General features: G+C 45.0%; 1 protein-coding gene across 3 annotated transcripts; it reads left to right on the forward strand.

Moving 5' to 3' along the window:
* Nucleotides 1–11,644: 11,644 nt before the first annotated feature.
* NFATC2 (nuclear factor of activated T cells 2) lies at nt 11,645–100,704 on the forward strand (the record flags this gene model as incomplete). 3 transcript variants are annotated; one of them, XM_082007362.1, is made up of 10 exons in its annotated part: nt 11,645–12,654; nt 21,034–22,060; nt 23,453–23,621; nt 41,080–41,282; nt 43,429–43,601; nt 54,095–54,235; nt 69,093–69,148; nt 70,081–70,207; nt 71,783–72,478; nt 100,649–100,704. In XM_082007362.1, exons 1-10 carry the CDS (start codon nt 12,510–12,512, stop codon nt 100,702–100,704), a joined length of 2,793 nt encoding a protein of 930 aa, XP_081863488.1. In that variant the 5' UTR covers nt 11,645–12,509. The 3 variants fall into 3 exon arrangements, with proteins under 3 accessions (XP_081863488.1, XP_081863489.1, XP_081863490.1); XM_082007363.1 differs by lacking the exon at nt 100,649–100,704 and adding an exon at nt 96,127–96,740; XM_082007364.1 differs by lacking the exon at nt 11,645–12,654 and having other exon boundaries at nt 20,694–22,060.
* Nucleotides 100,705–144,179: the final 43,475 nt, after the last annotated feature.

A 144,179-nucleotide genomic window follows, 5' to 3' on the forward strand; every position in this document is an offset into this window, starting at 1 on the left:
CTTTACAGGAAATTTTCGAGGGGAGGGGGAAGAGAAAGAATGCTCTCTACTCTTTCTTCAATATCTTTTTTATTTGTGGTTTTGTTTTCTGAGGTTGCCTTTGTTGAAGAAAAAGTAAAATAAAAAAAATTCACTCCACTTATAAAAATGATTTTAATGTTCACAAACAGAATACTTTTAGTAAAAGCCAGTTCTTAGGGAAAAAAAAAAAAAAAAAAACCCAACAAAAATCAAAAAACCCCAAACCCCCAAAAACCTACTTTAACTCAAAAAATAGCCTTGCAGTTTATTGAAAAAAACCAGAAAATTTCAACCAATTTCTATTGTAGATGAAAACCTATTTCTCATTTGGAAAAAATGTTTTGATGGGAAAAATTCAACCAGTTCTAGTTCCAATCTCGGAGAGCTGTATGTGGGCGGATTCCCCGGGCCACGTGGAGCTCATTACAAGATCAGACACTCCGTTTGTAACTTAATTAAGTGAGTGAATATGTTATTTAGACAAGTGCATTGTCAGAAATAAGCTCGAGTCGATAACATGCAGTCATGATGCTGTAGGACCGTTATGAAAACGGAGGGAGGTGCCACTTCGCGTTCCTTAAGCAGGCTGCGCTGCAGATGGGGAAGCGTTGGGTCCTTGCTGGGCTCTGTTCGCGGGTCAGGGTTGGGATAGGTGCGGGGAAGACGCACCCGGAGCATGTAAATCTGGTGTTGAGGCATGGCTCTGCTTAACGTCTTAACCGTGCCGCGGTCGCGCTGGGGAGCGCAGCGTATGCGATGGCAGATGCGGGAGAACAGTATTTACTTTGGAAGGGTGAGGAGCTTTTGTCAGAAATCGTTATTGTTGCTGTGAGCCTGAAATACCTTTTGCAAGTGGAAAACAGAGATGTCTCCATGAAGTCTAGGACGATAAACTCCGGGCAGCTGCCCCAATGGCCTGAGAGCACATCCTCAGGAAGCCTTGATGTCTTATCTCCTGGAGAGCATGAGAAATTTTTTTTTTTTAAATAAAAAATCCAACAAACTATTTCAGTTTTATTGCCAATTAACAGCGCAGAGCCAGCCGGGGAGCGTTCATTCTGCAGCAGCCCTGCCCGGTGGCGGGGCGATGCTGCGGGCAGTCGCCGGGGGAAGCCAGGGACCCCCCCAGGCTGCTCACGGGGGGAACGCCGGCTTCCAAACCGCCCCACTCCGAGCCAGGGAGGGAGCCGGGGCCGGGGGGTGCACCCTCTGCCCCATCGCCAAAAGCCAGGCAACCCCTTGGGCAAATCCTGGTGGGTACCATGGGCAGGGTGGGGAGGTGGGTCTGTTGCTGGGGGGCAGCGATGAGGTCCAGAATGTGCCCCTGAAAGGAAGAGGAAGTATTCTCCTAAAGAGGGAATAAATAGCTAAAAATATTAGCTATTAATAGCTCTTTACCTCCAAAAATAAAATCCCTTAGTGATACCAAAATAAGAAAGCAAAGGAAAGTCGGAGGTATTTGGCCTTCCTTTGAAAAGGGAAGCTAAAAATAACTATATATATATATAAAAAAATCTCTCGTTTCTAGGGAAAGTCTCTGCCCCCGCATCCAGCTTGCACAGTTATATAAGAGTTGAGCTACATCCCCCCGCTCCGCGGCCGCTCACAACGCGCTGGGAGCTGGAGCCAGATGGAGAAAGGTTCCGTCAGGAAAGTTTAACTCAGCGGGGAAGCTGCAGCCAGTGGAGGACACGATTCTCTCGCTGAACTCTCCAAAAGCCTTGGAAATCTTACAGTGGTGTCATATGCTGGTTTGGGGAATGCTAGCAGTCCGGAGGCAGCCGCCAGCCCTCTTTCACTTCTTTCTTTATTTTTTTTTTTTTTCGCTTTGCACTGAGTTTAATTTGGGTAGCAGGATTCAGCATTTTTAAGTTGGAAAAAACTTGGTGGAAGAAGATATTTTAGGAAAACCCTGTCATGTGAACGAGCGGGAGCCGATCAAACTGAGCTATTAAAAGAAAGACATTGTATTTTTAAACGGTCCAGACGAGGGAAGCCAACCTGTGTGCCATAACCGCTGGGCTCTGCCTGCTCCCCCGATTATAGCTCCGCGTGGGAGGAGGCGAAGCTTTCCGTCAGGGTCGCCCATTCTCCGCTCGCCCCGGGCTACCCTCTGGCAGGGCCCGGTGCCCTCGGCCCCCCCAGGCTGTGCGCGTCCCCCCGCGCCCGGCTGCTGGCCCCCAAGCCCCTCCAGCTCGCCCCTTCCCTGCTCCACTCTAGCGCTCCCCCTCCCCTGAAGCCCCTTCCCTCCTTCCTCTTCCCTGCGTTTCCCAGCGCAAGGACACATGCGATGCTGGGGCGACCAGTTAGTGCCACAGCGAGGAGTGTGGGGGGTGAAGGTGAGCAAAATGACTCGTTTGTCCCGACTAATAGCTAATTAACAATTGCTTTGCTCTCCGAGCAAAGCAGCAACCTCTGCTTTCCTTTAGTATTTCGAAACAGCAATCAAGCGGGTCCCATCAAACACACCAATTAGCTCAGGCGTGACACCTCTGCAAAGGCGCGGGGTGGGTCCGTCCCACGGGGGGGACCCCCACCAGCGCCGGGGTTTTTGCAGGATCTCGCTCGTAAACATGGTGGCTTCCACGTGGCCCGTTGAGAGGGCGAAGCACCCAGGCCGAACCGAAGCGTCAGGCGCAGCTTCCCAGTGCTCCTCCGCCCACCGCCGTGGCTCAGGCGGGAAAACCCAAAGGCCATCGCCGCAGGCAGGGCCGAGGGGGCCCGGTGCTCGGCCTCCGCGGGGATGAGGGGAAAGAGGCTCCCCGAAAAGCCGGGGGGGTGCGCACTGCGCGGGGGGAGCCGGGGGGACGCGGGGTTAGCGGGACGGGGCTCCCGGGACGGGGCTCCCAGGACGGAGCTCCCCCGGGGGTCGGTGGGCGCTGGTTGTGCGGCGGGCCCGGGGAAGGTGTTTCCACCTCGGCCTGTCCAAAGATGACAGAGGCTAGGAAAGTGAGGTGCGCTGAGTTTCCCTGGCCGGGCTGCAGTTGCTAGCCTGCAGGACAACAAACTCGAGAAGCAGAAAGTTTGATTGCGATACCTCCTTCGAGTCGATTTCGGGACTCAGAGAATGAAAAATGGAAACGTCGTGCGGGTGCCAGCCAGCCCTCCGTGCGGCTCCGGGCCAAGCCCCGCTGCGGTGAGTCACTCCCCGCTGCGGCCCAGCGCTCCAGCCACCCCGGCAGCCGCCCGCCCGAAACGTAGATGGCGGCGCTCGGCGGGGCCAGGCACGGGCCCCCGGGGGCTGCAGCGCTGCCGCCGGCCCCGCGGCAGCACGTCGTGCGTGTGGACTCTCGACCTCTTCTGAGTCCGGTTGCGTGGAGGTGATACTGAGCCCAGCACGGTATCAGGAGGTGGACGCTCATTAACTCACTAGTGAAGACTATACGTTGTGAGACAGCACACAGTTCATGACATCTTTGACTTTATTTTCCTGTTTTCTGTTGCTTTATTTTCCTGTTTATACATAGTATGTGTAAACACACAGGGGTTGTCTTGGTTTCAGAAGCTTCCTTGGCTATTTCATTCTTGCTAAGCTCCACGTGTATCAATGGAAATCCATGGGGTTGCTACTCTCTCTCCTAAACGGATCTAAAAATAGAAACAGAGAGAGGTCTGTCAAATGCCACTAAACAAATTAACTGATTTTTTCATTTCTTTTCGTCTTCTGCATGAAGACTTGGGCCAGCGGTAATTAGAAGCCAAAGCCTGTGCCAGTAACAAGATGGGTATTAATAGGGTGCTGGCGAATTTAAAAGACATAAATATAAGCTGGGGACTTCGGTTTTCTGAATGATTTATTCAAAGGTAAAAGCAGCAGCAGTCCGAGCTTGTCTCTGCTGGGAAGAAGGAAAACTCCTGCACAGAAGCCCCGTTGCTTTGAAAGGCTTTGCAGTTCCTGCAAGTTTTGTTTTAAAAGCACACACTGGGATTTTTAACATCATCCATATTTCTTTCTTTCTTGCTCTCTAACTTTCTGCTCAACAATTAAGTGCTTGTGCTGCAGACTGAGAAAGCCGCAGAGCTGCCTTGGCCCGGAGCTGGGAGACGTCATGGATTCCTGAGTGTGAAGTTTGCAGGAAAGCCCTCAGTTTGGGAGATGGAGGCAATCCAGGGGTTTCCATGGCACTGGGATAAACAGGAGGAAACAGTGAGGGAATCCCGTTATTTTACAGCATTCAAAGACTATAAACACTCGGAGCAGGGAAGGAAGTGGCCTTTCCCTCTCTAGTAACCCTCATCTCGGAGCAGAGAACTGACTTCACTTCAGGAACAAGCTCAGCCCAGTTCGGATCCCTCTTTGCACCTCCAAACACTTACGGAGGAGGCGAGCAAGAGGGGTTCCCTCTGTCTGGGCGGCACTGGTTGAACATGGTTTAAAGAAGATTTTTTTTTTCTTTTTTTTTTTTCCCCCTTTTTTTCTGCTATTGATTTTTTTTTTTTTTTTTTAATTCCTGATGCAGAGAGAAACTGCCTGCAGGCTGGTACATTACCACCACATCATGAGGTCTATGGATCAAGGTAGGGTTGCACTCCCGCGCTGTGTGTCTGTGTGCCGTGTGGGCGCGTCCCTCACCCGGGGGTCTCTGTGGGTCACTCTGTGGGTCACTCCTCGGGCCGGGAGGTTGGTCCCACCGCTTCCAGCTCGCTCGCAGTCAGCTCGGCTGGATAGGCCGGAAGGGTTTCATGGCGAGAAGGTCCCTCGGGGAAGGGACGGGACTGGCTCTAGGTTTGGGTTGAAGCGCTGCGCGAAGGCGATACAAATCTGTCTGGAGAAACCTCCTTTAAGCTTCAGCCAGGGGGACTCTCCTCTTCCAAGCCATCACCCCGGGACTCTCGCTGACTAACCTCCCGGCCGCTTAACCCTTCCGCCGCCTGCCCGGCTCAGCGCTCGGGGCGTCGCGGGCGGCTCCCCCGGGCCCGGCGGCAGCGCGGGGCTGGGCCGGCGGCTCCGCGGCCGCGCTGCCCTGGGGGATGCCCGCGGCTCCCGGCGGGGTCGGCGCCCACACGGGGCGTGGCAGGCGGAGCCGAGATGTGCCGCGGGGCCGGGGGGGGCCTCGGGGCGGCCGGCGCCGTGTCCTGCTGCCGGTGGCAGCAAGAGTTAAGCGCGGCGAGAGGAGGAGTCTGCTCCGCTGTCAGCGCTCGGTGCGCGCCCCCTGCGCGGCCGCTCCGCGCAGCCCGCCCGCCCGCGGGTCCGCTCCCACCCGAGCCATCAGCCCCCTCCGCCGTGAAGCTCTCCCCGCTACAGGCCCGGCCCTACCAAGGCGGGGGGCAGCCGTCTAGGAGAGGCCGCGGCATCCCCCGTTCTCCCACCCGTGGAGACGAGCGAGGCTGTGGGCCCTGGGGGAGGGCGCGGCGCCGGGAGCGGCCCCGCGTGGGGACGCGGAGGGGGCTGCAGGCGCGGCCGTGCCGGCACGGAGCCGGGGGAAGGGGCATCTCCCCGAGCGGCGCCAGCGGACAGGGAGGGGGTCGCCGGGCACAGGCGTGCCTGGGGCTCTCGGGGTCGACGTGCCCACCGGCGACGGATACTCCACGCGAGGAAAGCCCTCGCCGGCCGCAGCCCGGCTCTTGTAAAGCAGCCGTGGGCCAGCGAGCCCAGCTGCTCCCTCCTGGCCCTGCAGCCCCCTGCCCAGGCGGCCTGCCCGCCCCCCCGGGGTGCTAGGCGCTGCACCCCGCGGGCCGGGCGGCCAGCGCAGGTGAGTTGCCGTCTTTACCGGGCTACCGGCCCGGGGAGCAGCGTGGGCGAGGGGGCGGGCGGCGGCGAGGGGAAGCGCTTTTGCAGCGACTCGCTCCGTTTTAGGTTCCCCCCGCCCGCGGCGGGGATGGGGCGGGTGGCGCAGGGCTTCGTTTGAAGGGCCCTTAGTTGCGGCTGTTTGTTTTCTCCTGCCGTAGCAAGCTCCCCAGGCACCTGCCAAAACACACTCGTTAACACGTACACCCCAAGGGGATCACCCGAGAGCTCCCATCCTCGGACAAGCCAATGGAAAGGCTCCGAGTGCCTTTATACCTCCCCAGGATCAGGCCACTGCCCTGCCTCGTGGATCCCCGGCTTTCTCCAGACAACACTCCCTCTCCTGAGCGCTCCAGCTGCTCTTAGTCACTCTCACAACACCCCAGAGAAGTTATTTTGCTGCAGAGAGAGCAGCAAAGGGAAAGATGATAGGAAACTTCTCGCACTTAGTGCCGGTAAGGACCCCGCTCTCACCTGCTATAGGGTACCAGTGATTGAAGCACCAGGCAGCGCTCCGATGGGGCGGTTCCTTACACTACTATGCAGCTCTGCTTTCCCCAAGAACAGATGTTCCCCAGAGCCTTGCGGTCACAGAGCAAAATGAAAGGCACTGATTTCCCCCTCCCCGCCCGCCCCGATCAAATACTTAAGGCCACGGTAGCCAGACGAGCAGTGCAGTTCATTGCACAACACAGCCCAGAGATACTCCAGAACAAATATGCTCCTGGGACCCAGCATGTATTTTTCCCTTATGCAAAATGCTTGCTCCTGCCCAGTGGCGTAGGGGCAATGGGGCAGACCCTGGCACCAACTTGCCTTCATGTCACAAGTTCTGCTCCCAACCTTTCCACAAAGAAAGAGCTGCATGAAACTGCTGGGGGTTTGGGATCAGTCTCCAGCTTTGGGAGGATTTCTGCACCCACAACAAAGTGCAAGAGTCTCATTAATGTAGGGTGTGTAAACAATGATGTGTTAATAATTTTGGGCCCTAGCCCCCTTTTATGATTAGAGCAGGCTCAGAATGGGGAATGAAGACTGCATAGCCTAACACCCTGCTAGCAAAAAGATGCTTCAGTAGCTTTGATCCCTGAACTGTGCTTCTGCAAGTGTCAGCAAGACACTAGCCGCAGCAGAGATTTTCATCAGGTGGTCATGAGTCCCTGTGTCATCTTGTTGTCCCACATCTGTTGCTGCTCCGTCACTCGAGGTAGCACTCTTCTATCTGTGAGCCTGTGCTGTGGGACACACACCAGCTAACAGTCAGCGAATGATTTCAAGAGTCTTTTGTACAGGGCAGGAATCACATTCACAGATGGGACACTGACATAATTGGAGCACTCTTTTATAACATTCCAACAGATATTCTAACTGAAATGTTTCATCACTCATTTTTTGAAAATAGCCAAGGATAATAATATCCTAGAACTTCTTTTCCACTACTGGCTTAATCTATTTTTTTAAAATATGATATGTGCATTCCTTTGGTTTGCACAGCAGACTTCAGAACTTAATGGGAACATGGAGATATGAGCAATTTTTCCATTGTCATTTCTTGCCAAACCACTTTAAGCCTGAAATTGGGGGGTAATATCTCTGACTCAACCTGACCCCAAAATTGAATAGTAGTGTGTGTGCATGTGTGCCTCTCAAAGGAAGTACCAGAATATTTCTCCCCTCTTTCCCTCTCCTTTTTTTCTCTAATAGCACTCCCCACACTCCAGACCAAGCAACTAGTCACTCACAGTCTGAGCTCATTTTAAAGAGCTTGGATTAAGTCCATGTGCAAGTTTTAGTTGCCTGTTAAATCTCTAATGCCTGCCACATACCCCATTAGAACTTAGATTTTTAAGACAGCGTTGACTTGTATTTTCTTTGGGTTTTAGCTGCTAAATAGACATGCAGCATTTTTAATCCACTTTTCTCTACTTCTTTTTCTTTTAAAAAGTTTAATATGAGGGTATTACAGTATTACAGATCCAGTGTAAATTACATGTCGTGTGAGCCACATAATAACTAGCACAGTCACCGTCTTTCTGAGAAGATCATCTAAAACTTTCTTCAGCTCAGGGCATCATCTGATCAGTTGCATTAGTGAAGTTATTGGTACAGGGAATACAATGAGATGGTATAAGTAGAAATTAAAAATAGTAAATGATAAATTACATCTGCAGTAAATTTAAACACAGAGGAATATGTGAAGTACTTTTATAATCATAGTTTGTATTACACTAGAAACTACTCTTTCTTAGCTTTGTTCTTGGATTCCTCATCCTCTAGTACCTAGGTAGTCCAGTATTCACATACTTTTTAAAGTTTATTAATGCAAAGCTCTGCCAAAGGCAAGAACTGATCCAACTATGTGGAAAAGGACTCCTTCCATTCTCCAGTTCCCTGAAATGGCAGCACAATGTATTTCCAGTTATGCTCTCCGTAGAGGCCGCTGCAAGTATACGTGGCTGCAATTTTTATTAATGCTGCCAAGGACAGACTTTGCTTAAGTTCTTGAAACACCTTTTTGGCTCATGAAAACAGCTTTACAGGGCGGGGGGAGGAGGGGGGGAAGAAAAAAAAAAGAGTTAATGCTGACTCCCAGATCTCTAATGTGGGTGCTGTGTGCCCAAGCAGAGTTGTAACCAGCTGCTGGGGGTTGTGGCCATATCAGCTTTTTGATAGTAGTAAAAGGAGAAATAAATCGAGTATCCTTGTAGAAAGGAAGTATTTCAGGTATGAAAAAGACTGAGATTTAGGGAAACCAGCTAGTATTTCTGGTCTTTGGACATTGTATTCCAACCTTTCACTCTAGCCCTAATGGAAAACAAGCATTGGGAAGTGTTCTTCACGTTGTTTGGGTTTTTCCTTTGATTTGGAGTGGCTGGATGCTTTTTCTAAGTGTATGTATTGCGCTGATGAGGCCACAGACTATTTAAGTCTAGTAGTTTCCCTGCCTTTTCTTCATCGCTAATTATTAATGACAGACTGTGGGCAGTATTTGTCAGTTATGTAGCTATAACAGCTAAAACTTAAACAATTTATAATGTTTTATTCTCATTGTTGGCTCAAGAGCATGTTTTGGGTCTAAACTAAACAATGCTCAGCCCTTGGAGGTCTCCAAAAACTACAGCTGCCACTTGAGCTGAATTCTGCAGCTGCTTGCACCTAGTAATGGTTTCATGCATCTCTAATATTTAGGCCAGATCTATATTTTGTGGATTTGTTTGAAATTTCTGCTTGAAATAACACACTGGTAGGTTCCAACACAGCCCACGGAGTATAGCATCATAACTCACACCTCTGTGAACTCAAAGTCTGTGGAAACTCCTATATGTTATGCCATAGCAGTCATATGGGACCAATGTCCTCATGTGCCCTGTGAGCTGCAGAAGGGAGCAGAGAGAATCCAGCTGATTGTAAGCCTGGTGGCTATTGCTCCTTGACATCTCCCAAGTTGTCCACCGGGTAAAAGAGTTGAATCCTATAAGCTGAGCTAATTCCTACGTTTCTCTAACACTTTTCTCATTGCTGTCTTGTCACCCTAATTCCTCGCCAGTGTCAGAATTTATGATTACGTGTATTAGCAGTGAAACTATTTCGAATGACATGGTCATCTTGGAAAGCAAAAGGTACATTTTCCACTTGTGGAGTATTACTAATTCTAGGAGTAGTTGAGGATAAGTCTGAAACTTTGCATGCTTAATGGATTGCAGGCGAGCTAGGAAATAAAGCATAAAGGATCGGATAAAAATTTAACAGAAGTTAGGGTCATTTCCCCATGCTCTCCTGCCAGTCGCCCATATCTTACTTAAAAAGGCCAATGTTATTGTTCATGTCTTTTCTTTTTGTGGCTAATACAAATGATGCTATCCAATCGTGCTCCATGTGTTGTTAGCTGCAAGGATGACAGCTCTCTTTAGTGCTAAGCCAAGATCAGCAAGTATATTTGGTTTTTCTAATGAATTTTAAATAGAAAGGCCAATGATAAAAGGCTAGCGCTCCAGCAAACGGTAAGCATCATTTTAGAACAAATATATAAATAGGCCAATTTAATATATGTTTTCTTCACATTTAAACAATTCACAACAAATCAAGCCCTCAGACAGAGCAGCACATGTTCCCCAAGGGCCGGCCGCCTCTGTTCCCCATGCACGTTCCTGAGGGTAAGAGCTCAGCCCCATCTGCAGCTTTCTGGGGTGGCCTCATTTCTGAATGCCAGTAGCCAAGACCGCTAATCACCGGCTGCTTTGGCTTCCCCGTCTGTGCCCGGCGGCAGCAGAGCCCTGTCTCTGGCTGAACCAGACACTGTGAAACTATAGAGAGCGAGCGCCTCGTGTAGCGTTCAGAATCATTGCAGCAGATGAGGTAGACTTTAACTGTGGTCTCCAGCTCAACCACAGAGCAAGCACTGGATCCTTTTCAAAATAGGCTTCAGCAGTCCCTGCACCAAGCAAGGAGCCACATCGTGTTGCACAAGAGGAGACAGACACAGCCTATGACCTTTTCATGCCGCTTACACACGTGTGTGCACATGCACGCAGGGCTGTGAGCTGACCATGTGGAAACCCAGCAAAGCACCATTCCTGGTTGTTTTGGCAGCATGTGCAGGAGAAAGTTCAGTTGGGTCCAAGGAAGCTATTGTGTTACTATGTATATTATGCATTAATGAGAAAAAATATTGTCCTTTTGGTCTCTGCTGAGTTCAAGTATGGCATTGATTGCAGTGAAATCACTCATTAATCTAGTGGCTGTGAATATGGAATAATGGCTTTTCCCTCTCCACTTAAATTGCACTTCAGCGAGGAATGTATGGAGTGACTATACCAGTAGGGTTCCTGGTATTTCCAGCTCATCATCTCCTTCTGTAAATACCTCAGTAAAACCCGTGGCACACCCCATCTGCAGATGACCTGCCCTTTCTGAAAGTCAGGTTTCCCTATGCCTTGGCAGTTTCCAGTAACAAATTAATGGCATAAAGGCCTAATTCCAGTCTGATTGTTCCCCACCTGCCTTCATGCAGCCACAAAGGCAGTTTTTGCAGTTCCCCTTGCTCTCCTTTCACGCCTGAAAGCACTGTGCAGTGTTTCTGCTCGCCCATAGGTGCCTCTAACGCCTCCCAGTAGCTGCTGCGGGGTGACCGGCCGGCACAGCTTGCTGCTGGGCTTCTTCAGAAGCTCAGTGTAGAAACTTATTTCAAAGCACAGGAGAAGTCCAAGTTCTTGCACTTCGGACTGTCAAAGGATGGAGCATAAAGGGTGTGATAAGAAGGTGATTTGTCATTACTTGGATGGCCACTGATAAAGGTTGACAGAGTATAAGCCTAAACATAGAGATCCTGATTCATGTGTGCTATAAAACAGGCTTTCTGTGACCTTAGACAAGTAACTTAGGGTCAGATTTGTAATGTAGTTAATGCTGTCGTGCTAACAAGCTTAGCAAATAAAAACAAGTTGAAGTAAACACCAAAATACTTTTTTAATGATCTTGGTCCCTCTGCCTTTGCCACTCTTCCCCGTCTACAGACTAAGAGCATTTTTCAAACTCACAGACCCGGTGACAGCCATCTGTACACTAATAAAGGGGACCATACAAATAGGTAAGCAAGGGAACAGAGTCTTCTGACCACAGATGCTCTAAATACACAAATTTAGGATCTCCAGTAACCCACGAGTGAAGTCATTGCTGGTTGTAGCAGCCATCGGAGGGGTAGAAGGCTGTTGGGAGGCAGCGACCAGCACCCTGTGAAGGGCCTGGGGAAGGTGTTGATGAATAGAGTCAATGTGGCGGAGGTGACCGAGGGGACCTGGGGAAGCTGGCAGCGCCAGCAGTGTGGTTAGCAGGGAATGTGGCCCGTTCTGTGAAACTGTGTTTGTGAGCAAGGTTGGAGGAGAACAGAGGCCTTGTGCGTGATGGACTTGATGTTTCTAAAGGTGTTCCAGTTGAGAGAGGTTGGCCTGTGAGTACAGAATGAGACGCACCCAGAAACCTGCCTGCTGCTGCCTTAGCAGCAGCCTGCAATGGGAGGCAGGAGCATGTGGCTCAGGACACACGACGCCTGGAGAAGGCTAGGGCAGCACCCAGGCTGCCTGGAGCTGCTGGAGACCCTGGAAACCTCAACAGAAAGGGGTCCGACTGCCGGGGAGGAGGAGGAGGCTGCGCACAAGACCGCAGGTCGTGCTCAACCTAGGGTAACAGGGCAGAGGCGGCTCACTGAGCGGGGGTTTCTGGAGGCTCCCATCCCTGAGCAAGGCCGTTACTTCCCTCGCAGTCCCGCTTTTCCCGTGCCCGTTCCGCTCCCACTCCACCCCTGTCCTCTCCTCCGCTCTCCCATCACGGCCCCCGCCGGGACGCCCCTCGCCCGCCCCGGGGGCTGCTGTCCCGCCGCGGGCCGGTGCGATGGCCCGGGCCCGGCTCCTCCTCCCCGGAGGCGGCCCGGCGCAGGTGGCTGCTCGGAGCAGGAAGCCGCCGCCGCTCGCCGCGCCGGTCCCCTCGTGTGCCGCCGCCGGGACTCGCCGCCCGCACCCCCCACCGTCGGGGACTGCCGCGCCCGCCTCAGCGACCCCCGGGAGATCTTTTTGCTTGTTTTCCGCCCTTTTTTTTTTTGTTTTTTCCCTCCCCCCCCCTCCCCTCTAACTCCTCTCCACGTGCACTGGGAAGGATACCGGCGGGTTCCGCGGCGCCTGTCGCACCTCGGGCTCCTGCCGGCAGCCGGCCAGCCCCGGGCCAGCCGCCCCCTCCCGCCCCGCCGCTGCCCCGGGCTCCGGCCGCCATGAGCGCCGACGCCCAGGCTCCGGAGCCCGACCCGCAGGAGGGGGGCCCGGGGCATGGCCCCGGCCCGGCCCGGGAGGGCAGCCCGCAGGAGGAGTTTGACTTCTCCATCCTCTTCGACTACGACTACCTGAAGCCGATTGAAGGTTGGTGAGGAGCCGGTGCCGCGCCCCGACGGGGCGGCGGGGCCGCCTCTGCCGGACCGAGCGGCTCCGGGGGCCAGGCCGGGCGCTGCCCCTCGCAGGGCGGCGGAGGCCCGGAGTGCCGCCGGGCGCCTCGCTGGGGCTGCAGCCGGGCGTGTGTCCCGGCCTGCCCGGGGCCGGCGTGGCCCTGGGTGCCGGGCGGTGCGCTGCTGCTTGACGGGCTTTTCGGGGCTCGCGGTGCTGCTGTAGCCATCAGGCGCCTGCCAGCGGTCGCTGTCACTGGCGGCTGGTGGCTTGGTGCCTTGGTCCCCGTCTGGTGATGGAGTGTCTGAAAGCTGCCGTGGGACCTTGCTGTTATTTCCACAGTTGTGCACCCGGGTATGAGAGCGCAGCTGTGAAAGACGAAGCAGAAGAGCTCAGCTCGGTTGGTCTCCTTGTGACCATCATCATCATGGTAGAGGGCGTTCTGGAAACGCAGAAAGGCAGCTTGAGCACCGGGCCGAGGAACCCCGAGGAGTTAGTTACCTGCGATGAGCCTGACCATCCTGCTTGGATGGCAAGGAATTGGGGAGATCTAGTTTCCAGTTTGGGTCCAGACACCGTAAGTTTAAGTTAAAAAAAAAAAAAAGGAAGTATTTGCAGACTGTTCTCTTAGTTTTCTGGGTTTATGCAAGTCTGTGATACTAAAAGCACTGTGACAAGTGTTCCCTGACTTTCTAAATGGTGATTCTATCTGTTGATGATAATAAAAAGCGATGCTTCCTATCCTATAAAATACAGATTTGTGTAAACCAGACAAAGCCAAAAGAGACAGGACCCAGAGGAGAGAACTACTGGGGTATTGTTTCCAAGATGCATTTGTTTTGATTTTGCACAGTTGAGAGGTGGCCTTTCTCTGGGGCATTTGAAGAAAGATGTTGTGTTCCTGGGGGACAGTGCAGGAGGAGACTTATTAGGCCTGAATCATGGTATCATTAGTGAAATGGAGAGTTGTTACCGAGTTTTAGTCTTTGGGTACTTGTTTAAATATACAGATGTGCAACAGCATCAAAGCTGAGTGAGGATGGTTAATGTCATCAAGTGTACAAAGCTGAATTTCCTTTTAAGGTTTAATGTAGATCAAACCATGCCAAAGGAAATCCACGGTGGAAGGAGGTCAGTGATTTTAATGAAAATACATTAAATCTCAGTGAAAGCTTCAGATGCTGGGGTTTTTTCACATCTTTGTAGAAGAGAGTACTGCTGTGAAGCCTTAAGTGGGAAGTTCCACAGAATATAAAATAGTACATAGGTGGGGGGTAGAAAGTTTAATCTTCAAACCACATAAATGCAGAGCAGTGTATGCTTATAGTAGAAGTAACTTCCTTCTTGAGCCTGCTTTCTCCACATTCGAATGACTGGAAACCATAATTAGTAGTAATTTTGTTTGTTCCAAAGATGGAAATCATTAGCATAAAAAAAAGATCACAACCATATATACTAGCATTGTAATCTGGAGAACATTCTCCCTTGCTTTGAAAAGGCACCAGCTCAAGTCTGTAAGCAATCCAGTATACATCCGTGACCTTTAATGTACAAAAGATTAAAGCATGTTTACACGAGAACAGAAAATGTTCAAATTTTGAGAAAGGGCTTTATCCACATGCTGGTGGTAAATGATGCTCGTTGTTCGTGTGTGATTCTGGCCTTGTCTGAACTGCAGTTGGGAAAACAAGTCCTTTTCAGTGGAGGGTTCAAAATGGAACCAAAACCATAGGAGTGTCTGTGGATCCCAGCACTTCAGTCTGGTTCCTACACTCAAAGCCCATTTGAATGAGGCTCTGGTTTCCTCAGAGTCTGGCCTGCTCCACCCACCCCGCTCGCGACAAGTCCTATAATAACAAATCTCTGTAAACATGCTAAGAGTGATTTTTTGGCGAGGGGGGGGGGATGTGTAAATTTGGGGCTCTAGGAATGGATTGGGATGAAAGTATTTCTGATAAACAATTTTTTTGAAGGTTGGGATTTGACGGTACCTACCTAAGCTTGTGTTTTAAAAGTGGGATCTATATCACAACTTGTTGCCATGGAAATGCCAGAAATATTCTTACTGAAAGCAGCTGGCATTCAGTAGTGCTTATGTGTGCCTGAGACAACAGGAACATGGACTGCTATAAAAGCAACAGGGGAAAAAAAGGTAAATAAAAGTCCTGTGGTCAATATTATTAATATCAGATATTCCTCTCTAAGCCAACCATTTCCAAAAGCAGCAGTGCTGTACAAAATGCCATTTTCTACATGCCTTTGACTTGTACCCTTACTTGCCAGACTTTAATTAGCTATCTTCTTCTCAAAATTTGCAAACGAGAAACATCTGCCTTCAGCAGACTAAACTCAGAGATGTGCCCAGGTGAACAGGCTTTGGGAACATTGAGCAAAGCGTGTATCCTGCGCTGTTAGGTTGAAATTGTGACTTACTTGGGCATTGAAGATGTTTTCTGTCTCCTTTTAAAAAAAAATGTGTTAGATGCATTCCTTTGAGACATACATGTGGAGGTATTGCTAGTGGTATCCCAAGCTTTAGCTTATTTCAAACTTCAAAGGTGCTGAATATCCTCATTTCTCAGTGGAGAAGATTGACAGAAGGTCAGTGAGCATTTGAACTACCTCCTACAAATAGGACTCCCAGATGAGTAAGTTCTGATAACTGCTTTGTGTAGTATTCCATAATACCTGTTGTTGGTCACTACGAGAGACAAAATACTGAAAAGCCAGACAGCTGCTCTGCTTCAGCAGCTCGTTTCATGTATTTTTGTTGTGTTCACTCTGTGATGATACACTGATAGATAAAGCTGCTACATAATTTTTAATATTTGAGGTTAACCCTTCTGAGAACTGATGCTCTGAGGGGTGTTTTGAAACTTAAAATCCAAACAAAACCCATCTTCAAATAAAATTCCAGACAAAATCCTGCCCTAAGACAACAGGTGACAAACAATGCAAATGGGAAAGAGTGATTTCCTTGTAGGCTCAACCATTTGCTGTAGGTCAGCAGACTCTTGCACTGCACCTGGTTGTATGAATCTGCAAGTCTATGTATGTTTAATATAGAGAGGGGAAGCAGGGATATAATAATATTCCTCTACATGCTTTTTTGTGTGTAGACAGGCCCCCAGGGACATTGCCGCATCTTGTAGGTGTCAAGTCCTGTATAATTTGCCTTGTTCCTTCTTTTTCTCCCCAATACAAAGCTATTAAAAGGAAAAAAAAAATGCTTGCAGCTCAGTCCTGGTGACTGGCTCAGTAACACAGGAGGCAGTGTTCGGCAGCAGCCCTGCAGTAAAGAAACAAATATGCACATGTAACAGAGAATACCAGATTTCACTCAGGAAACCAACTTTCACTTTGAGCTTCCAAGCAGCTAGTGTAAATAACAGACAACTGGGCTTTTGAAAAATGCAAAAAAGCTCTGGACTGGCCCCTTCAAATGACAGTAAGCAAATTAATTAAAAAAAAAGTGGATTCACTTATGCAAATAAGGAACTCCATTTAAATCCGAGGAGCTGCACTGCAGCAAACGGATGTGAGGTCAAAACTTCTCCCCCTGCCCTCCCTTGGCTCCCTTGTCCTGCACGCGGATATCTTCAGCTTTTCCTAGATGATGATTTGTACAAACCCATCGTGGAATGCAGTTGCTTGGGTGATCTCTTACTCCCTAATTTCATGCTAATTGGCAAGGTCACATTTGGCTGACTGAATGGCTTTGAAGTAACCTCCTTGTTTAAAAAACAGTGGAGAGGGGGCCCTTGCAGAGCATGCGTGCACACACTGGTGTGTGTCCCGTCTGGCTTGGGAGCTCTCTGGAACCCAGCGGGACCCACTGTGGGTTTTCCTTTCTGCCTTTCAGAGGTGTGTGAAAAGGAGTTTTTTAAATCAAGGGTTAAGTCCTTTGAAACTTAAATCCCTTGATCTTTTTCACATGTGTTTTAACTCTTCCGTCAGTCTCAAGGGCCGTCCTGACGGTACCCAGCTGGGGAGCTGCCCAGCCGCCGGAGCTCGGTGGGGCTGCCTGCGGCAGGGAGTCTCTCTGTAGGAGCTGGCTTGCTGTTTGTTTATGATATGGTAGGACGCAGAGTCCCACTTCCATTCCCTATTGCGGGAAGAGGAGAGATGGTCTTGTGAACTAGTAACTGGGTAAAGGCTACGGGAAAAAGGGGGCAATAAGAGCTTGCAGCTTGGAGGCAGTTTGGGTGGGATCCTAAGGGGCTTGGAGGTAGGACTTCGCTAGCCATGAGGCTTGGGTGACACAGGGGCGTAGGCTGTTTGCCAGCAGTAAAGCTGACTGAGAGCATGAGGAGGTGCCAGGATTGTCTGGGTGTGAAGCTCACTTTCTTTTAACCCCCTCTCAAACAAGAAGGACCTTTTGGTCCTGAATCAGGATGATTCAGCAGTGAAACCTCAGGCTGGGCAATGCGCAAGTGAAGGGAGGTGGGGAAGCACTGTAGCTGCTCATGCAGAGGGCTGTCAGAGGAGCCGTGCTGGAGCTGCCGTGCTGCTCATCGAGATGTCCATCAGAAAGGCAGTTGAGAGGACAGTCCTTTGCAGGAGTATTTCAGTCTGTGTTCTGGGTTGCAGTATGCAGGGACAGATGAACCCTTGAAGGTGGCACTTTGGGTGCAAAGCCGTACCTCTGCGGCATCTGCACAAAGGTTTCAAAGCTGCTTCAGTTCTTGAAAAGCGCCTTTGCTAGGCTGATCCGTCACGTAATTATTCTCTTGTAAGGGAGTGCAGTGGCCTCTCACCTCCTTGGGGAGCCCAGCTGGTGGGCGGCAGGGCTGCTTCCTGCCATCTCCAGTGTGGCAGAGGGCCAGCAGTGTGAGGTTTGCTGTGCTCAGCTCCTGCCACCCTAACCAAGCTCACCTTGGCAGCTCCGGGGGAAACCTGCGTATTGCTGCTGGAGCCATTCCCGTGCCCTGGGCTGCTCCACGTTCCCGCTGGTCTCTGCAAATGCAGAGAGAAAGCAGCTGGGCTGCCGGGGAGCGACCTTTCCCCGTCCCCCACTGCCCCTCTCAAAGGCAGGAGCTTGACACTGTTTACAAAGCCAAACTCACATGGTCCTCGCCTGGGGAAGCTGGGATGTTGTCCCAGGTCTTCCCCTTCGTCGAGCAGATTCCAAACCCCAGCCTGTCTTAGCCAATTTGGCTGGGAGCGGGGTAGCCTGTCCCCTCCTACTGAAGCAAAAGGCAGAATTTCTCCTGATTTCGATGGAAGAGCTGTTTGCTTCCGGAGAGCAGCACTTGCTGCTGCACCCAACCGCCTCTTTTCCCTCCCCCAGTGAGGTCAGAGCCTTGCGTTGCAGCATCACCGGCATTTCCATGGCGACAGACCTTAACGTCACAGGCGTGGGCAATAGCAGCCAGGACAGTGATTTCATTGTACCTCTGAAGTTATGCAGGGCTTGGACTGGGTCAGGAGATGTCCCCAAACCCCCCAAGCCCCTGGCCCTGACGAAGCCGTGCCGATGAGTCAGGGCCGGCAGCCTCTCCCCTGCCCGAGACGCAGCCTCAGCCTCTGGGCATCTCTACCTGGCGCGGTTCCCTGGGCACTCTTCAAACGAGCCGAGGTTTTCTTGTCTGCAGTCTTGCCCGCATTCCTGTGCTGCTGTCTGCTTTATTGATAATTTGCCATGTGGGGGGAAACTAAATATTTTCGCTCCGCAGAAGGCCGTGGGTGTTGTCGGCTTGGCCGAGGGCGGCTGCCTCGCTCGCTGCCTGTGAGCGCTGGGCGAGCAGCCCCGCGCTGCTCGGCCCGTGCGGCGCTGCAGAGGCGCGCTCCGCCGGAGTGCTGTGTGCAGGGGCATGTGGCAGCTTGTTGTTGTGCGTGAACATTGTTATTAGTACCTGGAACGTGGATTCACCTCTCGGAGGGTGAATGCCAAGTTTGAAAGCACTTGTTTAAAAAGTATTTTGGGGAAAAGCAAAGAAAACAAGTTATCTAAAGCCCAAGTTTTAATAGGCAGAAAGTGTGGCTGGTGATGTGTGTTTGTCATTCAGAAGACTTTAAAAATTACACGTTCACATACAAATATATGTTTGCTTTCCCCATACCCCCCAATGCAAATCTATACATGCCAGCTTTGCTGCTCAACATGTGTTGTGAGGAGTTGTAGTTTTTTACCTGTTGGCTGCGTATCTAGCACAGATAATGTGGTTTAATGCGGACGGTGGGGGCAGCTCTCACTGTAGGGGTGTTGAACGGGGAACTGAAACGGTCGCCTGTTCCTTGATGTGAAGCTCTTCAGCCCGGAGAGCTTTTCTGTGATTGCTGGTCAGTGTACGAATCCTGCCTCAAGTCCTGGCGTCAAGCCTTGCTCGCTTGGTGCTGATTTTTCTCCCTTGCTTCAGCTTAAATCGGAGTGATTCTTCTGAAGGCGGTGGGAGTGATGTCTTGTGTGACTGCGGAGGGGTGTGCTGCTCTGTTTAGTCCAAAGGAGTGATGAGTTTTATTCAAAGTGAATGGTAGCATCAATATCTAGACTTGATGCGTCAGAGTTTGAGTGATGTGAATAACACACTATTCCTGTGAATGCCGAAGCTGATATCGAAGATCAACGATGCTAAAAATATGTTCGGCTTAAAATTCAGTTACTTGTTGCTGTTTTCCCCATCCCAAAACAGCTGTGTGCTGGGATTAAAAGCCAGAGGGAACCTTACAAAATCTGCAAGCTGGTCTCTCCCAGTCGTCTCCCACCCCGTCATGTAGACATTCTGTGTGTTGGTTTGTTTGGTTGGCTGTTGGGGTTTCCCACTAAACACGAAGGCTCAGCAGTTCCTGCTACGTTTTCTCTTTTCGTGGAGTTTTGTCCACATTGTGCAAAACATTGAGCAGTAGTAATAGTAGTCAAAAATCAGTGGAGGATTTTGCTTTTGCACTAAGAAGCATTTAAAACTGAAAATGAACAGAAACCTCCTGAAATTAAATCACAATCTGTCTGCCTGCAAAAGTTTCACAATGATTTTTTGCTACTTTTGCAGAAAGCGTGGTCAGCTCTCCTACCTGGCTTTATGTACAGTATTATTTGCTCATGGGAAATGCTGCCTCATGTAGTGTAGGAGTTCGAGAAAATGTGAGAACAGTTATTTAAATATTTAAATTAAACCCTCTTTGCCTATGACACATACTGATCTGTGCCCAGGGGTGAGCAGCTTAGTGCGAATTAATCTCAAGCTGTGGAGCTGTTTCAGATATTTCCTCCTAGATACACTGAAATCTTTAAAACCATATAAAAATCCTGATAGTTTTTTGCATGGTTTTGTGTAATGACAAATATTATTCAGCTCCCAGGCTGGGGAAGCTACAGGAGCTGATGTACATCGAGGGGTCTGTCCTGGGGGTACCTGGCATGACTGCTCTCTCAGATGCCACTGGCATTAAGCACCCAGTGGGGTGCTGGGATGAGATCAGAACTGGGCTCAGCGATGCTGGTGTTGCCTGGAAGCATCCCTGTACTCTGCAACCTGGGGATGGTTTGCAAGACTGAGAATCTCTGAAAAATAAGGATTTTTTGCACTAGGACAGAGGGTTGCACTGAACATTTACCTGTTATTGCGTATTTTATAATCCCTCTCTGGCCAAAACATTCCTTGAGCTGAAATTGGAAAGTGATTGCCTGTAAAGGGCTGGATCCTTTCTATCTCTGTCTTTTCTAATCGGTATTTGTGAATGTGTTTTGTGATTATCTGGTGCTTTCTCATGTGAAACTTGTCACCAAAACTTGTTGACATGATATGGAGCCAAACAAATCATCACACAGAACTGACTTTTTAATTTAAGAACTTGAGCTCAGCTTTGGTTTCATGAAGCCTTTCCTGGCTGGACTTCGCTGTGTAAGAAGGGTTTTTCTCCCTTCACCAAAAGCTGTTCCTCAACCTTTTGGTTTTACGTAGACCTACTTGGAAGTGGTTTTGTGACGTGATGGTCTAAGTCCAGCTGCTAGTTGACAAAACTTGACCAAAGTCACAACACCCCAATTGGCACTGAGGGGTATAATTGGCAGAAAGAGTGGCAAGGCCAGTGTTAAAATGGACAGAGGCTGATGTGTCGCCGACCCTTCCAGGTGATCCCTCTAGCTCAGGGCTCAGGTAGAGGGAGCCCAGCTGGGTGGTGTGGAGGTGTTTGCAGTGCTTCTGTCCATGCTGCATCTGCTCTGAGCCCTTGAGCTTCCCTGGCTGTTAATCCAGTACTTTTCACAAGCATTAATTGCAGTTAAAAAGAATTAAACAAATATTTACCTAATATCAGATCACAACCAGTTTATAAATATGCTTTTTTTTTTTTTTAATCCATGATTGCTCAGCTTCTGTAATAATATTTATAGTCTTAAAGAGACCCTTCTTTTTCCAGAAGAACCGACTCCACATAAAACCAACAGCCCACCCTCTGGAGTTACATACGCTCATGATGTCTTGGACTGTGGCCTCAAGCCATGCCCCCTGCCTTTTTCTAGCCTTTCTGCAGATCCCATGGGCAGATATGGACAGCCAGATAGCATAGGGACAACACCTACACACCCTGCCAACGCTGCAGGGGCCTCTGCTCCGAGCCCTAGGATTGAAATTACTCCATATCATGAACTGATTCATTCAGGGGGTCCCTTCCGCAGCAGAGACACAGATGTTCTTTTGGTAGAACATCAGTCAAACTCAGCTACCACTAGCCCAAGGGTTACCCTGCCTGTCCCTGGCTTTGAGGGCTACAGAGAACCACTGTGTTTGAGCCCAGCTAGTAGCGGCTCCTCTGCAAGTTTCATTTCAGAGACAAATGTATCTCCTTGCACATCACCATGTGTTTCACCAAATAATGGTCCTAGTGATGACCTTTGTCCACAGTTTCAAAACATCCATACTCATTATTCTCCTAGAACCTCTCCAATAATGTCACCACGAACAAGCATCACGGAGGAAACCTGCTTGGGACGACATTCACCATCACCCTGTCCCAACTCAAGGTCTTCATCACCAGGTGCAAAACGGAGGTACTCTTGCACTGAGCTCTACAGCACTCAGCTGCCTTCCACTTCTCCACGACAGTCAAGGACCCCCTCTCCACAATCCTCTCCTCGCATCCCCTTGAGAGAAGACAACTCTTCAGTTACTTACACGCAGTTGCCCAGCGCTTCTCTTTCCATGGATGCTATGAACAGCCTGCCTACGGATCCTTCCTGTGGTGTTCCCACGAAAATCTGGAAAACCAGCCCTGATCCTTCATCAATGCCTTCTCACAAAAACAGCATTCCATGTCACGTCTTTCAGACTGTTGACTTCCACGGGCCCTGCGAGCAGGAGGACAGGAGAAACTCAGCCCCAGAATCAATTTTGTTGGTACCCCCATCCTGGACAAAGCAACTGGTGCCTGCAATACCTCTCTGCAGGTATGTAATGCTTCTTGTGGTGGTGTGTTTTCTCGTGGTGTGATGTCCTCTGTCATGCATGATGATCCCTAGGGAGCGTTTCCTTGGGCAGATCCTGCTGCAGACCAGAGCTAAGTGCTCAGGGACAGCACTGGTTAATGGCAGCCCAATCTATTATGATTCTGAGAGATGAAAAAAATCTGTGTTTGAAGAAACATCATCAAAGTGGTTCATTGATATCACGGCATACAACAAATTCAATTTTCCAAATTATTTGTCTAAAAAGCAGATTGCAAAACAGCCTTTGACAGCGGCTAAATACCTGCTTCCATTCTGTAGCTTTTAAAGAAAATGGTTTGATTGCTTTTCTAAATTCAGGGACTGTCTCGCTTACAAATTTCCATCAAGGATGAAAATACTTTAGTTATTTCCTGATTCAAAATAGAGCACACTGCTCCAAGTCAGACTGAGCATTCAGTCAACCCCACGGGCCTTATTGTTGGTTGTTAATTTGTTAATTGTCGTTTAACCCAAATCTCAGCCCTTGGCACTACCCTCATCAACTCCCTCCATTGTCTGGCGCTGGCGGCTCCCAGCGGCACGCAGGTCTGGACCCTGAGCCTTGCGCATCCGCCAGGACAGAGGCTGCCAAACGTGTGACTCCCCTTGCAGCCACTGCTGGCACCCTGTCCGCCCTGCCATCCTGCTCGGCAGCAAGGTTATCCCCATGCTGACGTGATCCCGTGCTGCTCCCAACCTGATAGACACGAATTGCGAGCGACGGAACGTGGGCCGTGGCTTTCCTTGGCTTGTTAGATCGGTCCTGACAGCCGTGTGTACTAACAAAGTAAGAGTTGTTTAAAATCCAGTGCAGGCTCTAGTTGTACTTTTCAACGTATTCATTCCATGTGATAAACTCTTGTTATTTTGATAACAGCAAAATCAGTATCAGGTAATAATATTTAGCAATTTACTAGTGTGCATTTTATTATTTATGGAAAACATAAATATTGTTAGTTATGCAACTGGTAAGTAATGATAAATGGAGTGAATATTTCACAATATATGTTCTATGGTCAAAGTTTAGGATGCATAGCAAAAACTAGATAAGAGAGAGGTATCTTTGAAAAAATGTAACTGCTACAGATATTTCTATTTAAGAAATAGAAATATTATATTCTATTCCCTTCTGCCAGGAGATGTGCCCTCAGAAATTATTGTGTTCATCCTGAGTTTCAGCAAAGTTTGTAATCAAACATGAGCAGGACAACATATTCTCATTGAAATTCATAACAGGCTCCTAAACGTTTCAGCGAGAGCAGCCCTGGTGGGGTACTTGGAGGAAGAAGGGATCAGGGCTTTGAGAAATAAAGTGCTAAAGAGTTTCAGCTGGTGTGGTCTCTCTCTGCCCAGTTTGCCCGTCCAGTCGCTCCCGCCCCTCGAGTGGCCGCTCTCCAGCCAGTCTGGCTCCTACGAGCTGCGGATCGAGGTACAGCCAAAGCCCCACCACCGGGCGCACTACGAGACGGAGGGAAGCCGAGGGGCTGTCAAGGCGCCGACCGGAGGCCACCCCGTAGTCCAGGTAAGAGACTGGAGAAGAACTCTGTAGAGGAAATGTTGGGGGTGAGGTCATTTTTGAAAGTCTTACTGGGGGCTGACGCTGAAAAAGGGGGAGTGTCTAAACTGGGTGTGCTTGTAGATGAGCATGAAGTGTGTGAAGTTGAAGCGTGGTGAAGTCCTAGATGTTTGGAAAATTGGTTTGGATTAGCTTGTGAAAGCTCAGAAACTTTGGCAAAATATTTGCCATCTTTTCTGGGCTAGATGTTAAACCTCCTGTCACCCAACTCTGTCATAATTTGCCCAGCTGTCCTGAATTCCAACTGAGTCCATTTTATCTTGACAACAGACTCTTCTGTGTAAACTAGGGCTTTTTGTGAGTTCAAAATGCACAAACATCAAGCCTGGCTTTCAAATTCAGTGTAGCTCAGTGACCTACCAAACTCAGATTTAATATAACTAGCAGGTTGCATCAGATCTGCAGTACCACATCCTCCTGCCAGTGGTGAGTGAGGGTTTTGGAGCTGCGCTCCCCCAGGTTTCCGCAGAGCAAGTCCGTGCAGCAGAGTTGCTACCTCTGTTTCTGGCTGTATCTAACCTCTGTCGCTCTCTTGTCTGTACAGCTAAACTGTATGAGACTCGTACACATTCTCTTGATGTTTAAAGACAGGCAAAGCAATCTTCATTAACCTCGATGGGGGTTGGATTAGGAAGGTATGAATGTTAAACTGGAGTTCTCCCAGTGTTAACAGATGCCTTTTCCTAGAAATGTCTTTCAGGCATTTGCTTTTTCCTCAGCAATTTTACACTTCTTTTTTGTCCTCTGGTTACATGGTAGAACTCCTAATTTTAAGTCCATTTAAATTTAGGTCAGAGAATTTCACCCGTGTGTAATTCAAGCACTCAGTACATCTATTTTGCTCTGGTGCCTGGTTTATATGTAACTTGCTGACACCATGTCCCATCTTGCATGTGGGTCTGCTTGTCATCTGTGGTAACGCTGCCTTCTTTCTGTCCTGGATGTACACCACCAAGGGGAAACCTGTACTAGCTGTAGTAGCTGTGTGATAAGGAGACAGCAGGGCAAGATAATTATGTGGTGGTGGGGTGATTTCAAGAAAAGGTTTGGCCTCTATAAAGCTCTGAATATAGAGAAGACATGTTTATCGTCTTTGTAATGCTATAGAGAAAGGGTGAATGAGTTTAGGCAGGAGCTCCCTTGTGATTTGGGCTGATGCCACTACAGAAACAAAATTTTATATCTCTTTTGAGATATCATTTATATTGCCTTAAAGAGTCCGGTTCTGGTCCTGGCTATGCTTGTGAGAAGAGAAGTCATCCTGCTGAAACCAGTGAACGAAATCCAAACTGACAATCACAGAATCACAGAATCACAGAATCACAGAATCACTAGGTTGGAAAGGACCTTTAAGATCATCAAGTCCAACCATTAATCCAGAACCACCATGTCCCCTAAACCATGTCCTGAAGCGCCACATCCACACGTTTTTTGAACACTTCCAGGGATGGCAACTCCACCACCTCCCTGGGCAGCCTGTTCCAATGCCTGACCACCCTCTCAGTGAAGAAATTTTTCCTAATATCCAATCTAAACCTCCCCTGGCGCAACTTGAGGCCATTTCCTCTTGTCCTATCACTAGTTACTTGGGAGAAGAGACCAACACCCTCATCGCCACAACCCCCTTTCAGGTAGTTGTAGAGAGCGATAAGGTCTCCCCTCAGCCTCCTCTTCTCCAGACTAAACAACCCCAGTTCCCTCAGCCGCTCCTCATAAGACTTGTGCTCCAGACCCCTCACCAGCTTCGTTGCCCTTCTCTGGACACGCTCCAGCACAATGATGGAGGTAACAAAATTTGGCCCTGTGCTGACCTGAGGGTGGATAAGCTGAACCATTATTCTGTGGGCATTTCCTTCACCTTTCAAAGTCTAATGTAAGATAATGGCTGAGTAGCTGCACTGTAGCCATTTGGGGCCACATCAGTCTTTTCACTCATTTCCTCCTCATTTCAGCCAGTGCCATTCAGGAAGGAAAGCCAGGCTTTTGGCCGGGGTTGCAAGGTGTCAGGGTGATATTGCTGATAATGATGCATGTACAGATCAGCCACAGCTGCACCTTCACTAAGGGAAGTTGGGCTGCATCCTACAGATGTTCCTGGCATGCTCAGGACTTGCAGGGCAAGCCTGAACCAGGGAAACATTGAAGTTTATGCTTAATTTTAAGCATGTGATCAATACCACTAATTTCACTGTGTTGATTTGTGCTTAACTTCAAACATATGTTAGATATTCCCTTGCAGGCTCAGCCCCTTTTAAAATCAAGCCATAAATTGTTAAATCAATGAATTTGTTTACTTCAGTTGAGATGGACTTGTATGTATGGACTGGATATTTGAGTAAAGGGTGCAGGATAATAATAAATAGCAATCACATTTGATACACCTCAATATATGCAATCTTTTTGGTTTATGAATCTAACAAACTCATAGCCCACTGTGGGGTGTTTGAAGCTACATGGATGTATGAACTATATGACCAATCAACATTCGTTCTTTTCTCAGTTTGCTTACAAATATAGTATCATTTACCTTCCTGAGATATCCCTATCAACCGGATGTTTATTGCAATGAAGGAGTTTCTTGTGACATGGGGAAATATAAGCGCTTTGTTTCCTTCCTGTAATCAATATCAATCAAAGAGGGATTTATATTTTCTGTTGGAGACAGGAACCGATATTCCTAGTTTTATCATAATTTGCCATCAAGCTTAAGGATCTTAAACTATAAATTCAGAGATCCATGTTAGTTTCCCGAGCAGATGTGCCTTTGCACAGCTGTGCCTGCATATGGGGAAAATATGGACAGTTTCCTTATGAAGTTTTATTATAAACCTGGAAGTATTTGTTGGATTTGTGTTCACTTTAACATAACAAGGTTCATATGGGTGCAGAGCAATGAGATAGTTGCACCTGTATGTTTTATGACATCTGAAACTCAGGAAGGCTAGTAAAATCCAAAGCTTTCATGTCATAAGTTATTTGGCTTCAAGGTTGGGTTTTTTTTTCTTCTTTCCCTTCAGTGAATTTTAACTTTTGTGTTCTTGTCAGATGCAAACACTACAGAAACAGAGAAAATTAAACAGGAGGGATTTTTAAAAAGTAGATGCTGTATTGAGGAAAGTTTGCAGGAGTTAAGGCAACTGGTTGTAAGGAAATTAAATGAAATTAGTTTTCAGCAAGTGCTATCTGTGTTTGGCCCCAGGGCAGGAATGGCAATGTTGACCCAGGGGTGACAGGGCTGGGGTTCTCCTGCCGGCTGCAGACCTGGTGCTGAGACCCACAGCACTTCTCAGATGATAGACTGGAACACGCCACCCTTGGGATTTTTCTGGAGCACTAGGACCTCTCCATAGTAACTTTTTTGAATCCAGTGCTGTCTCTTAAACACTTGGACTTAAATACTGAGAAGCCAACCTTGCCCTGAGTGGAAGTGGCCCACTGGCGCTGTGGGATTTATACTGCAGCTGAATGTCCCATTCATGTTCCATACATTTTACAACCACTTTCGATAGACTGCTACTCCACTATTTCTAAAATATAATGTGGTTTTAAATTTTTTCCTGAATTTCCTAATTACCCCTTAAATTAACCCTCCATGTGACTGATTATCCAGCTGAACTTTCTGGAGGAAGAGGTGTTGGCTAGTTTTTGCAGCACGGTATTGGCCTGCAATATTTGTTTTTTGAAAACTGTGTTTTGCATGCAAGTTTCTTCTTTTGAGTGCTCTGAAGCTACAGACCAGCAGATCTCATATCCTCCAGGCCTTATCTTGTGGTTTATCTTTCTGATGCTGCTTCCTCTTCTTCACGTGTCTAGCCCCGAGAGTTTGTGCACAAGACTCTGCACCAGTTGTGCACTCCCAAGTATGGCCGGAGAAGAGTCTGGTTAATCAAAATCTCTGGCTAGACAGGCCACAGAGAAGAGGGCATTTACTTACTTTGCCTGGAGGAGGAAGAGAGAAGCCATGCATCTCATGTAATGTTCACACAATCTAACTTCAGAGACCATCTAGAGTCACATGGAGGAGTGTAGGCTCCCAGTTTAGGTGTTCTGAGTCACTCTTGGGAGGAAACTACAGCTTGCTACTAACTATAGAGGACCTCGGGCTTCTATTTTAGGGATGTAACTTGAATGCCAGTATGAGTATCCCCTAGACGTTGTCACTGAGAACAACGAGGAAATCCTGCATAGCAAGGACAAAGCTGAAGTTTGCATGCACCTTGCAGGTCCATCTGGTCACTGAGACCATAGAGGATGGGTAGGCATGATTGTTTTCCTCCTTTCCAACTCTTTTTCACTCATGTTGAGGGACTAGTGCTTATTTGTACCCAGCTGTTCCAGTCAAGGCTTTGGAAGAGACTGTCCATTAGGAAAGGCAATGACTTCCCATGCAAAGAGCTCATGGATGGGATTGGGGTAGCAGTAACAATCCAAACACAAACCTAGCTCTGTCCAAGTTCACCCTGCAGCAACATGCCCTGCCCAGAGAGGTGAAAATCTCCATCTTTGCATGCTTTTAGGCAAACATTTGCTAGGAAGGATGTGGATATATTTGAATTCTGCTTGGGACAGGAGAGATGAACTAGGTGATTCCTTGAGATCTCTCCCAGCGTTGTTTTCAGTAATCCTTCTAGGAACTCCCACCACTTGGAGGAAATTTAATTTTTTGGGTTGTTGGCGTTGCTATCTGTCTTGTTGTCAAGGGGAAACAGGGTACATGGCATGGCTTGAGTAGCACTGGATGCTGGCCTAGGTGTCTTTCACCTGCTGTCCACAGTGGCAAGAACTTCTCTCCTTCAGGAAGAGACAGATTTTCAGTTCTTCAGCAAAGGTTGTTCTGTCTTTAAACTGTTTAAGGCAGTGATGAGAAGGAAAGGCCTTCTCAGTAGCCGAGGTTGGGTTTCGATGAGCTTCACACCATGATGAAGCAGAGTCTATGATCTCTTAAAAGCCATTAAAATATTATTTTGAAAATATTCATTAAGCTTAGTGGTTCTGGTTTTGTCCTACTGCTTTACATGAAGTCAGATTTTTTTAAAAGATGGAAATGATACTTCGTACAATTGTGTGACATTTCAAGGAGTTCTAAGAAGAACCCTTGTCCTTCCTTCAAGGGAAAGGAAAAGTTTTTTAGGGAAGATGAGCAGCTGATTTCTGTAAATGATTGTCCACATACCCTGGATAGCTGATCTGTACTTGTTTCATTAGAAGTGATTGCATTTACACATGTTGCAGGCCATGGTTATAAATGAGACAAACCCATTTCACATCATAATCTTCCCACATTTTGAAGTCCTTTTGGGGTCCTTGGAGGTAGTAGGTGCTAGGTAAATGGGTGATTTACTGCTGCATTCACCTTATATAATGGCGAGCAGTGACACGGCACCAATTTCAGATGTGCATCTGCCATGGACTATAGAGACGTTGAGGTATATTATTTTGGTAAAAATCTGTTTATGAGAACTTGGAGAAGTCTTAGGGTCAAAGACTAAACATAAGCCTTTTTTCTTCTTTTTTCCTTATTATTTCTATTTTTTCCCCAAGCACCTGAGTGTTTTGGACTTACCTTGCCATAAACAATCCTTGGGGAACCCATTTTTTTACACGGCTCTTCAGCACAGTAATTTGTAGTCATTTTCTCAAAGGAGTGTGCCTAACTCTGGCATTTTGTTGGGTTTTTTTATTGCCATCTTAGTAAATCCTTCCTCTGATGTATTGCTTCTCTAATTTATCTTTACAAAAGGCTCGAATACTTCTGAATGAAAACCAACTCATAAATAATCAGTAACTCATTTGCACGTCTCACTTTGTTTCTTTCGCTTTCACCGCGTTATTAACTCAGTTCTCCATCAGCAAACCTGCTTTTTTCCGCTGTTTGTGTCAGATAATGGAATCCGTTCAGCACAACCCGAGGCTGCAGTGTTTGAGAGCAGCTGAGGATGTTGGGCACTCAGGCCCCAGTTTTCCAAGGCAGCACCTTGCCCAGAGCACACCCTGAATCGGTGGTCCCTGACTCGGTGGGGTCAACGCTCACTCTTTGGCTGGAAAGTGTGCACCTTCCTGCAGCCGGAGGTTTCGGATGCTCGGGCAGATGGGCACCGAGCCGGCTGAGCCTGCGTCCGGGGCGACCGTTGCTCGGCACCTTTGCAGAGAGCAGTCTTGGTGGCTGGCGGGGCCACTGCCTCCCGCCTTTGGGTGACAACTCGGCGGTTTGGGCACTTCCCCGGGAAGCGGGACCCGTCGCTCAGGCCCTCCGCCGCCGGCGGGGCTCAGCCCGTGGCTGGCGCAGGCTCCCCAACCACCATGCACTGATGGGCGGCAGCTTTCTCTGCCCCACCAGTGCCATGGTCCCCTGCAACATCCCTGCAACCTGCCTCGGCTGCTGCTGAATTCTGGGGTCTTTGTTTAGTCAAACGCGGTGGGTGAAAATGAGTAGCAGGGCTGGGCGAGAGGAGGGGATAGTTTCTTCAAGTCAGAGCATCAGGGACGACTCCTTCCCCACATCCTCCCACAGCAGGAAGGGGAGGGATCTCAAGGGGGCTGAGACTTCAGTCCTTGCCTGCTGCCGCTATCCTAAAATCACCTGGGAGTTGTTGGCAGGGCTTTTGTTAAGTAAATACATCAGTGAGGTCTTTAGTCTCTCCTGTTCCTGGCACACGTGACATCAAAAGCTGTTGACAGTTCCTCTGACAGAGGTTCAGGAGCAGTAACCTCCAGTATGGCAGTAGTGGGCAAACTGGGCACAAGTCAGCCTTCGGCTGGCAGCAGTGAATGTGGAAAAGGATGTTCCCCCATGGGCTTAATTTCAGAAGCAAAGAGGAAGGGATAATTCTAATACGAGCTGTCATCTTCCTGCCATCATTACATCTCCTTTACTGGCTTGATTGTAATGGTAAAAATTAAATACGTTACCCAACTGTTTAACTTAGTACAACATTCAAACACAGACCAGGTCTACAAAACTCCAGTGATCAAGTGGAGGGCACAGGGTGCCCCCGACCCATCACACGCCTGCACGTGCTGGTCTCTTCATCGCTTCTCTTCAATGCAGGAAAGCTGTATGGAGAGGGGCTTCTGTTCAGCACAGCCGGCCCACCTGGGTTTTAACTTTTAAAATGTGAGTGACTCACTGCCTGTTTTTTGTTTTTTTTTTTTAATTAAAAAGAAGCTGTAATGGTAGAGTTGCTAATGAAGCACACAGGAGCTGCTTTACAATCACAAACCTGTGTTCCACTTTCCTTTTATATTTGAATTTTGCCGTATGTGTTTTCTTGTGGTTTCTCAGTCAAAGGAAACTGTTCTCTAGCCTAGGCTTCCCATGGAGCCCTGACTCTTAACTGTATGTGACTTCCAACATTCAACAATTCCTTTGCGTATTAGTGAAACCAGAGCCTTTGATAGAAACTCAAAAGCAAATCACAGCTTGATACACACATTGTGATTCACAGTCTCACAAGTAGGGTTGGGTTGGAGATGCGCTCCTGCTGAAACCCAAACCCGCCTGCCCAGGAAGATTTACCATGGAGTGCACATCAGAGGAGTTGACTTTGTCCTTTTCTGCCCATCTTCCCAACTCTCTCTGTTCGGGGAAGGGGAAGTCGGAGGTCCAGGACAAAGCCCTTCATGTTTGCACTGTCGTGGGCAGGCTGTGCTGGACTCATGCGGTGGAGCCGGCTCATACTGTGCAACACCTTTGTACCATTCTCGTGGCCTTCGCTTCCCTTTCCTAGTGAGTGGGAGCCTTGCGCGGGTTCTCGGCGCCTTTTGGCTCTTGCAGGGATTTCTGCCCCCAACTCAAGAACAGCGTATGACCAGCTGACTGCACCTTCCATGCATGATGTACCTGCAGGACTACTGGGCTTGTTTGCACAACTGTGATGACTGTAGGTGCCTCTTGAGCTTTGAGCTGTTGAGTCGCGGATATATTTACTGTGGTTACATGTGCTATTGCAGGGATAGATGTGCAATTCTGAAAGTGCAGATTTTAGGTACATCTGGGAAAATATTTTCAGAACTAATACCCCATCAAGTGTAAGAGTAGGTCAGTCAGTACCCCTCACACTGTGCTGCTAGTGTACTGGTAGCGTGGCTGTACCTTGAGGCTCAGTGGAGCCACTGAGGAAATGAAATTGCTAGATAAATCAAAAGTAGTGCAGGAAAACATGGATGAGCCTGAAACTGGCTTTTGTTTAGATGCAGGACTGGACGGAAAAACAGGGAATATCAAGTATGATATCTGATACACCAAGATTAGAGGAGGACCTGACCTGTATGCTTTCCCTAACACTAATGCAAGAAGAGAACTGCTGGATAGCAGTGAGGGTAATTAGCTACTGGGAGAATTTAACTGGAGATAAGTTGCATCCTCTGTTGCTTAAAGGCTTTAAACTGGGTCTGCATCCCCCTGTGTGAAAGGGATGCTGCCACCCAGCTGTTATGGCTGAGCGAGTGCAGCTCGCCCCTAAGAGAAGGACAGGCAGGATCGCTCCACGGTACAGTTGAGCGCAGAGGTGCGGGGAAGATGATCAGTGAACTGTGTTCCTTGAGGGAGCAGTGGGATTTTCCCAAGGCCAAGCTGCTCTGAGTTAGAGATGAATATAAAGTTCTCACTGGAACTTTTGAGCCCAATTCAAAATACACTGCTTTTGATGGAAAATAATTTTGGCAGAGGAGAGGGGACAGAGAGTATACCAACCAGTTTGAGAGTGATGCCTGTGAGATGCAGGCAGCCTGGGTTATTCATTGGATTAGAAATATGCCTGAATTAGGCAGGTGCAAGATTTAGGCTACTTTTTCATGCATGCTCTCCCTGCAGGACTGTACATGGGGGAGTCAATGCACAGTAAACCAGAGTTCAAATTTATGGCTGTTTGCCATGGATGTGGACACTTCCAGAACAGCAGTACCGCCAACATAACTCATCCTGTTCAGGGCACGCTTGAGTATCCGCAGGAGAGGTTCAGGCAGGGTGGATAGTGTCCTGTAAACTCACATCTGAGCCCTCTGTTCACGGGCTTCACCATCCAGCTAAGCTTCTAGTTCCTCTCTTCCTCTCTCAAGACCAATGTCTATTCAGTTGGAAGAGCCTCGCGCCAAGCGAGGACTCGCACCTCGGTCTCCTGCATCCAGGGGCAGCATCGTGCTCACCGGGCTAAGGGCTGTTTTGGGAAAAGGGATTGGACTCCTCCTGCCTGCTGCTGCTCAGTGAAAATTTTCTAGGGTCTCTATTTCATTCTGAAACAACTGTTGAAACCTTGATGCTTCCAGCAGACCTGCGTTACTCCCTCTCTGAGCACATCTTGTGTTGTGGGTTTCAGCATAAGAAAGAAAGAGGAGAGAGGCTCCTGGGGCGTTTGTTTGTTTGTTTGATTGTTTGTTTGTTTATTTATTTATTTAACCAAAAATGCTTTTTGGCCAATATCCTTTCTGAATCTGTCAGTCATTCACTCAAATAGCCAGTGCCTGAGCAAAGGCCATGGTATGGTCCCTGGACCCCAAGCCCGCCTCGCAGAAGGTCCAGCACTGAGCCCTGGCAGAGGGCTGAGCTCTGGGGTTTGATTCAATGCCGTCAAATCTATCATCTCAGGCTGACCTGAGTAACTCCAAGATGCTTTTGCTTCTACTGCTGTCCCACCTTCCCCCTTCACAGCACGATTGCTCTCTTGTGCCACATCTCGGTTGCACAGCGTGATGCTCCCGGGGCTGCACCTGAAGCATCGCTGCCTTGCTGGTCTGCCGGGAAGGATGAGCTGCCTGTGGCAGAGGAAGCTGCAAGGTTAGGTGATAAGAAAGCAGCTCTGCTTGCCACCCTCCGTTCTGCTCCAGCTGGGCTGAGGCCGGTTCCCACAGTGCCTCTGACAGCCGCCAAAGGAACGACTTTGCTAACTGGTGGCAGAGCCCTGTGCCAAGAAACTCCCCCAGTGTGATTCTGTCAAAATCAGCAAATTTGCACCCTCTGATTTACTTGTGGCAAAGAGAGTCTTGTCGTGGTGGGGGAAGTTTAAATCTTTTGTCATGAATGTGCATGGAAGCTCTTTAATTACACAGCTGGTTTTCTTAGCAGCAAAAAAATTCTATTTTCATGCAACTATGAAAATCTGATCTCTAAATCCCCATATCTGTACACGTGCAGTAGTCAGATGCATAGTACCTCTTCTTTTAAATTTTCAGCTGAGACAGATAGTCAAAGCATCTCGAAAACAGGATCAGCTCTTCATAGCGGTAGAGAAACTGAGGCACAGAGAGGAAACAACTTGCTTACATTGAAATGTAAGGTCAGTGTCAGGACAGTCAGGAGCAAAACCCCCTCAACTGCTTTCTCCCAAGAGCTGCCGTCTCTGTCCCAGACCTGTATTTTAATCACATGAGAAAGCAGAAATCCCAGTTAGACACTGGGAGTCTGGTTGTCATTTACTGTAAGAAGCAGCAGAGCAAATGAGATTCAGTCCTTGGAATTTTGACAAAATTGTCACCAAAATAAGAAACACTTAAAATTGAGTATAATAAAAACTCATCATTTAGCAGAATCAGATGTTTGAAGGATTATCTTCGGAGGCCTTTTTAGACTGCTTCGGTGAGGAGCAAAAGGAACCGAGGCAGAGATTTCCTTCTGGTTTGCGTTCTTTTGCTATGTCCCAAGTACATTAAATTGAACAAAAACATGTGACAAGATTCAACTTCGTTGCTCAATGTCAGCTCTAACTGAAGCAGGCAGGCAAGCCGCTACGTGATACGGAGTCTGGATGAGGTCTTTGTCTTAATTACTGACAGCTATTGGTATGCCACTCTCCCCGAGACAATACAGTGACATTTTCCATCTTGATAGGAGTATTGCTGAGTAAAGATGTGCCCCCCCCCCAATCCTTGACATTGTTGCAGTCAAAGGGTACTAATGATGAGAATTAATGATCAAATCCAAGATGCAAAGTTGCTTTCACCAGGAAGTGAGCTGAACAGGCACTGCGCCAAGCAGGGGCTATTCAGACAAGCGCATCTTCCTCTTGTCTGCTGCGGAGTGTCCGAAAACGCTTGCTGGCACGGAAAACAGCCTCAGGGCTGATGAAGAGTCTGAGCTGGGTAATAGTTTGTGGTGTCAAAAGCTTTGAGAGACAGCTCTAACTCTGCAGCTTCTTGCTGTTTCTAGAGGAAGGTGGGCGTTGGGCGAGCTGGGGCTCCGTCCTAGGGCAGCCGGTGCCGCAACCGCGTGCCGTTCCTGGCAAGCCTTTCAGTGCTTTCTTATCTTCTGGTGTACAGCAGGAAAAGGGAAGCAGTAGGAGGAAGCGATTTCTCACGCGGCTTTGTATTTGCTTCTAATTAAATGTTGCCAGTCGAACTCTGTTTTCCCACTTTTCACTACCGGCCGGGGACTTTCTATCTGAATCACCCCGGCGCTGTTCTCAAAGCTGACCACACACATGCACACCCCGTTCGGCCGTTCGGGGGGAAGCCGGAGTGACTTCCACAGGGAGATAGCAAGTAATATGCAGCAGTTAATAGACTAAGCCTCATGTTACAGTGAGCTGAAACAGGCAAGAGACTTGATTACTTTCAAGCAAATAAAATCACCAGGACGAGTGAATTCATTCCCCAATTTTATACTTTCCTCCTGGCAGTAGCTTGTGTTGTCTAGACAGGAAGATGTGTGCAATCAGCTTTAAAGATGCAGCCTTATACCTCTCAGAGGAGAAAGACCTAAATTCCTGACAAGAAAAGGTCTATTGGGATGAATGGGAAACAAATTATTCCCTTCTACTCTCTTAAGGCAATCTGCATCTGTTTTGCACAGGGCAGCCTTCGTGCTGGGGCTCTTCAAAGGTGCCCGTAAGAGATGTAGATGCTCCTGCTTTTGTCTCGCAAGCCCATCCTGTTTGCGTGCAGACTTTCAGATATGCAACACCCAGGCTAGAAATCCCCAAGAAAATCTGGCTCTGAAACCCTTCAATTAAAAAGGCAAAGGCAAAAGAGTCCACTGCTAGTGGAAACCGAGGTGCTGCGGCCGGCGAGCAGTGCTACCACACGTCTGTGCCGTTTGCGGAACGAGGTCGGCAACCGCTGCAGCAAGGCAGAGCGCAGGGGACGGGGACCTCGCGTTTCCCACTGCACTTTGGCTTGGGCTGCTCGTCCCCTGCGGGACCTGGCAAATCACTGCATGTCTCTGCCCTGCCTCCCCCATTTAACAAATTAAAAGTTACCTTACTTATCTCCCAGGAATCATCCTTCCTCTTGCTAATAGTATAAGTCTATATAAAATATAATAATATTTAAACTCAACTAAACGTGTCCAAGATTCAAAGATCTGAATTCCAAAGGTTTCACTAAATGCCCTCCATATATGCGTATGTTGTATCTATAGGTGACCTCTTACAGATTCTTTAGGGAATTCGTCTTTCTTTCTGACTCTTCTGTCAATTTATCGCTCGGTTACCAGGCAGCATAACTAAGCGCTGTTGCAGGCTTCACTTGTGCAAAGAGATTTGCTATTCATGCAGCACAGCAAAGGTGATCCTGTGCTTATAAATCCCCGCAGCCAGCGGCGATGTGAGCTGGGCAGATGCAGGGTTTGGTTTGTCTGAACGCTGGGGTAGGGACTGATTTAGATTTGAATTGCAAACTCTCTCTTGTAAGTGCTTGTGTATTTGGAGCTGGGATCTCAGTTTGTAAGAACACCTGAGTTTTTAAATAACACAGGAAAAAAATATCTTGTTTCTTATGTCTAATGTGTGGTCTTGATGGCTGTGGTTGCTGGTACCCATCACAGGAATTGTGTTCAGGTGGGTAACTGGGCTGCCAATGCACAGCAGCTAAAGGCATATCTGCTCATGTTTTGCATGCAGAATTACACACGTGCCTTCCTGAAAATGGCACTTAAATACCCACTTCTCCCAAATTTGACTGGTATTGATCCATGGGTGGAATGCAGAATGAATGAATTTTATTTATGCAGAGGTGAGCTGATGATTTTAATCATGCCACACATTTCCATTTTGTTTAGAAACCCAATCATAGCAGCAAACCAAACAAGAAAAGTCGTCTTGTTTTCTGAATGATGTTATTTGTTTATCTGCCAAAGTGCTTTGCATTTCCTCAGGTCACAGACCAGCCCATGTCTGGCTATGTTAATATTATAAGAGTTATGCAAAAGCAAAGTTTAAGAGAAATCTTTCAACTGAAAGAAATAGGACCTTAAAATCCCAAAATAGAGTATGGAAAGGTACACATCATGTCTGGCTTCTCTTTCCCCTTGTGGCAAATGTGACTCAAAGGAGTTGGGTTTTTTCCAGCTCGATCTGTATACAGTTTGGGGGAGTTTTATTGTGAATAGGTCACCTTACGATACACAAAAATATTTCCTTCCAGAGTTCTGTGTTCATAAATCTTTCTTGATTCTCACTCTCTTGAAACTGAAACCCAGATGATTTCGTTTTCTTCACGCAAAGACAACTAAGGCAACACCTTGGCGTGGGGCTGGTCCTCTGTTCTCGTCTCTGCTGGAGCTCCCGTGGCAGGGCATTGCGCCCTCCCGCTCCCGTGGCTGCAGGGCGAGCTGCCGTCTTCCTCCCTGCGAGGAGCAGAAGAGTAGGACTGAAAAATTGAGACTTTCGAGCAGCTTGGTTGTTGCTAAGGGAGGAAAAAATGAATTTCAAAGTTATTATTTAAAAAATGTTTTAAGTCTTCACTTCTCTGTAGGGTTCTTTAAGGGTCACTTTTATTCCGTCTTTGCTCCGCCAAAGAAAAGATCAGCGTTACAGTTAAATACTAAAGCAGCTGCCTAGCATAGTGGAGGTGAGCGTTTATTGAGAGTAACAGTCTCTCGTAGCTCAATTTTGAGGAGAGACATATATCTGAAACATGGCTTTAATGTGGTCTTTCATTCTAGCTCACAATGGATTTTTCTATATAAAAATGCAGCACAAAATATTAACTCATTTCTGTTCCTGCAAGGTAGTGTTAGCATCAGTGTTCCCCTTACAGATAAGCAGAGAGGTTATATGACATGGCTGAAGCTATATAGTAAATTCATGGCAGAGCTGGGTGTAAAACTCTATCAAAGTTCCTGGAGCATTTCTGTGGGCTGTCCACCTTCATTTTTTGTTCCTGATGTGTTCTTAGCAAGTGAAAGGTAGATGGAAATGCTTATGGTAAGTGATAACCTGTATTATCCTTTAAAATGTAATCAACTCAGGATAAGGGGACAGCCTTTTAAATGGGGATACTTGACTCTTTTACATATATTTTTCTCTTTGTATTTGCATTTTGTAATGCTATTTTGATTTTACAGTGATGTCATCCCAAAGCATTGCCATGATGCCATAAATTACCAAATAATTATGTTACTTTCTTCCACTGATCAAACAATGATTTAAAATCTGGTCCTGTGGAGGACCAGAGGCCTTTTACTGTGTGTTTTATATCCCGTCGTCCAGCAGATGATACAAACATTGCCATATGAACAGGCAATCAATTCCTCTCTTCTTCAAGTATATATATGTTTATATAGACACACATCCACAGACACACGTATTATTAGAAGACCATGAATAGTTTTGTCTTGGGAACTCATTCTACACATGAGCAAATACCACTTAAAATTACTTTTAAAGGTGGCCAGTATTAAAAACTGTGTACGTAGCCAGTTTTGTTACAGCTGCTACTGACTGTGCTCACTGGGGGCAAATTTTCTTTTGTAATTTATTAACTGTTTTCCTCTGCTCCTGACTCCCACCTATAACTCTGGGATTTTGTTCTGCCAGGACAGAGGGTAGAGTAAAAGCTGCTTTGCTGTCACTGTAATAACAGTTCCAGTCCAAAGGATCCTCTCGTCATCTTAGCTGGATCCACAAAGAATTACTCTGTCAGGCGTGACAGTAAACATGCTCAGTACTTAAAAACTACTCTTCTCCCTCTCCCCTTGTAAAGACAACATGCCTTTTGGTCATACAATGGCTTTTCATTGAAGGCCAGGAAATCTTGGATTTTGAAAGTACCATACTTAGGGTGAGTTTCGGCACGGCACTCGGAGGACCTGGGCTTAATGGGCCTCCACGGATAAACAGGGGGTGATTCCTACATTCATGCCTGTGCCCAGTAGATCTATCATTTTGACCTCTGTTGCCTTTAATCTTGTATACACTCTATACATTTCTAAATCTCCCCCGGGCTGCCATCATATTCATCACATTCTTGGCAATGCTGCTTCTCCAGTACCAACCCTAGTGCTTGGAGTCCCGCTCCACTCCTCCTCCACCTTGCTCCCAGAGCCAGCTGGCATGTTTGCGCAAAGCCTCGTACCCGATTTTCCTTCCTCACAATCTCCCGAAGTGCTTGTGCGAGTGAGCTATCGTAGGTGTCTGAGCTGCAGCTGGGCGGGATTCTGTAATTCTTTCTTGCACAACCCCAGCTTAAGGCCTGTTGACTTCAATGGAGCTATTCATGTAAGTGGAGACTGCAGATTCGGGCCCTTGGGTTCTAAGGTCTCTGGGGCATAGACCCTGTCTTTGTATGCCTTGCAAATATGTGCTAGATGAGTAACGATAGCTCAGAAGAGTGAGTGTCGCTTTACATTTGCCATACTGAAGGAAGGTTGCCAGGATTGCATTGATACTGCATGTGGTCCCCTTCCAGGGGGGAATTAATCCTTCTATGCAAAGATACCTCCTGCTGACTGATGAAAAGAAAAAAGAAAAAAAAAACCAGTTTGACCATGAATACCATTAGCTTAATCTTCCTTTTCTCTGATCTTCCAGTACTGTTTGCTTTGTATGGATTCATCAAGGTTTTGTATGTGGACAGAATAATTGAAAACAAATTTAGCATGTCTCAGACCATAAAGTTCCCTTTCAGCTAGATCACTGGCTATGCGGTAGATAAATGTCTGGTTTTCATTTTTGGTTATGAGAGAAATTTAGAATGGTTTGATTTGTAATTTTGAATGTTAATAAAGAAGGAGAAATTTCCTTGTCTCCTGGCCTATGGAGGCATTCTGGCTTTCTTGCTCCTCTTGCAGCAAATGCTGTTTATAAAAATGTTATTTAGTGCAGAAAAGTCTGTTTATGTCCTTGAACTCTAGAGGCCGCAGTGTCTAAGGTCAATTAAGACCTCCGTGTGCCAGGTACTATACAGTCCCAGACCAAAAATGCCAGCTCTACCTGTATAGATAGTATTTTAATGCAATGCAAGAGGAATGGCTGAAGGTGAACCAACAACTGGGGGAAGGATGTGTGAACCAACACCAGTCCACATAAGTGGCTTCAGGAGAACAAGAACATATTTCCTTTTAAGACTGTTCAAGAATTCAGCAGACAGGGATATTTATAGGGTGGAGATGTAGATATTAAAAGGGAAACATCCTCCCTGAGGGAAGAGGCTGATGGGCAGAAAATGCAATGCTGTCAGTGTTTAAGAAGTTGATACTGGTATTTGGGACTGGATTTGGGAAGTCTGGGAATAGATAACTGGGTAGAAGAAGAGATAAGAAGATAGATAACTGGGTAGAAGAGAGAGGTTGGAAGGACAGTGCTTCCAGCTGGGTTTGAAATGGATGTGAGCTGAGGCAAGACTGCATGTTCCAAGGCCAGAGAAAGGGATCATTAAATGTTTATACATCATTTAAAATCTCAGTTCTCAAAATAGCAGACACATTCGCTAGATACTTCCTGTTTAGGGGGAAAAAAATCCTTATTTTTTAACAGCAGTTGAAGTAGGAATCACAAGCTGAGCTGAGGCAAAGTCATTTTACTGAATGTTAGGCTGGAGAGAAATTAGGGTTTGCAAGTTGGACATCACATAGGGACTAATTTAAAGCCCCCTGTGTCAATGGACATCTTCCATTAGCTTTGATAAGGTCTGGAGAAGGTGCATATGGGAGTACCACATATATACCACATATACAAATGCAAGCAAGAGACTTTCTTCTGTCCTTACTGTGTTTCCTGCTGAGAGGAAGCAGGAAGTGCTGCCCAAGGTGTGGGGAGTCAGCTCCGCATTGCAGTTTTATCCACCCCACAGAAAAAAATCTTTTGAACCTCACTTAGGAATCAGTCACTGCAAATTAAACAAGTGTACTCAAAAATGTACCTTTTGAGGGGTTTTATCAGTCTGGTTTGGAGACAACCAACAAATTTCTGGCAAATGGAGAGCTTGTCTGGAATTTTTTCTTCTTGGTGTATTTAGTATTATAACCATTAATTACATGTTTTCCATTAGCTCTCTTCCCTACGTATCACAGACTCCAGCAAATACTCTTAAGAGGATGTCTGTTCCTGAGAGTAGAAAAGAGTCTGTACTACACATATCTTTATGTCTATAAATATCTCCATATCTGTATATATGTCTGTAGATCTATTTGGTTTCCTGACATGAAGGCGTTGCAAGCCTTGTGTGTGATAATAGATTTTTAATGTCTTGCCAGCTTCACGGTTACATGGAGAACAAACCCTTGGGTCTTCAGATCTTCATTGGGACAGCAGATGAACGGATACTTAAACCTCATGCTTTCTATCAAGTCCATCGCATTACGGGAAAAACTGTCACCACCACCAGCTATGAAAAAATCATTGGCAACACCAAAGTTTTAGAGATCCCATTGGAACCCAAAAACAACATGAAAGCAACGTAAGCATATTTCTTTTTATTAGCAAAGTTGACGAGGATTATATTGGCATGTGAAGTTCTTTCTCCTGGGGAAAGGAGTCACTTAAATGAATAACGATGTCTGCTCTGGAGGGACTCCCCTTTCCGAAGCATCACGATGATATATGAGTGTAAGACCCTTTTTGCAAAAGCATGAGCAGCAGTTACAAGCACCTGGGTTAAACCTGCTTAAAGAGTTACCATCCATCAGCTGACTGGGCAGGCTCTTTACCCCAATTGCCACGGTGACTATATTGTAATCATCTGTCATCTTCAAAGTCAGAACGGTTTTGTCAGGCACTAAGGAAAATGAGACTTGATTCTCAAGTCCTTATGCTGCAGTGATGCAATGAGAAGCAAGGAGCAGTAGACAGCGGAGGAAAGGTGTACGGTTCATTTTACAACATTTAGTGGAACAGAAAACATCTCTCCTGAACTCAGCCAAGTGCTCTGGCCATGAAATTGCACTCTCTTGTTGTAATAGGTTAACTGAAAAGCAAGTACAGGCACATCTTTTCTGTATTATTCCTTCCAGTTTTATGGAGGCAGAGGGATGAAGTGGGCACCAGTCTGAAACTTCAGGCTTGAATGTGTGCCAGGCAGCATGAGAGTGATTGCTCTGCAGAGGGAAGAGCTGTATCTCCAATCTTCAGAGGATACTGACAAAGTTGGCAGAGCAGCTATGTTTTTAAGCCCCCCTACTTCATCGCAAAATCCACATTCTTTCTTCATATATCTTTTTTCAGAAAATATACCTCATTCCTCCCTTTCCTTCAAGCCTCTCCTTCCCTCTGCACCCAAGGAGATAAATAAACATCCACATCTCAAACTTAAGCAGCCAAGTGCTGAATGGAACATGACTGTCTGTTCAAAACGAGTAACCCTGGAGTAATAAACCCCTGCACACGTGCAATAGTAAGGAACAGTGTGGGTGTAGGAAACAGCTTGGGGTTTATGCCTCCCAAAATGTGATTTTAATTCATAACAAAAGAAGAAAGATTATATGTCTTTAAAACTGATATGAAAATGGGTTGGCAGTAGCTGTCTAACAACAGTGCACCCTCTGAGGACTATTGCTGAGGTGAAGATCTCAGATTCTGTAAATATTAATTGGCACATTCTTTTAATGTAGACAGGGATGTTTGCTAGGTTACACTGGACTCTTAAGAAGTTAACCTCCACTTACACCAATATTAAGTTGCAGCAGTGGTTTAAGCAATCCTAATCCTTTCATTGCTGCTCATCCTGCTCCCTACATCCTCTCTTTGTGCAGGGACACAGTGAATGGGAACAGAGAACCATTTTCTGCACTGCTAGGCTATTGCCTTGGCTGGGAGCAACATCCCAGGGCTTGGGAGGATGACAAGGTGACTTTTGGCCAGGGCTGGAGAGCCCAGTTTTCGCAGAAGGACCCTACCTTGTCCAGAAGAAGGGGAGAGCAGTTTGCTTCCTGCTTTGGAGTTGAATTCAATGCGTGCCCGTACAAACTGTGGGGAAAACGTGCCTGGGTGGTGCATGCAATTAGCTGGTTCAACTGCTGTGATTCCCCGTGGAGCTGAACTAATTTGCCCGCACGCAGGCAATAGCTGCTGCGCAGTCTCTGGGCACTGAGCTGTTTGGAAAGCTGGTGGCGGAGGCTTTAATGCTCTCCAGCTTGCGGAGGGCTCCGGCACAGCCTCGGCTTATTGCCTGCCCCAGGGTGCACTTCTCGTTCTGGTTCACTCTCCCTGCCCCGGGGGGCCGGCCGGGGTGCTGCCACGTGCACTCTTGTGCTTAGCACAGGAGGGAAATAAGATTGAGGGTTATAACGTTTGGAGAGCGGCTTCGGCTGTCCCCAGAACAAAGGCCACCCCCAGCCCTTGGCTGGGACGTGCCTGGGGCACGCTGAGCCACCGGGTCCAGGCTCTTCGGGGAGGGGCCCAGCAGCATCCCTCACTCGCTGCTTGTCTGGGATTTCTTCCCCTGTAACTGCTGAAGTGGCAATATCTAGATCCTAAGCAGAACAAGTATTTGGAGCTGCTCTTAACCTGGAGATCAAAGCAAAACAGCTTAATCCTCTTGACTGTCACCTATTTCCAAGCTGTTTGAGAGCAGAAATGTGAAGTCAAATGGCATGTGTGTTTGGCAGCATTGACTGTGCAGGGATTTTGAAGCTGAGGAATGCAGACATCGAGCTGCGCAAGGGAGAGACGGATATTGGCAGGAAGAACACCCGTGTCCGGCTTGTCTTCCGCGTGCACATCCCAGAGTCCAACGGCAGGATCATTTCTCTGCAAGCAGCATCAAACCCCATTGAATGCTGTAAGTATCCGCTGAGATTTGTGCCTTCTCTGTCTCTTGCAATGATTGTCTTGTCCCTCTGCTTCAGGCTGGCACTGAGGGGAAAAAACCCGTTGTGCTCAGATAGGCAAATGCGAGGTGCTCTGCTCGTCCTGCGCTGGCTGGGTCTGTGCCCCCCTTGGAGTGGCCTGCGGCTCTTACCTATATGCACTCCGTTTCCTGAAACAAGCTTCGTCAGCAGGTGGCTCTTCACGGTGCTTAGAGCTTGCGAGGACAGCGACGGACTTTGGGGCTTTTGCAAATTTTATTTATTAGTGTGTTGCTGCTGGATCTTTCTGGCTAGCAGGTCTTTTCTGGGAGCAGGGAGCCAGTGTGTGTGTACATATAGGGGCGTATATACATTCTCCCTGTTTGCGCATGAGCATGCAAGCTGCCTGCCTTCCTGGGAATGGTTTTATTTTGAGTGGAGGCACAACCAGAACTTGTTATCCACAAGGTGGTTGGAGGTTTTGAATTCAAACCTGGGCCAGATCCCAGCACTGTGACCAGTCCTGTCTGCTGACGGAGTGAGTGCAGTCCTCTGATATGAGCTGTGGCAGGAACACAACTGAAAGGGAGAAACAGGTTTGATGTTGAGGCTCGAGTGCGTCCTGGTTATGTTTTTTTCTAGCTGTCGATGCTAAGGGGTGTGCAGCTCAGGAGGCTGCAGCTGAAGCAGGGAAAGCCCGGGTTGCTCTGGTATTCCCCTGAGGGACAGAAGACAACTTGCGGTTTTGACTTCTGGGGGGCAAATCCTGCAAGTGTGTAAGCTGAGAAACTTGCACCTCCCACTCATTTTAACGTCCTGGATCCTGAGAAAGAGAGGCCTCTGATGAGATGCCCGCGTGTCGCAGTCATTTCTGGAAGGACTCCACCCACTTTGCTGGTTCATGTGCATCCTGTGATGCTTTTTGTTGGTAAATGCTGCCTTTTCAGTGGTTTGGGGATTTCACAAATACATAATGAACAGTTTTCCTCTCCCTTTGCTGAATGACTCACCCCTTTAGCAGACTCTGTCTTGCCATAAGTCATGTGAAGAAAGTCATTGAAGAGTTTCTCATGTGTGAGTTTTATTTATTGAGAAACAGGCTTTACTTAAATAACAACTGCTTAGAATAGGAGAGGTGTCAATTTTGTGTGGGAAATCAAGAGAAATTGTGACTAGTGAATTATTGATGGCAGCTTTGAAAAAAACGAGTAGAAATGAATAAACAAGGCAGGGCTAAGGAGAGGGTGATGGATACGTATGATGTCTTGGCAACGGTTGTGAGAAGATACCAACTATCAGAGCATTTTAGGCAGCTGAATGAAGTCTCTGGGCACTGTGATGGGAAGGGACAATAGTGGGAGTAGCCACCACCTTTCTCCATAGGAAATGGTTACGATCTTTTATGGGACCAGATGGCTGAAAGAATAGTGGCCTCCACCCCAAATGTGTCCCTGCTGAGACAAAGGCCCATTTGCTAAAGGAAACGTTCAGCAAACTGCAGCTTCAGTGGATAGGAGAGGAATTGCAGCAAAGGATCACCCGGCTGCTCCTTCAATTTCTTTTCCAAGTGGAAACAGCCCATTCCTGCCTGCAATGGGGAGCTACTCAGGTGAGGAAACTCCATGTGTGACTTGTACATCCACTGCACAGAAAAAACAAGCACGAGCCCAGAGCAGAGGGTGGATGGTCCCCGGGTCATGCAGCGAGCCCCGCAGAGAACACCCCACTTACTTGCTTTTCCTGTAGGAGAATTTGTGTATCTCTTTCAGAAGGAGTTAGTCAGGCATTTGTAAGACCCTTCCACAATTGCACATTGTATTTGTGCCGATCATGAAAGAGCGTTCAAGCAGAAGTCCGGTCATGGTTTACAGAATAAGATCACATGTGCACACCTAATTTGCCTGTGCAATGCCTGCTATTTGCAAGGCTTGTTTAAGATGTCTAGGCATTTATTCTGAGATGTGTTTGCTTTGATGAGTCTTGGGGGCCTAAAAAAGCCAACAGTAGAGATACCAGTATAAGTGGATTATTTTTATGTTTTTTATGATTAAAATGTGAAAATGTTGGCTGCATAGCAGACAGGAGACCTCCTACAAAATAAAAATAAAAGTATTTGTTCCCCAAGAAAAAAAAAGAAAGTTTTGTTTTTGGAATACTGGATATAAGGCCAATTTGGAGAGATATGTTAAGGACTGTGCTTTTCTGAACTCATGGAAGCAGAGTATAAAGTGATGTGGAGTAATAAGCCTCTTCCATTTAGAACGTATGTTGCATATTTAACAACGTGTTTGCTTTTCAGTAGCACTTCCTGGTCTCAGACCAGTTCTGGGAAGACGGTTAAAAACTTTAGTTGGTTCAGCCAGCATTAGTAATGCAGACTAAATTACACTAGAGATGGTAATCTCAGTTTTTCCCAGACAGTCCGCACACGTTGCAGAGCTCACAGTCTCAGGTAAGCTCAGGTACCCTGCCGAGAAGAGGCACGTTGGGGCTCCCTGACATTTTCTCCTTGTGTCCCACCTCCCACCTTAGTGTGCTGCTCCTCTTTTTTTCTTTTGTTTGCTTTTCATTTTCTTTGACATGGCCACCTGGGAACCCTTGTCCTCAGGGACTGTCCCGTAAGATCTCTCCTGTCTGGTAGCTGTTTTTCCCGCCGGGAAAGCCTTAGTAAGTAGCAGCTTTCAGATAACCAGCCATTTCCCTACCAGTGGGGTTCCCCTGAGAGCACTGTTGCTACCAACAGAATATCCGAGTGTTCTCAGCAGAAGCCGATCCTGGCTAAAAAATCCCACTGGTGTCAGCAGATCATTAGCTGCAATGAAGCAAGAACTGTGAAGTATCTGCTTTTCATGGGGCAATTTGATTCCACCTCATCTGTGTCACATTCAGCACTTGACAGGTTTTAGGAGGGGATTTCACAGGTTCAAAGCATCATCCGGAGCAAGTTCCTCCCCAGGCAGCTGTGTGGGAGGACCAAGGAGGTGATATGTTGTTAAATGATCAGTTATGCCTCGAAATGCACCTCATATCCAGACAAGCCTGCACATTCAGCAGCTTGCAGCTTTTTTCTTCTGTTGCCTGTTGATTTGTTCTGAAGCCACTGAGCAGGCAAAGGCATTTGAAAACCCTCTGATAATTGTAGCAACAGGCCATCACTTACTTAGGGATAAAAAGCCACTGTCTTGTAGATGTGGTGCTAGAAAGGTGAGAAAAATCCCTTCTCCTGGTGGTGCTCCATGCTGAGTCTGTGAAATGGCAGCAAGTCCCATAGGTGCTACATGAGGTGTCCCTGGGACCCACAGCCGAGAGGTCCGGGCTGCAGCACGCGCAGAGCCTGGCTCCCTGCCTGCGCCCCTCTGCACACCTCGGAGCTGGTAGTCGTGCTGCGGTTGTGCGTGCCCAAATGTCCATCCCTGCCTGTGCAGGTCTGTGTTTTAGGCATGGGCATAAGCCAGCCCGTGTAGGTGAGCTCTTGCTGGGCCAGGCAGGGCTATCACAGAGCTGTTTTCACAGAATGTGGTGAAATCACAGGCGCGAAGGGTTACTGAGTTAACTTGTCCCTTCAAACACAGCCATAACAGTAAGCCACTCAAGGGCTTTGGTATTGGCAGACCTAATCATCATTTTCAAACCGTTCAGGCAATTTCTGTAGCATTAGTTCTGTTCATTTGCTTTGATTTACCTTTCACTATGAGTTGAAACTCATTTCTTGGAGAGTGATCGACCTCTGGAGTCGTTTCTACTCCTTGGCTGAAACATCCGTGGAGCAGAGAAGGAGCAGTATTGAAGAGAGATCAGAGTAGCACCTGCGAGGCAGCTTGTTTTACTCCATGCTGTTGGCAATCAAAACTGCTTTATGCAAGTATTTGCAAGATGTAAGTGTTCGGAGTACCATTCACGCTGTGTCACAGCTTTTATTCTAATGGATCCTAGTTAAACCATCCCAAAGTGTCTCACAGTTCTTGTTTCATATAATCCATGTTTGCTGATACCAAGCTGTGCTTATGGATCCCTTAAAATGCAAACAATTGCTCTTGGCATGAGAGGAGGAGTCTAAAATCTTGTTCTTATAATAGATATTCCGAGGTGGTAAAAAACACAACAAACAAAACATTACTAAAGAACTGTGTGTCCATCTGAGGAATTTAAATAGTTTCTATTATTGACCGTATTTTGTTCCACTAAATTTGGTCAAATATCTTATTTCCCTTTAATCAATTTCCCTGGAAGTTTCCTTTATTTTTCTCTCCTTCTAGTAGATTTTCCCATCTCAGACAATCTGAGCCTATGATATGTGACACATTAATAACTACAGGGGAAAGAGCTAGTCATGTAAAAGAATGTTGTCTTGGCAAACCAGCGAGTGCTTTTCCTCGGCCGGGAACTGTGCTGGTTGGAATACAATGGCAGGCAAGAAGGAACACTAGTTTATTGAGATGAAAAAGCAGAAACGAGTGGTCTCTGTGCACCAGGGAGATACCCATTGGCAAGTTTAACCATAACCATGATTATTATAAGAGTAGCAAGGTTTCCAGTTGAATTAAAGGAATTTTTTTTTCCCCCTTTCATTTCAATTTTAAGACAAATCAGGCAGCCGACACAAAAACTGGTGCTTTTTCTGAAGTAAAATTTTTCTCTCTCCTAAAGCACAGAATTTAAAAGCTAATTCTGGCAAGATTTGCCACTTTTAATGTGCAACCAAAAGATTTCAGTCTGGAAAGTCTGAGTCAGACAGAAGGAAAATGCCCGCCCTTTTTGCAGACTGCAAGCCTTGCTATGAGGATAAACTCCTGTTTACTTTTTGTCTTTGCAATACCACTGTTGATAAAAGCAAGCACCCCAGTGTCCTACAGAGAGCGTGGATTTCTGAGCATAATTTAAGCTCAGCAGATCTCCTCCACAAGGGATTAAAGGGAAATGCTGTGCATACCCACAGACATGATCGACAGAGAAGTGAACCGAGGCTATGGTTTTCCTGTCATTAATCACACGCTGGTTTGGTGAGCTGGCTGCAGTTCATAGAAAGTATCATACTATCTGACACTGCTGCCATCAGTGCTTGCCACTCCTCCTTCGCAAGGACATGATAAAATAAATTATATGCAGAGAAGGAGGTGGAGAAAAGCCCTCTATTTCTGGTGCTTTTTTCTTGGATGGCTCTGCACAAACTCCTGATTAAGTCTTGCTGGCAACAAATTGGAAACTGTTGTCGTTCATACCAGGTTCTTCTTTTCATAGCATATAGATCACATTTCCAAGGTTTCCCATCTAATCGCGAGGGTTGGAAATTTGCTTTATTTACTTGATTCTCACTTAGCCTCCCACTGGCCCATACTCCTACCAGGAGGTAATTCATCCCATCCCTCCAGTTAGAAGATTGCTGCTCTCTAGGGTGCCTTACTGATGTCTACCTGCCTGCTAGAGATGTCTTCTGCCCTTGGTCCTCCCCTGGCTCACATACTGCAGCTCCCCAGCCTCTACCTCTCCTCACACCAGAGAGCTCAGGGTACTTCAGTGTGTGATGGACAGCATCAAAGTCTCTTGGGACATTAATGCATTGGATAAGCATTGGGCATAGGAGTTCTGCTCCTATCAATCCTACCACAGGCAGGCAGCTTGTGGTAAATAAACACAGTGTGACAGGAGAAATGAAATATTTACTTTGGCTCATTAAGGTTTGCACTGAGGTGGAAGAATTAATCCCACAACAAACTACACCTCTGCCTTCTAGGGTTCAGGATTTTTTTTAGCATCAGACACCCAGCTCTATCTGCTCTTCTCACATCCAACAGTGGCTGGAGCCAAGAGCCTTTGGGGGTTTGGTAAGACATGTCAGTAGTGGTGAGTCACAGCTTGAAGGCTTCCAGCAAGCTGGGGTGAGCTGAGGCTGTCTTGGGCAGGGTAAGGATGGGGGGATGTCCAAAGAGGGACCTGGATGTTTGGCCAGGGGAGACTGTTGCATTGGGGATACAGGTCATGACCCCACCTCTTTTAAGTATCCACATTTTTTGGTTTATTTGGCTTGTGATGGTAATTAGAGGTAATGCTAGCTTTGTCTTCACTGAGCTGCAGGTGACCCTCCTTGTGATCACCCAGGGTAAGGTCTTTCCTGAACTGTGGTCAGCTATGGGGACAACAGGTAAACCTAAGCTCTGGATCCAGAGTTGCAGGTGTCAGGAAGACGGCGTGGAGCAGATTTCACTCTAGCAGTTACTCTTTGGCCTCTGTTTATGCAGGCGTTTGCACAGAGCCCTCCAGCCACTCTGCAGAAGCACTGGGATAGTGTGCTGATAGACGGAGGCTGTAGAGTATCTCCGCTGTGGAAGTGACAGCCAGACCCACACTGCTCTGAGCGGAGTTCACAAGCCCGTTCCTCCCAAGAGGCAGATCACATTTAGTGTTTTTGCTTTGCCTACATTACCCAATCCAGCCCTCACTATTATTGCACATGCAGGGAGAGAGCTTGCCGAGACGGTTCCTCTCCGGAGGCTGTTAAGAGACATTTAGCTTCAGTTAAGACTCCTCATAAAACGAGTCAGCTTTTGTGTAAGTCAAGGCAGTGCTTGGAAGCCCTCCAAGCCGGTGGAAGGAAACACGATGCTCAGGCAGGGCCAGAACTGCTCATCCCGGGAGATGCTGCAGGAGGAGCACTGATGGGGAGGGCTGGGTGGCATGGAGAGGAACGGGCTCTCAGGTGGAGCTGGGATCCCCTAAGGAGCACAATAGGGAATAGATCTGAATTTGTCACTTTGAACCTGCTAGCAGCAATGGGCAACACTCTCCTGGGGGAGATTGGGAGCCACAACAGACTTATCCTGGTAATCAGTTGTCTCAAAGTATCCCTTTTTTTCCTAAGAAACCAAATAGCCTTTCTGCTGAAAAAGGAATGGTTAGGGATGCTGTGGGCAGGTGGGGAAGCAAGAAACGCCTTCGCCCTGCCTTGGCACGCTTCCTTACGGTCAGGCTTGTGCATCCCCTGTGGAGCATTCAGCCTGCCGGCCCAGAGGTTCAGGTCGTGTTAACCTTTCCTCCACCTGCTGGCATAGGGAAGGGCATAAAGGCTCACCTCCCGAGAAGCACCCTGTGCCCCTGGGGCGGGTGCACGTGAGCCTGGGTGGGCTGTGGGCAGCAGCAGGCCTGCTGAGCGGCGCGGGCAGGGCAGGCAGCAGAGGGGCTGCCTCCCCCCCGGGCTGGAGGTGGTGCAGCGCTCCGAGACAGCAGCTCCCTTTCTTGTGTTGCTGCGTGCATTGTATTTCTTGGCACCACGCATCCATGACATCTTGATTTGCAGACAGTCAAATAAAATAGAAAAATAATGTCCCCTGTTAATAGGTTGACACACTGCTTTAGGCCAAGTGTGAGTATTTCTATAGCATTTGCTTTGCTGCCTTATGTCAGTAACTGTTGCTATTGAAAGTAAACACCCCAACTGGTTAAATCAACAGCGTTTTGTTTATTCAAAGCTCATAAACTCCAGTAGCTGTAGGTCACTTTATGAAGTGCCAGCCCCTGGGGGAAGAAAGGGAATAGTGAGAAATTATTGCATGCAGTCCACCCATCACGAACCTTAGAGGAAGGGGATTTATTGGCAATTAATATTTCTTGCAGAGGAAAAAAAAGTAATCCTATTGAGGCAGCTCCACACTGAGCCTGGAGCCTCCTTGCTGGTGGAAATGCGGTATGGGGTGAAACCTTCTTATAGGCCTGGGTAAAAAAAAGATCTTGGAAAATGAAAAGTGTTTTTTTTTTTGAGAAAAGGGTTTGCAAACCACCTAGTGGTTGGAGAAGAGTGCAGGCAAAACGGGGCAGAGGAAACTTGGCACTCCAGGAACTCCAGGAACACTCCTGTGTTCCTCCACCTTTCCTTTTAGCATATCTGCACTGAGAAACTCAGCTGAAACACTTCCAAATGGTATTCTGCTGCACATATAAAGCACACATGGGTTTTGTACACCTATAGGCATGATCAAGTCTGGGTCAGGGCAAAAGCAGTTTTGGAGATGCCTGTAGCTTGCTGTGCTGTAGCCGTGCCAGAACATAGCTCTGCATCAGCCTGGCTGCTGCTGGCCGTGGGGCCGTGGCAGCACGGAGCTGCATCGGGGGCCCACGGAACACCTCTGCCCATCGCAGGCTTCCAGGCAGCGCTGCTGAGGCCACCCCAGCTCGGCTGAGGATAGCAGAAGGATTTTTGGCATTTTCTAAGAACCAGGATGCACATTCCCGATGAACCGGCTGTCCGCCCCAGCTCCCTGGTAGGTCACAGCGTACACAAACACTGTGCTCTATGGAAGTTGGACAGAGGCTTGGTCTTCGGCAGTGATTTCCAACTTGCTGAGATCCAAATGTAATTAAGATGAGTCAGACGGTTATTTCCAGGCTGAAATTTGTCCTTCCTCATCCTGAAAAAGCTTTGAGAACCACTGATCTGTGGCATGTCAGGTACAAAGCTCTTTATTAACACACTGAAGTCTGAAGGAGATATAGGTTAATCTGGAATTTTGATGATTTGGGATGCTTTGGAAGTGAAATTTGAGGATTCAATAGGAATAAACAGTGTCTGAGGCAAAGCTTAAATATATTTTCTCTTGACTATTGTAGACATGGTTTTGATCATTGCTATTTACTCTTAAGTTTTTGAAGTTACAAATCTGTCTTTGTGATGAGTCCAATTATGAACTCATTAAAAATTTGAGTATTTGGGGAAAGGAGTTAATGATACAGCCATGTGAAAGAAATTAGCAGCTTCTGTGAAAATAATCTGAATATATATTCTTAATTGGCAGTATTTTAGCCCAGCTGTTGTTATATATTTGAAGGGAACAATGAGTCATAAGGTTGTTTTAAATAGACTTTAAAAAATGCCTCTCAAACGGCACTAGAAAGTTATAAATATTCAATTATCTATATTTTTAACAAGAGCAAAAACTGTGTGTCATGACTGGCAGAAAGTGTTCAGCTAAGCTTGTCCTTGCTAGAAAAGTTGCTCCCCTCTTCTACAGACACCTGCCTGAAAGGTTTAATGCTTGTGTTTTCCCACCAAATACTCTAGCATTTTCTTCATGTGGTGAGAGAATCTGTATAGCTCTCACCACAGCCAAGAGCTGTTGGGTCTTCGGCTTTCTGAAGGTTGCACAGCAGTAAAAGGGTGCCAGGACCAGGTCACCGAAAGCAGCCTTGCCCGTGTGCAAGTGGAGGGCCGATGCTGAACATATAGGATAATATTTCCTTATTTTTGGCTTAGCAGTGAATGGTGAAGGGAAGACACAAGTGCTCAGGGTCTCTTGGGAGCAAGCTCTTTGTCAGAGAAAGTTAAAATCCAGCCAAGGCAGCTGTTACATAGATGAGCGGCATCCTCTAGAGGCCTTTCCAGTTGGGGTGGATGAATCTGGAGGAGTTTGAGTGGAGGTCATGAACTCGCAGTTCACCAGACCCAAACTGCTGCCCACCTGGTCTGGTCACAGGGAAGCTCATGATATTTTCCAGCTGTCTGCATTGCAGAGAACAATTCTCACATCTTCACTTTCTTCGGCTCCTGCCGCTTGTTAGGAAACAGTTTGAATGGGCTTGTGGGGATGGTGACCAGGATTCTCCAAAGCTTTTTTTTCGCTGTTTTAATGGGATGAGAGGAAAGTAGGTGGAGAGATGGTGCTATCCTGGTTTTCTGGCTGGGGAAAGAGAGACCAATAACTTGCCCAAGTCAGCCTCCAAGTTCGTGGCCAAGAGCAGTAAAGACCTTAGAAATCCTTGATCATGTACATGCCCATCTAGATTCCACCCTATCTTTTCTTTCCTTGCCTTTTATAATCAAATTCAGTTTGCAGCACAGGGCCTTGATCCTCAGACGTTCAGGCCTCTGCAAAACATGCTTACAAAAAGCCCAGGCTGCAGCAGAGTCCCAGTGTGACCCCTCCTGCCCGCCGACACAAACACGGCTTTGTGATTGCCCCTCTTGTTGTGTGCACAGGGCTTGGTGCCTGCACATGGAGACAGTGCTTGTGTTGGCAAATGGACTGTTCCATGCCCAGCATAGTCCCTGTTCTGTAGGAGGCAGTGGGCTTTTGTAGAAGAGATTTATTTTTATTTTCTTTCTGAAGGAATTCAGTGTTATTCAGTGGAATCCTCTCTGCAGGTGGAATTTTTGGGCTCCAGGGCTGTAGTGTGCCGGCACTTGAAAATTTGGCCATTTATTTGGAAACAGACATGGGCAAGTTCCAGCTCATTCATCCAAGCTGTCCTTTCTCAAGGACAAGGAGTAAGGCCAGCACAGCTGAAACACTGCAGCCAGCTCCTGAATGTTTCCAAATAAAATGCCTTGAGTAAGTTTATTTTTCCCTCTCAAACCTAAATTTAGCACCCTGGAGAAGCTGCTTTGGCAGTCAACGGATGGTAACGATGACAAGATCGATCTGTGGATAGTTCTGGGAAGATTTGGAAAGTCCTGGTAAAACAAGAGTTGGTTTCATTCATGTCTGAAATTTGTCCACAGCCCAAAGGTCTGCTCATGAACTTCCGATGGTTGAAAGACAAGATATTGATAGCTGCCTTGTTTATGGAGGACAACAGATGATCCTGACTGGACAAAATTTCACAGCAGAGTCCAAGGTGGTGTTCACAGAGAAAACATCAGGTAAGGCAGTTTTTTTTCTAACTTTCCCTAATGGGATAAGGCAAATCTGTAGTGCTGTTGTGTCTTATGGTCTCATCCTAAGATTTGTGCTCATGAGTGACTCTACTTGAGTGAGTAATCCCATTCAAGTTCATGCAAGTAAAACCAAATTGCTTGACTTAACCATGTGAGTAAAATCAGTCTTGGGAGCAAATGTTTCTGTTATTGGTTCATCAGAATACAGACACTGGGAATCAGCATGCACAGGGTATGTTATCAGAGAAATGGGATGACCATTGCATGTTCCTCTATGCTTGTTCAATCTCATGTTTAGTGAACGCTACTGCAGACATCATAATTGAAATGAACATTTTTTTATTAATGTGAACTACAGGCAAAGATTGTGTTTTCTTCTCTTCAAAAGTCTGTGGGGGAAAATGTGCATAATGGGTATCTTTATATCAAAATAAAATTATCTTTATACAGATACTGAGATACAAGAATATATCACTTCATCTTTCATATTTTTTCAGATATTTTTATATAGGCTCAGCAAAACAAATCAATTCAAAGTGAAAAGCCCCTTGTTACAGCCCAATGCTACTTTTTTTCCAGTAGAGCTGCTTCTTTTAAAACATGTTTTGCCAAAGTTTTCAGGTAATCTTGCTAGCTTTTGAGCAACCATGAAGGGGGAATGGGTGGCAGATTGTTGGTTCTCTCTGTTCTTTTCATCTTGTTTATTTATTTGCTTGACTTGTAAAGAGCCAGTACAAGATAGTCCCAAGCCCTGACTGGTGTTGGATGAATATAAATAAATAATAGGAATAAAGAGTGGTTACTGGGAGTTATTTAGTTGCCTAGCATCACCTTTACTGCCTTTTCTGAGCTCTCTGTATTGTGTTTTCGTAATGGCATACTATAATAAACATCACTTGATTTCTAACTCAAAGAATACCTGACCCCAGAAAAATATGCTTAACATGATCTAATGGATAAGGTGGGCAGCAGAAATACAGGTTTTCTTGTTTACAGGAGGAAACGCAAACAAATGCATTCTGCTGTAGTTAGTTACCTGTTTTTTTCAGAGCTGAATTGTTTCTTTTCTAATATCATATGCATGCAAGCATTTAATCTCACCTCACTAAGCAGTATATGTATTTTATTGGATTTTCTAAGGCTTTTGCAATGGGACATTGTTTCTTTGTAAATGGTCTGGACTTTTTTAACTTACCCTTCATTAGGCTTGATTTTTGTATTCTAAACACGGTGCTCTGCAAGGGTAATAACAGTGTCCAGGGATCAAAAAAGCACTTTGCAAATGTGAAGTGACAGACTCTGCCATCCTTTACTCCCATTGATTTCAGCGAGACAAAGGACTCTGCAGTATGAAAAAGCATCAGCCTGTTTTATGTAAACTTTGTGTTCCCTTTGTGCTGTTAAGAAAATGTGTTGCTCCTAAGTTTTCTGTCAGTAAACTAAGGTAGAGGCAGCTTAAGCAATATATCCAGTGACTTGTAAGGGATTTAAGAAATTGCGTTGCCCAAGTGAACAGCATGAGCATGATTTATGGGGTAATGCCCTTCACAAAAAGTAAGAATCGAGCCAAAAATTAATGTATGCGGGCATCAGCTGGTGACACGGGGGGGAAAAAAAATCATGCTGTGGGTCCCAGTTTCTTCCCACACCACCAGCAAGCCATGCTATTTTACAAGAATGCAAAGCTCTGGGCCTCCAAGCAGGGAAGGTTCAGATAAGCCTGTGCAGTCAGAGCAATTTTCTTGGCACCCTGTATTTCCTTTTAAGCCCGCGTGTTAATTCCTTCCCACTGTGCTGCCACTGTTCCGTCAATGTCAGCGAATCGTGAAGGTGCATGGGAACATGCTTGGCAGCCGGCTGTGGTACCTGTCCCAAGAATGTTTTGCAGTAACTAAAGGAGATGATACACTAAAAGGAGGTAGCTCTTAATGCCATTTCGAGGAAACATCCAAAACGCCCTGCCCCGTTTCCATATAAGAGCAGAGAAGGCTCTGGCTGGAATAGATGTTAGAAAGTAAAAAGAACAACAACATTTTCCACACTAAATCTAAAGCTTTTCTTCACTGCTGGGGAAACTGCATTTTTAAAATTTCTTCTTATTTTACCTCGGGTAGTGGAGAGGCATGACTTATCCCACCGGCAGTGCCCAGTCTGGAGCAGGGATTTGCATGCTGGTGTTCCACATCCTGCCTCCCCCACCGCCCCTCGGCCTCTGCAGGCAGTCTCAGTCTTCTGGACTTCAAATAAGTGATTGGCAGAGGGGGAATTTAGAGGATGGGAGGCCCGCAGTCAAATCTTTGGTCTGAATCAGAAGTCTGTTTAGTTTGCGGTGGGTTATCTGGGGGACTCTGCTCCGTGCTGAAGGCGAGCTAGTTCTCTGTGTATCCATGCACTGTTTTATAATGCAGCAATACCTCTTACGGATATACCCTGAAATGCTTTTAAGTGAAGATTACTTTCTTTCATAGGTATTTTTTAAGGTGAGGAAGGTTAAGAAGCTGAGCTGGATATGCAAATCGTGCAGGGGCTGATCAGATTCTGGCTAACTGCAGTAGCTTGAGAATTAAACATTTGTGCTTCGTTTGTCAGAGGTTAATGAGTGTCCCAGCTTGCCTGAAAATTAGGATCTTATGCACCTGTGACTTTCAGCTTCCGTCATTATACACTGTAGACAATTCTAATTATCACTATCATGGCCATGCTTAGTTGTCGTTGCATTAGGCTGCATGAACACACAACAAAAAGGCCCGTTTCTGCATCCCAGTTTATCAATCAGAAATGTCACTGGGTGGAAGGAGGAGGTGGGTCCTGTGCTCGCCTCCGGGAGCTCGCTCGCTGCAGATCCGATCTGCACAGCACCTTGCAAAGAGCACTGATAAGCTGCTCAGAAGCAAAGCAGGCCACAATAAACATGCCGGTGGGTGGATAGTGCAGCGCTGGTGTGACCCCGTCATTGCTGCGCCGTCTTCCAGAGCGCGACGCTGCCCCGGGGAGCCTGCGAAAGAATCACACCTTTGTGAAGGCAGGAAGATGCACCAGCTCGCAGGGGAAACATGGTTTTCTTTGAGTTTCATTTTAACAGCTCAGAAGCCTTGCCTGTGCTAGCAACTGGTATTTGATTTCCCACTTTTGCCACCAGTTTTAGCTTTACTGGTAATGACAAGGGTGAGAGCAGCAGTAGCTTTTAGCGGGTCATACTCTGTAGAGCTCGTTGACTTGGCTCCTTTGTCCAGTGTTTAAGATGAGAGTAGCAAAACTCCTTTTTTCCCCAAAAATCTTGTGCAGGTATCTTTGTGCAGTGAGAGATTCTCCTGTTAATTGTTTCATAGACTCCAAAATCTGTGTGTGGAGGATGAGAGTTCTGCAATGCAGCATGTGCTGAGAAGGTGGCAGTCAGTGTGCCTTACAAAACTGAGGAAACTGCTGTTGGGGCTCACAATTGTGAATTAGGTTTTATCCCTCAGGCGGACACTCAAAACCTATTTCAATTCCCTCTGGATCTTGGAGGGAATTCTTCGCTCACTACTAGCAACGCAGAGAAACGTAGAACTGTTCATATTTGTGACCGAAATACAACATGCTTCTAAGAACAATATATATAATGAACAGTTTTTACTTCTCTGTTACACAACACTACAGATATGTATATTTTTCCCTAGAAGTAGCTGGAAAATAAAGAATATTCCCCAAATTATGCTGGGATGTCATTATGAAAATAACTGCCTTGTTGTATTACGCAAACTACAAACTATTGCAATGAGCTCGCCAATGAGAAGTCTGTGAAAGTCTCTCATTTTAAGCTTGCGACGGGAAATGGCAGCAGGAAGCGAACCGAAGGGGCTGGAGCTCAGTGCTCTGTGTGCGAGCAAGGGGATGCAGTACTTGCGTTTGAAATGCTGATGCATAAATAGCATTCATTTTCTTAACGATAAGGTTTACCGACATGCAAGCATTATAGTTTTGAGTTCTTTTTAAGGTTATCTCTTCCTGATGAAAGACTGTGATCTGTATCTGCTGTAAGCCAGGGGAATTTATGAATTCGGTAGAGTCAGTCCAGCACACAAAAGCAGAGTTTGGCTGATGGAGTTTTAAGATCTGAACTCAGGGACACATAACTGAGCCCAACTAAATAAAAATAGGTCGGGGGAAGCAACTAGATCTGTACAGACAGAAATTTTTGAAGAGCATGTATTCTTTTAATTTTGATCTGGAAGAGAGAGCTTGAAAAGCAGTCTTATGGCTACCAAGGATTTGGAATATGCTAAAGGTCCAGGGTGTTAGTGTTTGGTTGGGGCACAGATCTTGCAATGCAGTTAAAAAAAGAAAAGGTTTGGAATTTCCCTTTTATTTGTTTTAATTGTCATGTAATAATTTGCATGTCAGATGTTGGTTGCATTGTGTTTACTCCCATTTGTGTACTGGTTACTGCTGCTCTGCTGTGAGTGATAGAGAAGTTTCATGTTTCTCTGGGAGAAAAGTGCAAATGGACTGTGCTTTCCCCTGCCAAACTCTTATGGTGGCCACATGGACATCATGAATCATCGCTAGGACAATGTGGGTGGTGGAGGAACAACCCAAACAGAAAGCGTACGTCTTTGGACTAGATCCACCATAAATCTTTCAATTTGGCCATGCAGTGTAAAGAGAGGAGGTGGTGCTCTCTGTGCCCTTTGAACTGATGCAGCTGTCAAGGCCTCTGAAGTGTGGACACTCAAAGTCCATTTGACAAAAATAAATCTTTCCAGCTCTAGATTCAAGCAATGGAGTTCTAGTTTCTTTTTCCCTTGAGTTTCTGCATGTCTGTCACCTCAGTGCTATTTTCGTAACAGTGGTTTCTTAGGATGCTAATAGGTAGAGCAGGTGAGCTTGAACATACTTGAATGTCTGCTGGTTTCAGGAGAGCTCACCACAGGGCAGGATGAGGACCATTGTCTTCAGTGTGGTGGTGGCGAGTTGAGGCTTTCATTTGCACGGTGCCTGCCCAAAGTGCTGCGTCTGAATGGAGGCACTTGCCTCCGTGCCCCAGAAACGAACCACAGAGCCCGTGCTAGTGCCCAAGATAGCAAGACCCACTAGCCTTTCTTCTTCCCTCCCTCTCGTTGATCTTGCACTTCCTCTGGCTCCATCCTGTACACCCTTTGGCATACCTGGCAGCTCTACTAAAATACCTGAGATACGATTCACAGAGTTTGTTGCTTCAGGTACGGCAGTAGCATCCATGTCTTCATACAGCAGGAGCAACATCATGTTGCCTGAGGTGTGCATCAGGCCTCCAACCTGTGCCTGTCCTGTCTGAGGCTGGGGGCTCTCTGCTCCTCGGGTATATATTTACGTGTTGCTTTCAGTTGGGGATCACTGTAGGAGATGGGCGCTCATTGTGCACCCAGCTGTGCTCTCTGCAGTGGCTCGTGTGCTCGGAAGCACCCGTGGCCGCATGTATCTGTTTTATCCCAATATACTAACTTATATCCCTTACAATGGCTTGCCTGTCACTGGAATAACAATAATGTTAATAACTACTCTGATGATAGCTGTACTACTTCACAGTGTCTCTCTGATTTCTAGCACTTCTTCACACTCTAACACATCTCTCCTTGCAGACGTGCTTTATTTTAACTCTGGGCAAATAATTCATTTCTTTGAAACATATTACTTTCACTTTTAGAAGCAAACAAGCAGGCTCTAGAATGATTTTGCTCTCAAACTTGCACTTTTCAGTATTCCTGCTGCATTACAGGCTAGAAAATAAGCACGGCAGTGCTTTCTGGTTTTGAAATTTCCACTTTCTGGAAAAAGTCTTGTTTATAAAGCACAATGATGCTATCAATCTTCCTGTACCTCTCCCTGCAAAAGTTAAAAGGAAATCACAGCTCCCTAGAAAGGTTTTTTTTATTCACAGCTTATAGCTGGCGACAGTGATGATTTGTTAAATATATATATTTAGATGTAGTTAAAATGCACAATAGATTTAAAAAATATAGAAAATTAAGAACTTACGATTTCTTACATCTCTCCCTTCTGTCCTGCAGCTGCAGCAAGAACTCAGTACTTTTGGCTGTTTGGGCATGGGACTTGCTTAGGACAAGCAGCCAGAGAGTTCAGTGAGATGGGGTAAATCCTTTGTTAGCGGGGTGTGGGATTCCTCAGCAATCCGTCCTGGAGCAATGAACCGCTATACACTGCCAGGCCACAACGGGAAGAGTGGGGCAGCCTTGACAAGTAAGGGCTTAAAAGGAGTGATATTTTACTTTGAGCTGAAGCTCCTGTGGAGGCTGAGTCCACAGTAAATGTTGCCCCAGACTGGTGAATCCGGAGGCACATACTGGCTGACATTTTATCATAAGTAAAGTCACTATTGCAAGTGCTCCTCTATGCAGTAGATGCCTTTTACAGCCCACATGTGTTGTAATTGTATAAGTTGATATATATCTGCTCAAAATCAGCCGAATGACTTGAAACGTGAAACAGTCTTCTGGCCAGGACAATTCACTATAGAAAACTGTGATGGGATGGCATTATGGCATGTATAATGTGAACAGAAGGTGGCTTGTGTATTGGTTTTGATGATAGCGAGGAACCAGGGCTGCAGATCATGGTCCTTTGTGGGAGATGTGAAAGGAAATTATAAGACTGTCTACAGCAGTGTTCCCCTTTTCTGTTGTGTCAAGTCTGAAACTCTCACCGTGCCCCAAACAGGGAACGAAATGCCTGTTAGTAGTCTGACAGTTTCATGAATGATCAAAAAACTCCGAGGGAATGCAAAAAATAGCAAACGATTTGCAGCAATTATCTCTTTGAACTTAATGGTGCAAAATGAATGATGCAATTTTCTCAAGCAAATTAAAGATAAAAAAGACACCAACATTTTTTAAAAAAACTTTCATTTTTTCCTCAGATTCATCCAAAAGAAATGTTTGCCATCTGACCCTGGTACATAACTTTAAATAATTAACACAAACTCCAAGCTCCAGTTCTCTCACTGAATTTCTAAATTACCGAACTGGAATAGAAGGTTTAAGTTATGGTAAATTGAGAGGAATGGGACATATCTTAGAACTAGGATCATAACTCAGTTCAGTCACAGACACAATCTACTGCTGGACATGCATTACAATATAGGTTTTTAAGTTATCTTTAACATGAGACAAAAGCCCAGCTCTGGAGAAAAAAGCCCAAACTATTGTTTGTTTTTTTTTAAATGGGAAAGGCTAAGAAAGAAAGCACGAATATCTGGGAACAGTTACAGAGTTAGCAAAACTGAGAGCCGTACTGTAATCTTAAATGATTCAATTTGTTTGCAACATGTGAGGTTCAACAGAGAGTGTATGAAATACATTTGCTATCTTGCTATTTTCTTGATCGTTTAGAAAGAGCACACAAACACTAGCACTTTCTGTGCTCCACGCAGTCTGTGGCTGGAGTCCAGCGTTTAAAGCTGGATACACATCTTCTCCACTCTAAATCTGCAGAGCAATGGGATGAACCAGGGGAATAAATTGGAGATGTCTCTGTTGGGAGGCCCACCTGATTTTTGCATTAGCTAAGGGTGATTAAGCTGCCAGGTTAATGCCCCTTCCTCATGCCTTGCAGTGCACCAAAGTAAGGTGGCTGCAAAGCGGAGCACAGGGCCTGCTTGGTAGTTCTCTCTGCAAAAAAAGTCAGAACTGGGGAGAATCAGGGAGGTTTTGTTCTCTTTGGGTTTCTGTTTTGTTTGTTCTTTCTAAGTAGAAGAGGAAGGCGTCTCAGCAGATCTCATCATTTGTGAACACTGAAGGGTAACAAATATTAATGGGGAGGATTAGAGTTTGCACTTTTTTTGCTGTGCAAATTAGAAAGTTTCAGGGTAAATGGGACACCTTCTGCTTGTCCTTGCTGTTAGAGCTGATGAAAACCCAGCAGACCTTCCTCCCCACGAGTTTACCCCCTGGCTGAAATGTGTTGCCTGCTCCAGGTGTTCTTGTAGTCTCACGGGGCTATTGTCAGACATTAAACTGGGGATCCCAGAAAAACACTGCAAAACAGGAAAAAATCTAAGGATCACACACACAAAAATGCAAAAGAGTGTGGCTGCAGAAACGGAGTTGCCATAGCTGTTAGAGACTCAGCGAGACAGGGTGGAATCCAGTGTTTTGGAAGGTTTCCCCGTATGACACAAGATTTTGGAATTTTACAGCTGGTAAATCCTTATTAACACAGGCAGCCACTGCTGGCCTGCATTCCCTGGCTCACTGTTTACTATGGGGGCGCCTAGTGGAAGTATGCCTGGTCCTGATTATTCAGCTTTGCATCTTAATTGTTTAAACAAAATATTAAAAAATAATAGTAATTTTTGGAATAAACAAAAGGCAGAGAGACAAGCTCCCATCACCTGTTGACAGAAAATTGATCATGTAAGAAGCTGGCATGGAGAGTGGAATTCCCTATTCTCCCACTTAGTCATCGCATCCTGGTGTGACTCATTTTATTACATGGAGGTTCCCAGTGGTTTTATTTTGAGAGGAGCTTTTGTTTTATAAATTATACACACACACACACACGTATAATCTTAAACAACAAATCTATTTTGATGAATTGGCATAAGGAATCATTTGGAAGAGCTCAAATGACAGACTGCCCCTGCTGCTTCACTACTCAACTACTGTATTTATGTTTTATTTTAGCGTGAATTGAATTCCTCAACAATAGATGGGGAGAAGTCTCCTCTAGACTTGTTCTCACTGTGCAAAATGTCAGATTTGGGGCTGGGCTGGATGGTGGATGACTAATCCTTTGGCCTTTTACCTCCCAGACCTTGACTTGTATCTTTGGCCCTGGTGACTCAAACTTATGTCCTCAGTGAAACGAAGGCACTGGCCTCAGCTCATCATAAACAGAGATTCATTAATTGCAGTGGGCAGTCTTGCTTCAGAAAGAAAAAGAAATCTATGGAAATCAAACTCAGTGAAAAATTCAATAGCTCTACTTTTGTGAGTTTTAAATTCATTCATGCTGTATTTGCTCTAAAGTTTGAAAACTATTCTGAAGTAAAAACTTAGGAGGAGACAACTGCTTAGGACTAGATGCTGAGCAACCTTGCACTGACATGAAGCAGAATAACTTCCCAGCTGAAATCAGAATTTGTCCCCGAAAAGAGCAGCAGAGACTTTGTGTGAGTTTTCCCCTGCCCATAAGGTTTCCGCATCCCAGAAGTCGCGTCTGTTCTGCTGGAAAGCATTCATTGTTGTTTGCTTTGTTCTTGGGGTAGCTCTAAAAAACCTTGATTGTTTTCCAGAGATGCCTGCCATCTGCTGATAAAAGCTGACAGAGATAATCGTTGTGCTTTTTTGGAAGACCTTCCAAGAAACACAGTGAATAGGGACAATTCATTGCAAGCCCAAAGGGAGCTCTGCAGAAATGTCTCGTCGGGGCAGCTGTCCCACTAGCTATCAGGCTCAGTTTCATTGGGGAAGTAGTGTGGTTTGCTGCCTGGGAAAAAGGTAACAGGTTGTTCATTAAGTAATTTGTGTAATGCTTGACTGAAAAGCAATGTATATTTTCAAGCATAAAATCACATGCAGGCACAGAATCATATACAGGATTGGCACAATAGTATACTTAGTCTCCAACTGGAGAGAACTGCAAAGAAAATTTCCTGAACCTCTCAGTCCATCAGTCATGCTTGTTCAAATAAAGCAGTAAGTTTGTTTCTCCGCTAGTTACTGACCCCAAAGTCATGAGTAAGGGATCGTGAATAATGTGTAAAGGCTGTAACTGGTTCAGAAAACCTTTAATTGGCTAATTAAAAAAAGCCCTATAAGGGGCTGCAGAGAATCACCCAAAATGTTCCTAATGCAGACTGACGTTTTGATTTTCCCCAAAGTTTGAAAGCTAGACTTTTGGTATGATCACAGTTTGAGTTAGAGAGGGTAGAATTACTTTCTTCCAACAACTCATTCATTCCTCCAGAGAGTGCTGACACAATCAGATCTCTCATCAGGGTTTAATGCTAAGTCTCATAGCCCTGAAACAGCACAAAAATCTCTATTTCCTGAACATTTCACTGACCTGTGGTGTTAAAGACTTGCCAACTAAGACAAACCATTAAATGAGCAGGGAACCACAACAGTAAAAATACTGCATGAGGCAGCCGTGGCTGGTAAGACCTCAGGGTCTAAATCCAAAAATATTTTATCATCTCTAGTGGAACTACTGCTCTTTTCAGAGGCATAGATTGAATTCCCCATAGTGGAGGTAGAATTTGAGACACACCACACACGTGGACCTGGCACCAAGTACCCATGTGATCCACGCATGTGGCTGGTAAGACCTCAGGGTCTAAATCCAAAAATATTTTATCATCTCTAGTGGAACTACTGCTCTTTTCAGAGGCGTAGATTGAATTCCCCATAGTGGAGGTAGAATTTGAGACACACCACACACGTGGACCTGGCACCAAGTACCCATGTGATCCACGCATGTACTGGGACATCCCTGCAGTGCTCTGGCTGGCATGTATTGCTGTCAGGACAGCCCAGCACCGAATGCGACTCGCAGAGCACACGTTCTCTCCATCTGTGTGCTCACGCGCTTACGGTACTTCAGCAAAAATGATGCTGTTGCTCTTTTGCAGTTTTCTTACCTCTCCACTGTTGGAGCAGGTTTAATTATACGCTATGAACAGCTATCTCTATTTATAGGCTTTAGATTAAGTTATTAGTCAAGCTGGGGCTTAATCTTCTTGGTTTGCAAGCAAGGAGGGGACCAGTCATTTGTCCTGTTTGTGGCATGACAGAATTACAGGGTAATTAAGGCCAGAAGGGACCTCAGGAGGTCATTGAGCCTGACCTCCCGCTCCGAACAAAATGAGTCTGTAGTGTTTAGGCACCACCTGGGCTGCAACACTGGCACTGGAGAAAAGGGCCTCCATCAGCGTACCCAGGTCATGGCGCATGTTTTGTACTGGGGGCTGTGCTCTACCATCGTATCAGCATTATGGTTTTTAGCACATCCTTACAATAAAAATCCCATTTTTGCTGATGATGTTCTTCAAACATACACTTTAATTTCCTCTTAAAAAAAATCTCATTTATGCACATTCTAAAGATGATAAATGTGTTGACAGTTTGCTGCAAGTTTTCTCTGTTCAAAATTTCCTGAATTGTCCTACAGGTGGGCCTGAGACTTCTCAGTTTATTCCTGCTGCTCTCCATTAACTCTCTGAGTGAGCATAATCAAAAGATTTCTTTTCACTACCAGCAAAAAGGATAAGTTAAAGTAGAGAGAGATTTCTGAATGCAGTTGTATTTTTCATTTTATTCACAGCCTCCCTTATCCTTCTGCCAAAAGCTCACTGTAATGTGCGTATCCAGGGGGGTTAAAGGAAAAGCAAATATTGATTGTCTCAAGCTAAAGTTTGTACATTCGCAACTATAAAAGTGAAGCAGTGAGACAGATGGAGCCACATCATGACATTTAAGCATAAAGGTCAGGGAGTGAGCTGCAAAGTGGTTTTATTCAACAGGGCTTCAGTGCTTAAAGAACAGGGATTGCTGCTGCTGACAGATTTGTTAGAAACCTGTTTAGCTGCATGAATATATCCAAACAGAAGCATCTATCATCGTTAGAATGATAACCCCAAATACATTTATTTCTTGCTTGGTTGGGCTTATTCTAGTTCTTACTCTTAATCCCCACAGACTTTGGACTCAGCCTAAACATCATTTGATTTTTATGGTTGGCTTCATTAGCTTTTAGTGCAATTTCAGTGGCTCAGTTACTAAATCAAGTCTGCTGTGATTGTGGTTGCATATGCTTCGCAGGCCTCTTGAATACGGCAGTTGACTTGGAGGCCCCGTTTCTCCTTTATTTTATGCATTTTGGACCAACAAATCCTTTTGATTTTTACCTTCTTTGTGAAGTTAGTGCTGTAGTATCTGCACACACTGTTTGAATTTAGCAGTACAGAAACAAGGATGAAAACATTCTGCCTGGAGGAAAACCAAGGTCTAATATTCCCACTTGGCTGTCCTTGTTTGTCAGGACATCTTCATATTGCATTGCTTAGACAGTTCCCAACGTGTATCTCTATCGGAGCTCTTATTTTATGACATATTTTGTTGTTTCCTTTCCCTCCTCTTTTCCTCAGAGAACTATAAAAATTTATCTTCTGGGGTTTTTTTTGGGGTGTGTGGAAGTTCCTTAACACATACTATGATGGGTTCTTTTCACAAAGATCACCTGGAAGAGGAATGCCCCCATTAAGTATTTACTGCCTTGTCATCAGACAACGCATTTTGTGTTTGCTGGATTAAATCCCAGTATTTCACAAAATATTTACCGTTGCAGCAACAGTGAAGTTATCTCCGTTAATAGGGGTATAGATTTAACCCACAACAGTCCAGAGCAGTGGCCAAAGCGAATGCTTATTGTTAAATAATGCGGTATTTTCCATGCCTTTGCCCAGCGGTCCTTTGGGATGTGAGGGCTGAACAGCAAATCGGGCAGGAGCCTTGCCGGCTCTAATTACACAGCTTGCTTAGGCCGTCTCTGCTCTGGCAGCCCGTCACTAATCTACGTGTTAGCGTAGAAAAGACAACTGACTCACTGCGGGGGAACTTGAAACACTTAAAGAAAAAAAAAAGCAAAAACTCAGAATTATTTAGCGTTTTCTCCTTGCAGCAGAATGCCGGGCAGTAGCGGCGTGAGGCGTTGGAGGCCTGGGCGCTCTCTCTCCTCTCTCTCCCTGTGAGGCTCTTCCTCACAGGTAACTGATGGACGCAGCCAAACTTCCAGCTACTCCTTGGTGGCTTCCTCTTCCCCAGCGGGAAGGACGGGGGGTGAGGAGGCCCAGCCAGCGCCATGTGCCCGCGGCTGCCCCACCACAGGCCAGGCACCCTGCCCAAGCGCCCTGGGGAGCCGGCCCATCCTGAGAGAGGAAGGGGCATGCTGCTGGCCACCGACTCAGCGAAAACGCTTCTCTCTCTCGTGCGTGTTAGTGGCCAAAACACAGCAGAGGTGCCTCGGGTGTCGGGTGCTGGTGCAGTGGGCACGTTGGGAGGGACCCCCGGGCTGAAGGGGCACGGAGCTGGGGCAGGGCCGGCCGTGGGGCTGTGGGCCCGGCCGTGGAGCAGCAGCTCGAGTCCCTCTCGGGGGAAGGCTGCCCGGAGAGCCGAGCACATCTGTCAGCTCATTGTCTGTGCCGGGCAGAGAACAAAGAGGAAAACAACAGAAAAAATGCAAAATGCATTTAAAAATACTCTTTCATTTCCCTTTTCGCCAGAAGCAGAAGTACTTAAATAACAGAGGACAAAAGCAGCTCTTGCAGAATTTCCAAGAATTGGGAAAAATAAAAAGTCCTGTGAGAAGGACTGCTTTTAGGAGACTTCCACCGCTGTCCTGCCAGACCTGGGCATGCAGTCCGGGGAACCCCCGCAGACACACGCCCGGGAGCTGCCTCCCCCCCTCTAAAGCAAACACCAGCCTTGCGGCTGCAGTATTTTAAGTCACGTTGGTTCATTTGGATACGTTTGGATTCATTTTTAAATCAAGCTTTCAGAAAGATATGAGGCAATTTTTTTTCCCCCGTCAGTATTTTTCTTCTGCAAATTGCTTGGCTAAAAGGCTCAGCAGAATATAAAAATCAAAGGGTAGAGATTAAAATCTTAAAAAAAAAAAGTAATGAGGAAGGCACTGCTAAAAGATGTTTCTGGGAAGTGTGGGCGACAGTAGATTTAAGAAATATTTGTAGTCAGATGAAGCACCCAATCTGTGTACAAATGTCCTGTCACTACTGATATACTGTTATAGCACGGGGGTTACTTTGATGGTATTCCGTACAAGGGGATCAAATTTTATTTTCCTCTCTAAGTACAATTTTGTGTATCTCAGAATGGAGAAGAGCTTCGTGGATGTAATTACGAGCAGAAAGACTTCCAGTGGTGCAGAGGTAGAGGCTGTTACACATGCAATGAATTGCTTTTACACTGAGTGAATATTTTAGTGCTTTATAGTGACTTTAGGACTGCCGGTGGCACTCTGTCACAGCCCGCAGTGGTGGCAGTGCTGAGGTGCAGATCCTCTGTTGGAGATGTTGGGCTTGTTCCTTGCTCAGAGCACATGTATTGCTAGATATCATGTGCTGAGGTTTCATATTGCACACATAAGAAAAGAGTAGAAATAATAAGAGGGCATGCATAACGGAAATCCAGTACCCTATATAGCTCGTTTCCCAATTACAGTGAGAATCTGTTCCTGTTGATCTACTTCTAGAAAAACCTATGCTCCCGTGAGAATTCAGAGCATCTGCCCATTTCACTGTACAGCACCTCTAAAAATCAGCCCTGAAGTGGCTCAGTTTGCTTGCTTCCAGCTCCGTGCAACGAGATCTGGGTTTTTAGCTAGTCCTTCCTCCACCTCCTCACCCATTCCACCACTTACCACACTGGTGGGGAGCCATGTGGTCTTAGCTTAAAATAGCGGGAAGTTTGCTGAGCTGCTGACCGAATGTGACCATTAACAAGTTATCTGACCTCTTTGATGCCCTTCATCACTCAAGCTGGCTGAAATCAAGTCTGGTAAAAAGCAGATGTTGCACCTGTGCCAAGTATTTCATTCTTCAGTTTGGCTAATTTCTACATAAACACTTAATATTAATACATATGTAAGCCTTTTCCTGGCAAGAGAAGTGTTCAATGATACGTTTAAATTAAATGCTGTTGCTTTTGGTTAGGACTGGAAGGTGCTTGAAATTAAGTTGATTTTGAGAGCTTTGCTAACTTGATGCCCTTAATTCGTCTCCTTTTTTCAAGTCAAACTTTATGATTTAAAAAAATACAGTGAGGTTAATATTGTGATATTTTTCTAGATGGGCAGCAGATCTGGGAAATGGAGGCAACAGTGGACAAAGATAAGAGCCAGCCTGTAAGTACGCAAAAGATTGGTTTGTCCTCTCCTTGGGCTTCTCAGGCAGCAAGTTGTATTCAAGGGGTAGTTTTCAAAGAGCGTCTCAAAAGCAGAAAGAGCAGCTATCTTACTGCTGTGATGAGCAAATGTCAAATGCTTCAGCAGTAAATGTGTTGCAAAAAGAAACTATTCATTTAACAGTAACCCACAGCAAATTGAGTAAGTGCTAGATTTTGTGTTCTTGCAGAAGAGTCTATTGTATCAGCCCATTCCTCTGCAGGATGCTGGCTGTCCTGGCTTCCTTTCGCCTGTATGGAAGTCTTGCATGCTCTGTACTTTTCAGGACAGGATTTGTACTATAATATTTAAAACGAACATTGATCTTTCAAGGGAATGAGCCTCTTTGTTCACTTTGCTTAATGGGACCTTACTGTAGCTGTTCAGTGCATTTAGGAGCTAGCACTTACATTGCCATGGGCCATGCCTGCCCTTGCAGAAGAGAATGGGACGCTTGCTGCTAATTTCCATGGAAGCAGGATCCGGCTGTGTATAAGTAAAAAGCCTATAGAATAATAAAGTTTATTCTGACAAAAAGAGGGAATTCTGCAATAAATACTTCTTTATCAAGCACAGTGCGATTAACAGTGCTGCCACATTTATTACCATTCTGTGTGTTTTCTTCGTAGCCAAGACTTCTCTCTCCAAGTTCAGGACAACATCAAGTACACGAGAGGATACAGTACATAGAAATCAGCTTCCTAGTACCAAAAATCTTCTAGTCTTTCACCATCTGCCATTTTTTTTCCTTTCTTTTTCTCATACCCATCTTTATAGGGATGAGTAGGAAGATTTATCTTCCTTTATGCCTGGACGTGTAACGGGAGATGCACACAAAAATCTCTGGTCAGCCTCAGTTACTAATTCTATATTGTCACCTTTTGTTGTTTCAGAGCATGCTTTTTGTAGAAATACCAGAGTACCGTAACAAGCACATTCGCACAGCTGTGAAGGTGAATTTCTACGTCATCAATGGGAAAAGAAAAAGAAGCCAACCTCAGCATTTTACCTATCACCCAGGTAATTCTCAAGGATAGAGCAAGTTGTGGCCTAGTTCTCATGAGCAAGATTTTATTTTCTGCTATGTTGTTTTCTTGCCATTATTTGAGGATCTAAATTTTACTAATTGAATTCAGCTGAATGCAGCTAAGCACCTGACAACTGTTTGGTTTATAGGATGCATGTGATGTATGATCAGGAATTTCCATAAATTTAAGGGGATAGTTATCTTGGCAACGGGCTCATGCTGCCCAATTCACTTGATGGAAGTTTGTCAACAGCATCGGTGGGAGCAGACTCAGTCTGTGACATGATGTGACCCTGTGAAAACCATGAGCATTGCCTTCCCCAGCTGACGTGTACGACAGTATGATAACATCAGATCTGGGAAAGTAACAAGGGCTGGGTATGGAGGAAGACGAGCAATGTATATTCTTCAGAATGAGGCTGGTTGAGAAAAATATGAATGCTTTTCTGATGTTTTTCCTCTTGGGAACTGGTGAGCCATGTCACAATAAATGCAATAGGATTACTAATGAGATTCCCAGAATTTCTCAGCTTTGGCTGGGAGAAAAATATTGTGAGAAAATCAGAGTATTGTGTTTGTGGAAACCAGAAAGCATAAAATAACAGTACCAGATTTTATGCAAGCTTCAAAATGGTGTCTTAATTTGACTAGTTTCTAAGGACAGGCAAACATTCATTCTGATTCTTATTTTGGTCTCCTCGAGCCTGAAAATCCCTGTTCCTCTCCCTGAATTTATGAATTATGTAGCGTATCATCCGTGGGAAGGATTTGTGTAGTTGCTAAATTGTTCTGCTATGGAATAGTATTGAGAAGTACAATACTATCTCAATATGATCCCCAAAATAGACCATTTCAGAGAAGGAATCCTTAAACGTCCAAATAATAACCCTGTTGCATGACCATTATATGGTTTCCATTGTATGATATTTCTGTACTGAGTTTTGGGGAAGATTTGACAAAAAAATCATGAGAATTTGTCTGTAGAGGACCATCATTTATCCATGCCAGTATTCACACTACTCTTACTAAGTAGCGGTCTTTTAAATGATGGTGTCAGAAAGGTCTTTAGCTCTCTACTGAGGAAGTTACATGCAGCAAAGGAACGAAAAAGAAAGCTCTAAAAATAGTTCAGCTCTGCCTTTGGTCACTGGTTAAATGTTTGACAGAAAAATGAGGAGTTGTAGATGTCATAGAATTCCTATTTATTCAGTCTTCCTTTGAGATGGAAGTACTAACAAGAAACACCTACCTATAGCTTCTTATTTTGCTTATGTTCCAGAATGGCCCTTAAATGAATTAAAATATGAGCTAAAGTATTGAATTTTTCAATTTTTAGAAATTTGTGGTTAAATAGTTAAATATTTTCAAGCAACTCTTAGTACAGAGTGCTTTCAAGAGAGACTCTGGCATGATTGCATATACGTGATTTATTAAACTCAATGCCTATGAGATACAAGCTTGCACATGCAAATCTTGTAAATGGCTTAGATCTCTTGTTACTTCAAGGAAAACCTCTCTGTTTCTCATCAGCTTGTTACGAATAATGTCCTTTGCATGCTTTATTCTAGTACCATCAATCAAAACAGAGCCCATTGATGACTATGATCCAGCCTTAATCTGCAATACAGTACACAGTGGTCTGGGAACAGTAACACAGCCTTACTATTCACAGCATACAATGGTCACCGAATCCCCTTCCTGTCTTGTGGCCACTATGGCTCCTTGCCAGCAGTTGCGCTCAGGCCTTTCTTCTCCTGATTCTCGATACCATCAGCAGAATCCGGCCGCTGTAATATACCAAAGAAGCAAGAGCCTTAGCCCGAGCCAGCTGGGCTACCAGCAATCCAATTTGATGGCTACACCAGTTGCTATTTCAGATGCCCATAGGTCAGTGCTGGTGCACGCTGGTTCTCCAGGCCAAACTTCAGCAGTGCTCCACCACTCTCCAGGCAACCAGCAGTCTTCTCCAGTGATTCACTATTCTCCAACCAACCAGCAGCTGAGGTGTGGAAGTCACCAAGAATTTCAGCACATCATGTGCTGTGAAAATTTCACGTCCAATGTTGCAAGATCCAGCCAGCCCCAGGTCAGTCAAGCACAAAGGTTAAGTCCCAGTTCATATCCTACCGTGATTCAGCAGCAGACAGCATCAGGCCAGCGAGCAGCAAAAAATGGACCACCGGTTAGCGACCAGAAAGAAGTGTTACCAGCTGGAGTCACTATTAAACAGGAACAGAATCTGGACCAAGCATATCTGGATGACGGTAAGCACTACTCTTCTCTTGTGTGGGTTGGTTTGTTGCGGGGAGGGATGAAGTTTAGGACTTTTAAATCCCACCTGTTCCTTGGCACAAAACCAATATGGCCTCCTTTTGATAATGGGTGTTGATATTTGTTCTTTGCTCATGCTGCATTTTGGTATTTCATCAACTGCATTTTTTGCACTTTGGCAACTGAGCAAAAAACAGTGTTCTGCAGAAACACACTGTCTTGCTTAGTGACATGGAGTGAGCTATCAGGTTTCAAGCTGTTACCATTTTGTTTCTATTTGCCAAAGGTTCGTTTGGAAAATGGAGAATCTGAAACAAAATGCACTTTTAAATTATTTTTTTATTATTCATATCAGGGCAAAGTCCACTTTGTAAAATGCTTTTGTACATTTTGTACCAAAAAAAAGCCCATTGAACAGTCTATCAAGGCCTCTAATGAATGGGGTAGTGCTGCAGGCAAAACTATTGCAGATGTTCTAGATGAACAGTAGGACATTGATAAGTAAAACAATGCTGTTCCTTTGTTGTGATCCCAGCAGATTTAGCCTTTAGGAATGAATATAACTTAGAGTGAAGCTTTCTTTGAACATATCCTGCTTATTCTTAGGTAGGCAACTATTGGCAATCTGGTTGATTGGTTCTTTTATTAAAGTATGTTCCTTGCAAGAGGAAATCAATGCAAAGTTAATAGTGCAGCTGGACACTGCAATCATAAAGGCCAGTAGCAAAACTGACATTGATTTTAGTGGGAGCAGAGTGAGGTTGCTGGATATATTGCTGCAAATATAGGGGTCGTTATGCATGAAGTACAGGCCTGATTTTCACATATATTCACTGCTGCTGTCCTCTCAGTCTAGGTAATTTTATGGATGGTTTGATCTTGTGAATGTGCACCATTATGTGCTTTGTAAGCACCCAGTAGTTTGGGATTTTTGCTGCAGTTACTCACCTAGAGTTGTGAAATTGTGCCCATGAAAGTTTTACTTTCTTCAACTTAGGTACTGAGTGTTCTGGGGCTGTATCATGTACAGTCTTTAGTGCTGCTTTTGTGGGCAGAGTAGATTTTGGATGGTTTTCTCTGTTAGTCTGTGTTTGAAATGTGGTTGATACAGCTTTGATGCCATCACAGTAAAATCTGGAGAGTTTTTACTGGTCCCCTTGTCTGAAGAGGAGTGTTGAATCGGGTTTTAACAGTGATTTAGCAGATTTGCTGGATCTGCAAGAAAATAGCTAAGTAAAATCCATTTCCCATTCAGGGAATGGGACACGGTAACAAAGCAAGATAATCTTTCTAATAGTAAAATTGAACACTGTGTTTTAAGGTACTTTTGATATGAGAAGCTGAGAGATTCTTCCACATTTCTAAAAATCTTGTAAAAGAAATAAAAAAGAAAGAATCTTGAAGTTAAAGCTAGCAAACTTCAGAGTTGAGCCAAAGTCCACCTAAATGAACTCCCAAAATGGACTGCAAAACTAACTTCACTGGGTTTTGAATCAAGCCGGTAACATCTAACTATAGCATAGCTCACAAGGGGTGCACTTGACCTCTGTGCTAAGAGGAGCTATTAGGCAGACTAGCAGCAAGTTAGTAATGAAATGCCAGGCTTCTGCTTGGCTGACTGGATCATGCTGAATTGATTTCAACTAGAGATTAATTTATCAGTTATGCCACCCAAGTCAGGCTGGGCAAGATCGGTCACATGCAATCCCTTTACTGACCTCTGAGTTTACGTTACTTAGAAGTGTAACTTGGAGAACTGTGATTTACTTTAGGACTTTGCAAAACATTTCATTCTGAAATGTTCAGGACTTGAATTGAAAAGCCACTTTGTCTGCTGCTGGGGAAAAGTGACTCAGAACATAACAAAAGCCATATTTTTCCTGACTAGAAAGTTTATTTTTGTGCTTTATAGTATTGAAAGAAAGCAAACCCAAAGGATTATGGAGGCTTTACCCTCAAATCACTTTTATCCAGAAAGCCCTTCTGAGATAAAGTGAGCTGTTAAGTCTTGCTGTGATTTTTCACGGATAGATACTGAGATGATGGTTCCCCAGCCAGGCTTGGCATGAGTGCACTGCACTGACACTGATGCACAGACTCTTAGGCAATCACTGTTTCGGTGTCTCTTGCTTCCCTTTGCTCTTCTTCCCTTCCCCCATCTTCCTCCTCCCTCTTATTTGTTCTTCTTTCTTCGTATTTCTGCTGACAGTCCAGTTTTCACCCCTTTTACAGTTGTGACCTCCTCTCATCAACTCTTGTCCTCTGCCTTCGTGGTTAATGCACAGCCTTGGTGTTCTGGATTTTGCTTCTATTCTGAGCTTTGCCACGAACTTCTTGAGTGACCTGGGACAAGCCCCGCTCTGTCAGTTCCTTATTCCTGAAGCTGTTGCCTCTCAGAGTGGGTATGCTGTCCCAGTCTTTGAACTCTCCTGGAAGTGACCAGAGAAGAACATCTCATAGCTAACACAATTGCTATTTCTCTTTACCTCTTCCAGATTCCTGCTGCCACTGCTGGCAGGACCGTTCATTATTTTCTTATCTTCCCTGCTGTAAAAAAAAGTATTTCTTTCTTCCTGAGACCATGGTTTGTTCTTCATGGTTTGCTCAGAGCCTTCACTGTTCCACAGGGCAGATAATCCTGGGGACTTAGCACACTTAACCTGTCTTTACCTCCAGACTTGTAAAGATGAGAGCTGGTTCCACCTCCACAGTCAAAATGTGTGACCACAGCTCACAAAGCTGTAAGCTCTCAAGGTTGAATAGCACCAGCAGTGTAGCCAAAACAGCATGGACCTTAAGGCACGTGCTGGCAAGTATTTACCTGTCTTCTCAGGTGGGTTTTGCCATGTGCGAGGACCTCTTTGTGCAGTAGCTGCACAACTGGGACCGTCCATACTGGCTACCTTAACGATAACTTTAGCGTATCTGTAGCTCATTTCTGACCGCACTGCAGATGTAGGGACCTGCCATGCGCTTTCTGGGAAGGAGACATTTGGCACTATTCTCCTCTTGCCGGTGCTACCGCAGAGCAAGAGGTGCCTAGCACAGCCTATGCAGCCCCCTTGCAACTTCTCAACTTTCCCCTCCCTTTCAACAGACAGAATTACAAAACACGTGGACACTGGAAGAAAGGCTCTAGCTATCAAGTCATAGCGGTTCGATTTGGAAATGCGGTCATTAGGGAGACTAACGCAGGTTAGACATTGCCACACATATGTATACCTTCAGGTATACATACAAAGGTAACTTTTTGATACCAAATAGTGTAAACGTGAATCCCCAGAGGAAGGGACAATAATGAAAAATTGGCAGAGAAACCTTTGTTACACACCTCTGCCGCAAGAGATTCATTACTGTTGGAAATACTTTGGGAGTGAAGATAAGCCACAGTCAGGACATCCTTCAGGATGCATCAGGTGTACGGGCTAATGCTGACAAGCAGTGATTAGCTTCAAATGCAAGTGAAAACCATAGAATGAGAGAGCGCTCAGCGTGTTTCAGCTGAGACCTCATCTTAATATTAGTCATAACCAAAACCACCCACAATGGTAAAAGTTGCATAAACAACCACAGAAATATGTTGACAAATAGAATTTAGCTCTTCCAGGTTCCTTCAGAGCAATCAGATTAGCTCTTTAAAGCACAAACCCAGTTAAAAATTTAGTTATTTGCAGCACTGTCCAAAATCCCTTGGTGGGGCAGAATCGAGAGAGAGGGGGACCCAAGGCTTGGGGCACTGGTCGTGCCCTGGACTGCCCATGCTCATGCTGCAGAGCCAGAGGTTTCCTGTGTAGCCCTGGGGAAGCCGCTCAGCCGCTGTGTGCCACAGTTCCCCATCTGCGACACAGAGATATGAGGATTGTGTGACAAGAGCAATAGGAGGATAAATGCATCACAGACTCTAAAGCACTCAGATGAGACATGATCTAGAAGTGCCTTGTAGAGGTTGAGTGTCAAGTATGGTGTTAGGCTCTTTCCATATACAAATAATGGACATGTAGCTGTTGTCTTGAATGTTATTAACTTGCCTGCCTTAGATTTAGTTCTTTTCAGTTCAGCTGTCATGTTGTGTGCTTTTTGCTTTACAAAGAAAACTGATTGTCATTATTCAAATAGTAACTATCTAACCACATCTGGCACTCAGAACTGTCTGCTTGATACAGCAGCTCTAAATTATTTTTGGTGCATCAGTAATCTTTAATGGGGAGGAGAAAAGCAAGGCACATGCTTGTGTAGTGGTTTATCAGGCTGCCGATCAGCAGAGATGTTTTATAGTGAGCTCATGTATTTCACAGAAAATTTCAGACACAGCAAATATTTCTTTAGAAAATGCATCTGCAGGGTGTGCAGTGTGGTGCTTGTACATCACCCAGCACTTTTGACCACCTTCACTAGCGGCACCGTGTTAATTTGTGTCGTTTTGCTCCCCGCTGCAGTAACCATGGCCCTAACCATTCAAGACCATTTGGAGTGTGTTAGGGCCCTACGTTATCTTTTTGTGTTCTTCCGTTCAACAATAAAATCCACAGTCTGTCCCCACGGTGGCATGAAATCAAATGCAAATCCCTTCTTTCCTCCACATTCAGGAAGAATCTTTCTTTTCTGACCATCTTTTTTGTCCTTAGGCCGGTAGCTTTAGGCACAAGCCTGAGCAGGGTGTACCTCCAGGAAACCCCGGGTCTCCTGGGGACCCGAGAAGCAAAGCTACTGTGTCAGCCCTGAGTAAGCGGCAGTCGGGGGCTGAGCTCTTCCTGCCACCTTTGGTCTCTAGCCGCCCTTGCCACAGCGTGCAGCCCACTCTGCATCCGTGCTGGTCCTGCATGCTCCTCGGGGAGACCGGCATGCGTGCGCGGATGAAAGGAGAGGGTCAGTACAGCCAGGGGGGAAGGCAGGACACAGGGCTCCCATCACAGCCAGCGTGGTCCTTAGAGCTTTGGCTCGGGTACGAGCACATTGTGAGCATCCTGCTTGCCCTCCCCAGCCCCTGCACGGCGGATGGAGGAGGGGGTGGCATGAAGCCAGCTCTGTCAGCTTGCTGCCAGCTGGGGATTTCCCGGTGCTGGGGGAACCTCAGCTGCACCGTGAAGGCAGTTTTGAGCCCTCTGTGCGTTAGAGCATTGGATCCACACTAGCAGGGGCCAGGGGTCCAGCCGCCCACCTGGCTGGAGAGAAGCCACTTTTCTCTCTTAACACTGTATTGATTTCATCCCCAGAAAGCACAAAAGGTGGTGGCCTGAGGAGCATGTTTTTATTTGGCTTATAGTTATTTTCATCATGTATCCATGCACAGAGTAAAATGGCAATACAGGGCAGAGGAGGAAATGATCCTGTTTCCTGGCATTTTAGACAGGAGTGAATTTGAATGTTGCAAATGGGCTGTGGTTCAGTTAGAGCAACAATTTGCATCAAAAAAAGCCATGCTCTGTTTTTAATTAGAACTACTTTTCATAGAAGGTGTGGTCATTTCTGCTCAGGCAGAGTTTAACTAAGAGTGAAGCATGTACATTTTCCAAAACACTTTGCTCAAACACTCTAGCAAATCTATGTGTTCATCAGACTCATTCTTGAAGCTCTGACTCCCATTATTCCACATTTTCTGTTCTCTCTTGGGACCTTACAGCACTCTGTGGGTACACTACATGCTTTATTTTTGGATCATTGCTATTGTGGGTTTGTGTCACGATAGGATCTAGGTGCCCCAGTCATATCCCAGAGTCTTGCTTTTCTAGAGGCAATATGAAAAGAGAACAAAAAGGTGGTTCTGCTCCCAAAAACCTGTAGTCTGTTGGTAGGAAGTAGAAAGATCAATATATCAGCAGGAAGGCTTCCTGGGTTGTGTCTGAGCTTGGCCTTTCAGCAAAGTATTTAACTTCCCCGTACCTCAGTTTACCATTATTAAAAAGTGTCTTGTTATCCTTCCCACTAGTATGGCTAAGCATTTACTTCATTCATGTTACTAACACTCACATGGATTCTCAGGAACAAAAAGCGGCATAACTGAGTAAGAACTAAGTATTTGTATTGTTATGTCAGGCTGGCATCTGATGTTCTTCTTCACCTCTAGAAACAATTGGCTATTTGAAAATTCAGACAAATCCAGATGCTTTTCAAGACTGCTCGCTCTAGCAGTCTTTCTGAGCGGGTGTCCTGCTGCCTAAAAACACGCATAACAAAACAAAGCGAGAGAAAGAAAAACCCATACATCCAAAATCAGCAGTGGAGGAAGGAAGAAAATGAATCAAGTGATTAAAACCATAGTTCCACTGGCACCTCTTTGTTCTCAAGCTCAGGAATCTTTAATTGGTGCAGTAAGTGCCCACAGGCAAGTTGTGCTACAAAGCGTTTCCTGTTCAAAAGAACATGCAGACTCCATTAGGAGACCACGGGCACCGCCGCCAAGAACTGACACTGCAGGATGGGTACGTGAATGCTTCCTCGGTGCCTCGATGCGCAGGGTCCCACCATGAACTGATGCACAAAGACAATAAACCCCAATTCTAGCAATTTGCTGGTGGAAGGCATGCCACCATTTGAAGGCTAAACCAGTGGACTGTTATCAGCAGAAAGCGCTCAGTTTTCGGAAGGCATCAAGCGATTTTCAATGATAGTTTTGAAATACTGGCAAAGAGTTACTTGGAAAAAAGAACTTGTTCATGTAGTTGGGAATTGAAAGCTTCTAAACCACAATAAAGTCCTTTCCCAGACTTGCTGTCCATTTACTCCACACTCATGGCATTCCTTAGACGGTCTGAATCACAGACAGCAGACAGCTCTTATAAAGAAGACCATAGACACCCATCTGTTGGAAGACATCTGCCAAAATAGACCATACATTTACTTTTTTTCCTTCAATCCACTTTCAATTTAAAGGGATAACAACAATAACATTTTTCAGTCCAGTGACACTATTCATCCAGTGCAAAGAAACAGTAATGAATTAAAATAATTCCACTGCAGAAAGAAGCAGACAAGCTTTTCCCCAGCTCATACAGATGGGTGAAGCAGGGCACAGAGCTTTTAAGTGACTTGCCTCAGCTGATGCAAAAAGTCACTGGTGAAACTGTAACTTGCCTAGGGGTCCCAGGCTGCCAGGTCCCCCCAGCTGCATCCCTCGCACAAGCGTGGGGGTACCAAAGGCATGCGAAGCTGTCGTCCAGGTGTGCAGGAGCTGGGCAGTGCTGGCCATGCCACAGGCTGTTAAAACACATGTTGCACTAAAGGGAGGGATTGGCAGAGCTACTCTCTCCTTTTTCTGTCTTTCCATCAGACTCGCTCCTTTCATACTGTATGTATCAAAGAATAGTACCTGCTTTCTGAGGTGAACGGTTGATTGCTGGCAAGCGATACGCTACCCATCACCGAGAACAGGTGTGTCTATTAGAAACACCCTCGTTTCTCAGGGCAACGTTTGGTGACAGAGCAAAGCTGTCGTGTGAGCAAGTACAGGATGTAAGGAGAATGAATCAGTGGTCTTCCTGCCAGCTAGGGGTGACACTGCGTGTTTTATGCAGAAATTTATTCAGTTCAGTCAAAATCATAATTTTTGACAACATTTTTTAAAAATGGGGGCTTTGGAGATGAGAAGCAAGAGATGTGGGGATAGGAAATGGCTTATAACAAAACTGTGCAAAGCAGGAAAGGGGGGTAACTCCTCTTAGAAATAAATTCACCATTTTGCATTGAACCAGAGAAGCACTCTCTGGAAACCTTTAATAAGGCTTGTTTTACACTTAGGCAGCTTACCACATAGCTATGCTGGTTAAGGTGGTTGATATTTTTTTTTATTTTGCTAACACAGCTATTGTGGTAAAAGCCCTTGTATAGACACAGCCCTGTTGGTGTAAAAACACTGGAATCAGCACAGCTTATGCCAAGTCAGGGAACCACCACCAGCTGTTTCACTGAAAGGGTTTTGTACTGGGATGAGTATGTCTGCATTGGAAGAAGGGTTTCACCAGCAATGCCAGTGCCACTAAGCTGGCTGAACTTGTAGGGGTAGCTACAGCATATGTAATATAAGGGATTTTCACATGGGCCATAATTGCATGAGCTCAGCCTGTTTGTTTTGTATGTTGACCACCTCAAAATGAATCCTAGTGTTAGTAACTTCCAACAAAAGTGATGCAATGTGCTGGATTCATCTATTAGAAAGATGCTTTGCGGTGGGGAGTTGTACCCTCCCTGACAACTGTATAAGGAACTTTCAGCTAGGTATGTATTTGTCGTCACAGTTTATCCTGTTATCTCCCCTTTAAAGTTAGCACGATGTAATTGCGTAAGTATAACCAGTGAACTGGCTTACATCCACATGGCATCCCAAAGCTTTTCCTAATTCTTTGCAATTTCATTGTGAGTCTTGGAATATTTATAGCTATTTAAAAGTCCCTGTGCAGGTGACTGCAGCAAAATATGAGACCTATTTTTTTCTCGGTGATCCTTTTAAGTCTGATCCAAGAAAAAGCAAAACATTAAAAAGATGAATCTCAGTGTTTTGGTCTTTAAATATCCTGGTAGACAAAAATGGTGCAAGTTTGGGGGCGGGAGGGTTGATTGCATGATTTTAAAACCAATCTCATATTAGAGGCTTGACTCGAACCCTAAACACCTGGGTTTGGCATTGCTGCTCTTCGCAGTTTCATTTGCTACAAATTGTGTTAATGTTAAGAATGTGCAAAGGTGGGAAAAGGGTAGGGTCTTTTCTCCCCTTAAAGTGCAACATAATACATGGGAGGATTCTGTTCCTGCTGTGATGGCTAGCAAAAAAGCAGCTTGAGCCACTTTCAAACTGCACTTCTGAAATCCTGCAAGCAGCTGCAAAGAGCCCCACTGCTTTGAAAAGTTTGGACAACATCTGCACATTTCTTTAACTATTGTGAAATAAAATGCCTGGCAAGAATAACCATCTTAAAGATATACAGTCTGTTTATGGTGCAAACTGAAAGCCGGTTATAAAGTCTTCTGTTATAGAAAAATGGCTGGATTCTCAGCATTATTCACACAAGCAGAACTTTTCCAGTTAAGGTCACATCCTGCCAGGCAGCATGGATAGTTGATGGGGAACTTTTTGTCTGTATAGATCTTTTCTCCCACAAGAATGAAGACTATAGGTGATTAATTGAAAATCCATTTTTCTTCCACCTGCTTTTCATATTTTGTTTCTTGTAATAATAAAGCAAAATGCCTGGCCATTTTTACATAAAAAAATGAGGATGAACCATCTGAATTTCCCATCAAAGTTAGTTTTCTTATGAGAATTCTAAGTAGTGAGAGCTACTTTTCTGCCCAGCAGAGGCTGGTATGGCCTTATACTCCCCGGTCATTTTATAGTCCTGCTTACTCACCAGTTCCAAGAGACTGCTGTGCTCTAATTGGGATGCAGTATGTTTTTAGAGGAATTTTAAAAGCAGACTGGACAAATGTGCAAGAAGATAATCCTGCATTGGCTATGAGAGATATTAGATGACCTAATAGGTCATTCCTACTTCTCTGATTTGAAAAACAAACAGCACATCTGTAGTTGTGCCAGCAGGAGAGTCAGAGATAGGGGAAGAGCAAATACTTGAAGACCATAAAACTCCCTTCCCAGCATATTAGCTCCTAATTTGAATTTTCAACCAGCTGCTGGCTTTCGCACTCTTTCTCCTTCTCATTTTGTAATATAACTTTTTCTATGTTTACTAAGAAGAAATGAGAGGAAGGTAAAAGCCAACCTAAAATGTATAAACAATGCAGTTGTGTCTGAATTATCACTCCAAGTCCCCATGCTTCAATTCTGTAAGCACAGAAATCTGGGCGTATATCCAGCTGTGAATTTCACAGATGGATCCTCTCTCAAAAAGGGGTCTGCACAAAAACCCAAAGTCAAAGTACTCCCAACTTTGCAAACATTCATATTCTCCAGAATAGAAATACTACAGTCGGTTTGGCAATTAAAACACTGATCTCTCTCCATTTGCATGACTAATGGTCTGATAACAATGACCTTGAAAACTTGGTCTTGAGTTGGATTAAACTAGTGTTAGGTATAAAAGAGTTAAATCTTCAGCTACTGTTAACTAGAGTAAAACCACTGAGGATCAAAGGGTTTCAACAGTGATGTCCATGTGACTCAGCAAAGCAACACTAATTCCCTCAGTGTGAAACTGGTCTAATACTCTCCATCTTCCTGCAGGTTCTCCTAATCCACACAGTTCCCATTTTAATCAAGCCATGTCCTTTTGTGGGTTTTCAATTTGGAAACTTTGCACTCCAAAACACAGGCTAAATTCTGCCCTCAGCTGAACAAACACGAGTTCTTTAGAGTGAAATTGTAGTTGAACTAGATTTAGTGAGAGAAATATTATTGACTTCCACCCGTGGATGTTGAAGTGAGTGACAGGTTTGCATCTGAGCAAGAATTTTTCCCCATGGATAATTGCCAGGTGTGGAAGTAAAGGTCAAAGCGGGCTGTCCCTTGCTTCCACCCAGCTGTGTGCATTTGGGCACACTTTGACTCATGGGTGGTGGGAGGGTGCTGGCAGTGCGGTGATCCTGTGCCAGACCTGTTTGTGCACCAAAGCAGTGTGCACTGCATGACCAGAAAACCTTGAGGCCCTGCAGAAATAGTCGGATGATATCGCAGCAAAGTGACAGCATAGTTTAGTCCTCTTTCAATGCTTACATGTTGGCTTGCTCTGCCTTCGTGTAAGAACTCTGTACCTTTGCCTTTAACATGCAAAGAATAATTTGGGCCAGGGTAAAAGCAGCAGTAAATTAGAGGAGTGTGAGTTTGCAATCATTCCCTCTGATCATCTCTGCCAGGGGAGTCTAGTCAAAGATTCCCAAATTGTGGTGTGGTTTGGTTTGGTTTCTTAATGATGAATGACTTCATCATCCATGAATGAATGGAGTCAAACGTAGGACAAATAGTGAGACACATGAATGACTCTTATGACATTTGCAATGTCTCAATCGGTGCTGGTTTATTTAGGTGGTTTCTAAGTTTCTCTGGAAAGACTGAGGATGACTAAATGAAGGGGGAGCCACTTTAGAAGTATGGGAGTCAGTGGTGAAGGTATTGTGACAGTTAAACCTCCCTGGGTTAAATATCTGTCATTATGAGCAACACAGTGTCAGTTATTTTGTAAGACCTCAGTTCCAGGAGACTCCATAGCCACAAGGCCAGAGGAAGCTGAGTGATGTACCAGCCATTGCATTCCTTTGATGGTCAGACACTTCCCGGTGCTCGTGCTGGGTCTTCAACAGCCACTTTTGGGTTTCCGATTCTTACCAGGAGACAGTAGGGCTGTTCTCCGAAAGAGTCTTGAAGGTCCCAACTTCGAAAGGCACCTGCCCACAGATGCTCTGTGTGGTTGTGGTGCATCCAGCTTGCCCACAGGCAGTGCCTTCGGCCGCTGCTGTCCAGGGGAAGGGGCACTGCTGGGGGCACACAGGGCACTGCCATACCTGTGCTTTAATCACTTGTTTCACAGGTCTGCAAAAGCCACTTGAAAATAAGGCCCAGTATTTCTGTAGGTAAATGGTCACCAACCTAAGAAGCTGTCCTTAGGACTTGGGGAAGTCCCCCAGTTAAGTCACTGGATGTGAAAATTTTGTACAAATTGATATTTGCAAAGGCTGGAAAATAGTCTGCAAACACTGGCCACGCTAGGCGTTGGGCAGTTCCAGTGAGCAAACTGGCTTGGTTTAAACCAGAACTGAGGCAAATCAGAGGAGGACTTTTAGCACCTGTATTTTTTAATTTACATTTGGTTTTGTGGGTCTTTTTTCCTTAAAGTTACATGTAAGTTTTTCTTGTCTGGTTTATCCTTCACACATGTTCATTTGCTTTGAGTGGGGTGCCATCTTATTCCTTGGGAAGCATCCCAAGATACGGATTTCCAGCAGGCAAACCCTAGGGTGGGATTTTCAGCTGGATAGGCTGGGTTACATGAGAGCTCTTCTCCTGAGGTCATCCTGCAGCTTCATGTCTTCAAATAACTTCTGCTGTGTTTTCAGATATGTTTCATTTTAAAACAATGCCATTGATTTTAATACAAATTTTTCTTCAGTATAAATTTTATAGGCTATTATTAAAATAAAAAGCACACAAAACTATTATTATGTCTGTTTTAGAAATTAATATCGGTGGAGCTTTGTTTTATACTTCATTACATTTCATAGCTCTTCCCATCTTCAAAACCAGTGCAAGTTTTAGATCAAGATTAAGACTTTGTAAAAGTTCAGGCTGTTCTGATAATGGTCTTGGTTTAGATGTAGCATTAAATGCTCCTCCAACTTTTTCTGTCATGCAGAAAAACATCTCTGCTTTTCAAAAACTACTGCTGAGCATGAGTGTCTCTGCGGAAAGGCTGGAAGAAACCTCTCCCGTGTGTGACATTCCAGTGTAGCTCTCACTCTTGGGGAGCATACCCCAGCCATGCAAATAATCTAGATCTTAATCACAGTTAGACTGTAATATTTAATAGCATTTCAACAGATTGTGGTCAGTGCAACAAGACATTCATTTCCTCCCATGTATGCAGCGAGAGATGCACACAGTTGATGGCTGATTTATTACAGGAAGCTCTTGTTGCCGCACACAGACACACTGCGCTGAGGCTAGCTCAGCTTGGAGGATGAGAGGCTGAGGCACGAGAGTGATTAGCCAAGGGCAGCCTCGCCCCCAGCCTCTGCAGCAAAGGTAACTCGCATTGTGCCACACGGACCAAAACCTCTCGAGGATTTTTCTTTTCAAGATGTACGCTGCATTCAGCCGACAGGCAGATGCACTAGTTATCTGGGGAGTCCCTGTCTGTGGCACCTAGACAAAAATGCTTTGGCAGACAAGTAAGTGAGGAAATTAATTTTCTTGTCTTTAGAAAACAGTGCGCGCCATCATGCCTGGATAGATCGAATTTGTTATGATAGCAAAACAAGTTCTATGGAAACCATTGTGAACCCTGGAGTGAGGCTGCCCAGGAGAGTTGGGGAAAGCCGCTTTTGTTTGTTGTGTTTGGCATCGTTTTGCTCTGGATGAAGATGCTTTAATTTTGTGGGGAGACCCAAGAGAGCATTCCTCTTTTTCCATACCAGAAAGCCTTCCAAGCTGGCATAAATGTCCCCTCTTTCCAGCTGCTCCTTTCCAAACACACTGTGCCTCCTAAAGATAGTCTTTACAGTGGCTGGTGCTGGTGGAAAACATGAAGCCTGCATGGATTAGCACAGGAATTCATTTGGGCTGACGAATTGGGTTTCCCTCTATAAACAGCACTAGTGTTTTCATCTTCTGGACAGCACAGCAAACTTCATGTCCTCTTGCTTCTCGCCCCGCCTCTCCTGCGCTGTGAAATGCCTGCATCCAGGCCAGCCGTGGTAAAAGACACACTAAGGCCTGCTTATGGGGGACAGAAAACAGCACGAGTTCAGCAAGGCGTTTTCAACTATCTCCCTTCCCAGACAGGTTTTTTTCCAACCCTTTATAGAGGTGCTGGGGTTATTTTGGGTTTTTTTTTGTTTTTTTTTCCAGGTAAAAAGGAAATTGAAGTAATCCCTTCTCTACTGGTTTAGTGACCTTACAAGCAGCCCACACTATATATCTTCTTTTCTTCTTTGTTTAACTTCAGCGACAATGTGCTTATCATCTGCAGGAGTTAGGGATTCTCTGAAGAGGATTTTTTTTACCCCTTTCCCCGCAGGGCTTTGGGCATGCAGAGGCTGGGTCCCAGGAGCATGGCCCTGCACTGCATCACTGCCTCCGGGGACTGTCCTACCCCTGCCGGGGAAGCACCCCCGGCACACCACTGAACGCCTCTGCTGCAGCAAATACACCTTTATATCACTTACACTTTCTCTTGTAGCTTGCTTGGTAAATATAGTCATTAGGGGTCATTAATCACCCAACATTGTTTACATCATTTCTCGGGAGGGGAAAGGCGTGTAAAGGCCAGTTCTGTGACCAGGCTACATTTAGTTGTGGTTTGCATTTACCTGACTATTCAGTAATGGATGATGTTGTCCGTGTCACTGAGTAACTGAGCATGGAATCAGAGTTGTGTGGATAAAAATGAGGGATTTGGAATTCAGCTGTCAAGTGGAAGAAGTATTTAAGTAATAAAGCCCTGTCCCTTAACTGCTTAATCACCGTGTTTTCACATGTGTAACCTACACCCCATTAACAGTTTGTTCCTTGGAAGTAAGTCTCAGCAAGCCCCCACCTCCTTATAACACGCTGCAGTCTCTCCTGCCCTTTCAGTGTCTGCTCTGGGGTAGGGGATGAAGGGATTATTGTGGCCTTGAGAGAGAGCAGGCAACTGAAATGGGCATGGGAGAAGCATACTGGAAGGAAAAGGTGCAGAGATAAAGGCATTATCCTCATTCACGTATAATCTGCCCTGTTGCTGAATCACACTCTTTTTATAGATAACATAGATTATACTCATGACAATATGGGATTTTAAAAAAGAAACTATAAAAGAGCAGAAAACCTGAAAGTGGATAACAGCGCCACAGTGTTTTGGAAGTTTATCGATTTACAGTGTATTTATTATGTTGCAGTTCACAGTGTAAGAATTGCCATGCATTCAGAAGTCAGAGTTGGATTGCTGTTGGCTGCAACTAAACTATTTTCTCTGCTACATCATGTGATGTAGATACCTATTTGTGCAGTTCCTGATCACCACACTCATCTGGTGTGGTTGCGATGGAGTTAAGCACTGTTCCCATTAGAGCGATGAGGAGGCTGCGCAAGGGGAGCCCCAGGGTGCTCCCAGGAGAGGAGGTGCTGGCCAGGACGCAGGCTTTCATGTATAGTTGCTTTAAGCAGGCTCACTGGCTGCCAAGAGTTTTGCAGCTGGAGCATCAGCCATACTGAACCACACGTGGAAAACAAAACCCAGCAGATTTCCAAAATATTAACAGCTGGATGCAGATGACATTTCTGAATCAAGAAAAAAAAAAAAAAAAAGCAGCCCAAACCAAACCAGCCACGTTCTTGTTGCTCTCTGGCCCCCCTCCAATGCTGGCCCCCATGCAGCGGCAGGGCCAGGCTGAGTGCCTTGCAGAAGCAGGTGAAGAAGAAATGCAACTGTGGGATGTTTGTGGGGAATCTATCACAGGTGATGAGAAGGGGGAGAGTGCCCACTGGAGATGGGTGCTTTCTTGACCCCTAAAAATTGCCTCTGTCTTTGCAGCCAAAAGGCTGCAGCACTCTATCCTGATCGTCTTTCAGACCTCAGCCAGGGTCAGCAGTGACCAAACGCTCTCTGGAGACTCTGCTGGCTGTCACTATTAACAGTGGTGATTTCCAGCCCAAATATAAAACGCACTATTATTTTTAGTGTTGATTACAGTCATGTCAAGGGGACCTCCGGAGGGGAAAGCCCCATTGTGTGACCTGTGGCACAGCAGAGGCAGAGTGTTCTCCCACCCCACCCTCCGTGCCAGTGGGCCCCACAGGGATGTTGGCTGCTGGCTTGGCCACAAAACGTAACCGATCTCTGCTTGATGGGGCTCTCTCAAGGTCACTGGTCACTGTCAGCACAAAATGGGGGGGGGTTCAGTTCTGCAATGCTCTTTCTGCCCTCTCCCAGCACCCACTGTAGCATGAGCCTGCTCTCAAGTCACCCTGGCTTAACCACCCACTTAAACTTGATCGCATTTTAACTTCTTGGCCGAAAAGGGGGAAGACCCAGCCTCTTGGGTAGTTTATCTTTTCCCACCAGTAAATTACTTTAATTTTTAGGTCTCTTGATGTGGCATTTTTGTAGTACGTAGAATATTCCCTCTCCTTTATCAGGCACCTGCCTGTTTTGCTGCTGCTGGGCTCAGCAATGCCGTGACCAGCAGGTAATTCCAGTGTGATTTGAAGTGTTGCACCTGTGCTCACTGCCAGGCAGTCCTTCAGTGCTGAGGAACACTGTGGGAGCCAGAGCTGGCTGGGATAGGCTCCACAGCACGTGCTACAGCCCTCAGCCAAGTCTCCGAGCCTCATGAGTTACGGGGGAGCACAGGTTAGGATGGACAGCTGTCCTGTTGCTTCAGCTGGGTTTCTCCTCGCCATGGCTGCTCTGCTGTCTTTCCCTTTCACGTCGAGCCTGTGGCAAAGCATAGCAGCAGGTGGTAGTCAGCCATCGGAGCTATTGCTATTGCCATGTCCTAGAGAAGAGATGATGGCAGCACCGTGCATGTCACATCATGGTGCTGCATAGACATGCCGTGAGCCTTCCTCATGAAGATGCTGCAAGGAGTGTGCAAGGAGTCGGCATTACCTCCTCACCCGTGAGTCAGCCCTTACTAGTACAAAAACCTTCCCATCTCTACTCGGCATTCCAAAGAACAACCCCCAATTCCTATCGTAGGACATCCTCTGTTGGTGTTCCCCAACATGTGTTCCATCTTGTCTGTCAGGTCTGTCTCAGATTCTGAGAGGTAATGGAAGCTTGTTCCTTTGTATATTTGATTTTTTTAAAAAGTGGCTAGATGTCCACAGTATTAGTTGAGACTTAGCTACCAAAATACCTTTAAAAATCTGGCCTGGTGGAAGATATCTGTTGGCTTCATATGGTTTCATTATGCTGTGTGTGTTAGCTGGGGCATTTCATTCCTGTTGGCAGTCACTCTTCTTCCAAGACTGCTCAGAAAGAGTTATGGTGATCTTGGCCTTCAACTTTGCTACTACTGTGTCTTTCCAGCTGTCTGTGGCTAGTTCCCCAACTGCAGGACAAACAGTATTCCCATTCAATCCGCGTTCCTAGCCGAGGGGAGAGTCTGCCAATTGCTTCTGAATGTGTTCTGTAGTCAGATGAGATCATATCAAACGTAAGCAAGTTTTATCTTTATTTTAGGCAAGAGGGTGTTTTATCATGATGTGGTTCCAAAGCCTTCGTTGTTTGGTTGGAATTCACCCAGGAAGTGTAGCAATGGATGGTTAAATGCAAACTAATAGGTTCAATATGAGCTACAAATGCAGAGCTCGTGAGCTGGCTGTGCAAACTCGTGTAAAAAGAACGTTGTCACACAGCTGATGAGAACTTGGGAGTGATTAGGATGGTCTTGCTAGTTACTTGCAGCCTCTTGCAGCATGCCCCTGAGACACTTCAGTGAGCATAGTATTTTGCCTCCTGCCTGGGTTGCATGGGGATACACATAGCTCTCAGACCTCACAGTTGGAAAATTTGGGATGGCTCATCATTAAATCCTGGGAAGGATTCCCTGGGGCAGTCTCTTTGGGTGGTTGTTCCTATGTCTTGATCTGGCTTTGGGATGGGAGGTCTGCAAATAATTGAGGGATAATTTCTGAACAAATGTAGGTTATTGCTGTTGTGGTGAGGTTGGGAATTGCCCAACCTCATTAGTGCCGGCTGCACTTCAGCTAAAGATAGTCACCTCAACAGCTACTGGACACCAAGGAGCTCAGTTCTGTTTCTGATAATTAATATCCCTCTCCTCTCCTCGAGAACAATAGTTTTCTCGCTTGTGCCATTGACTCAAATTGAAAGTTTGAAGTTTCTGGGTGATGCATACATCTTTTTCTTACTCTCTTAAGCTATTTACTGTCAGAGGTCGCTGGCCTTCTTGAAATGAGATGCAAAGTCAGTTACAGTATCTACTCCCCATAGGCTTTTGTACTCCTTTTTCTAGTTATAGGTGTCTTTTATAATTAGCTCTTTCTTGGTTCATAATGGTCTCTGATTTATGCATATATTCCATAGTATTATGTAGTGGGTTTTTTACTACATTATTTTATGTTAGAAACACCCGCATGGATGAGAACTCCATTGTGGCAGATGGTGTGTTGACTCCAAAGGAAAAAAAGCAGTTCCTGCCTCAAAGGACTTACAGTCAAAGTGCAAAATAAAAGCAAACAGATGGATGTGGGCAGACATGCAGTATCTAGCATGTGGCACCTCTTTGACATTGTTATATGTGAATTGTAACACTCTGTCAATAACCAATTAAATATTTAATGGTCTGGATTCTCTCCAGCTAACTTGGGACTCGTAACTGTAGCCCCAAAGTTAGGCACTCAGCTGTCCTGGGCTCCCATTGCCAAGACCCACAGACCTCTCTAGCAGTGCCTATCGCTTTCCGTCGCCTGTGGAGGCAGTTCCTGATACCAGGGCTCCTAAAACAGCGCTCGTCATTCAGTGCCTAATGCAAAAGGGGGAAGAATCTGGCCCCAAACATTCATTTGCTGAAGGATGTGGAGTCATGATAGAAAAATAATCTGTCCGCAAAAGTGATTTCATGTGTTCCCCTGCTCAGTGTTTTTCACTACGAACAGTGTGTCTACTGCCCATAGTCCTCTGTAAAATAAAGCACATAAGAAACATATGCCGCCTTTGCACTCGCTGTCCTGGAGTTGTTTGTGAAAGCAGAGTAATTGCAAGCAGAAGGTTATTTGCATGCCTGTTCCAAAGGAGAGCTTGGCTTGTCTGGCAAAATTGTTCATAGGCCACTTGTGCATCTTCCCTGTTGACCTTGGGACAGTGATTTTCTGCTGGCTGTTTTCTCCTGAGAACCAGGCTCAAAATTCAGTTCAGACATGTTCAGAGGGAAACCTGGTTTGCTGGAGAGGCCCAGGTTCTGCAAGAATCCACAAGCCCTTCAGCGAGGACGCTTGCGAAGTTAAGACACAGCAGAAGATAAGATGCCAGAGAATTAGAGCCAGTAAATAGTTTTGTGGATTAATAGACATAAGCGCTAGTGCTCAAGGGAGGAAAATAAATTACATTATTGACTGTTCACCCCCTGCAAAACTGCCTAAAGGGAAGGGTAATATGGTTTGTTTCCCGTTAATTAAATATTTGTTAAATGGTTGGTTTCCCCTCAGTTAAATATTTGTTCTTGTAGTTCCTTTGTGACAGAAATAAAAAAAGCAGCAGCATTGCCTATTCTTGTTACTTTCAGCTAATCCTGAACATGCTGTAACTTTTCTTCGGTTCCTACCCCCCAATTATTTCCTGTAAAAAATAGCTTTCTCCCATCCATTCTCTTTTCTCTCTCTGTTTTTGAAACACTTCTTTGCATGACTCATATTGCCTCCTAGTAAATAGGTTAAGTCTAGGAGAATGATGAAACTGCAAAGTGATATGTGAATAAATAGTGCTATCGCTTGTGTGCTTTTCCTGCCGGCAGTTACTATTTTAGAGGCATTGTGGTATCTATTACCATGTTCATGAGCTTTAAACCATGAGGTACAAGCTACTGTAGGAAAAAGTCATCACCAACCTCCTTTGGTTTTGCTGGTTTTAATCTAAAAGAAATATGTCTTAATACCAAATGGCACTGCTTATCTCAGCAGTGATGTAGCAAATTCATAAGGTCCAAACCACGCACACAAAAATAGATGCGAGCACCGTTCACCCTTGTGCTTTGCAGCAGCAGCAGCAGCCACAGAGCTAGATCAAGACTTAGGAGTGACAAAATGAAGACTCTTGCCTTGTGTTTCTTAAGCTTCAGTCCATCAGCCTAGTATTTCTGTATTGGTTTAGCCAACTAATGTGGTTTAAGAAAATGAACTCCATCCCCTTCTGGTATAAGTTTTTGTATATTTATTTATTATGTGCGTATTCTACTTGGAATATTTTACTTGGTCTCATTGCATGTTAACTAAAACTAAATACAAACTTCATCTTTTCTCAGTAACTTGCTAACTATCAACTAGAGAGAGCCAACTGCATGACTCAAACACGCGTCCCTTCCCTTACAATTTCAGCCAAAACTATCTGGCATCAGAGTACTGCAGAATGAAAGTCATATCTAAATATATGTGCGCAGAAAGAAAGTCAGTTAAAAAAAGACTTTGTTATGGAAAGCTACTACAAACCAAATCCACGGTGGCCTGGAGTTCCTCATCACACCCAGGCTAATCTAGTTTTCCACTTTCAAGGTACGCTTCCCAAAGTGGTTGCTGACACTCGTAGAAGCACTGCACAAAGCTATCACATTTTGTTGCAGTCCCTTTATGACTTCTGTGTAGTGACTAAACAGGCTTAAAAGGTTCATTGAATAAATAAACAGATATTTATCATCGCCTCAGCAAATTTAATAATGCAAGAGTTTTTGCTTCATATTCGTACACTTGCTGGGAGTGTCAGCTTTAATAGCCAGAGCCAGTCCTTTAGCAGGTAACCGTGAATGAGATGGGCAGCGCCTGGCACCGGCTGCTGCCCTGAATCCACCCCTCAGGTTCAGTTTCCGTATGTGCAGCTGAAATCCATCGAGCAATCAGGAAGTCACCCTCTGGAGAAAAAAAGGCTCTTTCTCTTGCTCTTCCAGTCAACAACCCAGGATGAGAAAGCTCGTGTGTGTGCGTGTGTGTCCTGCAAGTATCACATAACTCCAGTTTCCTGGTTCATGGAGAAGGTGCCTCAAAAACTTAACTCACTGATTTCCACTAGATTCAAACAGGGATCAAATGTTAAAAATATGTAACTGAAAGCACTACAAATGGCACCTGCTCAGCCTTAGAGTTTTTCTGTTTAACTCACTTTAGGGCAACATTTGTCACCTGTTTCTCCAGGAGAGTATGTAATTTGTAAGCAATATAATTCTCCCATATATTGTTTGCACTTCAGATTTCAGTCCTGTTGCTACAGGGTCTTCCAGGGAATTAAACAACTAGTTAACACCCAGTTCTTTTTTTAACTGATTAACTGTGTGAAAGTCCTCTGGCCATGGAAGTGTAATGATTTTTTACTAATCACTTATGTGTTCAGGTGCAACTTATTACTGATTTACAAGATTGTAACCGTTTGTGTAACGAGCTGAAGTGAAGCATGGCAAAATGGGACAGGCACCCAACAGCTCCCTGCATGGCAGGTAGTACAGGGAGAGCAGCACAGGTTTCACATTATCTCCACTGCTGCAAACTGCTCTGTTTTCCTTCCTTTGTAACTCATCACTTTGCTTTGTATCACCGAGGAGAACATGGCTGGAGGGAACTGCAGAGGAACAACTTCTATCTGAGGATAACGCATGAATAAACAAAAGCAAAGGGTTGTTTGTGTAAAAGAAATTTTTCAGGCCACCAACTGTCTGGGCATACCAGTCCCAGACTTCCTGCACAGTCAGTGGAGAGAGCATCCGTGCAGCTTCTCACAGCTGGTACCCCAGTGTCTCCCAGGACAAGGCACCCCCAGGGCTGAGGGATGCTCCTTAGTCTCCCGGCTTTAGATGCTATATGGCAAAGTCGGAACAGGTCACTGTCTTCAAAGTGCTCTGCGTTACCTATGTTGGCTCAATTTCCTAATAGAAATACTTAGAACCTAATTTTTAGAGGTATTGAGCACTCCGATGTTGACTGACATTTATAGGTTTAAAGGTCTTAGACTGGTAACTAAAATTGTTGCCTATCAGGATTTTTAGGGTGCCTAAGTGAGCTCACCACCTCATGCCTTTGGTAATTTGGGATCTAAACTACCCAAGGACTTTAAAACATCCCTGTAGGGACATTGGGAAATGACTGCTCTCTACTACATCCACACAGTATAGGCTCATTCTATGCAGGTCATCATCATTTCAGGCTTTTTTCTGTTAGTTAGGCGTGTATTACTTAAGTTCCCTGAGTGTGACCTTCACAGTCATTCTGCATTTTTCAGACCAAAGCAAACCTGTAATAAATCTGGTCCTTCAGGGGTAGTTTGGACTTGGCCAGAGTCATATGGCAAGATGCTGACATAGCAGAGGTCCAAGCTCTGGAGTCCCACTATACAGTCTTCTGCTTTAACCACTAGGTCATGCTTTTCCCTGACAGTTTTAACGCAGTTGTTTTGTGGTGGTAGGCTTGTTGATCTTTTCTGGAGGCATACTGACAATAATGAAAGTACTTGGAAAATCCTTAAAATATGTGGGGTAATGTCAGAGACAGATTTGTGTTGTGAGTATTTCCTTCTTGATAGTTTTGACATATAGTGCATTTAGGAGGCTGATTTTTTTTAAGCAGAAATGCTATCTTCATTTTCTGCTCTTTTCTTACAGGCACACCCAGTTTCCTGTTAAAGATTTTGGGTAGGATAGTACCATAGATACTGATGATAGTTTTATTTTTGCACCTCACTCTGGAACTATATTGAAATATAAGGGAAGGATGTTTAAATGTCGTGAGTGAAATCCAGATCCTGTGAATCATGAGGAGTTTAGATATTGATTTCAGTTGGGACAGGCTTTAGCCAAAAATACGTATTTTATTTAGATTCTATTTTCAATCAGATATCTATATTATGATGTTTAATTCATGGAAAGATGCCAACGGGTTTTGAGCCTATTGAAACTATTAGCAAAAATGCATCATGGGACTTGAATTGACACTTAGTTTGAGATCAGTAACTTCTTCCATGAGTTCGCTTAATTCATGGAGATGACCTGATTGCTGTTGGGCTGGATGACATTGAAGAGGTTTATAGTTTACACAGACTACACAGATTATAAACACGACAAAGAAGAAAAGTTGCAGGGTGCATCTATTGGCATTATTTCGATAAGGAGTAAAACCTTTTTTTGACTTGTAATTAAAGTAAAGCTTTACAGCTAAAAACCTCTTAGTAGTTATACGTCCCCATTTTCCAGAAAAAAGCCTTTCATTGCTGTTGATTTATAGAACCACCCCCTCACCCACACACAGTATTTTTCCCCAACATGGTTTGTTGGGTTTGGGCTCCTTGTGCCTGATACACCTAAGTTTGTATTTACCAGTCAATTAGTTGCTCTGCTTGCATGTGCAAAAGCTGATTTTCCAGGATGCAGAATATAAAATGGGCTGTGTACTGAGTGGTAGGTTCCAGTGTACGATACGTGGCTGCACAATCTTAGGGAGCCAAGTAAAATATTTCTTTTCTATATATAGTCACCTGAAATCCAGCAGCAAAGACACTTCTGAATCTTGCACTGAAAACTAACTTAAAAACTAACTAGTTTTTAAGAAGCACTTTTTCCTCCTTAATATTGCAATTATTTTTTTTAATTTCCAAATGGTTTTGCAGAAGTGCCAAATGCTTTCATGATGAATTCAAAAGAAATCTAAAAAGATCAGACAGAAAAAAAAAGAAACAGAATCTTAAATATTGCCATTTTATGAGAAAAAAATTTTATCTTATTTGTGTTTGAAGCAAAGACTGTAACTTTCATAATTTCTTTGCACATATCTTTCCAGTTCTTTACAATTAAGGCAAAGTCCAATTTACACGGCCACTGTGGTTAGATCTCTTGTTTAAAGGAGACTGACTTTTGATCTGGCATAAATGTGTCATGTTTTATTTGGGGCACTACGATGATAATATAATGGAATTTTGCAAAAGGCAGTGACTAGTCTTTGACCTGACTTACAAGACACATGGACCTCCTGTGCCTCTGAAGTCTCAGATCAAATTATCAGCATTTTGCATGTTTTGTGATCAATTTAGGAGTGTAATTTTTTGCATACTTATTTTTAGATAATATCAGCTGCGAAAAGAGGGGAAAAAAGTAAAATATTGTGCTGGATCTGAGCAAACAGAAAGGTCAGCGGTTAAGTTCTGCCTTATGTATTGTATATGCTGAAATGTCCTTTTAATAAATTAAACCACAAAATGAAAGAGTAGCTGAAAACTGTAACATTTGGCCTTGCAACACAGGTCAAAAGTTACCTTTTTTTCTCAAAAATGGTTTTGCAAATCTTTTTCAGAGCTGATAGATACACACCTTAGCTGGATACAAAACATTATATGAAAAAGAATGACTGTGATCTTTGATCCAAGCAATCAAAAAGAAAGGTAATTGGTATTTTTCTGCCTTTTCTCCAGCTGTGTGTTTCTCTTAACCTTTATTTATTTATTTTTTCAATTAAAAAGTCATGCCCCTTTTTATTTGGCTTAAAGGGTTTAAAATCTTATTTAATTTAATTTTTTTTCATTCTTCTTCTTCCCCACTTGTGTACCACAGAGCTGTCCTGAAGTAGCTGGGGCCTGGTGGGCAGGGAAGGAGAGATGGGACTGTGCATGCTGGGCTAAAGCATCCTCTTGTTCCCAGGCAGCAGCTAGAACCATGTTAAGACCGTGGTTTGCCTGGTCACGTTTTGAAGGCACACTAGAAATTCAGGGCTCAATTTTCCTCCCCAGTCCCTTTTACGCCATTAGTTCCTCCCTGCGTGTCTTGTGTTTGCTTTGCATGCAAAAAAGCCTCTTGGCCGTGTCAGCGGAGCAAACATGGAATATTGCAGGATCCCTGCTCAGTGCAGGGAGGACCCCACTGGGGCTGAGCTTTGCCTTCTCTGATGAGACCCTCACTCCTGCAGGATCCCCAAAGGGCACAAGACCCCAGTCACTGCTACAGGTATAGTCCTGTGACAACAGCGACTTCATCAGTATTATTCTAGACATACACATGTAATATTGCTAGTAAAGTTGTTAACCCGATGCGTGCGTGAACGTGTGCGCACGCATGTATATGAGCATGTGTGCATGTATATAATCAATTACAAGGAGCCTGACTCATTGCCAGCTAGAATTGGAGACTGTTTTCTGTCTCTGGACTACTAGCTGAAGCTTGCTATTTAATACAACCCACTATCATCCCACAAGTGAATACACTCCAGATTTCTATCTGAGACCATGTGAATTAGAGTCTTAAATGTCTTTGAGGACTGAAGCCTGAAAGACTGACTCTAACCCATCAAAGCTGAGTGATTAGAAGAACGCAGACATTATCCCATGATTTCAGCCAGCCTCTCGCATTCGGATAACTTGGGGATCTCCAAGCATGGGGGCTGCTGTAATACTCGCACAACAGCTATATCTAACAGAGGATATGCTGAAGGGATTCAGGCCTAACTAGGCATTTCCTTGGTCTGGATGGATGACGTCAGCTGTAATTTCAGAATCTTTTTTTAATTATTTAATCTTTCATTATCGTTGCATATGTCCTCATGGCCCTGTTTCATCAGTTCTTTCTCATTAAATGGATCAATAGCAGTGTGCTCCAGAGTTGCTACATGCCAGGCACCTTAAATAACAGTATTTTATTTATTTGATCACATAATCTCCATTTCCTCTCGGCTAGAAATGAGCAAATAATGAGAACCGGTACTTGAGATACATTTTAATCATGCTACCAAAAGAGAGAGTTGGGGGTTCAGAATAGCAAGTTCAGCACATGACCTCAGCTTCCTCTGAAGTTTAGGTATGTCTCAGTTTGCTGATTTTGTTAACCTACTGTTTAAACCCAGGCCACTGAGATTACACCTGGATCGGGATCCATGAGCTCCCAAATCTGGAGCAGGTCACCAAAGGTGTGTGATTTCATTAGATTCAGTCTGGAGGTAACTCCAAGCTGGAAGAGAGATACTTGCCTTGGGATTCATTCCTGTTAGGTTTATATATTCATTAGATTTAGGGGCTCTCATTGTAGATTAGGACTTTTTGTGCTGGGACAATCATTGACTGACTGATTTACACATCCTTCCCTTAGAGCTCCCACACTGGTGTTGCCCAGCTTAACCTGCACCAAACTCCCCTCATCACAGGGAATTAGGTGAAATCCAGGGTGACTACAGGATGTTCTGACCAAAGCTCCCTTTTCATTCAGATGCTTACAACAAAAATTCAATTTGCCTCCTGTAAGAGCTTGCACAGAGAGAGCCCAATTGCACCCAAGCATGGTCCTGCAGCCCCTCTATGGGGTTAATGTTTCATACTGTTCCCCTGCAACTTTTTAGCTCTTTTCAGATTGTAGTCCCCTGTGACCTCAGCCCACAAAACCCACTGCTGACCTCCCGAGCAGCACACAGGAGGGAAAGTGAAGTTTGCAGGCTGAGTAAGCCCTTTACGGCACCGTCCAACCTCCCTGGAGCCGGCGAGCAGAGGGCCCCTCACGGGCCAGGCTCTGGCCTCCTGGTCTGCTGGTGCTGCACGGTGGATTTCACTTTACCTAAAGCTCAGGCTGGGAAACAGAACCAAAACCAGACCCCTCAAAAGACTGTAGGTTTAGTAAACTCCATTTAATTATCTGCTCATTTTTCACTTAATATTTAACCCTTTCTAGGTGAAGATGACTGTTGGCTCTGATATTTCCACAAGTGGTGGCTATATTAAATGAAAGGAAACTCATACATGGTATTTTTGGTATTCTGACTGCTCAAACAAATGTGTCGATAAATAAATAGGCCTGCAGCCTCAGCCCACTTGTTTTTAGAAAGGAAGTGACCCTGTAAGAGTGGGTGCCCACTTCTTTTACCTCACTGCTATTTTTAGCTGAGGCTGTGAAAAATTTCCATTGAAGACCTGCTCCTGTCATTTCCTGGGTAGAGCAAACAGGAAGCTCTTCTAACTGAGCTGAAGGAGTGGAACTTTGCCTGAAAGTGGACCAACCTCACCTCCCACTGGTTGCTTGCTTGCACTGCAGAGCAGCAACACACCAAATACCCCACATATATGCTTTATTTGCGAGAATTCACCCAAAAGGCTGGTAGAAGCCAGCAGGTGATGGTGGCAAGCAGAAAGTTGGGCAGCAGGAGAGAACAGGAATTCTGCTGTCAGCCACGCTTTTTTTGCCCATGTCCTCTCCAAGAGGCACCAATCTAGTTGAAATCAGGCATTTCCTGGCTGGAATTAGAAAGAGCTAAACTCTGGGCTGTTAATGGTGGGATTTTTGAGCAGGAAGGGATAAACTGCTTTGTGCGGCACAGGCTATGGGATCCCTTCAGGAGAGTTTACTGTACCTAGAGGTGCGGAGGGCTGGCTCCCTGCTCCTCCCCTCAAGCACCTGTGCCATGCTCTGTGTGAATACTTAGTCCGTGAGGAGCAGAGCCGACCACAGCAGACATCTGTACAGTAATGACGTGGAGCTTTGCATAAAACATAGATTTTTTTACTTTCTCAGAGATAAATTCCATTGCATGTAGAATGGAGGGAGCTACTAGTCATAACTACTAAAAGTTAATACATGTGTTCCCCTCCCCAGAGACAATAAGAGATCGGGCACCATTTTTTTAAAATTGTTGGAAAGTGGTGAAATACTATGTGAATTAAAATTTTTCATAAACTTTTGTTAGAAATGGGGCTAAATACGGGGGAGTCTTACAGCTGCGTACCTCAGGATTAATGAGTCTTGGGTGAGGGTCTTCTCAGGTTTGAATTAGTCCTTGTCTTAGCTCTTAAATATCAACAGGGAGAAATCATTTAGATCTGGATTCTGAAACCTTAGAAAATTTGGTCTTGTGGTTTGAAGGCAAATTTGTTAAAGTAAAGTAGCTAAACAAACACCAAACCATGGTGAATTCACTCCTGTGGTGAATACAGCACCAAGGAGCTGCATGTGAAATGGAACCCCAAAACACGCACTTCTGGTGTTTTGCATCAAAACGCTCCTGTCTTTCCTAATGAAATTGCTGCTTAGAGAAAGAAATGTTGCTCCAGGAGGTAGCAAAGGGTGCTTTAGGCAAATAAGTGTGAAAGATAGACTGAAGAGAATGGCTGTTGTATATGACATGTAATATTGTTCTGTTTTTTTTAATCAGAGAACAAAGTTCGTCAGTGTCTTCTCTTGAGCTTTATTAACAAGCCTGTCCCAGCCTCTTAGAGTATCATAGTGGTGCATGGAAGTTTGTTTATGCTATAAACAACAAACAAACTACAACAAAAATGTAGAGCAAATAGGGTCTACAGCAAGATTAAAAAACACAACACAAAAGCACAAAAACCCCAACATTTTTTCACCTGAATTGCAATCCCTGTGTTTTCAGCACTCTTCACTATATTTCCTCCAAATCTGGCTTTTCTCTTTTCAAAATATTCTTATTTCAGCCTAGTGAAAATGTTAAAATGCTCACATATTTACAGATTTATTTTTTTTTACCTCAGGTAAAGAAAATGTCTGTGAAAGAGGGCAAGTGTTGTGTACATAAGGGGTGTAGCATGTTCTGGACACATGGTACATCTTCTCAGTTGTGTGTTTATGGTACTTGAAGCATACTGAACACAGTGTAAAACCCCTCTCTCCGCTCCTTCCCCCTCTCTCCGCTCCTTCCCCCTGACCTTCCAAAAATATGTAGTCTGGGTAATTAAGAATAAAAGTTTTAAATTCTAATAGAACTATGTTATGAATACAGAGGGGATGCTTTCAGTTTAACAGCAAACTGCACAAGGATTGCTTTTACTTCTTGTGATTTTGAAAGTGCTCTAACATTTCTTCCTCTTTCTTTTATTTCACAGTTAACGAAATTATCAGGAAGGAATTTTCTGGACTCCCTGCCAGAAATCAGACATAGAAGAAGAGATTTGTGAGACAACTTTTACCGAATCCTTCCATAACTGACCTCTTAGATCCTTCCAGTGCCCCTGCAACCTCCTGCTTCCTTAACTGTTCATCTCAAGGCACCAATTCAATGCAAGGAACAATGTATTGGCATCAAGCTGACAGCCTTGACTAAGCAACTCGCCACCTCTCTCTGTAAACATCGAGAAGGACACCCTTCCTTTTGTCCGAAGATCATATTGTTCTTGTATAACAGAGCATGTGTCTGAGGAAACTCTTCAAGCCTGCTGCACAATATCTATCTATGTATCGATCTATCTTAGTAATAAGGGAGAAGTGAGATGTCACTCCTGAACACCGCACAAAGCAAGGGAGGTTATATATTAGTGCTTATTTGGGTGGGGTGGGAAATGGGGGAAGAAAGAGTAATATATTCCATAAAAGAATAATGACATTTTGCAGTTCACTAACAATGACTTGCCCTCCAGGTCTTAAAGCCCTTTTGAGAAATTTTAGTGTTGTAGGAAACTGAGGCAACCTAAGGTTGCTCAGCCTTTATCCAACCTGGGATCAAAAGCCATTTTTTTCTGACTCTGAGTGCTGTGATCAGTTTTTCAAACAGTAGATGTCAGCTGAATCCAGGAGTTTTATTCATTTTTCTTGTCAGACTAGATAGGAATTTGAAGAAGGATGCTCACAGAGAACCAGTGAAAAGAGCAATTCAGCAGTTGTAACACCTGTCCCAAGGTAAAATAAACCCAGATGAAATAGAGATTATTATATAGGAGTCACAGTAAATCCAAAGGTTTTATGTTTGATTATTATTAATATTTAAGCAGTGTATGAACACATTGTAGTTATTTTCTCTCTGATAAATTGTTGCTGTTTCTTTTCATATAGAACCTGCTATTGGCTCGTAACTTGTCTCATTTAGCAGCAGTAGCATTTAACCACACAAGCTGCAGAGGAAAATAATTGCATCTTACAGGAGCCGTATGTTCCAGAAAAAGTATACACTTAGTTATATTCACCTTGTCTCTTTAGCTTTGCAAAGCTATCAATAATTTATGGAAAGGTTAAATTTCCATGTGAGTTAGTGTTTGTTATGTTTTGCTTCATGTGTTAGAATATGCTGTATTGACACAGACTTATCACAGTAAGAGGTAACCGCTGCCATCTGCAGTTGTACAGCTAGCAAGTTTATAACATTTTGGTGTGTCATTGCTACCACAGTGTGATAAAAAGGCATCATGAGCGGATAATCAATGTACAGTAAAAGATAGTCATAATATTGTAGGAAATAAGTAGTAATTTTTCCTGGTTTTGTAAATGAGGAACACTGATATTTTTAAGAGTGCAGAGCCTGAGCTAGAATTCTATTCTGGAAAACACAGTGAATCTATCCTGTTCTCAGTTGTTTCACAGTAAACTTTGCCGAATGCCAACGTGTCCACATGCTCACAGCAGGAATTAGGTTATAGGAATTACAGCAGAGCAGCAGAGGAGCTGCATCATTGGTTCCCCAATAGCATGAGAAAGATCTTGCATAAATCCTGCAGAGTATGTGCTCACTTCAACAGCAGCCTTTTCAGGAGTATTGGGAAGAATATATTTTCTGCCAATAAAAGCTGGCACTTAAACTCTGCAAGGTCTTCAGTTCTAGAGTTAGAGATAGAAGCATTAGACTTTCCAGTACACCTGACCTAGGCCTCAGCTAGTCTTGGATCTTAAACTGAAATCTGAATGCCTCATTCCGGCGCTCATATGGTGAGCTCCACGTGTTGCATCAGTATGAGTGTCGAGATAGCCAAGCCTCAGCCCGCTACCTGCAGAGGTGAAAATGGCCTTTGTTATTACTGACTTTTACGGAAACAAAACTGAGACTTGGACTACCTGAAATGACTTCTGCATAGGGGAATTACTGATCGTTAAACAGCACTTGTATAGTACTTCAACTGGCTCACATGCCTCAATAAGCTATTTTGGATTGTTTTAAAACTGCCCGTTTGCCAGAATCTGGCATTATTATGGATTTTTAATGCAGTCTGATGTTTTGGACAATTTTGAAAAATTCCTCAGGCCAAAAGTTGCCTGTCAGAAGTTCTTTGCTGCAGCTGAGTAAAAGAACAGACCAAACGTGTCTCGCAGTTTCGCAGAATTCACACTTGGAAATACCAAAAATGACCGTCTATTTTCCCTGATCCAACCTGTAAAGTATAGGAGAAATTTAAAAAATAAACCAAAAACCCATTCACAGAAAATCGAAAATCCGCAAATAACTGACAGAAGCTTTTCTCTGGCTGGATTTTAAATAGAATATCAGAGAAGAACATGAACTTCTTTTCAAATCTGTAGATGCACTGATGTAGTCCAAAAATATTGCTGCTTATTTGGTGATTGTCCGTAGCAACTGCTTGTCAATAGTCCTCTGTATACAGATGAATGGCTGATCTCGAAGTCAGATAGTCGCACACCAAATCCACTAGCAACCTTCTCCTGCAGTGAGCCATTGCAGCGTGCAAGTTCATGATGCGGACTGATTTTTATTTTTGGTTTTTGCCACTGTCCCCCACTGATCATTTAAGGATCTTTCTCCCCTTTTTACTCTTAACGCGTAAATGTATAAAGCAGACAAGAAAAATGTGTACTCATAGCAAAGGCTTTCCAGCCTTCAAAGGGACCCAGGCAGGCAGATCCCTGAGCCCCTGCAATGCTCCATTGAAGCTACTTTGCAGGATGCACCCATGAAACATGCGCTCTTTAACCGAAAAGACAAGATTTCCACTGCTCTCAGGTGTTCTTTCAGGCACTTTGCTGTAGAGAGGGGGAGAGGATTTTTTTAAGTAAGTAAGTGCTTTACTCATGCTTGCATTAGCTGTATTTCTTCCTCATTTTTAATGCATAGATATTAATCTGTATGTGTGTTTGTGTAGGTGCATATACATGTATATTTGTATAATATAACCATATATATCTCTATATGGATATATTATATACATATGAGTATATATGAACATCCCCCCCGATTACAAACATAAGTCATGGTCCTATAATTGGCTCCAGTCAGCCAGACGTCGTCAGGCACACAAAGCCAGCTACTGGATCGAGGGTTCATAAGATGTATATAATATAGACTACATTTTAGTGGTTTTATTTACAGCTACAGGAGGTCAGGCTGTGCTACTCTATTCGCTTTTACATGCAACTATTAGTTAAATAATACAGCTTTAACCAACTTTCTATTTATTTCCTGAGAAAAGGAGTATCCTCAAACATAGCCTTACGCATTGTTGTCTCTTTTTAAAAAGAAAACCAGTATGTTAAAGTTACATAGCTAGGCTGAAGAACTGCAAAATATACAATACTAAATTATTTCCTGTTCTTGCTGAGCTGTGTTTTTCCAGTATTAAAATTTTGTTACTTAATAAAACTTGCTCTCTTTCTGTAGAAGCATTAGCTTAACCTTGGAAGAGTTAATACCATTTTGTGAGTAATTTGTTCTCACTTTATCTGGAAGATAGCCATATTTGCACATGAGGAAATTCTGTCTTTCCTCAGTTATCTGAATGTTTCACCACAGTGCCTTCCTGCCATTGTACCAAAGGCCTCCAAATATATTGTCTACAGGGTGAACAACTCTAATGCATTTTCCATCAAAGTTACACCATGCGAAGTACGTGGGGCTTGTTGGAACTCAAAGTTCATCTCTTTCATTTTTGTGTGTGTGTGCATTTTTTTAATTCCATTTTTCCATCCAAGCTTTGGCTGCAAATACAGGATGAGCTTCTATAAACTTCTGCATCAAATATATGAATACGTAGAATAAAATCATCATTCATGATATCTAAAGAGTCTGAGAGTGGAATGGGAGTGGACAGATATCAGGAAGATTTTTTTTTTTGTCAGTTATGAATGTTGGAAGTACAGTTTACCAGGAAAGTAATTGCTTGTGAAGATACTTGCAATGAAGTATGAAGTCCCGTTTTCGTTTTTCTCCATGAGAATGAGCAAAATGTAAGATCCGAACAACAGCAATGGAATGAAAGTGTCTAATGTATGTGTTTTTATTGGTAGAAAGAATGTAGAAGAGCCATGGTTTTTGCACTTGCTTTATTTGTATCCATGTAAATATGTATCACTTCCATTCTTCTTGTAGGAATACAGCATTTTCTGAATGTAGAATATTTCCAAAACCAGCACTATGTTATTCTCTATTGTATAAAATGCTGCTGCTTAATAACATATCTAAAACAGTTCTCAAATTAGCTAGCATGTTTTTTAAAGTATATTTTGTAATCCATATCTTTACAAAAAAGTGTCTATGCTTTTTGTCTGACCAAATATGCAACACCTTTTGGATTAAGGATAGTATTTATAAAGGATCAATTTTCATTTTCTGAGTGTATTAATTTTCTATGCAATTGTTGTTGAATTTTTATTGTCCTTAAAAAGATGTATTTGATAAATTTTCCAAAGGCTTCAAAGACAGCTTTAAATACTTCAGAAATATGTTTCTAAATATTTCAATCAATCATCTGACTTTTCCCTCGCATTTATTTCCAAATTGCCACTTAATAGGGAACAATTATCTGCCAGATGGGATTCAAGAAAATGACTGTCTTAATTTCAAATCTTAAATTGATACAGATCTTCATAAATTTTGCACCATATGATCTTCCAGTTTAGCTGCAATTCTGAGTGTTTGTTATTTATATTACGTACTCCTGTGCAATAGGAAGAGTCGCCAGTGTTGGGTTTAGACAGAGTGAATCGCAAACTCTCCAGAAATCAGTTTTTTCCTCTTCGTTTGCATTGCAGTGATTTCATACCTGTAAATGTAAGGCATCTGCCTGCCATCACACATGGAAAGCTGTAATTCTTTATTCATCTCAGTTCAGAATGACTAATCCACCTTTTGAATGTTTGACAGAAGATTGACATCTGTCTTTTTTAATGCCTGCATTTTATAGCTGTAGCGGGTGACAGCTGATAGCAATTTGTTTAAGTCAGGATCTAATCTACTGTGGTCTGTTTAAGATTTGTTCAGCCATTTTCATTGTTCCTGGTGTACAAAAAAAAATGTAAATTGGTACCTGACCCACATTGCAATAAATTTCAAATGAAGGTGCTGGTACTGTAAAAGATCATATAGGCTGCAAACGAGTGGTTATCGAGTGGTAAACGAGTGTTTTCAATAACTCTCATAAAATAGCAAAACTAGGTAGAAAGTTCTAGAATGACTGAGTCACAAAAATGAATATCGATTTATGTGTTTGCAATAGTCCAGAAATCCACAGAGTTATTCCAGGTTGAAACTGCCATCATTTTATGGATGCTGATCAGTACCTTACTGCACAAGTAGTGTGGGGAGACCTGGGAATAGAGAATCAAGGCACAGCTCAGTCTTAATAATGGTGGCCTAATTGGGACTTAGATATGTGTGTGTGCGTGCGTGCGCGTGTGTAATTGTGAAGTGATCCCCTCCCTGAAGTCCAAGCCTCCTTGCTGAAGCCCTACCCTGTATGTGCAAGTAAAACCATCTGTTAATAGATACACGAGTGAGCAATTGTCACTCAACTCATCCTAACAGATGTCCTTTAATCAAACTGTTTGTTCAAAAGCCTAACTTTAAGAATTGAAAAGGGGTTTATATCATTCACATTCCTACAACAACGTTGTTAACCTCCAATGTAATGATTTTTTGCTATCTGTAAAATATTTTTATATATTGCCTGTACTATGGTAGTTTAGCAATAAATGAAAGGATATCATCTGCTGCATGAGTGTTCGGTTTTTTCTTAAATACCTTTTTCGCCTTTGCTAAACCGATATCAAGTGGGTGAGTCACCCACTCGACAGTTGTCTTGTCCTCATCGCCCTGCTCAATACTCGCAAACGGGATGCCCGTAAGGCTTTCGGAGTATGTAGGTCTTTGTGAATGGGATGCCCAGTACCCCTTTGCATCAAGCTCACATTCAGTTTCTGTAGGTGAGAGTGATTCATACAGTGACAATTTTATGAACTTCTTCATTTTCTCTTGCTGTCTGTTTCTCCTTATTTAATTTACAATAGTAAACCCCAATATAAAGCACTAAATCCACATCAACAGGTACGCCACAGAGTTTTCGCCTTTATGCAGCATAAATTTCCATCTGTGCAAATGTTCTTCCGCATCAGTGTATGCCTTTTAGAGACTGGCGATGCACTCTGTTTAATTTTGGTTCACCTAAATCTTAATTCTGCATTTCTCAACTGGAGACACTAAAAGATACACTTTCATACTGCTGCGCTGGAAGAATGCCCAGAGCCCATTATGTCTCGCTAAGACTCGAGTTTATATAGAGTACAATTAAGGACATTTACCTTAACAAAACCAATATTATCCTTTGCATTTAAAAACAGAGAATTCAAACCATATTTGATGCATTTGTTGGATATAGAGCAAGCACTTTTCTTTGCTTATTCACAAAAGCCTCAGAGCAAGCGCCATGTGGAAGTTCTTAACTCCCAGTACACTGTACAAAGGCTGGGAAGCTCATAAACCAGACAAGCTTCGCCAACAAAGAAGCTGTTACTGGCTAGGAGAGAACATTTTATGATGAGCAAATATATGGCACACAGGATTTTAGCTTTATTCAGCAACAGCAAAATTTAAGTAACTTAACCTGGAAATTCCACAGCTAAGGGCTGAGAACTTGAGCACCTGACCTGATACTCTGGCTTTAATTTATATCTTGGGTCCAAATTAAAAGACTAAAACAGCACCCCAGATTTTTAGTCTTAACGGGAAATTTCCTGGATTTTGTAGACTTAACTCACTCCTCTATAGCCCTTCAACATAGCTGATTTTTTTTTCCCCAGTTTTACTTTTCATGGTAGCAGCAACGAAGAAAAATTCATGTTTCTAATGAACATCTGGGTTTCGTATGAGAAGTCGCTTGCTCGCGTGCTCCATTGTATAAATATGCAATTTATAAGTTGTTTTTTTTTTTTAATACAAATGTAATTTACTCAATTTAAGAAGCTGCCTTTCAGGTTCATACCAAATTCTTTTCTAAATACATCATCACTGGCTTGCTCAGGTGGCCACGCTCAACTGGGCTGCTGCTAAGGGAGCTTCACAGGCAAGATGAGCTCCCACCCAACACTGTCCTCCTCTTCCCTCTCCCTGCTCACCTCCTGTGCCTCAGCTGGACTGTCTGCTCCTGCAAGCAGCTACCATCCCAGTGAACTCCTGTTGTGGAGGGGCTTGAAATATTTTTATTTAGGGAGGGGAAGGCCACAGCACGGGATCTGAGCTCCTGCAAAACCCAAGGGCAAGACTGCTGGCACAGCAAAATTGCTGAGGTTCTGAGGAACCACTTAACCTAAAAGCCCGGGGAAGGGGCGCGGGAGAGGCTGGCAGGAGCTGCACTGCGCATGAAGTGGCCAGACCCAGGCACTAGAGCTGACTGCACACAAAGGCACCTCTCTCTCTACTCAGGTGATGGCAGGACCGAAATTGTAGCTGAAATGAAGCGGGAGAGCATGGAAGCAGACTTGGAGCAAGGAAGGCAGGCATGTAAAATAACCATGATCTCCACCTGCCACTCGGATATAGATATAAGAGATACAAAAAGGATATTCGTGCATTGCAGTCTATTAGCTGTCTAACTGCCTTTGAAAGCCCAGCTCTGCTTGGGGATTTTGGCTGAAATGGACTTTCAGGCCAGGGATGGGGCATGGGGAGCAAGCAGCCAGCATTCACCATACCAGCCATGTTTTCTTCAGAAACCAAGCTAAAAAGCATAACAAACCACCCCCAGGCAACTGCAGCGTTTCTGCACAACGGTGGGAGTGTATGCAGCTGAAGAAGTTATTTCTCGGTGATACTAACTGCTCTAAGGGCTAGGCTGTGCCTTGGGCTCTACATAGTATGAAACCAGCAGTAAGAAACTGCAGCTTAACTCCTCGGACCTCTGGACTTGCCACTGGCACGTATCCTGGCGCTCTGCCTCCGGCGGAGGCGAGGGACCAGCCGGGTCCGTGCTGGCCCCGTGCGGGGAGCCCCGCCGCGGCCCCGAGCCCCCTCCTCCAGCCGCGCCGCAAGGCAGAGGAAATTTGACTCAAAGATCCCCCGGGAGCAGTCCAGTCCTTCCACCACCTCTAGCTGAGAGTAGCAACCGAGAATGCCTATTCCGAAGTACTGCTGAAGGTTTAGGATGGATTCGGAAACCTCCCTCCAGCAAAGCCGCAGTGACTGCCCGCACCGATGAGCCCCCCCAGCCCTTGGTGGGAGCTGTTGGCGTAGCGGCAAGCAGCACGGCCAAGGGGAAAATATTACAGCCTCTGTCCCTGCTGAGCAGAAGAGAGATGAACACTGTGATTTTGTGGCAGATCTTTAATGATAGCCCGGGAGTAATCACAGAAGGAATCAAGTTTGAGTGGTATTAGTTTTGACAGATAACATCAATGACTTTTTTGCCAGCGACATGCTTTTTCCCCCTCTTTAATTTACTTTTTTTTTTGCAATGTCAGAAATTGTCACAATCCCGTGTGCCTTAACTTTTCACACCAGGTGAACATGAGGCATCAAAAGCCACGAGAGGTTCTGAAGTATGTGTGTGTCCCACCCAACGTCATGACAACAGACCTCCTCACATCTTACTGCCCGATTCCTTGCAACGTTTGCCCTATACTACAGCATCTGAAGCCACTTACTTTAACACTGCCTTTTATATACCAAAATACATATAGCTGAAAGAAGAAATACAAGTTGGCTGGGAAGGATGAGAAGTCAGTGGTGATGGCTGGAGTGAAGTGAAGGAGCTGGACTAAGTTGTCATCCATTCTCTGGAAGCGTGTGCAGGAAGGATGACTGGGCATTGCAGGCTTACTGCAACTACCAGCAAGCTTTCCCCATCCCAAATTAAAAGAGATTAAAGGGTTTCCAGCATAAGAAAAACATTCATGGGCAACGAGGCTTCATTAGTGTAATTTACTTACAGTGAAAGCTGTGGAGTATGTTACTGTTAATTCCCAGAGCTTTCCAGGCTTATTTATAAAATGGCTTCACAGCACGGGCATTTCTGATGTCTCCAGCCGGCAGCACAGCAATCTGCTCAGGTGTGGCACGGGACCTCAGCAGCAGCACAGCCGCCGGGCCCCACCAGGTGTGACAGGTTGGCCATACTAGCTCTGCACCGTGCGAGGTAGGGGTTCACGAGCACGACAGTGGTGGGAATTCATGTGTTTTCTATGCCATTGGCTACGATTCGAAGTGAAGCTTCATTGAGCGGCACGTTATTTTTCCTTAGACTGATGCTAAGGTCTCACTTTGACCTGCTCCCTGTGGACACTCTTAATATATCAAATACATGGTAAGGCTAGATCACTGGTGAGACGAACAGTCCTGGAGGTTTAAGTTGGCCTGAGTAAACTTTTCACAGACCCTTTATATAAACTTATTGAAAGACAAGTATTATCATGAAATCATGAAAGCCTTCTCAGACACATTATATCAGCACAAGCAAGCCACTGAAATCTAAGCCCAACAGATGTTTGATTTCTAAGCTTTTTCATGTTAGGCTTCACTAAAGGAAAATGTGAGGGGAGAGAGGGAGAGACCTTTCTTTTTCAAGCTGAAGTCTCCAGTGAGTAGCTCAGTCTACCGTTAGCTCTGGAGTGACTTTCTTCCCTCACGCTTTTTCTTTTTCCCAATTCTAAACTCAAGCAATATAAATCTATAAATCTATAAATTCTATAAATCAGGGTTCATGCAGGCTATGTACATATGGCTTTTGCAAAAAAATGCATTGGCTTCATTTACCTTTAAAAAGGCCACATAACATAAATAAATGGAAGAAATAAATGTAATTGAACCATGCCCACATATCTTACATTTTCTAGGCTTTTATATGGGAATGGGCTATGCAATACTTTGCCTCACAACTGCACTGCTCCCTGTAGGCTGCAAAGTTTAGATAAAATTTGCTCTTTAGGCTGCATGGAGGATTGTTGTTTTTGTTTTTTTTCCCTTAGCAAGAAAAAAAGCCTAGAGAAATCCAGCGGAGGGTTTGCCGCAGCGCAGAATATCACTGTCACCTGCAGGGAGGTGCGCTCACCGCTGCCGCGCCCAGCCTGCAACCACGGCCCCCGGGGGAGCCCACCCCACGGAGACCCTGCGCCGGTGGGGCAGAGCTGCAGCGCCAGACGGAGCACGAAACGTCCCGGCCACGGAAAACACTTCCCAGGTGGGTTCAGCAGTCAGAGGAGAGGGAGACAGGAGCCCCGCCGGCAGCAGACCCAGCGCACCTTCGCATGCTGCAGCCTCCGCGCACGTCACGCCCGCGCACGCCGCATCCTGGTGCGTTGCACCGTTGGCCTGCGACCAGGCTGCGTTTGCTGGCAGAGGAGTTTGCTGCCTGCCCTAACCCTGCCCGCTCGGACAGCGACAGGCAGCAAGAAGAGCTGCCGGGCGAAGCGGTTACCCCCTCACCAGCCAGCCAGACACATGCACACGCTCTTCCAAGCGTGCGGCGATTTGGCCGGCCCTTCCGAGACCGAGACCCCGGCAGGCAGACCCCCCTGCCCTCCCCTCCGGGGCTTCCCAGCCACCTCTCCCCAGCTCTGTCAGGGCTATACCAAGACTGTGAAAAATGTTTTGTCTGGAAAACCTTGTTTTTTCCAGTCTTCCATGCAGCTCGGTTCACCTTGTGCTGCTTAGTTCCCTCACAAGAAAGCAGGGAGTTGCACGGGGCTGATCTCTGCCACCGCGTTTCATGCACCGGACAGCAGATGATGGTCATAGATGACGCCTTTTCTATTAATCGCAGCAGCTCTGTATTAAACCAGTGTTTGCGCGGCTGCTGCGATGGCCACGCGACTCCCCGGCCTTTTTCTTTATTCCCCAACACCGCACGCTCCCGTTTGAGTCTGCAAGAGCCAGTCGCCCCATTTCACAGCTGGGAAAACCACAGCAAGCCTACCCAGCAAAGGGCAGACGGCCAACCGGCCAGGGACCAGCCACAGCCTCCAGAGGTGGTGTGGAAACCGGAGCGAGGATGGAGCCGTTGTACCCCGCATCAACTGATTGCCTCTGACAATTTCTGTGGTTCACACAGCAAGGAGTATGAACCACAGTTTTAACAATAATTAACCATTTTTTTAATTGTTCTTCCATTCTTTAGAAACAGGTTAAGCTAAACATGTATTTTTTTCATAACTAAAGAGCTGCATCTAAACAAGATCCATTTTGTGATGGTAATAGTCCAGAACTAATCCACTTTCTTAAAATCGTATCAGACAAACCTAGATCTTTCTGGCCAACCTCTGAAATAAGCTCTCTGAAGCTCTCTGAAATAAGATTAATGATGAAGGCTTAGCTGTTGTATTTTTCTTACCCATAGCGAGATCTCCATCAGCAGAACTTAAGGAAATAAGAGAGATTTGGTGGATGAAAAAAAAGTCTGAGGATAAGGATGTTTTGGGGTGGGTTTTTTTTCTTTGAGTGACAATGCTTGATAAGCTTCATGACTTAGTAGAAAAAAAAAAAGCAGTAACAAAAATAACCATGAGGCTCTCCCTCCTCCAAATCTTGGTAACTAATTTTGGTTCAAATATGTGACATATAAGTCATATATGTCATCTGTGACATATAAGGACGAGCTTGAATGTAACTTTTTAGAGGCTGGCACTCAAATGCACTGCATCCAGCAGCTTTGCCTGGTTGAAACCTTTGAATCTACCCCTAATACAGATGCAGACCCATTTGTGGACTTGAAGCCCGTCATGTGTTTGATGACATCTCTTCTGTGTATGTGGGTTTTGTTCAGTTTCTGAAATAAGAAGATTTAAAACAAGCCAGGACTTTTTAGAAAAGGTGTTAGACTCCTTTGAGACCCAGACATCTCTAGTTTGCAAAAAGCAGCACCCGACAGCGGCTCACCAGCACCATCTCTCAGGAGCAGGTAGGGGTTGAGGAGCAGAACCACCTGCAGGTGGTGAAGAGGACAAGTCCCTTCTGCATGAGATTCACCTGTCAGGTGTTTTATAAGCAATCAGAGGCTGAGCTGGGAGGAGCTGAAAATTAGACTTACCTGTTCAGCCTGGCCATCACTTTACCCAGAGCATTTTTCCGTGGTGAAAGAATCCAAGAGCAATAGAAAGAGAAGAGTATTGAAATAGTATTTGTAGACACACCAATGAGAGAAGGGCTGCAGGTTAAGATGTCTCCTTTGAAGAATTATGCACAGTCACGTGCTTGTGACTGTTTAGCAGGACAGTCTATCTGGTTATGCTTTTGAAGACATGGTGCTTTTCTAGCCAATAAACTCCTACACGTATCAGTGTGCTCAGTTTTCCACGTGGGAACCAAAGCCTGAAGACTCCCTGCATTTGCTGTCAATCACACAGAAATCAAAACATTCAAAATTTTTAAACATTTCAAGATTACAAAATTTCTTGGTTTTATCCAGTGTTTTTTCACCCACACAGCACAAATTTCTCAAGGAAATATTATAACCTTGTTTGTACAGATGGTGAAACTAAGGCACGGGGAAGGGACTCATCCAAAGTCCCAGCTCCAGCAACTGCGATGATAACTGGGGACAGAATCCAGTTATCAGAAGTCTGAGCCCAGATCAATATCCACACTCCTGCTCTCCCAAAGTCATGAAGTTTGAGGTGGCTGCCAGCACCTCTTACTGAGGAACGACCCCCGAGGAAGATCGGGTGCTGGCAAGTGAGGGCTGGCTCTGCGCACTGGAAGGTAAGCAACCACCACGCTCAAGCCCTATAGAATTGTCTGGCACGGAAACCACAGTTCACGTTGACATTGTTGCTATTGGCACAGACTATCTGGTGCTCTGGAAGGAGAAACACCACCCTGTTATTCTGCTGTCCTTTGTTTCTGATTTATGGATACCTCTAAAGTACAAGTGAAAGGTATTCACTTCATTTATGGTATATGGTGGAAAGTGGGATTTCAAGAACGGCCAAAATACCTTCTACGTTTGCTGCAAAGACAGCAAATTCCACATTTATTTCCTCTTCTATGGGTACAAAATTTGCATATTAATAAAGCCACTGAGTAGTTGTTATGAGTAGAAATTCAAGGTGTACTTCCCACCCTGTAATAACATGGTTATCGATTAATTCGATGTTCAAACCCAGACCTCACTATTTCAGAGGCTGGGATTACATTCCATATATATTGACGTTATACCTGGCTGATTGCACAGCTTCCCTCGCTGCTCCCCGCTGGCTTAGGGATTACTTATTTCTCCTCGGTTATCTTCTGCAGGATTAAAGCTGTCTGAACGGAAGCACACACTCAGTATGGGACATGATTTGCAAGTCTCTGATTTGGGTTCCATAACAGAACCCAAATTTTGAAAGGAGCAGTGCTGGCACACTGGATACATACGGTAATAGGCAACATACATTAGGGAGTAAATCTGTATTAGTGGGCTGATATGAGCAAGAACATGTCCTTACACAGACTTGCTGATTCTGATCTGGTCCATTTTCTTCAGCTGAGATTAGGATTTACCTGTCTTAATAATGCTCCGTAACTTGGCGTTATGCACTTCTCCCTCTGCGGTACTGCGGCTGACCAAGGTGCAGAGCTCGAGTTAGCCCTTGTCTGAATTACAGGGGCTCATTTATTAGTTTAGTTGGATTCTGACTCTCACATGCTTAATGCCATCTCTCAGTTGCTACTTGCCTTTACACTTGTTCTAAGTGAGAGCACAGGGGTTGTTTCAGTCGCAGAATTTTGTCCATTCTGTTGTCATGAACTCAACCATACAGTTTCCATCTGATTTAATTTTATTTCAGGCTTCACCATAGGAAGTTTTTTTCTTTTCTCTCAAATGGTATTGAGGACAGTAGTTCCAATGAAGAAACATCAATCTCACCAATGCATCAGTAATCCCAGAGGGCAGCAGTTGTGGGAGCCTTGGCAGCCGGGAGGAGTGACACCCAAAACTGGGGGGTCTCGGCATGGTGAGGCTGCATGAGCCTCTCTGCTGCAGATCCAGCTCAAAACCTATCAGCTCTGTAGGCAAATTGAATTTTGTCCCACTTCGGCTATGGCCTGGGTCCAGGCGTGTTCCCGCAGTGGGAAGGAGAGGAAAAGGCTGGGCGTGAGACGGATACAGCAGGGAGAACAGCGGCAGAGCTGGCTGTGCCACCCGGGCTCTGGCACAGGCACTGGGACATCGGGCAACCTGCCTTGCTTGGCTTTGCCCATGCCCAGGGCCAGTCCTGCCCAAAACCATCCATAAGCAAGCCACTGGTGTGGGGGAGTACGGAGAGCTGGTACCGTCCATATGTCAGAAAAGTTTCTCTCTCTCTGGCTGTCAGACTGGGACCCCTCATCTGTGCTGTGCTTAACCCAGAGTGTTGTTTACAGCCTAGTTCATTAACCTGTCCCATTTTTTCCTGTTTGTCTTCATGCAATTTTCAGTATCCTTCTCTAGAGCACTGAGTCTTGGAGGCGTACAAACGCCAGCCGAACAGTCGATACTGCCTCTTCCGTCGTGGTGTTGCACATCAGCAGGCACAGAATCAGCATGCTGATAGCATTGGGCCAGGGTTTTCCCAAACCTCTTCTTTCCCTTAGCTGTTAAAAGAGAAAAGGGGGGAAGAGGGAGGGAGAGTTCATCCCACGAAGCATATTTCTTGGTTGCTGAGAGACTTCAAATCTCCCTAATGAATAAACAGAGCGCACTTAATTTTGTTTATGAAAACAGACTTATTGTGATGGCAAAAAGCATGAGTCAGTGCCCTGACTGAAGAGGAGCGCAGCAGCTGGAGACACTCACCAAAAAGCAACGCCTCGGAAACCAGAACAACTCTCATCTTGACCAGTGCCAAGAGATGCAATTTCTCCTTTAACAAAAACCACCAGGATACAGGAGTTGGGAGAAGACTGCCTCGTGGCCTGGCAACTGGCTGTTGAGCAAGTATTGCCATTGCTATGAAAAAGCCGAGAATTTGTGAATGAGCGGCGGGTGCCAGCTGACACTGCGCATCCTGCGCCCAGCCCAGCATCCTGACGATGCTCTTGTTTAGTCAGCCTGAGCCTGGCTTGTGGGTTTGGGCTCCCGGGTAACCAGTTCAGAGCTGCTGCTGGTCCCTCACTGAAATACAGCAAGGAGGCACAAGGGAAGTTATATACTTGAGCCGCTCAAGGAGGATGAATTAATGACTCCAAGAGGCACGTTCTCCATTCATCTCTGCATCCCCTCTGATATTTGTTGGCATTTATTTTGCTTGGACAGAATAAGCAAAGTGAGATCTGAAACTATCACTTGAAGCCCTGAAACATCAGGGTTTCCTGCCCTGGTGAAGATCCTGAGGCCTCAAATAAGCAAGTGCAACAGGGACGCAATTTCCTTTAACTAATTTTACGGTCTGTACTCACCATTAGACTTACTTCCCATGCCCATGCCCCATCTTCCAAAGGGGAGAATCTAGTGTGCAAAATGCACGCTACGACGTGCCTTTAAGGAGCCCCAAGTTGCCAAACACGTCGTCCTCCTCGCCGCAGCATTCAGCGGCATGTCACCCTGCCACCAGCACCCTCGCAGAGCGAGGCTGATTAGATCTTCGCCTAGTCCTCAGCACATTACTGGCACTTCATAAATAACGCCAGCCCTTCCTTCGGATCATGGGCCTTTTGTTTTTCTTCCTCAGTTTCACCGATGTAAATCTGCCATGCATGCACGAGGCTGTGCCATGGTGATGAATGATCCTGAATAAGGACCCACTTGGCCGGTTTTCACTGTACAGAATTTCATTGTGCGGAGGAGGGTTAACACACAGGGCTCTGTTCAAACAAAATGAGGTAAACAGAAGTTCAATGCTTTTCCTTCCTTCCTTCCTTCCTTCAAAAAAAACCCCCAAAAAACATTTCTGAAGGCCAAGCATGGAGGAAGGAAAGAAATTTCTGTTAAAAACCTAAAATTGCTCATCTTACTTTGGTGCCTAGGTCAGATATGCGAGCGAATATACTGCACATAAGCACAAACCATGTCAAAAGGATGGTTTTTAGGCGTCGCAGGGAAGGCAGCAGTACATGGCACGGTGTGCACCGCAGAAGGCAGATCAAGCTATCCAAGCTCCCTAAAAATGTCCCCCGAAGGCTGAAACAGGTAGAGGTTTACAGTTCTGTGTGTTCTACTTTCCACGTAAGGCGGAGAAGAGCCCGTCACCCTGCAGGACAGTGTCAGCCCCAAGCACGCGCGTGCGCCGCTGCCGCTGGCAGCATCCGCTGCTTCATCCAGCTCCCCTCGGGATTTAATACCCCGTACAAACGTCAGCTGGCTGGCTAAACAAAAACACCGTGGCCGCACACTCAGCCTCCAACTATTACATATTTTTAAGCACCCAGTCCACTGGGACTGACCCGGAAAATTGAAAGTGGGTGAGAAATTAGCAGGTTTTCCATGCAGATACTGCAGTTAATATCTTTGATGTCTGAAAGGCAACTAACCAGAAAAGACTGGTTTAGTCTTTTAGCTAAGATTTTAGCTCTGGGCTGTCTATTATTAAGGGACCTTTCAAGCTTTTGCCATATAGCAGAAGAAAACATGGACTACTGAAGGTTGTACCCTGCCCTACAACCACACAGTGATTTAGTATTTTCGACTATTTAAACCTGTTCTCTAACATGCCAAAACTGTTGCAGCAAGCACGTCACGCCTGCTAGCAGAAGAAGGCAGAGGAGGGATGGGACTCATGGATTTTCATCACTAAAGCCTCTACCCGTAGCTGAAAAATCACCAGCTGTAGAAAACGGATGGAACACCTCTCCTGTGAGGACAGGCTGGGAGAGCTGGGGTTGTTCAGCCTGGAGCAGAGAAGGCTCCGGGGGGACCCTGCTGCAGCCAGCCAGGACTTAAAGGGGGCCTATAGGAAAGATGGGGACTGACTTTTTAGCGGGACCTGTAGCAATAGGACAAGGGGTCATGGTTTTAAGCTAAAAGAGGGTAGATTTAGGCTAGATATAAGGAAGAAATATTTCACAATGAGGGTGGTGAAACCCTGGTCCAGGTTGCCCAGAGGGGTGGTAGATGCCCTATCTCTGGAAACATCCCCGGTCAGGCTGGACGGGGCTCTGAGCGACCTGATCTGGTTGGGGATGTCCCTGCTCACTGGATGGGGCTGGACTAGATGGCCTTGAGAGGCCCCTGCCAACCCAAACTATTCTATTCTATTCTATTCTATTCTATTCTATTCTATTCTATTCTATTCTATTCTATTCTATTCTATTCTATTCTATTCTATTCTATTCTATTCTATTCTATTCTATTCTATTCTATTCTATTCATCTAATTCTATTCTTATTCTATCCTATTCTATTTTACATAACCCCCCCCCAAAAGGAGTACAACTCCCACGGGCTGAAGGCCAAGTTCATCCCACGGAAAAGGCACTGCTAGCGGGAGCAGGCCCGCGAGGATCTCGGCGCAGCCCGGGACGCAGCGGCGCTGGGCGGCCGGGCTAAGGGGGCACCCCCCGCCTTGAACAGCCCCCACCGGGGGGCACCCACCGCCGGCACGCGGGAGCAGCCCCCGGCCCGCCCCCCCCGGCCCGGGCTCAGGGGTCTCGGCAACACAGATTCCGGGACGCCGCGAAGCGCCTCAGGCCTTCAGCGCCGCGCTGGACTGGTCGCAGCGCGGGTAACACACAGCAGGCTGGCCGAGGTAGATTTTCACGCTGATTTTGCACTAGCACACATTAAAATACAGGAACAAAGCACCGGGATGTGAGCATTAATGGCTCACAGCAGCACTACTGCTGCGTTATACTAGTTGCTTTTACCTTTCATGTTTTTTCTTTGTCAGTATGATTCATGTGCTCTCTTCCTCACCCAGCCAGTGCCCCCAACCAATTTTCCCCATGTTAGGAGGAAACTATAGTTTCAGAGGGTTATTAGTTCAGCACCTTTCAACAGTAACTGAATGTTCAGCTTAAAAAATTCTATTAAAAGAGTGTTATGTATCAAGTGGAGCCTTGGATAAATACAGGACAGCAAGCAATACTAGAAGTCCTTCTGTAGACTGAGTTAGTCACAGGTCGGTGCTTTCTGTTACTGTAAATCACAGAAAAACTGCCACAAAAAAGTGAAAACTCTGTGATCCGAGACCTTTCCCTCTTTTTGTTCCCCAAAGCTTAAGATGGTTGAATCACAGATGGATGCTTTCTCAGTTCCTTTGAAGTTTCTGATTAAACAGTGACTTTTCATGTATCTTCAATACTAACCCAATTCTTCATCTGTCACAACAGCGGCGGGTGGAAGAGGATGTGACACCACCCCAAACAAAATACCAGGCATTTCATGCAAAACCTGTGGAAATTCCTCCCCTGATTCTCACAAAAGTCAAACTTTTCTGATTCCCTGGCTCCAGAGCATGAAGCTGGAGGCACCCATCTCCCCAGCAGCATCCCTGCCACCATGAGGGCCTGAGTGTGTGATTTGCCATTTTGTTGTGTGCTGTAATGCACCTGGCACAGAAAGGTCCTGGCCCTTTATAACAGTCACACACAAGATACCGATACAAAGATATAACGGTGAATAATAATTTTCCCATAAGATCCATTTGAAATAGTCTGTGTCCAAAAGTACTTATAATTCAAGGGGAAAAAAAAAAAATCTATTAAAATCTAGTTCTGTGGTACTAAACTTGGCTCAAGCCAGCCTCTTAAAAACAAACAAAAACCCCCTAAGCACTGTAGATTAGTTGGCTTTTCACCAACCAAGTCTTGATTGAAAATCAAATGCAGATGTGAACAGAAAAAAGCAGCAATTCCAGCTCTCACAGCAGCCTCTTGTTGTTGGCATGCTCCAGAAAAATATCAGTGCAAACTGGTACCGTATGGACCACGCTGTAGCCTTCGTGGCAATTATGCGTCCAGAGAGTTCTTGCTGTCCCCATTAAGATAAACAGCTCTTTCCACAACAGAGAGAAAGGAGGGACTAAGGCAAGCAAAAAGAAAAAAGGACTCAGATGGGAAAGCTTAGTTTTCTTACAGCTAAGGGGTATGTGTGCAACTCAGTACGAGGAGTGAAAGCATGAGCCAAGAAATTCATCCTCTGCCTTGTCCTTGACAACGCCTGGATGGGAAGAGTCCTCCTGCACAGGGCAAACGGGAGCTCCATCACCCCAAACTGTAACCACCGGCCAGAGAACAGCAACAGGCTGGAAAAGGGGAGGACAAGAACGCTGAGCAGTTTTTAAACCCCTTTAGGAAAGAAATGAAGAAGAAAGAGCAGCATGATGATAAAAGCTGTTTTGTGCTGTACTGGCAGAGGAGCAGAATTGATGATGTGATGAGTCAGTTCCCTCTCCAGCATTAACAATCCTCAACATGCATCTTCCGAAAGCAGCCTCTGTTTGGGGTCCCCGACTCTAACATCAGCAGTGCTTTCCCTGGGACAAGGATCTGTCTTTTCTCAAACTTAACTCTCTTTTCAGGGGAAGAGAAAACTACCACTGCACCATTACAAATTCTTTTAGGGGTGGAGGGGCTGCTTGAGTAGCTACTTGTCTTCAGGGCAAGAGAGAACATTTTGTATCAAAATAAATTTCATGTGAATGATCCTATTTATTATACAAATTTCAGCCTATTCTAGCTTACCATATCCAGAAATACTAAGAGAATTACACCTGAAAAATTGAAAATCATACCCGTTTCCACATGCGGAATTGAACTTTGCAGGTTTCTTCTGTAAGTTCATGCTACTGGATACACTCCCCTGCGCTCCCAAATGCTCCCTCCCTTGTGCAGGATGCTTGCAGTGGCTATCACACAAATGACACATTGTCTCTTGGCAAAAAGATGCGCAAAATGAGGCTTGACTCAGAGACCTGCTCACCAACAGCAGCAAAAATTCCCCTCAAATTTTCCTACAGAAGTGGAGCCAGAAGGTATCTTTTTTGATTAATTCTCTCTGGAGAGCGAGAACTTGGAATATCTCTGCAATACTGTGTAGCAGTGTGTTTTTTAAAAGAAAATAATTAAGTTCGTAATAACAGCTAGCCCCAGAAGCATTAGTTTTCTTCATTTTGTCCCATTTATCTACAACAAAATCTGAGAACAGAAATACCATTGCAGTAGAGAGAGTGGAAATAAGATCCTTGCATTAGAAAACCATTCACCAACATGGCCACGGATAAAATAGCTCTGCTTCATGACTCATCTCTGAATCTATAACTATTTAAATACCAAAGTACTTTGAATTTTATGTGGTCGTGACAAATAGCAACAGGCAATTGAATTCACATCCTCAATGTATAATACTTCATTGAGGAAAGCTCTCCACCTAGCCATCTGCTTTATTTTCCCCCTTTTTCTTGTTTCTTCATCATCTTGGATTCCTCCCTCCTTTTTCACCCGAGAGAGCATCCAGCCCCAAAAAGCACTCACAACATTGCAGAATCATCTTGAAAGAAATGTGGAAATATTCTATGAATTTTTACAGGAGAGGCTTTCATACTCTTTACACAGTAAGATGCTGCATATTTCTTAATATAAAGAAATTCTTTGAAGCTAGCTCCATATTGTTCAGCCCTCACTGTTATGAACCCCAACAAAAGAAGAACAAAGATAGTGCGAATTAATTGCCGGATCACTCTAGAAAAGAAGATTTTCTCTGCTTTTGACTCTGGTATCTCCTGGAGCATCTTCACACAGTGCAACCGCAAGAGCCCCCGCTCCCTGCGGGCTCATGCTGGTGCCTACCGCAGCTACCAAAGCAACTCTGACCCCTCCATGCACTCAAATACCACCTTGAAACTTCCTTCCCACCCACAAGTGGTGAACAATAAATGAATTGTGTTGCTCCAAAATATTGATTACAGTGGCTGTACCTTTAATCCTTCACTTAGAGCCACCAGGCACCTTGCAAGTCACTTGTTTGGAAACTGTCCAGATCCCCAGATCTCCTGTGAAGGAGCAAATTGCTCCCTGTGCCTCAAGTGTGGGGCCACCTGAGGTTGGTTTGGTCCTGGCATGGGGATGCCAGGGTGTCCATGCCTTCTACCGGCTGCTGTCAATGGCACAAGGACACATCTTTCCCCATACGGTACCTGGGAGTGAGGAGATGAAAGTGGACATGGAGATAGCTGAGATGTAACTGTCCAGTGTGGAAGAGTGGCTGAGGTGGGGACAGGCCAGGGACACCCTGACACCCCACAGAGGGTGACAGGAGCAGCACTGCCAGGGTGACCAGACATCCTTCTCTGCACCCTTTGACTCAATTTTGCCTGCAGACATCAGGCACTGCAGGCAGAAACTCAATATATTATGGTCCACATTGCTCCTTCCACCAGCAAGGGAAAATGCTGGTTTCACTCTTTTAATAAAAATAACTTAATGTTGCACAATAAGCACAATCCTGCTGCAGAGAACAGTTGCTAAACAACTTTAGATCTTTACAAGCCTGCAGTCTTCAAAAGAAAGGGAGTTCAATTTGCAGTTAGGGATCTATGAATACCCAGTTTCGTTTCTGCTGGGGAGACCTGCAGGACAGTCCCGGGGGGAAAAGCCCAGTGAGGAGGTACTGCTGGATCAGGGCGGAGGTGGCTCACGCTGGCTGCAGATCAAAGCAAAATGCGTCAGAGTGAAACCAGGAAGAACTGGACTGTTTTTTTTCACCTATTAACTCCGCGGTGCTGAGATCCTTCTCCAATTTGCACTCACAAACTTGCACATATCCAGTGTTAATGTAGGATTTAATTCATCATCACTGACACCCCAAAACATAGGCACAACTATAACTCCACTTGTGCTAACGCACCTTGGCTATTTGATCTCAACGAGATAGGATAGTACCATCCATTTTGAGGAGCAAACTGGTGTGTCAGTAGGCAAGCCACTGACAAGGTTCATTAGCACAAACTAATCAAAGCCAGGAGTCCTGGCTCATGCTCCTTCCTCTCCCAACTGGAATCTCTGCATAATCAGGCTCTTTCCCCCATCCTGACACCAGAGGCTCAGAGACCTTTCCCAACCCCGTAAGTAACCTAACTGCATGAAATCTGGATTTCCTAGTTTATTCTTTCCATCCTATTTTCTTTGTTTCTGTGTGTGGTGTATTCAGACTGTTGCATCTGAAGGACTCCAAAAGCTCCCTTTCCCGCCCCACCACGCACTGGGATCCTCTCTCTGACCCATCCCTGATGCCCAAGCTCAGGCAACGTGCCAGTGTATCACAGGTAGCCCCTCAGATACCCAAGGGTTTAAACTGTCACTGAACGGACAATCTGGATTTCTAGGCCTGTGGATTATGAGAAAAATCTTCTCTGACAAAAGATGACGCAGGAGTGCTTGATCTTGGAGGCTGCCTGAGGACAGAGGCCATATGTGTGGTGGGCACAGGCACGTGGGGGCAAGCACTGGGACAAGCTTCTGTCCATTTGGCTAGCTGTTGGCCCGATGGTAATTTGGTTCTGGTACACATACAAAGTGTTCCAAGCCAAGTTTGGGATTCATGCTGGAAAACTGAACCCCTGTACGCATAGTCCTGCTTTTGTCTAATCCAGCCAGGCTGCACTGATGAGAGCCTGGGTCTGTACAAAGACACCCATTTTGCTCAAACTCTTCCCTCAGGACAGAACTAGAGCTTGACTTGAGCCTGCGCCAGAGCTTGTGTGAAAGCAAGATGCTCATGGGCAAGTCTGGACTTGGAAACGAACTTGAACATATGGTCCATTAACAGCATAAGCTTATCCCAAAAGCTGGGTGATGGGGCTTTTCTGAGCTTCATAGCTGTTGACCCTGAAACCTAAAGATCGACCATGATTTCAATAGCGATAACTTTAGCAGAGCCTCCCACCTAATCTGGACCTGGATTTTCAGCCTTTCTCCTGTTGCCAGAAAGGACATTAGCGCGTGTGCTAAACCCAAAACCTTTCCGTTCCTTTGCTGTGGAGCTCTGTCCTGCACTGGGACAGCCTGAGCCAGAAACCATTTGCCAGCTCCCTTAGCATGGTTCGGGCCTCCACCCAGAGAGATCTGGGTCCTTTCCTGCAACATCAGCCAGTTCTTACCTGTTTTCTTTTTAGACTCTGAGTATCAAGCCCTACAGCTCCACCATTTATCTCCCGTGTGTCAAAGTGTGCATCCGGATGGAAGCACCTGCAGGATTCCCGATACCAAGGCCCCTGTGAGACGGCGCGTGGGAACATGGACCAGACGAGTGCCATTTCAGCGTTAGGCCTTATCAGTCGTAACCACCCCGGCTACGACCCTACCTCCTAGAGGGGGATGCAACGTGTACGTTGCTCCCTTCGTCATTCTCTAAGGAAATTCATGACATCTGCAAAACGTTACAGTATTTTCAAAGAAATGTTGTCTACATTAAGTAGAAATATCTAATTAGCACTTCATTTAGAGCATGTGGTACAGCTCACAGTTCCATTTTGGGCCAGAGATGATTTTCAAGGGTGGGTGGAAAACAGCCAAAAATGCCAGGAGGCCAGTGCAGTTTGCAACAGCCACTCACCGCTTATTTCTGTTTTCACATTATTGCAGACTTTGCAGGGAAGCTGCCGTAGTTTGAGCCCCCGTGAACTGAAAACAGACCCTGAAAGCAAATACACACAACAAAAGTCACAGGAACGACTTTTAGGAATGCCTTACTTCACCTCAATTCTGCGTCTGTAAGGTCCTTCAGGAGGCGCATTGCTCCGGGGCTGCAGCTCTGCGGAGCTGCAAGCTCCTTCCCCAGCCACCCCCCTGCCCAGACGTGCGGCAGGGCGCGGGCCTGAGCCCGGCCTCGCCCAGGGGAAGCCCCGATGATTCAGACACCCCTCTTGAGTCATCGTCCCTCCCCAGGGAGAGGCTAACGTGTTGCTGGCCAAAGCTAGCAGCGGTTCGTAAAGCCCGGCCGCGGGCGGCGCGTCCCCCGTCCCCGCTCCGGCAGGTAGCTCGCTCACCCCGGCACACGCGTTCCTCGCGCCCCTCTCGGGTACCCCGCCTGAGTCCCGCGGGCATGACCCGGTTCTAGGTAATTTTAAAAACAAAACTCTCCGGTATCATTTAATGGAACTTGCCCATAATTTTATCAGTTCCTGTGAGGGCTGCGAGATTCAAGTGTCCATATTGGCCTAAATATTCCTCCCTGGAAGGAGAGCCAAAGCCTCAAACGTGAGCTTCTTGCCAAGACCAAGAGCAAGTCGAAAGACATTTTACAGACAGACAAGGGCAAAGTCATTGCACTAGAACTTCTGGAGGGAGCCAGCTATATATTTCGCACTTCTCAAGCTGAAATCTTGATCTGGCCAGCCTCAGATTTTTGCATCTCCTTGAACCACCAAAACCAGCTACCTATTACCTTCCTGGTGCCTACAAAAACCTTCAAAAAAACAAAAAAAAAAAACTTGGTACATGTAGCAAATATACTGTAATATTATCAGAAAAAATCTCTAGCAGACTTTATATCATATTATGTTACATCAAACATTTATATTATATCAAATATAAATATTATTATATTTATATTGTATCAAAAGGACAAGACCAAGCAGCTGTGGTTTTGTGTGGTTTTATGCATACATGCACACACATCTATCTATTAATATACAAATAGAGAGAAATATATCTGGGTTTTTTTTTTTATAGATCTCTCTCTCTCTCTCTATGATAAAATCTATTCCTTGGCCATGTACATACAACTGCTATTAAAGTCAATGTGACTCTGGGGTGAATACACACATACAATCATTGATCATCACTTACCTATTTTATTTGCAGTGTTTTCAATGATTTTCTATACCGTAGCTATATACTGTGCCATCTCTTTGCAAACGTTTTCACTGTTGCGAGTGGCACTGGTAATCTCTTTTTCACATTTAATTCTGTTAGCATATTTCCTTCAAGTATCAAATTCTATAAGAAATGACCATTATCATCACTGGGGATAGTAAATGACACGATTCATGGACAAACAGGACTGCTGTCATTTTGAAGACAAGAGATTCACACACAAAATGGAAATGCTAATACTAGATGGAAGGCAACACACATCTCGAACAGATTTCTGATTTCCAAAATACAGCTAACAGAATACCAAGGCTGCTGCAAAATCTACAGTTCAGGCTATAAAACAACCTTCTGAGACTCATATTTTATAATCTGGCCCTCACTGCCAAACAGCTTATAACTGCCTCCATCCTGCATGTGTCTAGCGTGCACTCCTGAAACCCTGGAGTTGCATTTGTAAAGGAGACACTCTACAGCCTTCCTTTTTGTGTGCACTGATGCTTGTCTATACGTAGCTAGACAGACTTTTTCTTTGGCAGGAAGTTCTGAACACACTATTATTATGGGCACAAACTTGGATTCCTTTGAAAATGGAGTCTATAATGTTTCATGAGGTAGAGCTTCTCATATCGTATCTAACACTGGGAAGCTTTGTTCTCTGCAGTGGTATTTGAGCTCATGCCTCGTTGAAGACTGTTGTATTAAGGAGCTGTTCTATGTCCTGTGGGGTTATATATCTCATAGCAGTGTGTAATTTAGCAACTCTGCTCCAGCAAATTATAAAGCCCATGTCAGACTGTGGTCAGATACGGTGCGGTGGACAATGTGTGCCACAGCTCTCCCGGGGTCTCTTAACAAGTTAAAAGCTTGGTCCCAGTTTGACAAAACATAAAGGCAAAAGGTGCTTGTCCTGGTATTTGCAATTACTGTGACTATGAGTCTGCCACAGTAAAAGTAGTTGGAAAAGGTTAAATTTGCTTTTTAGAATTACATAATTCAAATTATGTACATAGACTCCTGGGAGAAGCATGGCTGTTTGGCTCCAGCCTGCTCTTGCAGAAGTCAGTAAGCCAGTATGAATGTTAGCAGAAGCAGGACCAGCACTTCAGCACTGAGCATCTCTGTAGCTGCTTCCTTGCAACTGCAGGACACGGAGAGTTGAGCCATCTTCTTGGGGAAGCAATGATGAGGAAAGTGAATATAAGGGCATGGGGTCTCCTGGGGAAGAAACTTTGATTTACATTCTCTGAAGGAATAGAGATAGGATATAATGAGGAGAGAGGAAAGACATCTTAAGCCGTGATTCTGCTGGCTTTCCTTCTCCTCTCCGCATATTCCCTGGAAGGTTTCCTGGTGGCACAAATTGCTTCATGTGTATCTTGTTTATTTTTGGCCTCGATAACTTCCTTTGGAGCCAACCCAGCCCCTGTTGGGAACATAAGATAAATCTGGATTCATTTGAAACTCCCTTTTGGAATAGGCAGGGGTGTCCTTGTCAACATGTCAGATTAGGAATGCTCCATTTGGTTTAATGGAGCTGGCCTTTGGTTTGATCCAAAAGGCTCCATAAACTTCCATTGTCATTTATGCTCCAAAACTTGCAGTCTTCAGAATTACAGATTCCTCCCTCCACCATTTTTTTTGAAGGTTAAATTGTACTCCTTTGCTGTTTGAGTGGCTAGTAAATCAATTCAATCATAGCCACCAGAGATGCTCCATTTATTCTGGCACAAGGAAGTGTTTTTCTCAATCTGAAAATGATATAATTTTAGTGATCTGCAAAGTTAAAAGAATGCATCAAAGAACAGAGGAAAACCAAGGAGCAAAATATTAATGAAGGATACCTGAAAATCACTGCAGTACAGAGTGGAATCAGAATTATTTCCTCTAACGTAGATTTCTCAGGTGTTACTTGCAAGTCACTTCAGGCACGTGCTGTAACATCCACTTCTGAAAAGTTGCTCTAACTGTTATTCTCTTAGCTTGTAGAAGGATAAACTCACTCGTGCCTAAAAGAAATAAATGGGGTAGTAAAAATAGTCTTTTACGTTTGTAAATTGTAGGGTTCTCTGAAGTATCACTTTATGGCAGCCAAAATTTTCTAAATACTGAATCAATCAGAAAACCTTCTTGGATTTTTGAGAGGATGGATAACTACAAATTTAGTGCACTGGGCTGGCACTCAGGACATCTGGATTTAAATCCCGTCTCTGGCATCTACAGCATCTGGCACCCACACATCTATTGTGTGACTTTCAATGAGTAACTGTCTTCTTTCCCAGTCCACGCAACAGGGATAATGACCCTTCCTCACACTCCCATTTTGTCTGTCTGATCCAGTTAGGTGAAAAATTCATGAGATCGGAGCCTGACCTTTCACAGACACTAACCAGCCAAGTGGGACCTGGTCAGTTCGGGTCAACATGATTTGTCCAACATCACGTGTTTTTTAGAGATTGCTCAACCCTTTTGGAGGAGGCAACTTGCTCCAGTTTGAGACCCTAAAAACCAAACTTTGTCATGCAAGGATCTCGCTACCAGTTGTGTCACGCTTGGAAGGGCAGTTTCTAATGGGAACGCTGCTGCATCTCTACCAGTGTCAAAGACATGCTGCTGTAGTGTGAGAAAATTACTGTTCTGAGAAAAAGTAGTTCATACGATGGACAAAGCCAGTAAAATAGAAAATTTTGTCAAATTTATCAGGAACCTCAGCCCTATGTACAATAAGCATAGAAAAGAACAGGGCAAAGGGAAAAGTGATGGGTTTTTTCTGTTTTCAAGTTGCAGATAGGTATTTTCCATGACTGTCAATTTTTTAGTCCAAGGGATTTATAAATGCTGAGTTCTAGGTCATCTAACCTAATTTTCATTCATCAACAGTAGGCTCAGAGTTCCCGGGGTGCTGATTCTGTACGGCCCAGCTGATGAGCTGCAAGGCAGAAATGTGTGTTTTCCTTTTGTATGTACTTTGTAGAGAAGTAATTACCAGAAACCAAGTCCAATCCAAAGAAAAGTGCATCATGACATAGGGACTTTTATATCCTCGCTGACCACAAACACACTGCTTGGTAATTCAGCATGATAGATAATGTGACTTCAGTGTAAGCTGTGCCCCAAACTCAACAGCAATGTAAAAAGAAGAGTAATCCCTTTGGAACAATAGACTACAGAAAATTTTTATATCTCTCTTTTTCAGTTTCTTGAGCCTGGTACTTACGTTGATATATAAAAAAAAAGCATACAAAACCCCCCAACACAAACATGCATTTCAAATTAAATTCTCACATGATAGGCTCTCCAACAGACCGGTGTTCAGCTAATGGTATTAATTTAGTCCTGACTGGTCATTTAGATGGTAAAATTATGTTTTTGTCTCATGTGAAGATAGCTGCAATATAAGCAAATCAAATACCGTACCCTTGTGCTAGAAAAGCAAAACATAGAAAGCAATTAGAAGGAGGTAAAAAGAAGACATGCTTTCCCTACAACATGAAGCTCTGCAGGCAGGTGTTTGATATACAAATTCTAAGGGCAGCAAGATTGCTGATCATCTGCTTTCATTATTGCAGAGGAGTCCAGAGCAAAAGGTATAAAACTCAAGATAAAATGCAAAAGGAGTTAGCAAATCTTTCCAGCTCAAATCCACAAATTCCAAAGTTACTGGTAAAAGAAGGAATAGGGGGACGTTATTAGGAAAACATTATCCTTAACTTCACTTCTAAGAAATCCAGTTCCTAAAAATACACATACTAGAAAATCACTTCGATATTAGCTATAGCAATGAACCAAGTCGTCACAGAGACCCTAAACCCCACAGTGCCGCGATTTTGTTGCTGCTGTTTTTGGAACGGGCACGAGGACTGCCTTTGCAGGGCGCTGCACGCAGGGCTGCATGGCCGGACACCACTGTTTCCCAGTTCGGCGCTGGAACGGTGCCGAAAACCTCAGCACGTTCAGGGAAACGTTCACCCATAATTCTCAGAGCTGGAACAAATAAAGCTGTCATACATTTTTAATATTTCTCAGCTCTTTAGAATGTGAATATTCATCATTCTTGCAAACCAGAGCCTAATTAGATTCATAAATTATTATTGCTTAAATGTAGAGCGGAAAAGCGGCGCGCGTTCCTGCGGCGCGCGTTCCTGCGGCACGTTGCGCCCGCGGGAGCCCCAGCTACCTTACGCGCGGCAATGAGGGAGCAAGCAGGCGTGGTTCTCGCTCTTTGCGGAGCATCAAGAGGCAAACGCACAGCTGAACTCCACAAACCTGCCGGCCCCAGGCCCCGCCGCGCCCCGGGCCGCGGTCTCACTGACGCGCCGGCGCCTCGGCGTGCGTTCGCCCGGTGCCTGCGCGGGTTCGGGGTAGCCCATGCCAAGGCCCGATGTGCCGGGGGCTCCAAGCGACAGCAACACGAAGGCAGGACGCGACGGGGAGGGCTAAAGGGACACGGGTTATCGCGCTGCTGCCATCACCCCCGCGTCCTTGCATACCACTTGTCTGGAAGTTTTTTCAGAATCCGCTAAATTATGGAAATGGTAGAGACTAAACTTCCAAGCTGGAAGGTTTAAATACACCAGCTTATTAAAAAAAAAAAAAAAAAAAAAAAAGCGCTTTTGTAGCAGATGCTAGGCAGCAGGAATGGGTGGGAAGGGGCCTGCTCGGCAAGGGTGGTCTGTGTACAAGCTCTTCCCTGCACAGAGCAAGGAGAGAGCACACCCTCGTTTTAACCTCTCATCTCACCAAAGGCTGCTCTTTTCTACGTTCAGTGATGATTAGAGAGCTCTGCAAGTTGCTTCTTAAGGAAAAAAAAAAAAAAAAAATCTGCAAAGGACCTGAAAAGCTCTTCATCCGGATGGCAGGGGACCAGCAGGGGAACCTCGCAGCTCTCTGGCGAGCCGCAAACCGCAGAGAGCCCCGGCGTGTCCCTCACTCCTCGTGGAGGGTTTGCTGGGGTCAGGCTGAGAGGCCAAGGGCAGCAGGCTGAAGTTGCGTTCCCTGGAATATACGTGTTTATCAGAGGGAAGAATAAACAGCTGGCTACGCTGTGGTTACAGCTGCGTCTCCTGAGAGGCCCTCAGCAGCATAGCGTAACGCACGCGGACTGAAGCCGTCGAGCTGTGGGGATGCTTCCAGCTGCGGGTGCTCCTGGTTGTGACCGAGCAGGCAGCGCGGTGCCCCCGTGGCCCTGCCCTGCGAAGGTGCCTCCGCTCCAGAAAGACACCAGTGAAAGCCCAGATGGTACCGACGGTACTATGGCAGAAAATGGCGCCGTGCAGAACGCGCAAAGACAGGACAGACGGACAGAGCAACCCACGGTCTGCCCCGGTGTGAGAACCGATAACAAGTGCTGCCACGACTTCTGTTCTTGCCCTAACTCAAAGGTCATCCCATTTCCGTCCCCCTCTCAGGGCTTTTTGAAAAGATCTGCTCAACACAGGGAAAATGCCAGGGTTTGGTGCCACAGACAAGTAATTAAAAGCAAACAGTTCTACTATATGTGCCAAAGTATTGCACCAAATGCATCTCATTTTAGAGATAACGCATTACAACGACGACGACAACAACAACAATAGAAGATATGCAGCAAATTTGAAAATCATAAGTCTTCCTCAATACAAAAATCTACTTTAGAAATCAAAAAGGAATTGTTTATATTTGGATTTTCATTACATAAAAGACTTCCCATTTTAGCTTCTTTATAGTATAAAAATAGCGCCAGGGTTAAAACTAAAATCTAAACCTGTTCTATTATATTTGTATTAACAACAGTTCTAATTTCAGGCTGCCTTTTTCCTGAGCTACATTTTTCTATACTTCCTTTTGAGAGTTGTCCAAGATCACAGCCTTGAATCCAAAACTTTTACTGTTTTCTTGTAGGTCCCCGGATCAAATTTTTTCCTGGAATTTAAGTGTCTCTACAATAGATAAAATACAGATCTAGGAAAAGCAGCAGGTTATTTAGCATCTTTGTTTCTTTTAAAAATAAGTTTTAAAAGTAAATCTGAAATAATATCAACTTATATTAAGGCATACATTTAATATCAGCTATTTTAAATTTCATTTATATACTTTTCAAATAGCACATCTTTGCTGCTGATATTGCAAAGAAAGTCAAGAAAGTGGTCTGAAGGAAGTTATTCTCCCAGAAGCTGGACAGTTAAATTAGTAAATGAGCTCTACTTTGGGTCGTAACTGTTCCTTCTGGAGGAACAGAGAGAAAAGAAAATTCAGTGTATTTGAGTTTCAGTGTATCTGTGTTCGATGAGTAGGTCATTCAACATTGAGATACCAGCTAGGAGTTGAAAAAGTGAGAAAGTTTGTTTTCTTCTTCCAATTTTTACCTACAAAGGTGGTGTGAGAGGCTGAGTCCTGTTAGCTCCAGAACTTTGGCAGATACATTGACAAGAAACAAGAGCTGCAGTTTGCTTCCCGTCCTTCATAAATGAATTAATTTCTTGGGTAAACTTTTCTTTCTGATGCAATTAAAGTGTTTAAAGACAGCTGTTAACTTAAAACTTTAAGCTGCTCCTTTTTTGATTTTTAAATTAAATTTCAGCTTTTTTATGCAAAAGCAGGTTTACAGAAACTGGAAATTAAATCAGCCGTCCTGTAAACAATATATGCTTGTCACCATTTCTAGCAATAAAAATAGAAAAGCTGATAATCTGAATGAATGCCTACTGAGTTACAGAACAGCTTAAACATTTATCTTTAAGGCCTTCTCTCTGAGAGCAGACGGAACAGGCAAAATAAACCAAACAGATAAAAATCAACATTTATTAAGAAAGTATTTTAAAAGTACCAATGCAAACCAGCTTTTGCTTAAATCTAATGTTTCTAACTGTTGATATAGATCATGACTTTTAGTTATAATTTAGCTTAAATCAACTCCCCCCAAATATTTTCCTTTACCCTGAAGCAAACACGGCAGCTACTGAAGAGGCAGCTGAAGCACTGCCACAGCACACCAGAAGTGGCAAATCTCCCTGCCGTGCCACGAGGGGAAGATGCCTGGAGTTTTATAACTTATTTATATTTCTCTATAACTAAGGAAGTGGAGAATACGGTGCAGAAAATGTCATTTTCCTTCGCAGCCACAAGAGGGGAGCCTTTTCCTGCCGTAACTCAGGGAAAGTCTGTTAATAAGCTCACCGCGTGGAAACCATTGCAGGAGGGAAAGTCAGCTCCTTCGATTTCGCAGAAAAGCTTGGCATCGTTTCCAAAGGCAATGAATAAATACATACAGTCGATTAAAAAGAAACCAGCCAACTTCTAACCGCACTAATTAGTTATATATGTATGAAGACTTATTGTTCTTGGGCTTTTACATGAAAAATTAATTATATAGAAGTCCGCAGTGCTTTTCCTCCCTCGTGCGTGAGCGCGTGTAACACCCGGGTTGCTGTTCAGCACATTGTGGTCACTGGGGGAATCCATGGGCTGCTGCTGAAAGGCCAAATAATTTGAAGTCAAATCTCCAGTAACCAAGGATGGGCTTGGTGTAGACTGGCAGCTCATTAACGGCAGGCTCAAATGTCATGCCTGCTATTAAACCTCAGCAGTTTATTGTGCATGTTCTTCTTCTTTTACATGGCCAGGTTAATTATTTGGTGAGTGACACTTGCACTTACCTACAGGAATGAGGTGTTTCTCTTTTGTTGAGTGTTAATGGGTCGGGGCTGGATCTATATCTACCAGGGTCACCACAACCTTTCTGTTGACCACAGAGATCTCGGACCAGCCCTCAGCTGACCACTGGTGTGGAGGGGCTCCCAGAAGCGAAGCCCCAGCATCACCAGAGGACATACTGGCAGCATTGGATCGCAAATTCTGTGCCCGTCTTGGACCTCGTGAAGGTGCTGGGGTGGCCTCTTTGAAGAGGAGATGGGTGGCAAAGGAAGACTGATGTCCAACTAAAACCGGCCCAGGCTCAAACCCAAAATGCATGGTTCAGGTCAGAGGGAGTCTTGCAAGGCTGGGAACCAGAAACACTATCATCTGCAAACTCATCTTTTTTTTTTTTTTTTTTTTTTTTTTTAAATCCACTTCTTGTAGGAAGCCTCAGGTAATTCCTGCCTAACTTGATCCAGCAGTCAGTGCAGGCTGTCTGTGCGAGCCTTCGCAGCTGTAGGGCCAGTACCCTCGTCTGGAGGGAGGTGAAGGAGGGTTAAATGGTGACTGCGGGCTGCCCAGGAGAATGTGAAACTAAGGCCTGAGATGAGAGATGAAAGTTGCTCCAAGGTGTGAATAGAAAACACTAAATATTAAAGAAGGAAGGCAAGTGTGACTAGATTGCTTTTCTAATTCAATAAATAGACTGGAACTCAAATACATCTCTATTTTCCAGGTAGAAGCAAGCCCAGGTTGACATTCATATTCCCGGAATCGTGCCTGTATCTGAACAAGCCTAAGCTCAGTCTCTCAAGACAAAAGGCAGCAAGAGTCTGATCCTGTGCTGGGTACTAGTCACACTGCTGGAAGGTGTCTTTCCAGCTACAAAAGAGCAATCTATTTTCCTTGGAAACCTAAGCCCTCAGATGAAGTGCTACTCGAACAGGGTCCCAGGAGGCAGAGGCAGTGGCTGGGGCTGGCAGGCACTGCCTTGCTGCTCAGCTGAGAGCGGCCGCTGGTCCTTGGGAAGCACTCGAAGCTCTACACCATCCCCAAGAGTGGGGTCAAGGGTGGCACAATCTGCCTCCTACTCTTTGTGCGCCCATCCATCCTCCGTGGAGCCAGGCAGAGGTTAACGTGGCAGAGAGAGGGGTAATTATCCTCTCGAAAGGTCTAAGGCGGCTCTGGGCTTCAGGCACCAACTTGCTGCCTCCGGTTGTGCCGGGGCTGAATTCGGCCTGTAGCGTTTTCACCCCAGCTACACCTCTGTGCGTCCCTGTCATGGGATTATCTGCTGGCTGTTCAAGAACAATAGTGCGAGAATCTGGATATTATATCCCTTTATTCTACTTACAATTCAATCTCTTAATTTTAAGGAGAGCTTTTCTCTCCTCCCACGTCCCCCCTTCCTCCCGAAGCGGCGGAGTCAGGGAGCAGTTATGTTACCACACCATTTGATAAGCTCAGTAAAAAAAAAAAAAAAAAAAAATCAGAGAACATGTTGTACCAGAAGGGATACAATGGGATTTTCATCTATCACTCTGCCTTTGTACGAGGCTGTTATCTACAGATCACCGAGCAGGGATCCAGCACTACTAGATGTCTCCACAATAGTCTGAACCAAGCTGTGACAGGTCTCGGGTGATACAGCCTCCACCATGACTATTTAATCTGAAGCCCATTACCTTTTAATATACACTGTTGGTTGCTGGAAAGACCAAGGTAAGGCACAGCTGGTTATCAGTGGTGAAACATCTGAGATCTTTAGTTTTAACTGTCTGAAATTTCAAGAGCACAAATTATCTGAAGGAGTTCAAGAAAAAAGCAAGCCAGCTCCTAGCAAAACCCGACTCAGCAGCCGTTTTGACAGCTTTCCAACCTTTCATTGGGAACCCTGTTGTCTTCTTACCGCAACATCACTTTTATACATCAAACGGGCGTGGGACGTTGTTCCAGCTGCGCGTTGCACACGTACAGCCCTCTGTGCGGTACAGACCGTAAGCCTGAGGATGAAGAAACAAGCCTTGATTGTTGCGTTGTCAGAATTCGTGGACTAAAGTTTACCCAAAGGAAGGACTATTTTTTATTACCAATGTACTTTGTTAAAATTCATTACTTCTTTCCCTTTATTTAAAAGAGAAATAAGAGCCTGAATCAGAGACTGCTGATGAGTTATATGGGAAGGTCAGAATTGATAGCAGCTGTAAAGAACAAAACCGCTTTCAAACTTCATCCTTTTCTGGTGATAAATAAAGAACATGATCTCAATTATTTTTCTCTTCTATGGACCTGTTTCAAGTGAAGGCTTTTTGTCATATGCAGTTTCTTCCCTGAAAACAAAGACATCTTATGCCTCAGAGTTTCTCAGAAGTCTGAGCTAAAGCAACACTAAGAAAAACCAAAGATCTTTAAATAGTTTGAGAAAAGTTCCTCACCGTGGATCAGCCTTTATTTGCACAGTATTTCTTGCTTCATCACCCTACCAGTTCTCCAGTCATCTAGGTAGAAAGGATCTAATATAAAAAAACACAAAGTGAAGGAATTTAGCAAGTTAAAGTGTTTGAGGCTTCTTTAAACCAGTATCATAAAGTAGTAATGAAATAAAAAAAAAAAATAAAGTTCACACTGCCACCCATGTGGAGTCTACCTTGTCAAGAGAAATATCTTTGCTGGAAATGACTGAACTGCTTCTGTTCCTGGTTTTATAAATGGCATTTTTTGTCCACCATGGTACCCACTATTTCCTACAACCACGTGCAGGGACTTGACTTATGTATGAGATAACCGAGGAGTGATCCAGCTCCAGCCAAACTCAAATGGAAAGAATTGGTTTGGATACAAATGTGCTAGTCACACTGGTTTACTCCTGAGAACCAGGTCCCCTTTCAGAGGCATGAGAGCGCTTTATTTAGAAGTGTATCTTTATTTAACTTCAGTTATGGAAACCTTGTCCCTAGGACTTTGTCCACCTCCCGATGCTGCACATTGATGATGACCAGATTTCAGCCTGCAGCAGCTGTCTCCCACCATGGAGATGCTTCTGAGCATCTCCCTTAATGAGTTATTTGGGTGAAAACAAGTTCAAGCCATTACCTAGTGAGAGGAGGTTAATCTGCTGTTAGATATCAATCCTTCTGCATGATTAGTGACTGTCTCTTGCTGATATAAATAGTATTATTAATTACACTGATATTAATACTGCCACTAACATTACAAGGACTCATTATGGATACAAATTGAGTTTGCTGCAGGATCACAACTCATTAACAGAAGGAATTTGCAAATCAACCTTCTCTGCTTCCCTTCCCTAAGCAGGGCACAGATACGGACACAGAAATGCATACTATAGCGTTCGGGTTTTTTTACATTTTCAGTCCATCATCACTTCCTTTCCCTGGACAAAGACCAACATTGAGACGTTATGCCCACCATCACTGTAAGAGGCTGCGACTTGTCTCTGTTTTGCCCATTGAAATCAGGCGAGGGAAAGGTGCACTCAATGCAAACTATGAGACATTAGGAAAAAACGGAGTGCCAAATACTCCGTAGCTGGTTACATGCATTGCTAACTCAAGATTCTATTTAATTTGCTCTTAAGACACTTGCTGGTCCTATTTACTTGAGCAGACAAACAAGCCAGCAGCTGGCATGGCAGAATCTCCCTGATTCACCTCCTTCCCTTTGTCCGCTGCCATATATTTAAATTCCCCTAATAATTTGGGCACACTAGAAAACTGTATGCCTGTCTGTCCTACCCGAGCAAAGCAATCTCAGAGCTTCAATTTGCATAAATACCCCAAAGCAAAGCTGCCTCTCCCTTCACTTTGGTCATCTCAAGAGAAAAAAAATCCCATTAAGATTACTGGTTTAGTCACATTTACTCTCAGGTCGGGAATTCCTGCTTTTAACAATATTTCACTGTATTTACCAGTTTCTGCCTGCGGCTGTAACTGGAACCAGGCACAAAGTAAACATGCTCTTTGGCACTTGCAGAGATGATTGGTGGGGTGGGAGAAACTGCCCACCCTCAGAGAAAAACAAAGGCAATCTCATTCAGATCCGTGTCTGCAGGGAGGCTGGGGTCTGTTTCTTTGGATTTAAGCCATTAATCTGTTTTTATTACTTTCATTAATATTGTCATCCATGCTTCTGTTACTTTATACTTTACAAATTAATTAATGCTAAAGATTAAAATGCAGCTGCCTAAAACATCTTATTAGGATTCAAAGTGAAAAAAAGATTCTAGAAATCACGTTTTACGAAAGAGCCAGTTCTGAAAGAACTGGTGGAGCAACATCCTTAGATGTCAGAAGTGAGCTGATCTTCAAAAAGGACCGTCATCTCCAGAATTTCTCATTTGCGAGGCAGATTAGAGAAAACAAAGGAAGAATGTCTGATCTGTTCTTCTGGTTAAAAACTGTTTAAATAATATCCATACTCGGGCATTACTTTATTTGGGATATATACCCCATACCAGTATGCAACCAATGGATTGCTTTGCCTTCTGCCTCGGAACAACAGCCCCCAAAGCGAAATCCCCAAGGCTCTGCACGGCTGAGCGGGCTGGAAATTGCCGCCGGAGCTTCCAGTCCCAGGTCGCCGCTGGCTGGCAGCCCGGCTGGGATTCATCAGAGGCTATTGCCAAGCCCTCGCTGCTCCGTGACTCAGGGGTTGGTGTAAGTACAGACATTTGAATTCATGAGGCTCATAAAATAAAATTGTGCCTCTAATTACCGTTCGCAAGCGTGCATTTTGTCATAGGCCGTTAGGAAGTTGTAGATCTCAATGCAATGAACATTAAGGCAACAAATATTTTGGGGCTTTCGAAACGTCATAAAAACAAGGGTTTATAATAATACCTGATATCAGAATCTCAACCTGCAGAGCTCAAAAATTGGGAGATGGGTTGTTAAATAAGGGTAAACCCATACACTGCACTTAAAAACCGGTTGTGCCTAGGAAAAAACAAATTAAGATTTTGTGAGGCCATTCTACTGGAAGAATTCACCACACATCTGAACTGTTAATGAAACATTACAACAGTGAGTTGCTCGGGGGGGTGTGGGGGAATGAAGAAGAATAAAAGAAAAAATGCTGGGGGGAGTGCTAAATGCATAAGTTGGCATATTTGCACCTATTTTCATTCTTTTTATACGCCTGAATTAATTTGGTCTTCATAAAAAAATACCACCAGCCTCAGAGCGAGCTGCAGACGTAGGAGGATTTCAGGCCGGGGCACTGAGTCGGTGGGTACTGCCCGGGCAGAGCCAGCCTGCGCGAGCGTCGGAGGAGGGAGCGGGGCCCCGTCCCGCCGAGGGCTGCGCGGGAGCGCCCGCGCCCCGCGCTCCCCTCCGACAGCGAACCTGCTGCGTGGACAAAACACGGCCGTCACCTTTCTCACCCGAGGACTGCACCGCCCAGCCTGCCGTCAGACATGCTCTAACTGGAGAAATCAGAAATTAGCTGTTGTCTTTTCTTGCTGCCTTTTCAAGAGCTCGGAGGAGGGCAAGTGTACCTCTGATGAAAAGGATACAGCTTTATTCCGGCTCGCCAGGAAAGCAGGGATGCAGCAAAGAGGTGCACAGCAGGCTGCAGGACCCCCCCTCCTGCACGCTTAATGCACAGCAGCCATACTGGGCCCTGACAGCGGTAAAGGTATTTTCCACACCAACAACCTGGTGCAGTCTGGTAGGAAAAAAATGGGAAAAAATCTGGAAACAGAATAGGGAAACAAAACAGGTCATTAAAAAAACTCCCAGAAATGCCTGAATTCGGTTGATCAGTTATCTACTCAGGTGAAATTAATGCTGTAAAAATGATCCTTTGCTTATGGCATGCTAATTCTGTACTGTGGATCTCATCCAGAGGCTCACAAGCCGTGCTCTTGACGTTAACAGGAGATGTGATATTTATCTATAAGAGAGACTTTAGAGCTATCGTATTAGTGCTTTGACATAAGTAATTACATAGTCTGTCTCTAATTGTGTATCAAAATGAACAACAGCTTTTACTAATAATACACATCAGTACGAATGTACGTGAAGGGGCATTTTGAACTGTCAAACAGCCGAGCTGGGCAACAATCTTGTGGAGTCACTACTGAGGGACTTAAAAAAAACCCAAAAACAAAACCCGAAGATCAGAATTACGATATTGCAGCTTTAATTTAACACCTTATACCCTGAAATTATACTAGTCCCCCCTGGAATCAAACGAGAGGCCTGCGGCAGAGCCAGGCACAAAGTCCAACTAGAACTGTTTTCTCTTTCCAACATTTTTCTTCTAAACACAAGAGAGGCCCTCTGAGCGCCCTCGAGCTACGTACCCACCAGGCACACAAGTCACGGGCGAGGTGGGAATCCAGCGCCCGCAGATCTGCCGTCGCTTCCAGCGCGGCAGCTTCCCGCGGCACCCTCCAGAGCACGTGGTGCCCTGGCCGGGCTGAAGACAGGGGCTCCTCCTTAGCCATCCCAAAAACCACACCAAATAACTCCCAAGACCGTTTGCATTCTGAACAGAAGATAGCTGGCAGTCTTTGACTTCGAAACATCAAACAGCCTTGTGTTTGCTAGGATTTTACCTCAAGCTAATCAGTTAATTGGAGTTAAGTACTCCGAGACAGTACGCGTCCCTCGTCTCCTAATGAGAGGCCACCGCCGCCAGCCGGGCTCCACACACGCCCACTCACGGATCCCCACCCCTCCGACATGCTCACAACTATACGCTAAGGAAATCAAGAGGATTTCAGTTGAATCCAGAGGGTTTTCAAACCCAACCACTCAAGCACTGCGAAGCCTTTGGATGCATGGGGCTAGGGAATTGCGAAACTGTATTCCTGAACCGAATCTCGGAGGTTTTATCCTGTTTAGTGCCTCTTGCCTATGAGCTGGAGTTTGGCACGAGCGCACAGCAAGTCGCCAAGATTTGTTTCGTTTCAGCAGAACCTTGCAGAGCAGGCGTTCGCATGGAAAAGGGCTTTGGGTCCAAGTGGCTGTTAGTAATAACTAATGGCAAGTGATCACTCTGGCATGTAATTACTATTAACAGAAAATAACGCCAATTCACTGCTCATATATGTGAAGCTTTTCGTCCACAGCACTAGTCACAACTATTGCCAACATTTGAAAGGGGCAGGAACATTTCACTGCTAGGGGAAAGCGTTTGCCCCGTCCACGCTTGTCCACAGCAAGGCTAAAGGCAAAGCCCCCGACTGGCATTACTAAAACCACGCATCCTCCTTTTTAGGTCGTATCTCCAACCATGATTATCCCTCTGTGTAGACACACCTGAGCTGCCCGTCACCATCTCCTAGGAGTGCTTTTCCTCCTCCCCCTCCCCTTTCATCTTTGCCCCCGTGCTGCTCCCCAGCTGAAGCCACCCGTGGGCTTCGGACCGGGGCAGCCAGGCGAGCCCAGACCCACAGAGGGGACGCACGAGCCGGAGCGGCTGGTGCTCTCCAGGAGCCCTTCTCCCAGGGCTCTGCAGGGAGCGACGGGGACGGCACTGGCAGCACGAGGCAGTGACGAGCACCAGGAGCTGTCACCTCTTCCACTGGTGAGACAGGACCCAAAAGAGGACGCGTCTATCTGCCGCAGGAGCTTCTGTTCTCAGACCGTCGGTATCGCATTTTATAAATATTTTAAGCAGTGAGACTGGTACCGTGTGGTGCACTTAAAGGCATTCAAGAAGCTGTCAAGAAATTTCCTTCCCCTCACTGCCTCCACTCAGACTTGACTGTGATCTATGCCTTGCAGGAGATTTTCAGCTGCTCTGATGAAACATACTATCCATCTCTGCACCAGAACTGAGTCCTTGGCTAATATTTTGACCGTCAATTTTGCCTCATATTTTTTTTCCCTAGAAAATTTACCATCTTTTTTCACTGGTTTACCTCATATTGTATTTTCAGTTTTCTTTCCCACTGTTCTTTTAACAGTATTATTGATTCAAACTGATGCAATAAATTCTTTTTGAAGGAATATGGTTCCTGTTTAAGATCAAATCAGAATATTGAGCCAAGTTAATTGTCTTAAAAGCTGTGGTTAGGATCACTGGACAAGAGTCTGTTTATTGGGTCAGATTCTGATCACAGATTTAATGAGACTTGCATAGTATGAGACAGGACAAATTTGGCCTTTGACATTTACAGTTCTGTAATAAATCTTAGCAGTTAGTATTTAAATAGCAGTAGCAACATGCACACTATTACTGTGAAACCTTCAGGTACCCTCAAACCTTTGACATAAGATAGTTTTCCTTTAAAAATCCTTCTGTAACCTTGAAGGACTGGATAAAAACATAAATAAAATACTAAAAATACCTTTCTGTGGAGAACACCAATGTTATTTATTCCAAACCACCCCATGTCTGAAACTCTGAAAGCTGATGTCCCCTGTGTTTTAGAGTTACATAATTTCCATACGTGTTTGAATTTTATATACAGGCTACAGCTACATTAGATTGCCAATATCGAGCCCTGTGATGATAGGGATACAGGATGAGCCTGTTAGAGCAAAAATGCCAGAAGAGAGTCTATGCTGCCTCTATAACTACCTCATTTAGACCAAGCAATATCCACTGCAACAATGCAGCAAGCATTGCTGATAGGGACAGAGAGAATAATCTGAGAAAGATAAACAATTCCCAAAACATCCTGCTTTGTTGGGAAGCAAACCCCTTCAGAGCTCAGAAACTGATGTTCTGGGCAACAAATGCAACCAGTAAACCACGGAAATGGCAAATGACCCCATGCTCAAAAGGCACGGAGTGTTTCATTAACGAATGCCAGGACGGCTCTTCGTTTTCCCTCTGACACTCCCCAAGGGAAAGTCTTCTAGAGAGGCAAAGTCAGGTTTCAGAAAAAATGTTTTTGAGAACATACTTGTTGGAGAAACTTATTAAACCTGCAAAAGCTGCTAGCACAGACTCTGTCAAATGATTAAAGTAGCACTTCCTTCACTGAATACCTCTTCAAGCGCAAAATAACCTAAATTTACACCTCTCATCCCACATCAGGCTTCCACTGCATTAATTCATTGATATTACTCCCAAACTTAGAATTAGGACCCTTGACCTCCTGCGCAGTTTAAACACTAATCTACATACAAAGTTTTACCTGGACTCACCCCAAACTAGAAAAACAATACTTTTTTTTTTTTGGTAGCGCATTTAACAACATGCTTTTTTCCTGTCTGATTTTCTCAATTTAGCTATGTAAGTACGAGTTCTTATTATGTTGTTTATAAAGGTTAATGGCAGTAAAGATACTCCAAAGATATTTTCACTTCTTTTCTCGTTGTGCCCAGATACATCCAAGTTAAGCATGTGCTTAAAATATTAAACACAGGGATCCGCTGAAGCCATCAAACCTACCTGCGTGAGTAATGAGAGCCATACAATAAATGCTTTGCTGAAATAGGACTGTTCATTGGGGGTTTTTTACAACAAAGAAGTTATAGCTTGCCGTTCACCCTCTTCTAGTTTGCCATAACTCCTCCTCCTCCTGGGCTCAATTTTTATTCTGGTTCCCCACGTCCTTGTCAGGAGCTCCTGTTGTGCAGCCTCAGAAAACAGGGCAAGAAAGGCAACGGGCACCAGGATAGAGCGGTACGCGCGATGAGGAGGGAGCTGGTATTGATTGTTAATGCATCAGCAAGACACAAAGGGCCAACAATTTGTGGTTCAGTGAAAACGTTCATTCCTTTCACTTTTATTCCCTGTGAGCATCTTCCTTTCCCCTCCTCCACTTCCTCCTGCTACCCACTGTTAAGGCTTTCAGAGCCATAAATTCAGCGGTATGTGTTTGAACCCATCATTTATATGGGGTGATAAATTGGAGCATCATCATTTGCAGATGCAGAAGTTCACCCACAGAAATGCAGGCTGGGATTCGATATTTGATTCTGCTGGGCAGAACTTAGCGTAATTTCTGCTTTATATTGTACGTTATCTGAAGTTACTTAGATGGTGAATCAGCTCCCCTCAGCCTCTAGATGTAGAATTTTACAGGTCAATGAGTGACTGTCTTCAGAGAGCCTAAGACAATTCCTTTCTTTACTGCAACGTGCCTTAGCAAGGATAGGGATGTTCAACTCTGAAAAGTAGGTGAGCACTGGAAATCAGAACCACACAGCTCTATTTCTAGGAGAAGCTGAAATATTTTCTTTCAAATGTGGGTGTTTAGTTATTTTGTTCTTTGCTACAACGCAATAAACATATTCTTTTCACAAGCTGAGGATGGGTAACTGCCAAAGGTCAGGATTTGACACCAAGCTAGATTGATGCTGAAGATTTCTAAGGGTCGGGAAAAACAGTGCAACTCGAATCGTGTAAAACCTGTCAGCATCTCTTTTTAGTTTCCCTCTTAAGACAAAACATACAGTTTACTACCAAAGCTACGGTTTTACCCTATTTGGAAGCGAGTGATAGACCAGCGGGAGAAGCGTTTCTTTTCACTCTCAGGCAGCGGCAGCCCCAAGCCAGGCACAGCCCCAGCCCAGGTTCGCTGCCGGCAGGAGCGATACACGAAACAGAGCAAACACAGCTTGAGTTACAAGAAACAGGCTGAGCAGGAAGTCAGAGAGATGGAAAAAATCCTGGTTTTGACTTGCAAACTGAATAAATTTGATACAAAAGTGGTAGCTGGAGAATAAGAGACAGAAGCCTCGTGTCAGTGTTTTTACGCTCTGTGTTTTGATCATAAGAAGCTTTTTTAAAAATAGGTTTTAGATGTTTTACGATTATCTGAAACTTTGAGAAAGAGATCTGAAGGAAAACCACTCAGAACTGCAATCAAAACTCTCAGGCCTGGACTTGTGTTATGTGGTTCAAGTGCCAAGATAGATACGAGATGTCATTATAAACCCAAGATTTTCAAACTTTCCTTGTGGTTTCCTGGGGTCAGCTGAAGATATCTGCGGAGGCAGGGTTGTAAGACCACATTTTGCTCCATGCTAATGCTTCTGTACCCAGAGAGACACCCCTCAGCTCTGCCACGGATTGGAACGCAGAGCTGTTTGTCTGCCACTCGCTTATAAAACCACCAGTATTTTTAGAAATCTCACTCACAAAAAATGCTGCGCCTCAACTCGTGAGAAACCAAAAGATATCAGCGGCTGGAAG

This window comes from Phaethon aethereus, assembly GCF_964289735.1.
Source record: "Phaethon aethereus genome assembly, chromosome: 16".
Classification (NCBI taxonomy): Eukaryota; Metazoa; Chordata; class Aves; order Phaethontiformes; family Phaethontidae; genus Phaethon; species Phaethon aethereus.